Here is a 144,179-nt window from a genome sequence, read left to right as displayed (position 1 = left end):
CTTGGGCTTTAGCAGAATACAGAGACAATGGGAAAAGCCCCACCTGGTAATCTTTTACACATGCACATCTACTCATTTGTTAATTATTTATTGAGCCCTAAACTTGCCTTTTTCATTTGGATGGTCATTTGTATGTTCTTTTAACAGCTGCATAGCATTTCATGTGGTGCATGTGTCTGTACCATAATTTATTTAACCATTCTCATCTTGACAGTTATTTAGGTAGGTTTTTTTATATAGCAAGAAAAACTGCAATGAATAATCCTTTAATATATATCCTGCGCCCTTTTATAAATATTCTTAGAAGTGTGATTGCTAATCTACAGGGTCCACAGGTTTTACATTTTGGTAGGAAGCACATTTTGTTTAATTGATGGAGTCAAATTATCCTTCCAAAAGCTTCAGCAATTTATACTCTTACTAAAGCATCTTTCCCTAAACCCTTGCCTACACTGAATAGTGTCACTCTAATCTAATCAGTGACAAATTCTATCTCTTTGCTATTTTAATTTGGTTTTCCCAAATCACTAATGAAGATGAATATACTTACTAGCCATTTGTAATTCTGTGAATTATGTTTGTATCTTCTGATTACTTTTTAAAATAATTTTTTAAAAGTCTTTATTGAACTTGTTATGATATTGCTTCTGCTTTATATTTTTGGTTTTTCCATCCTGAGGCATGTGGCATCTTAGCTGCCTTAATAGGGATTGAACCCATACCCCTTGAATTGGAAGGCAAAGTCTTAACCACTGGACCACCAGGGAAGTCCCTAGATGACTTTTTTAATGTTTAGAATTCTCTGGTTCAGTCATAACTGCTTGACCTTAACACAGGTTGCAAATATTTTTTCTCTGTTATTCTCAAGATGCTTTAATCATAAATAGACAGATTCTTGAGGCCAAAGGATTCTTTTTGTTGACTTGAGTTAGTAACTCCAAAAAAACAGAGTAATGAATTATATATTAGTCAACAAATTTACTATAACAAATTATCCCCAAATTTCTGTAGCTTCATTCAATGAAAGTTTATTTTTCAGTTTTGCAACACCCCAGCATGGGTGTTCCGGATCAGCTCTTTTCCAAGTGACTCATGGATCCAGGATCCTTCTACTTTGGGTTCTGCTCTAAATTCTTGAAGTCTTCTCCATTTCAGCTGGCAGACGGGGAAGGAAAGAGCAGAGAATTTCACGGGATGTTTTGTAGGCCAGGCTTGGAAGTGCCTGGCCTATGCATCACTTCCTCCCTTATTCCTTTGGCCAGAGCATAATCATATTATGAAGAAGACTAGAAATGAAGTCTAGGTCTGAGCCTGCAGAAGCCTCTGCTGCAGTAAATGGAGCAGACCAACATCTCAGCAAATACACTTCTTCACAACTCATTGTGTTACTGAAGGAAGTCTAGTGACTCTTGAAAGGAGAGCATAGGATGATCCTTACCAAACAGTTTTCAACACACAGAGTGCTGTCTGAATGTCAAGCATCATGAGTCCAATGACATCTTACATCTCTTCCTTATGAAATACAATTTGAAGTCTTCTTCAAAGGGGATATGGAGTCTTATGAATTCTTTTATGAGGAAAAACAATTCTCTCTCTCTCAATCCTAAAACATTTCTGGAGATTTCCTTGCCCTTCTCAGACTCAGAGGCTTTCAGCTGGGGGATTGGTGCAAGGGCTGGGAACAGGCATGTCCAGTGGAGGCAGGGAGGCAGTTGGCTGAGAGCTCACAAGGTAAGCTAGAGCTGGGGTGGAATTGAAATAAATACGTTTCCAGGTTGGGGGTATCAGTGTAAGGGTTGCTGAGTGGTGAGCTTTGGGAATGCAACTTTTGTAAGGGGTGACCTTAATAACAGATTAGGGCAGGGGGAGGAGAAGGCAAGAACAGTCTGGAGCATGGGTTTCTGATCCAGGTTTGAAATAGGAAGGAGAGGCAAATGCTAAGACTGGTGATGGAAGCAGCATTCAGAATTGTTCCCCAACAGTGGCAGCAGGAATTCCAGACAAAACATTATGTCATCTTCAGCAGCCTTGAGCCCAGGACAGCCCTCGCACACCTTGGCTGTTGTCATATTCTCTAAACCCACGCCTTTATGTCATTAGGAAGCAGTGCTTCACCACCTGGACCACCTTCAGGGCTTATCCTGGGGTGCTGTTTGGTGCTCTGGCTCTGAAGACACTTGGCTAGTTGGAGAAGTGCTATGTGGACATTCATAACTAGAATGAGAGTGAATGCCCTCTGGCCTCATGACCAATGATCCCATTCCATTAGATGTGCTGTTGAGGCCAGCAAGAGTCATAGCCTGTTTTTTTTTTTTTTTTAATAAGGGGTAATTAGTTCCAGGACCAATCAAAAGAAGACAGCAAGTTCTCCCCAAACTCCTCGGGTTCCAGTAATGTTCCTGACCTTGGGCAAGTTGCATTCTCTCCCTGGGACTGTTTTACCATCTGAAAAAATGGGGTAGAGTCTGTGAGGGTGATTTCTCTTCCAGCTCTGACTTTCTTAGAAGCTAAATACAAGAAGTAAATACCAGAGTTTGCAGGAAAAGAGGGGTTCTGTCCCAAAGTGATCAGCGTGGTCTTCCCATTGGTGAGTTCACATATAACCCCGTAGTCTTTGTGATGCCCTGGACTGCTCAAGGGCTTTAAAGTCTTCCTCATCACTCACACTGGAAGACAAAGCTGTCCCAGGGGGATGCTTTGTGCTCTGTTCAAGAGGCCTCACTGCCTGCTACCTCTCCACCTCCCAATCCTAGCACATCACTGATTTCTTTCTTGTGGCCTCTCCCTGTTTGAGTCATCCTTTCAAATAAACCCATGTTGATGGTGCCCTGGCTTTAAATTTTGGCTTCTTATCACGGGGTCTCCCATTCTCTCTGAAACAATACACTGAAGGTCATGGATAAGTCCTCACTAGTCTTGCAAAGACTTGGAATCCCAGGTGTCCCCATGGAGAGAGAAATCGGACAGTTGTTGTGTATCACAGCACTTGTCCTGATTTTTCTGTTTGACCAAACTTCAGAGGATGGCAGATGATGGTCAAATAAAGTTTAGCTCTGAAAGGCCAAGAATCAGCTCTGTGAGAAGGTGATGTAAGTTAATGGCCTTTCCATTGGCTAGGGATTTAGTAGAAGTAGAACATGTACATTGTAGGTCCTGAGGCTACCTTGGAGAATTCATTTACCACATATTTTACTAAGATGAGAGGAGCTTGACAATCAGATATACATGGGTAGCAGCCAACAGGATCTTGGAACCAGACAGGAAGAGATCCTAGCTGATGTTCTAGTCCAGCCTTGATCTACTATTCTTTGAAGTTAGTTTTTAAATTTATTTATTTATTATTTTTTGCTGTGCTGTGCACAGCATGTGGAATCTTAGTTCCCTGACCAGGGATTAAACCCATGCTCCCTGCAATGGAAGTGCAGTATCTTAACCATGGGACCACAGGGAAGTCTCAAAAATAATCAGTATTTTCAGGTCTAGGATATTCCTATCATTACCAAAAAAAAAAAAAAAAAAAAAATCAAGATACACTATTTGGGGCCTTATATGGGGCTGGGAGTAATCGTGGTGATTGACAGAACACTGAGCCTATTTTTCCTTCTGCCACCCAGCCCCTTCTAAGTCAACAATCAGGAAAGGATACTTTTGTGGAGGGAAGTATGGTATTGGTTAATTAACTTCTGCAGCATGGCTGGCATATGCTGATACCACTGTCTGCTCTGACCAGACTTTAATTTCCTCCACTTTGTAGGGGCACATCTGGAAAAGAAAAATGATCTACCAACCCAGAGAGACAACTGTGGGAGAGAAGCTCCCATGTGGCTAGAGAGAATTTTCTAGAAGAACTTTCTTGTCTAGGAAACCTATCCTGGGCTATGGCTGGATGAAGCACAAGCTGGAATCAAGATTGCCGGGAGAAATATCAATAACCTCAGATATGCAGATGGGCTCCAAAATCACTGCAGATGGTGACTGCGGCCATGAAATTAAAAGACGCTTACTCTTTGGAAGAAAAGTTATCAACCTAGACAGCATATTAAAAGGCAGAGACATTACTTTGCCAACAAATGTCGGTCTAGTCAAGTCTATGGTTTTTCCAGTGGTCGTGTATGGATGTGAGAGTTGAACTATAAAGAAAGCTGAGCACTGAAGAATTGATGCTTTTGAACTGTGGTGTTGGAGAAGACTCTTGAGAATCCCTTGGACTGCAAGGAGATCCAGCCAGTCCATCCTAGAGGAAATCAGTCCTGAATATTCATTGGAAGGACTGATGTTGATGCTGAAACTTCAATACTTTGGCTACCTTGTGCGAAGAGCTGACTCACTTGAAAAGACCCTGATGCTGGGAAAGATTGAGGGCAGGAGGAGAAGGGGACGACAGAGGATGAGATGGTTGGATGGCATCACCAACTCAATGGACATGAGTTTGAGTAAGCTCCGGGAGTTGGTGACAGACAGGGAAGCCTGGCAGTGCTGTAGTCCATGGGGTCACAAAGAGTCAGACACGACTGAGCAACGGAACTGAACTGATCTGAACCCTGGGCTATGGCCTTGGTGAGCGCAGGGTCCATGTCTTAGCATCATTTCTGTGCACGCTGGGTGGCAGCATAGGGAATGAACAGGTGAATCCAGGGATGCCTCCGCAGTGTCCATGATGAATGCTCCTGGGGCTGAGATGCCCTGTTTGTAAGTAAAGCCCCACAGCACTTGCCCCACAATTTGGCACATACTGTCCTATTCTGTTGTTTTCTAAATCTTACCCCATTTCTTACTATTTGCACTGAACATGGTGTTTGAAATCTAGCCTGAGTCCTAGATGTAGATTATGGTTTCTGACTGCTGTGTAATATTTCATTACATATTTATACCAAACTTTCTAGGGATGGATAACTAGGTTGCCTCCGGCGACTAATCAACTCTCAGCCACCCCCAGGCTCACAGTATGTCTTCGTACTTGTCTTCTTCCAAAACGCCATCTGACTTTAGTTGTTAAGTGTTTACTTGAATGGTTTCAATCACAGTCATTGCTTTCTTAACTAGTGTGTAAATTCCTTTCGAGCAGATAATCACAGTCTCTACTTGTTAGGTGCTTTTGGGTATAGATGAAATTATGTGTTTTGAAGTGCTTAACACATTATCTGGAAAGCAGAAAATTCTCAGTAGATGGTATAAGCCCTCCAGAGCCTAGAACACATTAGGACTTTAATAAATACCAATTACAGTAATGAATGTTTAATCACCTCTGGTGATCTGGGGTCTCCTTCTTCATAAAGCTTGGTCCCAGAACACTTAAAACATGAGGTGTTCAGGAGGCAGTAATTACGAGAGTCACCATTAATCCTCCCAAATTATTCCCCTTTTACAGATGATAAAACTGAAACTCAGAGAGGTTTTGCATCTTGCTTATGATCATTCAGCATCGTTTGTGGCAGAACTGGGGCTGAAACCCTGGTCGAACTCCAAAGTTTTTACTTTTAACCACTCTTTTATCACCACCCTTGGGGAAGCACGCTTAGATTATTACTATTTCAGCAACAGTAGCTTTTATTTTCTCTGTGTGTGGATAACAAAGAATTTAAAATTCAGTTAATGCTTACTGAGACCTCACATGTGCCAGGCCCTGCCAGGACCATGTTTAAAGGACATTTGTGTAAATTACTGAAAGATGCTCCCTGGGTGGATACAGCAGTGGGCACATGGCTTGGTGAGTAGAAGCCGGGCTGGATTCTGGCCTCTGCTTGTTCCCTACCCTGGCGCCTGTGTGCAGTACACAAACTGCCCGAATGTGTGCCGTACCCCTGGGAATATGGCATGTATTTTCTCAAAGCCATGTCATTGAATCTTCTTCTCCACAACAGTCCTATGGGGCATACACATTTCTGCTGGACAGATGAAGAGACCAAGGTTCAGAGTTGCAACATTTCAAGGCGACATGATCTTAAGGTACAGAGATCCAGCGTTCAAATGGAAGTCCTTTGGCATCAGATCCACAGTCTGGCAAGCATAAAGCAGTGTGATGGAGTCCCTCCCATGTAGGGAAGCAAAAGAAATTCAGGAATCACTGGGCAGAATCTGCCAAGTTTGACAACTACTGCCGAGCCGATCCTCATGCTTTGATGTAGCTGCCTCCCCAGTGAGTGATGGATGTGGTCCCCCATCGGAACTCCAGAGGAGACGAAGTTCCAGACAGGCTGAAACCAGAGTCTGGGGAGAGATCACCAGTGAGCATAGCACTGCGGAATGTGAATGCTTGAAGCTGTCATGAGCTCTTGGAATAGGCTTCAGGTTTCAGGGCCCATACGGCTTCCACTGCACAAGGGATTAGGAAATATATTTACCTGTAGGTACAGAGTAGCACATGCTCAACCGAGGACCAAAAGATCTAGCCAGTGGCTCAGTGGAGAGGGACAGTCTTCTGGGTAGTGAGGTTATGATGAGGACCCCAGAGAAAGTCACACTGGGCTTGCCCTCTGGCACTTATGAGCCAACCTCTCAGAGCCTTGGTGTTCTCATCTCCTCCTTTATTCCTCTATGATTTTTTCTAGTCTTTTGGAAACTGAGCTTATGATCTCCCTGAAGATACACCTATGTCCCAAGATCAAATCAGGACCTCTGATTTTTGAATGTTTTATGAAATTATTATCTCAGAATGAAGTCTACCCTCCCATGTTCATGGTAGCATTATTCATGATAGCCAGGATATGGAAGCAACTTCAGTACCTGTTGACTGCTGAATGGAAAAAGAGAATGTAAGATATATAAAAATAAGAAAGTAAAGGGTATGAAAAGTGAAGTGAAAGTGAAAGTTGCTCAGTCGTGTCTGATTCTTTGTGACCCCATGAACTATTCAGTGCATGGAATTCTCCAGGCCAGAATACTGGAATGGGTAGCTGTTCACTTCTCCAGGGGATCTTCTGAATCAAGGGATCAAACCCAGGTCTCCCACATTGCAGGTGGATTTTTTTTTACTAGCTGAGCCACCAGGGAAGCCCAAGAATGCTGGAGAGGGTAGCTTATCCCTTCTCCAGGGGATCTTCCCAAACCTAGGAATTGAACCAGAGTCTCCTGCATTGCAGGCAGATTCTTTACCAGCTGAGCTACCAGAAAAGCCAAATAAGGTGTATATAAATATGATATTCGCATATATATTCAGTTCAGTTCAGTTCAGTCGCTCAGTCATGTCTGACTCTTTGTGACCCCATAAATTGCAGCACGCCACTCCTCCCTGTCCATCACCAACTCCTGGAGTCCACCCAAACCCATGTCCATCGAGTCGGTGATGCCATCCAACCATCTCATCCTCTGTCATCCCCTTCTCCTCCTGCCCTCAATCTTTCCCAGCATCAGGGTCTTTTCAAATGAGTCAGCTCTTCGCATCAGGTGGCCAAAGCTTCAACATCAGTCCTTCCAATGAATATATATATAACATATATATCTGAATGTTTACTATTCAGCCTTTAGAAGAAGAGGAATTTTGTCATTTGAAACAGCATAAATGAATCTGGAGGGCCTTAAGCTAAGTGAAGTAAGTCAGACAAGGAAAGACAAATAACTCACAGTATCACTGATACGTGGAATCTTTAAAAAAAAATTTCCAAACATTAGAATAGAGAAGGGCTGGGGGTGGGAGAAATAGGGAGGGGTTGGTTAAAGGGTACAACTTTCAGCTATAGGATGAATAAGGTCTGAGGATCTAATGTATAAGACAGTGACTAGAGTTGATAACACCACTGCATGATTGAAATGTGCTTAGATATTCTCTCTCACACACACAAATGATAAATATGTGAGGTGCTGGGTGTACTGATTAGCTCTAGGGTAGGAATCCTTTGACAATGTATGTGTATAGCAAATCATCAGGTGGCACACTTTAAATATCTTCCAATTTTGCCCATGACATGGGCTTCCCTGGTGGCTCAGTGGTAAAGAATCTACCTGCTAATACTGGAGACCAGGATTTGATCCCTGGATCGGGAAGATCCCCTGGAGAAGGAAATGGCAATCCACTCCTGTATTCTTGCCTGGGAAATCCCATGGACAGAGAAGCCTGATGGGCTCTAGTCCACGGGGTCACAAAGAGTCAGACACAGCTGAGCGACTGAGCACACGTGCCCATCTAGGTAAAGCTGCGGGGAGTTCGGTGGTGGGCCAGGGGAGAATGTTGCTCTAAAGCATCCAGGATTTTTCTGCCAGTGAAGGAGATGTGTGTTTGGATGGGCTGTTCTCAAGATACTCCGCAGGTATTCCTTCCCTCTGACACTGGGGACTCCCCTATCACACACACACACACACACACACACACACACACACACACACGCACACACACACACACTGTTCGGGGTGCTGGAAATGTCATAATAATTCCTACCTCAAGGGAGTTTATTTACATTTAAAGGGAGACAGACTAACAAGTGTTTATAATCCTAATAAGAGCTAAAATAGGCACTAGAACACTGGAGGAATCAAAGAAGACTTCCTGGAAGAAGTAATATCTAAGCTGAGTCTCACAGGATGAGTGAAAGATTGAACGGGAAGCAAGTTCCAGATGCCCGGCACAGTCTGTGCAAAGATCCAGAGCAAAACCAACAAAGTCAGGTGGTTTGAGGAACAGAAAGATTGGGAAACAAAAGACCCCACAGGGTTGGCTTGTCTGTTTTGCTACGTTCACGCTTTTGGACTTTACTGTGGGGCACCAGGGGGGCAGGAAGGAATTTGAACAAGGATTAACGTGCTCTGAAGTTGAGAAAGATTGCTTTGGCCTGATGCAGAAGGCAGGGAGAGTGGGACAGAGACTGCACGAGGGGAGATTTGTTAGAAGGCTATTCAGATGTGGGATTATTTAAGGAAACCTAAAAGCCCAAGTCTAACTGTGCCCATTAGAAAAAAAAGCCTTGCTCCTTCCACCCTAGAGGAGCTACCTTTGGAATCTTTGGAATCTCTAGGATCTTGGAGGCCAGTGAGAGCCTCAGTCCTCCAGGCTCCCCCTGTATAGTGGGAGTGCTCCAAAGTGCCCCCATTCCTTCCCCTTCCAAGAATCTTTCCTCCCAGCATTCCTGCAGCCTCCAGACTGATCACGTGTATTTCTTCCTATGCCCTTCAGTTTCACCTCTGACTCTCCTCTGATCTTCTCTTGACCTCCCTGGGGCAGACACAGAGATAAATCTGTTGGATTCTTGGCAGGAGAGTTCAGTCTCTTTCCCAGCTCTGGCCTGACACATTCCCTAGCTCAGCGGGGCAGAGGCAGCCCCTTCACTCTGGTCTGGGACCGGGCAGAGGGGCAGGGAAGGAGCTCGGATTGCCAGAAGGTCTTTCTGTGATTCCAAGGCAGAAAGAGGAACAGATTCTGGTCCCTTCCATCAGTAGCATGATGCCCAGTCTCATGGGTCTCAACCCAGACTGCAGACTAGAATCGCTTTCTGGGGACTTAAAAAAAAAAAAAACAAAACTGCCTGGTTCCTCAGAGATTCTGATTTAATTGTCATGGGATAAATCCAGGCGTCTGTAGTTTTAAAAGCTGCCGGGCTGATTCTAACGTGGAGGCAGGATGGAAATCACAGCTCTCTTAGCATCCCATTTCAGAGATAAGCTGACACTTAGGTGGAGTGTCAGCTCTGGCTATTTCTTTTTTTTTTTTTTTGCTGGGCTAAGCTTGGGCAAGTCATAGCCTCCTTGAGCCTCATCTAGTCCCTCCTCTGTCCAGGGGGTTAATAGTACCTACCTCTTAAGAGAGTGTGAACCTGCCAAGTCAATCATTTGCATTGCCCGTAACATAGTTAGTGCCTGGCTGTAGCACTAATGGGTTATTTCTCTTTTTATGATGTCTTCAAGTTAGGTGCTGCCCTGTCCTTTTTCTTTTTTTGTGCCCAGGGATCTTAGTGTGAGTTGGATGACCAGATCTCTAACATTCAACTGTGACAGCAGATGTACTAAATGAAGGAGTAAGGTATAGGGTTAACATTTTTGCAAAATGATTGCATAAAATAAGTTTGTCTCCAGGGTGCCCACCCCCATTTCTTCTCCCTGGTCCCTAAGGCTTTTTGGACAGGATTTGAGGCCCCTGGAGGCCTCAGTCCCAAGCACCATCCCCAAAGAGGATGGAGAGAGGATTCTTCTGTAAAATTTTCCTTTCATAAGTGGTTTCACCGCCATTACAAAGTAAGACTTTCCATAGCTTTCCTGCCAAAGTATGTTCCGTTGGTCTCTAGATGTAGCCTGTGTGGTCTTTTCCTATGGGTAGACTCTCAGAGACACCACCCATTCTATCTTCCTTTTGCTGTGATGAAGGAGGGTACTGCTACATAGCGTGGCTGGGGCAAGAGTGAGTCCTCCCAGGCACAGTTCAGCAAAGAACCCTGTAGCCTTGCTGCCATCGTCACAGCCGTGCTTTGCTGCACACAGCAGAAATGTCAGTGGAAGAGAGAAGGTTCAGTGCAAATGCATCACCGCTCCAGGAAAAATAGTTCACAAAAGGTTCTTCGTAATAAGAAGAGATGTGTCTCTCTCCAAAGATTTGAGACTCAGAGATTGGCAGTGGTGCTCTGGAACAGCTGAAACTGAGTTCCAAAAAGATGCTCAGAGATCTAAGTGACAGCTGATGGGAGGAGCCCATGCCTTCCCAGTGGTCGTGATAGAATTGTAACTCAAAGGGTGTTGCCTTGCCTCTCCAGAGGGACTGGCTCTCCATTAAGATGGAAAACAAACAGTGCTTTCAAATCTGAGCCCTAAATGGATTAATCTAAAAAGTCTAACAGCAGTTCAGTTTCTGAAAGTCAAGCTATTTTAAGAAGCAGTATATTATCCCAAAGAATTTTTCAATGCATTGACAGCACCTGGATGTCCTAGACACTGACTCACTTCATAATTCAATAAGAATTTGCTGTCCCAGTGAGCATCTGTTTCTTCTGCTTTACCACAAATACATCATAGGCGCAGATCTTCCAAACTGCAGACATTGACTGGTGATGAGACTACTTCTCACACAGGCAACTCTACATCGCGTGATCCAGGGTGAATAGCTGCACAGATTTAATTGTGTGTCCTGTAAACTGAATGATCAATTCACTCTACAGAGAAGCTTTATTGCAAAATTACAAACTGGATTAATACCAAGCTATTAATTCCCATAGCTTGGTGTTAATTATTAATGATTATAAAAAAATTAATGGTGATTCAATAATATTTATTTATATATGTATATTATGACACCAACATTAATTTTTATTGTTTTCATAAGCCTTATTTTAACAACGGTTAATCACTTCTGCTGAGTCACCCTGGCAGTACAATTAATGAGGTAAAATATGTCAAGTGCTTAGCTATGCCTGACATTAAAATAAGCTGTCAAGAAATGATGGTTCTCGTTTTATCAAGGGAAGAGTTCAATTTTTTCAAAAGATAAAGACATTTTGGAAATGACTGGGCTGATGATTTAGAAATCTCAGTATCCATGAAGTTCAGGTCTAGATGTTCATTGACACTGACACTTTGATTGGTTTGCCCTTTCTCAAATGACTAATAGCGTTAACAGCAACTACGGCAGTTATTGGCTTCCCGAGTGGCACTGGTAGTCAAGAATCGGCCTGCCAGCCCAGGGGATGAAAGAGACGCAGTTTTGATCCCTGGTCCGGGAATATTTCCTCGAGTAGGAAATGGCAACCTGCTCCAGTATTCTTGCCTGGAGAATCACATGGACAGAGGAGCCTGGCAGGGTACAGTCCATGGAGCCACGAAGAGTCAGACACGACTGAGTGACTGAGCACATCAACAACTGCAACTATTACTATTCTAAATAATAGATTGAAACTCCAAGTAGTAATGGTGGTCATAATCGTAGTTGGCATCATTTATTTCTGCTTCCTCAGTGTCCTAGCCCCCTGATATTGGAAATATCTAGATTATCCTTTGGATAAATATCCCTCCCAATTGGCTTTGGTCTTGGTTCAGATGTCAAATTGTACACCCTCTTTTGGAAGGTGACCCAAAGATGGTGGGACTGATTCATCCTTACAGCAACACCTTGGAGATACCATGCAATGATGCCTGTGACTTAACTGGGGACTCTCCTATCTCCTGCTTCCATCCAAAGCCTGGGCGTTCAGCCTTATCCTTTGATTTTTGTCAGCTGTCTATCTCAGAGCTACTCAATATATTTTCTTTTTTCATAAGTTAGCCAAGTGATTTGCTTTGCTTGGTAATCAAAAATCCCTAAATAATAAGAATTTTCCGGGCAAGAGTACTTGTGGATTGCCACAAGTGGGTTGCCATTTCCTTCTCCTGGGGACCTTCCTGACCCAGGGATCGAACCCAGGTCTCCCACATTGCAGGCAGATGCTTTACACTCTGAGCCACCAGGGAAGCCCTGATAATAAGATAATACTAGTAATAGAAGTTCTGATTGTCATTATTATTTTTTTCAAAGTCATAGTAGCAATAGCTACTGTTTACCTGCTATGCATTATGTTCTGGGCACTATTTTGATGGGGAACACATGTACACCCGTGGCAGATGCATGTTGATGTATGGCAAAACCAATACAATATTGTAAAGTAAAAAAAAATAAATAAATAAATAAATAAATAAAAATTAAAAAAAATATTTTAAAATTTAAAAAAGTATGAATAGCAGCCTTATTGTTCTAAATTTTGTAGACTTATACAACTATAATCACCTTCTATTTAGCTCATCAATCATACAGAGTACCAGCACCTCAAATAATGGGACTTTAACACAGAGTTGGTGTTCTAAAGAAAATAGGCAAGGAAGAATAAAACATTTAAGAAAGTGGCTTAATAAATACTTTAAAGTCTATACTAAAACAAAAAAAAAGAAATGAAAAAACATCACTCTAAGACTTTATCTGAATAAATAAAGCATTTTCTTTCCTAAAAAAAAAAAGCATTGTCTTACTGCACCCTCATCAATTCTATGAGGGAGTGAATATACACTGTTCTCATCCCCATTTGCAGATGAGAAAACTATAGGTCAGAAAGATCAAGTAATTCACCCTTAACCAGCAAGCCTATAGCCAATGCAGCATCTTCAACCATGGCACTGACAACCTCAATCACTATACTCCTTTTCTGTTACATGACTCACATGGGATGTGTCTGGCAATGTGCTAATCACTTTGTATCAATTAACTCTTAGTTTTCACAATCCTGTCTCAGTATGGGTTCTGCTTGCAGCTGTACAGATCAAGAAACAGGGGCTCAGATGAGTTCAATGCTTCGTTCAAGGTCACTCAGCTACTAATATTCCAGGGCAAAACCATCCAGCAAGAAAGGTCCGAGCCTGTTGGCAGAGGGATGAGGAAAAGAAAGCGGAAAGTCTGTCCAGACTTAACCTCACTCACTGTTAACAGAAAAAAAGAACCTTTAAAAGATGTCGAGGACAGGCTGCATTTGGAGGATTCCCAGGAGGCTTCAGCAAAAAGGGAAAACTTCCTTGTACTTAGATAACTTTGAAATTCTCATTTCTAGACCAGCTTTTTTTTTTTTTTCCCTTCTTTGAAATTCCAGGCCTGATTAGGTCATGCTCTGGACTTGAGTCGGCCAAGGGCCATGGTTTAAATCACTGTGATCCTGATGACCCTACATGAACATCTTAAAAGGATAAATCTATTTATTTTACTGAGATAATGGAAAATAAAGCAATCCCTGCCCTCTCCAGGAGACCTTGCTTGCCAAGTTGATTTTCATAACATACTTTTACAGTTGATTTATCTTTTCTGAAAAATGATATTTAAAAACTAAAAAAAAATAAAGAAGCCTTCCATGGTGCTTGTGCCAAAACCAGTGGTGAAAGCCAAGAACATCATCATGGACCCTATTACCAGAAATGGCAGGTTGATGTGTTTCCACACATAGAAACAAAGGCCACCAAATTCCACTGAGCCTGGAGAAACTTGAGTGGCTGTATTTTCAGGGCCGTGTCAGAAAATGAATGATGTAGAAGGCACTCACGTGGCTGCTGTTTAGCCTCCACCACCACCACCAAATCCCAAAATCCCACCAGCATTTATGGCCGTCACCCCCAAGCTTCTAGGTCTACGGGTTGCAAATTTGAAATTTGTGCCCAGAAGGTGCGTGCGTGCTAACTTGCTCCAGTCGTGTCCGACTGTGACCCTATGGCCTGTAGCCTACCAGGCTCCTCTGTACATGAGATCCTCCAGCAAGAATACTGGAGGAGGTTGCCATGCCCTCCTCCAGGGGATCTTCTCGACCCAGGGACGGAACGCATGTCTCTTAGGTCTCCTGTATTGGGAGGCAGGTTCTTTACCACTAGCGCAACCTGGGAAGCCTGTACCCAGGAGGTGGATAGGGCCTTTTTGAGAGCAGTATCTGTCTGGGATGACTTTCTAGAGGATGCTGTTGGGAGTGGGGGAAAAAACTAATCAAGGTGGTGACAGAAGAACAAGTAACTTCTTCTTTCCTTTTGTAGCAGTTATTTCTAAACCATACCAACTTTTTCATAATGTTCAGAAGAATGGAAGGATGATATTGTCATTGGACTACACAAAGGTGCCCCTGCCAGCAGATGTGGGTCATTGAACACCGTCTGGGAAACTGGATACCACTTAAGACTGGCTGCTATGTAAGCCTTAAGGACAGAAGCCCTTAACACGATCCACAGGGACCAGCTTGCCTCCCCAGCTTCCACTGCTTTTTGCTCTCTGGGCTCCTTTTTACACTGGTCTTTTTTTAGTTCCTTGCATGCACCACGTCTGCCTTCTGTCCCAGTCTGCCTTCACAGGATGTTGCTCCCTGGCCTGGAACGCCAATGTATCCCTTTGCTTCATCACTTCCTCTTCATCCTTTTAAGCTCAGCTCCAACAACACCTCCCCCAGGAAGGCTCCCCAAATCCCCTAGACAAGGTCTGGTCTTCTGGTCCCATGTACCTTATTGGTAATAATTGAGCTGTCAATTAATTAATCCATCGTTCATTAAACTTACAGGAGTTTATGGTCTGACTTGTGCTCTCTGGGTTACCAGCGGGGGAGCTCATTTCACAAAGTCAGACCCAGATTTCAGGTTTCTTCACGCAGAATCCTGGGTTCATACTCTTCATAATTGCTTTTAAATCCCTATTCCTAGGGGGAGAAAAATGGCTGTTATTGTACCTTGTCCTTATACAAGGCTCTTTTCATTAGTTAAAAATAGAATCATGCTGATTTTCCAGACTGAGCATCTAGCCTATATTTTTGCTTCCAGGCCCCCTGCATTAACCACAAGAAAGCACTTTCATTAGAGTTCGTTATTTTATTCCTTTACCCATTTGATTCTTATTTGCAAGCAAGTACAGAGTTTTAAAAGTTACCAGCAACACTGTTTGTCACGCGTTTTCTTTGGAGATCAAGCCCTGCTGCTGGAATCCATTGAGGGGAAGAGTTAGAAAAGAGAATTGTCTACTTTTCCCGGGCATTGAGGTTTGGCATACTGGATGGGCTACTTGGAGCAGAACTCTTAGTCCCCTGCTCTTTTTTTCACTCACACACATGCGTACACACACACACACACACACACACACTCCTTTGATTTATTTGCTAGGATGATGTAAATGGAAATTACAGAATCATATGAGCACGTGTGTGTGCACGTGTCTGTGTGTGTGCGTGCGTATGCTTGAGGTCAGTAGGGATGTCTGAGCGGAGCCTAAAATGGGATTTAAATATGTCTGTAGAAGGCTCTCCCACTCCTCACTGAGAGGGAAGGGGGATAGGAGGACTCCATGAAGTCAGACGCAGGCTGTGCCTTAGTTCTGTGGAAAGGAGGCTCCTAAGGGGAAGAATGAGAACTGTTTGTACAACAGACTCCATGACCCTTGAGGGCACAAGCAGGTCCTTTGGGAGGTCAGGGTGGCTCTGTGTTACTCGGAATGGGGGAGGGAGGCCATCATCTCGCTTTGGAGTGGACTGACCTTGGAAGCCAGCAGCTCGGGAGTAGTGGCAGGTAGCACATGTGTGGACACTGGCATCAAACTTGCGTCAGCAGCAGCTCAGAGGCCACAGTTCTAAGGGAGCTCTAGACGCAGGTGGCACGGGTGTGTGGGTGGGTGGGGAAGAGAAAAACCCAGTGGCTGCAACTGGATGCATTGTATCTGTGGTACTTGATTGATTTATGACCACCTGGGAGACACCCCCGGGGTCACTGGTACAAGAGGCTGAGATCTCATGGGGGCTAAGATCCTACGGAAGAAAGAGCCAGGGATGTGTGGGAAGGGCAATAATAGTGAGCTTCATCCAGTTACACACCAGAGAGGCTGAGAATCTCTGATTTGTATAAAATAATCCACTAAAGTTGGAGGTTAAGAGAGAGCTTAGGTCATATAGATCAACCTTTCCCTATAGTCAGGGGGAAGAAAAACCCAGAGAGGAAGGCAAGTTTTCCAAGGGCAGACAGCTAGGACAGAGATCTGAGTTCTGTCTCCTGGTACCTAAAGGAGTTTGGAGTACTTAGGCAGATCTCTGATACTTCCCTAAGATACTTCCCTGAGACTTGGGGGGAGGATGGACTGATGCTAAGAGACAAGCAGGCCTCTAGGTTGGGTGGCTCCACGTCATGTGGCTGGAGGGACAGAAGAGAGCCAGCATGCCTGAAATGTCTACCCCAGTGGCACACCCTGAATTCACGGATGCCTTCCTTCAAGGTCATTCCTTTGGCTTATAAGCTTGTGCTTAGCAAAGGTGCTTTATTGGAAGAGTTAGACCCCATGAGTAAGCATGGGAGGGGTTGAAGAAGGGATTAGCAGAGATGGCAGACCTGGATGAGGCCTGGGAGGGGAGGTCCATAGAGAGGCAAGAGATGCTAAAACGGGGAAGAGGTGGAAACGAAGGACAATGACAAAATGGATCACTTCCCATTTTCACCAGGCCCCAAGCCCATTTCCCAGGCTCCCTCCAGGAGGGTTTCAAGTGGCCCACTGAGCATCAGCCATGTGCTAGAAAATCTCCTTGCCCCAGTTAAGTGGTGTCCTAGTCTGACCTCATGCTTAGATTCTTAAGCCTTGCTTCGCTGTAAAGAGAGACAGGGAGGAGAAGAGGAGAGAGGAAAACAACATGAAAAAAAGAAGGAATAGAGGAGGAGAGCAGAGGAGGGGAGATGTCCTGAGACCCAGAGAAAGAGCAGGCATGGGCCATAAATTGCTTCCAGGGTGTAAGGAACCACAGACACCCACTTTCAAGACCTTCTACGGCCACTGTTTAATAGCATCCAGCCGTCTGGCCACAGGTGGGCCTCTCACCTGACTCCCATTAGAGCTCCTTGCCTCTGGAAACCGGCATGATGTATGGGCCCCTCTGGGCTCGAGGCCAGACAGCCACCCCTCACCCATCTCATCTCTGCTGACCGCGAGTTGCCCTTCTTCTTGCGCGTGGTCCAGCAGGTGGATTTGAATGTCTAATGACTGCAGACACCTGCGTTTCCCTGAGGCTCTAGCTGTGGTGATGGAGAACAGATCCAGACTGTACCCAGGAGGAAGGACACAGCCGAGGAAATATGAGAGACAGAGTTGTTGGAGGCATGAAATAGAGCTGAAAGTGTGCACCTTGTTAGGTTTCATTAACTGTTTACATTTCCCTGGCTGCATTCCGCTGGTCACCTGCCCAGAAACACTATTGGAAACACAAACCTTAAATAAGATCAGATTTTCCAATGAAATATGATAAGAAGGAAAGGGTCCAGAGCGAAATCGCAGGTAAGTGGGCCCAGTCCACCAGAGGGACATTCAGGAGGAGCCTGATGTCAGTTGCAGCTCTGGTCCAGCCTGACTTATGGCCGTCCTGAGGCTCTGGGAGACCCGCTGTGAAGGAGACGGGGTAAAGTAGGTTTGCAGAGCTTAAGAGAGGCATGCACAGACTTGGATTTATGGGTGGGGGGGTAGATCCCTCCCAACCTCTAAGTCCTTTGGAGAGTAGCATACTTTCCCTGATGACAGTTCTGTTGCAGCTCATGAAAACTTAAGACTGAAAGTTAAAGGCCCACGGTCAAGTCAGCAGCGCAGAAGGAATGGAAGACTGTTACAAGGCCCAAACTCCTCCAAATGCACCACAATTCATGCTGCTTATCGCCAAGCTGCTTAGCAGAGAGTAACCCCTTCATTCCTAGGAAGCTTGGTTTGAAAACTCTCTCAGTCCAGTCAGGCTAAGTCCTTGGTGCCAGTTTTCATGGGTCAGCAGCCCCCTGCTGTTATTGCTGCTTTAGTGGAAGTTCAGGTCAGTTGCTCAGTCGTATCTGATTCATTGCAACCCCATAGACTGCAGCACGCCAGGCTTCCCTGTCCATACCAACTCCTGGAGCTTGCTCAAACTCATGTCCATTGAGTTGGTGATGCCATCCAACCATCTGATTCTCTGTCATCCCCTTCTCCTCCTGCCGTCAATCTTTCCCAGCATCACGGTCTTTTCCAATGAGTCAGTTCTTTGCATCAAGTGGCCAAATTATTAAAGCTTCAGCATCAGTCCTTCCAATGAATATTCAGAATTGATTTCCTTTAGGATTGATTGGTTTGATCTTCTTGCAGTCCAAGGGACTCTCAAGAGTCTTCTCCAACACCACAATTCAAGAGCATCAATTCTTCAGCACTTAGCTTTCTTTATGGTCCAACTCTCACATCCATACATGACTACTGGAAAAACCATAGCTTTGACTAGATGGACCTGTGTCAGCAAAGTAATGTCTCTGCTTTTTAATATGCTGTCTAGGTTGGTCATAGCTTTTCTTTTAAGGAGCAAGCGTCTTTTAATTTCCTGGCTGCAGTCACCATTTGCAATGATTTTGGAGCCAAAGAAAAGAAAGTCTATCACTGTTTCCATTGTTTCCCCATCTATTTGCAATGAAGTGATGGGACCAAATGCCATGATCTTAGTTTTTTGAATGTTGATTTTTAAGCCAACTTTTTCACTCTCCTCTTTCACATTCATCAAGAGGCTCTTTAGTTCCTCTTTGCTTTCTGCCATAGGCGGGTGTCATCTGCATATTTGAGGTTACCCTTCATGAATCTCCATTAGAGCCTGTTGGGAGAACTTTCCCCAGATCAGGGGTCTTGCCTATGAGCTTAGAGGAGGTAACTTCTGCTCTTACTCCTCTAAGTTGTTGTTCATAGACCAGCACCACTCTCATCATTGGGACAAGTGGCATCATTTGGGTCCTTATTGGAAATGCTAAGTCTTAGGTCCCTGTCCCATTCCTCCTGGATCAAAATAGAGCGTGCTGGGGCTCAGCGCTGGGTCTGGTTTCCTGCAGGTCGGATATGCAGAGGTGACAGTAGTTAGACTGACTTGGGCATGCAGCCGTCCAGGCTGTTGTAGTGCGCAACTTCTAACTTTTGTCTCTACTACTTTGACCTTTCTGTTCATGTGCCCATCACGCAAATACCAGCTAATGTAAACTGGCTGAGTCATTTCTGTCTTCTTGGATATTTGATGCCTATCCAATGGTAGATGCTTTCTTATCCAGCATGACCACATTTTCTAGTAATCCTTGGTGCCCACTCCTATATGCCTATTCACATGCCTCCAGTCATTCAGTCCTTTTCATTTCAGGCTCCTGATCAGCCAGTGAGGTCACTTGCCATGGTCCAGAATCTTGATATATTCTCACCCCAGGTCACTTCTTCCTCACAGAGCAGAGGATTAGGTGCACCACCCAAAGCTCCACCCATTGCAAACATTTTCCCTCAGCTCTGTCATTCAGCTCCATTCCATGATGCCTACAAGATGCCCACCATCCATTTTTCAGCTCAAACGCATATTCCTAAACATCCCATTTGTAACCCAAGCATGGGACTTTTCTCCTTCAGGTAGTTGTATTGGGAATTCTCCCTGAATGTCTGTTATAGGTGCATGCTGAGAGACAGGTACTGGGCAATCATGGAAGATGGCATGGGAATCTGGGGTTTATGTCCATGAAGCTTGATTGTGCCCTCTGGGCCTGCTTGGGATCCATTTGGGATGTGCCCTTTCCATCTTAGAATGACCTGCTATGGCCCTGTGTAATTTTATGACTTGGAGAAAAAAGCGAAGTGAAAGTGTTAGTCGCTCAGTTGTATCCGATTCTTTGTGACCCCATGGATTATAGCCCACCAGGCTCCTCTGTCCATGGGATTTCCCAGGCTAGAATACTGGAGTGGGTTGCCATTTTCTTCTCCAGGGGATCTTCCCTACCCAGGGATCAAAACTGGATCTCTTGCATTGCAGGCAGATTCTTTACCATCTGAGCCACCAGAGAAGCCCCTGGTGATAGAACTCAGCTCAAGATTACTTGATATTCCAGGGTCAAATGTCCCTGTCCCCCAGGGCTCAGTAATAATCTATATGTTCCTCAGAAAGCAAATGCTGCAAGTGACATGGCCTTGGTCCAGACCACAGAAGCTTGTGTTGTGATTCCCCCACTGGAGTTTGCTATAAGACCCTTACTGTATCTTTTCCCACCACTGACACTTCCAACACCAGATACTCTCCCAGATCATATCCTCCACGTGGCAGAGCTACTTGGGTTCTGAGTCCAGAGCTTAATGGACTATAGATTCCTTTCTTGCTCCAGGCCCCACACAAAGCAGGCTATCTTTCAGATTTCCTGGGATACAGGCTGGAGTAGTATTGCTAGATGTGGAGTGTGCTGCCTCCAAAACCCATCCCAAAGAGCCCAAGAGACATTATACTTCTTCATTCTAAGGGATGAAGAATGCAGCAATTTGTCTTTTACCTTGGACAATATTTCTCAGCCTGTCCCTGATCTTTGGACCCAGAAAACTTCACCAACGTGCCATACCCCTGCATCTTCCTACGGTTTATCTCTCATCATCTGCAGTGAGTTGTTTCACCAATGCCTCAAGTGTGCTAGCCAGCTTTTATAATCCTTGCTCTGTCATTGATGGCATGGATCAATGTGATATTCTGCAGAATATCTAGATGGTCCAGATTTCTTTTGACTATATCATGACAACATGAGAATTAACATAGTCCTAGGACAATACTGTAAAAGTATATTACTGACCATTCCATGTGAAAGTAAATTGTTTGTATTTCTCTTCTCTGATGGGGATCGGAAAGAACTCATTGGCTGCATACCATTTACCCAAGTCCATGTTAATCTACAACAGAATGGGAAAGACTAGAGGTCTCTTGAAGAAAATCAGAGATACCAAAGGAACATTTCATGCAAAGATGAGCTCGATAAAGGACAGAAATGGTATGGACCTAACAGAAGCAGAAGATATTAAGAAGAGGTGGCAAGAATACACAGAAGAACTGTACAAAAAAGATCTTCACGACCCAGATAATCACGATGGTGTGATCACTGACCTAGAGCCAGACATCCTGGAATGTGAAGTCAAGTGGGCCTTAGAAAGCATCACTATGAACAAAGCTAGTGGAGGTGATGGAATTCCAGTTGAGCTATTCCAAATCCTGAAAGATGATGCTGTGAAAGTGCTGCACTCAATATGCCAGCAAATTTGGAAAACTCAGCACTGGCCACAGGACTGGAAAAGGTCAGTTTTCATTCCAATCCCAAAGAAAAGCAATGCCAAAGAATGCTCAAACTGCTGCACAATTGCACTCATCTCACACTCTAGTAAAGTAATGCTCAAAATTGTCCAAGCCAGGCTTCAGCAATATGTGAACCGTGAACTTCCTGATGTGCAAGCTGGTTTTAGAAAAGGCAGAGGAACCAGAGATCAAATTGCCAACATCTGTTGGATCATGGAGAAAGCAAGAGAGTTCCAGAAAAACATCTGTTTTTGCTTTATTGACTATGCCAAAGCCTTTGACTGTGTGGATCACAATAAACTGTGGAAAATTCTGAAAGAGATGGGAATACCAGACCACCTGACCTGCCTCTTGAGAAATCTGTATGTAGGTCAGGAAGCAACAGTTAGAACTGGACATGGAACAACAGACTGGTTCCAAATAGGAAAAGGAGTACATCAAGGCTGTATATTGTCACCCTGTTTATTTAACTTCTATGCAGAGTACTTCATGAGAAACGCTGGACTGGAAGAAGCACAAGCTGGAATCAAGATTGCCGGGAGAAATATAAATAACCTCAGATATGCAGATGACACCATCTTTATGGCAGAAAGTGAAGAGGAACGCAAAAGCTTCTTGATGAAAGTGAAAGTGGAGAGTGAAAAAGTTGGCTTAAAGCTCAACATTCAGGAAACGAAGATCATGGCATCCGTTCCCATCACTTCATGGGAAATAGATGGGGAAACAGTGGAAACAGTGTCAGACTTTATTTTTCTGGGCTCCAAAATCACTGCAGATGGTGACTGCAGCCATGAAATTAAAAGATACTTACTCCTTGGAAGGAAAGTTATGACCAACCTAGATAGCATATTCAAAAGCAGAGACATTACTTTGCCAACAAAGGTTCGTCTAATCAAGGCTATGGTTTTTCCTGTGGTCATGTATGGATGTGAGAGTTGGACTGTAAAGAAGGCTGAGCGCCAAAGAATTGATGCTTTTGAACTGTGGTGTTGGAGAAGACTCTTGAGAGTCCCTTGGACTGCAAGGAGATCCAACCAGTCCATTCTGAAGGAGATCAGCCCTGGGATTTTTTTGGAAGGACTGATGCTAAAGCTGAAACTCCAGGACTTTGGCCACCTCATGGGAAGAGTTGACTCATTGGAAAAGACTCTGATGCTTGGAGGGATTGGGAGCAAGAGGAGAAGGGGACGACTGAGGATGAGATGGCTGTATGGCATCACTGACTCAATGGACGTGAGTCTCAGTGAACTCCGGGAGTTGGTGATGGACAGGGAGGCCTGGCTTGCTGCGATTCATGGGGTTGCAAAGAGTCGGACATGACTGAGCAACTGATCTGATCTGATCTGATGTTAATCTACTCTAGCAAAAGTACCAAGGCAACCACTATTGAAACTACTCATTTGAGTATGTGATAGATGACAATCATGCTAGAGTATCTGTCTGGCTTCTTTAGGGGCCTGACTGGTGAATTAAATTGAGACAGACCACCATATTAAACACCACCATTGTCCATGAAAATGATCTTGTTTTTGATTCATTATCTTGGGGAACTGAAGTTTCAGAGAGGAGGACAATTTTAGGGGCTTTTACTCAGTCTTTCTATTATCATGATTATCAATATTATGATAAAACAAGGATTTCATGTTAAGAATTCAACAGCTGAGCATGTCAATCCCAATCAAATATTTGGAGCCCAGAAAAATGATCACTGGATGGGTGATCCATAGACCCACAGTAAGTTGGCCTTTGGCCAAGAGTCAGCTTATTAACCTGCTGACATATACCTCAAACAGATGGCTCTGATGTTATTTCAGGCCTCCCGATCTTAGACTCTGTGTCCAGTAGCCCTCAAAATGTATGAGTGTTTTCCTTCCCCAGTCCACAGTCATCTGAGTAAGAGGTGATAGGTATTCTTAGGAAAGTATCAAAGGAATCATTATAACATATGCTTGCCATAGTGTTGCTCTTTATTTCCTTTTGGGGACCCATCCACCTCTGTAGCCAACAGGTTTTGAGTATGAAAACTGGCTCATGTTCAAGGATTGAGTTAGATTCACAACTTCTGTTGAGGTAGTCACCCCCAGCCTCTTGCTCATCTATTCTTGCCTCTTTTGATTGTATATATTAAGCAGTACCCTCCATTTCTGCCTGTTCTTTTGTCTCTAAGGAATACCATGTTCTATTAACTATATCCACAACTCCTTGAGGGTCAAGCCTCCTTGGTTGCCCCTCCAATCTTATTGATTGTGGTGGTAATTGTGGGGTCCCCTCATTTCTGGTGATTAATAACTATCATCTGGTCTTTATTGCTTTGAGGCCTTAGCATTCCCACTGCTATTAGTAAGCCAAGTTTTGTCACATATTTCTTATAATCAACCTTAGCGTATAGAAGAAACTCAATTCATCACTGAATGTCTTTGTGATGCTAATATTTATCCCATCAGCATGTTGATGGCCATTGTGAATAGCACCTTCTCTAGGTCCTTCCATGGAAATAAATTTCTGATGCATCTTCTGTCCTCATGTAATATATCCAATTCAAAATGCCTATTTCCCCGAGCCATTTAATCCCCCTGGTTTCCACAGTACCTCAGGCATTACTACTTGGTCAGCATGGGCTAGTGTTTTCTCCATATTTTTAAGAGTTTTCTTTCGTTTTTGTTTCTAGTCACTAAGTTATGTCTGGCTCTGCCACCTTGTAGCCCTCCAGGCTGCTCTGTCCATGAGATTTCCCAGACAAGAATACTGAAGTGGGTTGCCATTTCCTTCTCCAGGGGATCTTCCCAACCCTGGGATCAAACCCATATCGGCTGCGTTGGCAGGGGGATTCTTTACCACTGAGCCACCTGGAAAGCCCTTTTTAGAGTTACCTACTAGCAAATTTGCGCATACCCTAGGGTTGTTGCCAACGCATTAAATCCATGTTCCTAAAGAGTACTCCCAATTACATGAACTGTTGCTTATCTATTCTTCTGTTCTGTACTCCTTGATCCCGTCAGTGCCAGTGAAGTTGCTCAGTTGTCTCTGACTCTTTGCGACCCCATGGACTGTAGCCTACCAGGCTCCTCCATCCATGGAATTTTCCAGGCAAGAGTACTGGAGTGGGTTGCCATTTCCTTCTCCAAGGGATCTTCTCGATCCGGGGATTGAACCCAGGTCTCCCACATTGCAGGCAGACGCTTTACCATCTGAGCTACCAGGGAAGCCCTACTCCTTGATCAAGCACCCTCAAAATCCAATCCCATGGGTACTCCCCTGGCTCTTGCTGGTACCTGCTACTTAATTCTTGCAGCTCCATTGGCATTTGTCTCTTTCTTTCCTCATCATGTTCTAAACTGGGATTAGGACGGCACTTAACCCTGTTTTCTGGCCCGGTAGCCAGGACAGGCCTGAGCGCAAGTCCTGAGGAGGACCCTTGTCTTCTTGCAGTGGGAAAACACCCATACTATTTCTTCCCAAGGGCAGAGCTCCAGTTCTTAACAGGAACAGATGGGCCATCTCTGAAGGCTCAGAGGATTCAGGGAATTCAGTGGAACCACATACTTTGGGAGTATCCGTACAGATGAGTCAATCTCAGGTTCAAGAGTTCAAGGTTTTCCAGGCAGGATGCTGATATAGCGTAGTAGACCAGCCATGACTAAGCATTCCACTCTCTTTGAAGCCTATAAATATCAGAACCTGGGTTTGTTTCTCAGTTTAATCCACTCTCCTACTGCAGGAACTACCAAAGAGGACCACTGGCTTTCACACTTAGCATTTAAATTTGTTAACTATACTTAGTTTCTCATTATCCCTCTGCAGGGCATCAGATCAACTTAGTAACCAGCTGATTCCATTGTCCTTAAATGTGCTGTTCCTCCATAATGAATAAAAGCCTGAATCTTCATCCCAGCCCAGGCATTCTCCTCCGCTAGGAAGTACTTCTAAGTAGCCACCTGGGAAATCTTTAGCAGTTGGGTTACCACCTTGTGCCAGGATTATCTATGCCTCAAATACCACTGGGGAATGGGGCTTTCCTTGCCAGCTCTGTGATCTAGAACCACAACCCCCTCTTACCACATCTTGGTTTTTATTATTCCCGGTACTGATTGTATTGGTTGGTCCCAATACAATATTGGTTGTGTTGGTGTCTAAGAAACAGACACCAAGCAAAGTTAGAAGTGCCAGATAGAATTCTTGGTGGTAGCACCTCCCTTGTGGTCCAGTGGTTGGGAATCTGCCTGCCAGTGCAGGGGACCCAGGTTCAATTCCTGGTCCAGGAGGATTCCACAGGCCCTGAGGCAGCTGGGCCCATGTGCCACAACTACTAAAGCCCTGCTATGGAGTCTTCACCTCAGTAAGAGCAGCCACCGCACTGAGAAGCCTGCACACACTGAGAAGCCCGCAACTAGACAAAGCCCATGCACAGCATGAGGACCTAGCACAGCCGAAAATAGGCACGTTGAAAAAGAAAAAGAATTCTTGGTGGTAAAGCCTATGAAACATAAAAGGGAGAGAAGCAGGATTAGGCAGGGAGAGCCTTCAGACTGCTATGTAGGTCTGACCTGGTGAAAAGCAAGGGGAAACACAGGAGGGTGGGGTAGGAGATCTTCAGACTGGTACAGCATCAGTTGACGTGGTAGGGAACACAGAGTAGAAATGGCCTGCATTTGAGTAAAAATGGTCAGGCCCCCATACCCTCACCAACTGGGAATAATGTGGCTTGAATTTGAATGCTGCAATTAGATCATTTCTGGGTGGGCTTCAGAGGGTCCATGCATATTCCGAAATTATAAGCAAAAATCAGTATGTGTGTTTTTTCTAGGATCCATAGTTTTCCACTAAATTTTCAAAGAATTCCCCGATGCCCCGAAGGTAATGAGACATTGGTGTGAATTCACTTGATCATCCGAGCACATTCTCCTGGCCCCTGCCATATGCCCTCTTTTCTAGAGCGTGGGTTATGTACTTGTGTGCTGGCCACACTGGACTTCTTTGTGCTCCTTGTGTGCTCTAAGCTCATTCCTAGCTCGCAGCCTTTACATTAGCTGTTCCCTGTGCCTGCTAAGTCGCTTCAGTTGTGTCCGACTCTGTGTGACCCCATAGATGGCAGCCCACCAGGATCCCCGTCCATGGAATTTTCCAGGCAAGAGTACTAGAGTGGGGTGCCATTGCCTTCTCCTCCCTGTGCCTGGGATGCCCTTTTCTTGGAAGCTCTCATGATGTTTTACTCTGGGTTTCAACTTCAGCGTCACCTTCTCTCTTCTCAGAGAGGTCTGCTCTGATTCCACAAACTAAAGTACCTTTCTCCATCACTTCTAGAATATTTCTCTGTTTTATTTGTAGCATAGCGCTCTCCCATCTGATCTGCTCTTCTTTGTTTGTTATATATCTTTGCCCAGTAGGATGTAAGCTCCATGAAGACAAGAATCATTCTGTCTTGCTGTCCCCATAGCTTAGAATGTGGCTGACACATAGGAGACCCTCAAAATGTTTTCTTTTTTTTAAGTTGAAGTATACTTGATTTATAATGTTGTGTGAATGTCTCCTGCCTAGCAAAGTAACTCATTTATCCGTATACATACTTTTTTTCATATTCTTTTCCATTATGCTTTTTCACAGGATATTGAATATAGTCCCCTGTGCTATACAGTAGAACTTTATTGTTGATTCATTCTATATGTACCAGTTTGCAGCTGCCAATCCCCAGCTCCCAGTCCATCCCTCCCCCACCCCCCAGCCCCTTGGCATTATAAGTCTGTTCTCTATATCTCTGAGTCTGTTTCTGTTCTGTAGTTCTTTTGTGTCATATTTTAGATCCCACATATAAGTGACATCATATGGCATTTGTCTTTCTGTTTCTTTCACTTTTATGATAATCTATAGGTCCATCCATGTCTCTGCAAATGGCATTATTTTATTCTTTCAAAATGTTTTCTTAAAGAATAAATGCTTGTCTTCTCTATCCATTAAAATATTTTCCCATGCGTCCTTTTCTTACATTTTTGTAGCAACTTTATAAAATATAGGTATAATTATTAATAATCCAGACATCCAAAAAAATTCCAGACTATAACAGAACCCTATGTACTAGCCTCAAAGAGAGACAGATGTTAACATTTGGCTTCAATGCTTCAATTTCTCTTTTACTTGTTTAATATTGAAGCTAAACTTTCATATATCACATTTTGCGACATCCTTCCTTTTTTTTCTCTTTTTTTGGCTGTGCTGGGTCTTTGGGTTCTTCACTGCTGTGTGTGAACTTTTTCTAGTTGCTTGGGTGGGGGCCACTCTCCAGCTGCCGTGTGCAGGCTTCTCACTGCGGTAGCTTCTCTTGTGGCAGAGCACAGGCTCTGGAGTCCGCAGGCTTCAGTGTTGCAGCTTGCGGGCCATGGGCTCTAGCGTGTGGGCTCAGTAGTCGTGGCGCATGGCCCTACTTGCTGCACGGCATGTGGGATCCCGGACCAGGGATGGAACCATTGTACCCTGCGTTGTAAGGTGGATTCTTAACCGCTGGACCACTAGGGAATCCTGATACCCCTTCTTTCAATGGTAACTACTGCCTTTAATGTACTGTATGTCATTTCCATGGGGTCGCAAGAGTCAGACATGACTTAGCAACTAAACCACGACCACCATGTCAATTCTACCTATTTTTAATAGTTTAATAAGTTTGTATTCACAAGTAACATATGCTGTTTTTAACTGAAGTGTAGTTGATTTAGAAAACCGTGTTAGTTTCAGGTACAGCAGTGTGATTTGCATATATGTGTGTATATATGTACTTTATAAAAATTATTTTCCATTATAGGTTATTACGAAATAGTGAATATAGTTCCCTATGTTATACAGTACATTTTTTTTAATTTTATTTTATTTTTAGACTTTACATAACTGTATTAGTTTTGCCAAATATCAAAATGAATCCGCCACAGGTATACATGTGTTCCCCATCCCGAATCCCCCTCCCTCCTCCCTCCCCATTCCATCCCTCTGGGTCGTCCCAGTGCACCAGCCCCAAGCATCCAGTATCGTGCATCGAACCTGGACTGGCAACTCGTTTCATACATGATATTTTACATGTTTCAATGCCATTCTCCCAAATCTTCCCACCCTCTCCCTCTCATTTTTATTATATATTTTATGAGTGGTAGTATGTATCTGTTAATTCTATACTAATTTATCCCTCCCTGCCTTCCCCTTTGGTGACTATAAGTTTGTTTTCTATGTCCATGAGTCTGTTTCTGTTCTGTTAATAAGTTCATTTTTACCATTTTTTAGATTCCACATATAAGTGATAAAATATTTGTCTTTTTCTTTCTGACTTACTTCACTTAGTCTGATCACCTCTAGGCCCATCTATGTTGCTGCAAGTGGTACTATTTCATTATTTTTTATGGCTGAGTTATATATATATATATATATATATATATATATGACAGAATATTACTCATCCCAGGTGGTGCCAGTGTTAAAGAACCTGGCTGCCAATGCAGGAGACATTAAGAGATGCTGGTTCAGTCTCTGGGTTGGGAAGATCCCTGGAGGAGGAAACTGCAACCCACTCCAGTGTTCTGTCCTGGAGAACCCCATGGACAGAGAAGCCTGGCCGGCTACAGTCCATGGGGTTGCAAAGAGTTGAACGTGACCAAAGCGACTACGTGCGCTAGTGACTCCTTTGTGTCCGAGTCTTTGTGACCCCACGGTTACTGAAGCTCACCAGACTCCTCTTTCCAGCTGGGTCATATGGCACCTCTATTTTTAGGTTTTTGAGGCCCCTCCATGCTGTTTTCCACAGTGATTATACCGATTTACATTCCCACCAGCAGTGCAGGAAGTTTCTCTTTTCTCCACATCCTCTCCAGCATTTACTATCTGTAGACTTTTTGATGACGGCCATCCTGACAGGTGTGGGGTGATACGTTACTATGGTTTTGATTTGCATTTCTCTAATAACTAACGATGCTGAGCACTTTCCATGCGCCTGTTAGCCATCCATACAACATATGCTATATTTATATGTCCCAAGATTCTATATAAACATGTGCATACCATATATATCTGCTGGTTATTTAGAGCTATTTAAATATTTAACACTATTGTTGGGGCACAGACTGAGCTCTGGAGTCGTCCTAACTGTGGACTTACTGCTATACTGGACAATAACAATTCCTTATTGTTTAAGCCAGGTAAGTTGGGTTTGCTGTTATGCGCTGCTGAAAGCCTCTTTCCTGTGATAGTCTCACTCTATTAAATTTCTCACCATTGGGACCTTAAACTCTAGCAGTTTTCATTTGGCTGCAGATTTACCGACTGTATAGACACTTTTAGTTTCTTCTAAAGATCATCCAATTCACAGATGTTTTGTATTAGTCATTTCGTGCTGTGGAACAAATTTAGTGGTGCCAAGCAACACGATTTGTTATCTTGCCTAGTTTCTGAAGGTCAGGGATCTGGGAGCAGCTTATCTGGGTGGTTCTGGCTAAGGGGACTCTTGCTAGGTTGTAGGCAAGTCGCTGCTGAGGGCTGCAGCCACCAGAAGGGCCCCAGAAGGGAGGATGTGCTCCCAAGCTCCTTTGGGAGACTGTTGTCAGGAAGCTTTGGCTCCTTTCCATTTGAGCTTTGCATAGTTGACTTCTCCCAGAGTGAGTGATCTGACAGAGAGAGTGACAGAGAGGCTGAGAGAGAGGAGAGCAGTCCTGCACAGCTCACCACCATGCGTCTGTCCACTCCTATGTGGTTAGCAACAGGGATAACCCTCACTTTGCTCCTGTATTTTCCCCCTCAATCTATACCATGATCACTGATCCCATCCTTTTTACCTCCTCAGTGCCTCTCAAGCCACTTCTCTCGGTCCCGTTGCATACTGGATGTTGTTGCAGAGAGGGGAACCTGGGGCACCAATCATCCAGTCACTGACCCCCAGGCTGTTTTCCCATGACCCCCACAGAACCAAGTTCATGATTCTCAAGGCCTGCCTGCACCTGTAGCCTCCAAGTACACGGTCTTTCTCATCTCTTGTCCTCTACTCTCCCTTCCCTCTGCGTTTCTTCAGCTCTGAAGTTCAATGTCACCTTCTCAGGTTAACTTTTCTGACCTTCAGACCAGATTGGATCCCCTGGTTACCCGCGTGGGCTCAGTAGTTGCAATGCAGACTTCATTGCCTGGGGAATGTGGGATCTTAGTTCCCTTGACCAGGGATTGAACCCATGTCCCCTGCATTGCAAGGTGGATTCTTAACCACCGAAGTCCCCTTCCCTACAGTCTTTAACAAATGTCAGAATACTTTTTTCTTTAGCACCTGGACTGGGTCCACTCAGGTCAGACCTCTCAATTTGTCTTTGAACAAGTGCACACTCTGCCCCTAGACCTCCAACTGGAAGCATAACTGTACAAGGCAATATATTTTTCAGACACACATTGGCTTCAAATCAATATAGCAACATAAACTAACTTCCATCACCAGAGCTGTGGGAAATGGTACCTATTTCAAAATGAAACTCTAAGATTAGATGTTCATAACAATCAACCTTGATTGAACTACCATTATGCAGGCTGGCCTGACTTTAATCTCATCAGAATGATAAGGCAGCTCTCACCTCCCTTTTACTGATGAGGAAAGTGAGACTGCTGCTTTCCTGGTGGCTCATATGATAAAGAATCTGCCTGCAATGCAGGAGCCACAGGAGATGCAGTTTCAATCCTTGGTCCGGAAGATCCCCTGGAGGAGGAAATGGCAACCCACTCCAGTATTCTTGGTTGGAGAATCCCATAGACAGAGGAGCCTAGTGGGCTACAGTTCATGGGGTTGCAGAGTCAGACACGACTGAGTGACTGACACTTTTCACTTTCTTTCAAAGTGAGACTCAGAGGAGTCGATGGATTTGTCCAAGTTCACCCAGCTGGTAGGTAGTAGAGCCTTGATTCCCCCTGGGACCTGGTGTCTTTTTCATGCCACCATACCCTACTGCCTTCCCTCGGAATTTTTCTATGTTTTGGTCCTTTCCCCACCCAAAATGGTTCAACTATATGTAAAAACGGCACAACTACATGTAACTCTTGAGTTAGTCATTTGGATTGGGGTCCCAGTTTTTGCCAGAGTTCTTTATAAAGCTTTGCAGCTCATGGCATAGCAGACATTTTGATTTAAATTGAAGTTTATAAATAACACAAATGAAAATCAAGAACTGGTTTTCCCAAGAGATTCAAGAGTGCAATGACCATGAATGAAGGAAGGAAGCACGCCCTCTTTCAGCAAGTTCCATAAAGAATGACACAGAGCAAGAAGAATGTGGCCAAAGAAAGAACCACAGACTCACCTACTCGCTTGCCCAACTCCGGGTGGAGGGAGTGGAGCTGAGCCAGCCCTGGAGGCACAACATCATCGCTTGTTGTGTAGGTGAACAGCCGGGATTCATTAGGGCTGGAGACTCCCATGGCTGGGCCAGTTAGAGCAGGCTCTGGTGGAAGGGCTCTTTGTCTTTCCCCTAGACCTACCCTTTTCCATCTCCGGCCCTGGGTGACTTGAACTTTGTGTTTCGTACAGCTGATGAAAACCAAACATAATGACCAGCGAGCAGTCTGGGATGCCTCTCGTAGGCTCACAGACGGGTCTCACCCTAGCTATTCCCTCTGGCTTGCCCTCGATGGTCTCTGCTCAAGCTGCTGATCTGAAAAAGTTACAGCTTGGAGGATGGGGAGCTGTTGTCATTCACAAGACAGCCTCCACTGCGGTTTCTTTCCGTGTATTCACATGCAATCAGCCTCCCATGGCAGTGAAAAAGATCCAGGTTTTTTAGAGTGCCTCATCCTTTCATGTGAAAATTAGTGGGGATTGTGACTTGTAATTAAATGGGTGGCCCGACTCCATCTACTACCGCCAACTGTTGATTTCTGAGTGCTCATTATAAGAAGATAATTTTTAATTCCAGATATCATTCCCTGTTCCCCAGCATGGCACTTTGCCTCTTTTACATTCAGCCTTTCCAGTGATTTATTCCTCCCAGAAGTGGGTGTAGAAAGTGAGGGCAGGAGGGGGAGAGAACCATGATAAAAATAGTTAGTGTTTTCTGAGTACTTAGTGTATTTTAGACACTGTTGTGAGCTCTTTACTCCAACCCCATGGGGGCAGGTGCCATTGTTCTCCTCACTCAGCAGATGAGAAAACTACAGCCACCCCAGGTGAGATAACCTACCCCAGTGTACACAAGTAGCTAGTGGCCCACCTGATTCAGCACTAGGCAGTGTGGGCCAGAGTAAGTGCTCTTAGACAAAAATAGAAAAAAAAGGGGGGGGTCCTAAAAATATCCATCATGCAGTTTATAGTCTAGACTCAATCACTGTATGTACCAAACCACTTTCCCCAAACCCAACAAATATGTGGTGAATTTTTCCACGTTAACTTGTGAAGATCAGTGATTCTAAAAAACCTGGGTGTTTGCAGATCCCTATTGTTTGAGTGAACTCCAGGAGTTGGTGATGGACAGGGAGGCCTGGCGTGCTGCAATTCATGGGGTTGCAAAGAGTCGTACACAACTGAGCGACTGAACTGAACTGAACTGACTGATGAAATTTTGAAGAAGGCCGTGACTTCCTCTTGCTCCAAAAACTGCCAGAAAAACTTTCATATCAATTCCAGAGGTTCAAAGACCCTGAGAAAAGTCTTCCCGGTAGACCCCATGGAACCTGGGTCAAGAATCCTAATTTAGAACAACACTAAACTCTATCAATATGAAAAACTGAGTTAATGGAAAGAGAGGAAGCTAAACTTTCATAGGAAAACTGAAATTTATGTAGGGTTATATGACCTCAGACAAACTACCCACCTTTTTTGTATCATAGTTATCACTTCCCTCTTCCTCTCCTAGTCCAAGCTTATTGTCAAGTTCAACAAGGTAATATCTGATCGCTGCTTTCAGTTCCCCAGAGTAATGTGCCCCACTCCTTTTTGAGAATTCCTTTCCAGGTTCCCTAATCCTAGGAAATTTGCAAACCCAAATTAGTGACATTATTCCTGTGAGCATTCCAAAAATAGATGTTAAGGCCTGTTTCCAGTCCCCTAAGCCTGGAGCAGCAAAGACCTTTCAGTAGAGACTTCTTTAGAGAGTCACATGCATCACCTGGGGCCCCGCCCTTGTGGGCTAAATTGCTGTAGGGATGAAGCTGCTGGGTAGACTTGGAAGGTTTATGTATATGTGTGTGTGTGTGTGTGTGTCTGTGTGTAGATGAGGGGAGACAAGGGAAGAAGGAAGTGGCATTGTCAGCTAATGGGAGAAACAGATTTCTAAGAGGCTGTAAAAGGTCAGTTTTCATTCCATTCCCAAAGAAAGGCAATGACAAAGAAGGCTCAAACTACCGCACAATTGCACTCATCTCACATGCTAGTAAAGTAATGCTCAAAATTGTCCAAGCCAGGCTTCAGCAATATGTGAACCGTGAACTTCCTGATGTTCAAACTGGTTTTAGAAATGGCAGAGGAACCAGAGATCAAATTGCCAACATCCGCTGGATCATGGAAAAAGCAAGAGAGTTCCAGAAAAACATCTATTTTTGCTTTATTGACTATGTCAAAGCCTTTGACTGTGTGGATCACAATAAACTGTGGAAAATTCTGAAAGAGATGGGAATACCAGACCACCTGACCTGCCTCTTGAGAAATCTGTATGTAGGTCAGGAAGCAACAGTTAGAACTGGACATGGAACAACAGACTGGTTCCAAATAGGAAAAGGAGTACATCAAGGCTGTATATTGTCACCCTGCTTATTTAACTTCTATGCAGAGTACATCATGAGAAATGCTGGACTGGAAGAAGCACAAGCTGGAATCAAGATTGCCGGGAGAAATATCAATAACCTCAGATATGCAGATGACACCACCCTTATGGCAGAAAGTGAAGAGGAACTCAAAAGCCTCTTTTTTTTTTTTTTTAATTTTATTTTATTTTTAAACTTTACATAATTGTATTAGTTTTGCCAAATATCAAAATGAATCCGCCACAGGTATACATGTGTTCCCCATCCTGAACCCTCCTCCCTCCTCCCTCCCCATTCCATCCCTCTGGGTCGTCCCAGTGCACCAGCCCCAAGCATCCGTTATCGTGCATCGAACCTGGACTGGCAACTCGTTTCATACATGATATTTTACATGTTGCAATGCCATTCTCCCAAATCTTCCCACCCTCTCCCTCTCCCACAGAGTCCATAAGACTGTTCTATACATCAGTGTCTCTTTTGCTGTCTCGTACACAGGTTATTGTTACCATCTTTCTAAATTCCATATATATGCGTTAGTATACTGTATTGGTGTTTTTCTTTCTGGCTTACTTCACTCTGTATAATAGGCTCCAGTTTCATCCACCTCATTAGAACTGATTCAAATGTATTCTTTTTAATGGCTGAGTAATACTCCATTGTGTATATGTACCACTGCTTTCTTATCCATTCATCTGCTGATGGACAGCTAGGTTGCTTCCATGTCCTGGCTATTATAAACAGTGCTGCGATGAACATTGGGGTACACGTGTCTCTTTCCCTTCTGGTTTCCTCAGTGTGTATGCCCAGCAGTGGGATTGCTGGATCATAAGGCAGTTCTATTTCCAGTTTTTTAAGGAATCTCCACACTGTTCTCCATAGTGGCTGTACTAGTTTGCATTCCCACCAACAGTGGAAGAGGGTTCCCTTTTCTCCACACCCTCTCCAGCATTTATTACTTGTAGACTTTTGGATCGCAGCCATTCTGACTGGTGTGAAATGGTACCTCATAGTGGTTTTGATTTGCATTTCTCTGACAATGAGTGATGTTGAGCATCTTTTCATGTGTTTATTAGCCATCTGTATGTCTTCTTTGGAGAAATGTCTATTTAGTTCTTTGGCCCATTTTTTGATTGGGTCATTTATTTTTCTGGAGTTGAGCTGTAGGAGTTGCTTGTATATTCTCGAGATTAGTTGTTTGTCAGTTGCTTCATTTGCTATTATCTTCTCCCATTCTGAAGGCTGTCTTTTCACCTTGCTAATAGTTTCCTTTGATGTGCAGAAGCTTTTAAGGTTAATTAGGTCCCATTTGTTTATTTTTGCTTTTATTTCCAATATTCTGGGAGGTGGGTCATAGAGGATCCTGCTGTGATGTATGTCAGAGAGTGTTTTGCCTATGTTCTCCTCTAGGAGTTTTATAGTTTCTGGTCTTACGTTTAGATCTTTAATCCATTTTGAGTTTATTTTTGTGTATGGTGTTAGAAAATGTTCTAGTTTCATTCTTTTACAAGTGGTTGACCAGTTTTCCCAGCACCACTTGTTAAAGAGATTGTCTTTAATCCATTGTATATTCTTGCCTCCTTTGTCAAAGATAAGGTGTCCATATGTGCATGGATTTATCTCTGGGCTTTCTATTTTGTTCCATTGATCTATATTTCTGTCTTTGTGCCAGTACCATACTGTCTTGATAACTGTGGCTTTGTAGTAAAAGGCTCTTGATGAAAGTAAAAGTGGAGAGTGAAAAAGTTGGCTTAAAGCTCAACATTCAGAAAATGAAGATCATGGCATCCGATCCCATTACTTCATGGGAAATAGATGGGGAAACAGTGGAAACAGTGTCAGACTTTATTTTGGGGGCTCCAAAATCACTGCAGATGGTGACTGCAGCCATGAAATTAAAAGATACTTACTCCTTGGAAGGAAAGTTATGACCAACCTAGATAGCATATTCAAAAGCAGAGACATTACTTTGCCAACAAAGGTCCGTCTAGTCAAGGCTATGGTTTTTCCTGTGGTCATGTATGGATGTGAGAGTTGGACTGTGAAGAAGGCTGAGCGCTGAAGAATTGATGCTTTTGAACTGTGGTGTTGGAGAGACTCTTGAGAGTCCCTTGGACTGCAAGGAGATCCAACCAGTCCATTCTGAAGGAGATCAGCCCTGGGATTTCTTTGGAAGGACTGATGCTAAAGCTGAAACTCCAGTACTTTGACCACATCATGGGAAGAGTTGACTCATTGAAAAAGACTGTGATGCTGGGAGGGATTGGGGGCAGGAGGAGAAGGGGACGACAGAGGATGAGATGGCTGGATGGCATCACTGACTTGATGGACGTGAGTCTGAGTGAACTCCGGGAGTTGGTGATAGACAGGGAGGCCTGGCTTGCTGCGATTGATGGGGTCGCAAAGAGTGGGACACGACTGAGCGACTGATGAACTGAAGAGGTTTTAATACTGAGGCAGAAGGTAGAAGTCTCCCTCCCACCCCCCAAGCCCCCCAGGGTAACGTTATTAGAGATTCATCCCTAAGCACTGAAACTCCAGGAAGAGATGAGCAGAACAAATAAGGGAGGAGGCTGGGCCCTGCCCAGTCCACGTATTTCTTGCTCTCAAAGTCCGAAGACCTCCCCGATCACACATGTGTGGGATAGCTCCTTGGAGGTCAGAGGGGAGTGATGCTAACTAATGCCAAGCTACCCATATGCCTTTTTGGTAACATCCATCTAGTCTAAGAGATGCAGGCATGCACACACGTGGGAGGATCCTGAGATATACCAAATATGGACTGTGAACCAGGCAAATCAAAATAATTGGCTAAAGAAAACCCTGGAAGAAATACCCCATAAAAGTCATTCAAACTGCCACAAGGGCACGACTCAGTGACTCTCTCTCAGAGTCCCCTCGTATGTCTATCCACACCTACTGTACTCTTTTTCCCTCTTAATAAACACTTTACTTATCTCACCACTTTCTATCTTTGAGGAAATTATTTCCTGCAAAGCCAAAGGGCAAGGGCCCTTGTCACTGACCACTGATCTAGGAGCTAGGATCTGGTACTTTCACTGCCACACCCTGGTCTCAATCTCTGGCTGGGAACCCACGCCCTGCTCCAAACCACTGCAGGCTGAGGCCACCCGAGATCATATCCTATGGTTACTTGGAAACCATGTCAACTCCTCCCTACTCCCATCACCAAAGGACTATGGCTGGTTGACCAGCAAGAAAGTAAAGCTCTCCTCTTCTCACCTCCTACCCAGTTGCCCTTTGGCACTTCCCCCACCCTCCCCTTTAAGGTTATTTTTGGTGCCTGTTTTAACAAATTTCACTTTAATAGAGAAATTGAGGGTGAGGAAGAAGGCCCATACCATGGGATTTCCATGGGGTCAGTCCCAGACAGATAATACAGACAATGATTTGTATTTATTGAGCATTTAGAACGAGCTTGACCCTGTGCTAAGGGCCTTATGTACATAATCTCATTAAATTCTCCAAATAGTCCACAAAGTAGCTTTGGTTATTATTTTCATTTTACAGATGAGATAGTTGAGATTCAGAGAGTTGGTGGTGAATGGAGGATTTGACCGCTAGGTTCTTGCTCCCAGTCTTTTGGCTGTGGTGGGCCTCAGAAGCAGGGCTGGGTTTTAGGGATTTCCCCAAGTGGAGTCCCTTTGGCAGCTCTTCTGCACTCCTAGGCTGTCCTGAGTCCCAGGACTCTGCCTCCCCCAAGTTCCTCCCACTGTTTTCCCTTCAACTTCCATGGCTTGCTCCTCCCTCCAGGCTGTTCTCTCTAGCCAGGCCTTGGCCTCCTCCATCCCTTGTTCTGGACACCAGAAAGGCTTTTCTTCTCGGACTTTGCTTTAGGGCCCCACACCTTCTGCTCCTAAACAGTCAGAGTCTTCCATTAACTATGGAATAAAATCTAAGCACCATGACTACATGCTTTCTCTTTACCTTCTCTCCAAACTGTACAGAGTGTTTATCCTCTCGAGTTGGCTTTTGTTCTGAGATATGTGTGTGTGTGTTTGTATCAGTCAGTTCAGTTGCTCAGTCATGTCCGACTCTTTGCGACCCCATGGACCACAGCACGCCAGGCTTCCTTGTCCATCACCAACTCCTGGAGCTTACTCAAACTTATGTCCACCCTGTTGGTGATGCCATCAAGCCATCTCATCCTCTGGCATCCCCTTCTCCTCCCGTCTTCAATCTTTTCCAGCATCAGGGTCTTTTCCAATGAGATTATATATATGTGTGTGTGTGTGTATAATCTCAAAACTGTTTAAAATTCATTTTAATATTTATTTATTTTATTTATTTGGCTGTACCAGGTCTTCATTGTGGCATGCGGGATCTCTAGTTATGGGCATTTGAACTCTTAGTTGAAGCTAGTTCCCTGACCAGGGATCAAGCCCAGGCCCCCTGCCTTGAAAGCTTGGAGTCTTAGCCACTGGGCCACCAGGGAAGTCCCTAAAATTCATTTTTTAAAAATTTATTTATTTTTAGTCGGAGCATAATTGCTTTATAATATTGTGTTGGTTTCTGCTATACATCAGCCTGAATCAGCCATAGGGATACATATGTCCCCTCCCCCTTGAACCGCCCTCCCACCTCCCACCTGGTCCCAACCCGCTAGGTTGTCACAGAGCATTGGGTTTGAGCTCCCTGCATCATATAGCAAATTCCGACCAGCCATCTATTTTACATATGGAATTGTATATGTTTCAAAGCTACTTTCTCTATTTGACCCACCCTCTCCTTCACTGTGTTCATAAGTCTGTTTTGTATGTCTCCATTCAGTTCAGTTCAGTTCAGTCGCTCAGTCGTGTCCGACTCCTTGCGACCCCATGAATAGCAGCACGCCTGGCCTCCCTGTCCATCACCAACTCCCAGTGTTTACTCAAACTCATGTCCATCAAGTTGGTGATGCCATCCAGCCATCTAATCCTCTGTCGTCCCCTTCTCCTCCTGCCTCCAATCCCTCCCAGCATCAGGGTCTTCATCATGTCTTCATTACTGCCCTGCAAATAGGCTCATCAGTACCATCTTTCTAGATTCCATATATATATGTGTGTGCGTGTGTGTGTGTCTAAAATTCATTTTAATGGTTTACATTGCCATGGATCCTTTGAAGGAAGGATAATTAAAGGATAAAAGGATAAAGTATCCTTTAATTAAACATGTAAATAGTCATTTATTTCCCAGTGGCACTAGATGAACTCAGCCCTTTTTCTTAGAAAGACCTTCCCACTCCCTCCATGGATTGAGATCCTGCCTCTCTCAGGTCCCAGCTCAAGCTTCCCCAGTTCTGGGAAGCCTCCCAGTGCTCTAGGCCCGAATGATCACTCCTCCCAACCTCGGTTCTTCATCTGACCTCACAAACTGAGATCAAGCACGTCCTGAAACCCCAGTGCTTCCCTGAGTTAGACCTGGGTGTCAGTCCTACTCTGACAGTTCCAGCCAAGTGACCTTGAACAAGTCATTTCATCTCTGAGTGTAGGTTTCGGCATCCATACTACGGGGACAATGCCATCTACTGTACACGGTGACTATAATGGCTACATAAAACACTGCATACACAGAATTTTAAGAAGCAGTGTGCCTGCTGTCTGGGATTGTAGCTTCTGGACGCAAGCTGCTTGGGTTCAAGCCTGGCTCTGCCATTTACTTGGATGAGCTATTGAATTCTCATGCCCCAGTATCTCTCTCTGTAAGACTGAGATGACAGATGTATTATGAGGAATAAATGAGTTGATACATGTATGGTACTCAGTTGCCTGGCACAGAGAAATTGATCAAGAATGTCAGCTGTTATCTTGTAACACATCCTTCGTCTTCCCTTCAACATCTCATTTGCTATCTCCATACCTAGACTGAACGCCCTCACTACCGGGACAATGCCTGTGTGTTCTTTTATCCCTGAGCCCAGTACCCTGCCTGGCATGTGGGCAGGAGCTCTTTAAGCTGCTGAACTCACCATAATGGGCACTGTGGGACCATGCAGAATACCCCCAGCAGCCTATAGAAGCAAAGGATAAGGTTTCCAGACTGTGAGCGCCGGGAGCAAACGCTGGGCAGGAAGGAGACTGGGGATACAGGTGGAGGGGGGAGGCGGGTTGACTGCTTTTCTCCCTCCATCTCCAGCTCACCCCCTCCCCCAAGGCCAGGCGTTTAATCTGGCGGACTCAGTGTGTGCAGGCAAGGAGGCACTAGACCTCCCATCCGGGCTGGAGGTGGGGGTGGGGCTTCAGACCTCACCTGCGGTTGGGGGGTGAGGGGGCGCAGCCCCGGCTACCTCCGCCCCCCATTCAAGGTCCTGCTGGCTTCTCCCCTGCCCTCACCGCCTCGGGAAGCCCAGCCGGACCTGGGCGGGCCTCCGTGCCCCGCAGCTTCCTTTCCAGCCACAGCCCGGGGCCTCCCCTCGTGGCCACACCTCCCCGGGCTCCGCAAGGGTTAAGGCGGCCGCGGAGAGGAGAGGTTTGGGCTGACGTCGCGCAGGCTGAAGGTGGTTCCCCTCGGATAAGGATGGGAGAGCCTGGCGAGCTGAAACCCGAGCTCCCGCTCAGCTGGGGCTTGGGGAGGTCCGCGTAGGAGCCGCCTGCCCGCCGGCCTCCCTCGGTCCCTCCCCAGCAGTCACTCCGGGCACCGCCGCGGGAACGATGGAGCTGGGCTGGTGGCCGCAGCTGGGGCTTGCTTTCCTGCAGCTCCTTCTCATCTCGTCCTTGCCAAGAGGTACTGTGGGTCGCATTCAGGACCCCCCAGGAGGGGACTTTTGTCTCCTGGGGTTAGTTAGGGGGCAGGAGCGAGGTGTCCCAAGAGAGGGTGCTTGTGTGTCTGTGGGTGGTGGTGGTGAGCTTTCTTCTAGTGGGAATCTTGGGGGTTAGGGTTAGTGGTGCTGAGGTGTCCCTCTTTCTTTCTAAGAACGTGACACCGTTTTTCTGCCATCCCAACTTGTGGGACTGAACTGCCTCAGGAAACATACCAGCTTCAGTTTTATGTGCCTTTTTTTTTTTCTTAAGCTTTTTAAAGCACAAAATTATCGCCGGGGTTCTACCCAGGCTCAGGTGCCCCCTCTGACATGCAAAAGCCAAATCTCTACCTGGAAAAAGCCCCCTCCCAGGTGAGCTGGGAGGAAAGAGGTGAATAAGAGCAGGGCTTGCAGCGAGGGTGTTTGTCCTGAGCATCTTGTTGAGAAAATCTCACACCACAACCGTTCAGAACAGATTCCCAGCAAGGGAGAGGTGCTCACTCAGCATATATACACTTCCTTTCCAATAAGGATTAGAAAGAAGAAGAAAAAGCCAGGGTGAAGAGTGCAAGCTGATTTGGGGGATGCGCAGAGTTTATTTAGAAAGAGCTGTGGCTTCTGTGTTTTTCACATGTCATTTTCTGAGCCACAAACCCCACGTCAGATAGGCTTCTGGGGCAAGTGAGGTTGAAACAAGACCCAGACAGAGCTCTTGGGAGCCTCTTGACCCAGGAGAAGCAAGGGGAGAGCAGGCTTGTCCTGTGACTGCTGCTGGGCAAGCGGGGAAGGAGGACTTCTTAGGAGTATCGGTCCCTCTATGGCTAGAGAGGCCAGGTGTCAGGAGGCAAGGTGAGACCTCAGGAGGTAAGATGCACAGGTGATAAAATAGGGCAGCTTTGTGGAGGAGCAGGGAGTGTTTGAGCCTTTGCTACTCCCCTCTGCGGGGGTTACCTGCCACCTGTGCTGGTGACCTGACACCTTTGCTTTACTTAAGAAGTGGGTGCTTCGTTGCTGCAAGGAGCTGGCAAGCGCCCAACAATGAAACAGAGTAAGTTGGGTGGTGAGGGTGTAGAAAGCCATCAGCTACTGTAGAAGGGAAGCTGGACCTCGGCACACATCGCCTCATGGTGAATGAACAAAACCCGAGATACATGAAAAGCACCCCCCGCCCATTTAATCAATACTTTCCAGCTACCTTCCAGCCCCAGGTGGAATCTTCCTTGGTGATTTACTCTCAAGCTGAAGAGTGTTTCATTTGAATTTTGCCTTATTGCTGTCTGGAACAGCCCAATAATGTAGGGAGAAGGAGCCCGGGAGGGTGGAGTCTGATAATCCTTTAACCCAGCCTCTTGCCCGGGGTTTAGTTGGTGACTTTTCCTTGAGACTTGTCCCTGTTCCACCTCTGCCTTTTGGAGCCGACCTTCCAGGGCACGGTGGCCCAAGCCCAGCTCCAGAGGAGCCAGCTTCCTCCTGTAGTGCCAGGGCTTCCAGGTATAGTTTTCTTGTCCCTGCATCTCTTTTTCTAACGTGGCAGGTGAGATGGCTGAAACCCATAAAAGCTGAAAACTAAAGCTCAGCTGCCCCTTTTTCCTTGCCCAGGATCTGAAAAACCCGTTTATCCCTGACCTGAGAATCTCTTATACCTTTTACTCAGGAAAGAAAGCTGACTCTGGTAAAGAATCGCCTGCCAATGCAGGAGACAGGGGTTCAATCCTTGGGTTGGGGAGATCCTCTGGAGAAGGAAATGGCAACCCAGGCCAGTAGTCTTGCCTGGTCAATTCCATGGACAGAGGAGCCTGGCGGGCTACAGTCCGTGGGGTCATAAAGAGTCGGACACGACTTAGAGACCAAAACAAAACCAACAACAACAAAAAAGCCAAACAGAAAAGAAGAGCTTCAGGGAGTGTGCATGGTGTCTAAGCAGCCAAGCTGCTGACTGAGCCGGAGAGCAAGGCTATTTCATTGTCTGTCAAACATTCACGTTTAAAGGGAGCACAGAGGGATGGAGTGGAGAAGGAAAATATTTCAAGTTGTGAGCAAGTGAGTCCACTCCCTGCTGGAATTCTGAATCTGGCCCCCGTCAAGGAAAGCTTAGCAGCATATTTCCTCTAATTACTTTTCTAAAAAGAGCATTTGATGAGATGTAAACATTCACTGGGATGGCACGGCAGACGGTTGTTGCTCATCGACTCGGGACACGTGTCTGAGGATGAGAATCCAAACCTCAGGCCAAGTGATAACCCAACACAAACAGCATGTGAGGGGAGAAACCCAATTCCACTGACTTCACCAAACAGCAGTCGCTCTGCCAGCAGGATCCAGCCTAAAAGGAACAACTCATTGAAAAGATGTGACTCTGGGGAATGAAGCTTTCACATGAATAACTTCACAAGTGTTGCTTCCAACAGACATTAGCTGGTGGGGAGCGAGCATCCAGGCAACCGGGGAGGATAATTTGAAGCCCAGATATGCAGTGGGCAGGAGCAACAGTGGAGAGAGGGAATGTGGAAAGAAAGCAAGGGGGAAGGAGTGGCAAGAAAAATTAGATGTTGGTTTATAATGGGATGTGTTAGCAAATTCCAAGGAGAGAGCTATGAAAATTGGGCCTTCTTGGCAGAGCTAGATTTTTGTGGGGACTATGAAGAGGGTTTTCCCTTGATATATACTCTGAGAACTCCTAGCTTTTCCAACAGGGAAATAATTTGATGGTGGGATCAGGGGTTTCAGGAGCTAGGAGTGACTGGAGAGATCATTTAGTCAGAGTACCTCAAAAGGCAGAAGGCGAGGGGAGCAAACCTCTGAGCATTTATGATGGGCTCAGTGCTTAAACCGAAGCAGGGTAGGTGCTGTTATTTCCCAGATGGGGTTTAGAGAGGGTCTGTGACCTATTCAAAGATACATTAGGCACGGTTCCTGGAAAAGTGAAACATTTGATATAGCAATTCCACCTCTGGGAATAGACACAAAATAAATGAAAGCAGAAACTCCAGCAAATATTCATACACCCATGTCCACTGCAGCGCTATTGCCAGCAGCCAAAAGGGAGAAACAACCCACGCGTGGGTAAACAGAATGTGGGTCTATACACACGACAGAATACTATTCAGCCTTAAAAAGGAGTGAAGTTCTGATTAAAATGACAACGTGGATGAGCCTTGAAAACGTGATGCTTAAGTGAAAGAAGCCAGACACAAAAAGATAAATACTGTATGATTCCATTTATGTGAGGTGCCTAGAGGAGTCAAATTCATAAAGGCAGAAAGGAGAACAATGGTTACCAGGGGCTGGAGGAGAAGGGATTGGAGACTTAGTGTGTAATGGGCTTAGAGCGTCAGTGATCTGATGATACATTCTGGAGATGTATAGCAGTGATTGTTACACAGGCCATTGGACTGTGCACTTAAAGGCGATCAAAATGGTAAATCTGCGTTATTTACATTCTGCTGCAGAAATGATTCCCAGGTGGCGCTAGTGGTAAAGAACCCACCTGCCAATGCAGGAGATATAAACAGATGCAGTTTCAGTCCCTGGACCTGGAAGATCCCCTGGAGAAGGAAATGGCAACCCACTCCAGTATTCTTGCCTGGTGAATCCCATGGACAGAGGAGCCTGGCAGGCTACCGTCTATGGGGTCTCAAAGAGTTGGACATGACTGAAGTGACTTAGCACAGTACAGCAATATGATAAAAAGAAAACACGAGAAGGTTAGTGGAGCCTGGGCTGAGCCCAGACTGTCAGATTCCTGAGCTCAAGCTCACCTGGTACCCGGCTGAGAAACTCTCACAGCTAACAGCCTCCTACCCTGATGTGCATGTAATCACGGCATGGTCTCAGGACACACGTGGCAGGAGAGGGTCCTTGCTCTCTCCCATGTGGGTGGCGCTGTTGTTGTGTCGTGGGGTGACTCTAGCAAAGAGGGAGACTATAGCATGGAAGGGCTGGCAGCCTTTGGGTCAAGGTCTGCAGAAGTATTCAGCAGGGTATAGTGCTTGAAAGGTTTTGAACCTGAATGCTTTGAGGTGGGCTGGGTCCTCTGTCTGGCCTGACACCCCACTTCTCAGTTCACAGGTGTCTTACCTGCTAGTCCCTGCTTATATTTGCCTTGTTGATCTCTGTTCTTGAGAGGGATGGGGGAGAAATGGGATGTGAAAGAGAGAAGGTGGAAAGCTGGGTGCTGAATGGGGAGAAGTACAAGTGAGCATTTTGCAGCGGACAGGAACATACATGTATTTTCACTTGTGTGTGTTGTGGAACACAATCTCACCTCTATGACCACCAGTAAAATGTTTTATGAATGCCCTTGAGGGTGAGCTGTTGGTTGAAGTTGAGGGTGAGGTTGGGTGTTATATTTGGGTCAGTAAGCTGGGGACAAAGCACCTTTGGATCCAGGGGCAGAGATGACCTGGAGCATGTAAGTCCCTTAGAAATATCCAGAAGCCTTAGGGAGGGCTTTGGAATGCTACTGGCAGGGACTGTGGGTTTGACTTAAATTTATCTGCATCTGGGTTACCCTGGCTAGACAGCATCGGCTGAGATTATGGCATCTCATGGCGTCTGGAGGACCTAATGATTGGCCTTAAGTCAGAAAATTATTTCCATCTGCCCTCCTAGGGGTGGCCGATCCCGATGCAAGAGAAAACCTCTCTACCTGCCTTTTCTGAGCCTAGTTCTAGAAGCTGCAATTGATTTGGGGGGAAGGGTGCACATTTCAGTAATAAATGAGGGAAAGTGATACCCTGCTCCTCCCCTCATGTGGGAAGACCTGTCACCCCCACTTTGTGGATATTTGAAAGTCACAAGAGCCCAGATCCCTCTCATTTTATCTTAAAGGGGAGGGAAAACCAGTGTTTATATTTTCTAATTCCTGAATTCCAGGGCAGAAGACCCCGAGGCCAGCTGGAGCTTTGAAAGCTACCAGATCAGTGGCAGAAAGTTATCAGATTTCAAGCCTGGTCTGTATTTAAGGAGTTCTGTTTGTCAGTCATCCCAAGATCTGGGCCAAAGCATTAGGTTTATAATGGAGAGAAAGAAGTAAAATGCAGGAAAAGTCAAACTTCATATCTATGAACAAAACCACTCAGGGAAGGTAGAGAATTAGAGTTGGCTGGAGATATTTCTCTTAACCAATGGGACTTTCTAGTACTCACCGCCCAGCGCTGTTCCTTTCGTTGTTCTCGGTTGTTATTTGTGATACAGACACAGAGCCTGTGTGGGCTGAGAGTGGAGTAAGGAGGGCTGCACATCAGATATTTCACCTGTAATGGTGGAAACACCAGTGGGGGAAGCCTCATACCTAAGGAACCAGATCCCAAATAATCTACTGGTATTTGTGGTAAATACCAGGCATTCTCCTATATGCTTTACATGTATTCATTTAATCCTCACAACATACCTAGAAGGTAAGTAGTTATTATCCCTAGTTTACATACTGAGAGGGAGGCACAGTACTTGCCCAGGTCGCAGAGCTGGACATCAGTGTTTTGAACCCAGTCTGACTCCATAATGCATGCACCGAAGCAGTAACACTGCTATAGTCAGTACTGGTATAGATCTACCAACTATGGTAGATCTTCTGTCTGTACTTTGGCCAAATCATGAGGAATCACGGTTCTGGTTATCCTGTGGATATTCCAAGAGCTGATATTCCCTGGCCCCTGAGTCAGCAAGGTCACATGCTCACCACTGTGGAGGCCGAATGGATGTAAGTGACGAGGGAGAGACCTCAGCAGTCCCCGTGGGACCACGTGGAACCCAAGAGGAGCCATTTTCTAGAGGAAACAGGAATGTTAAGCAGATCGCAAATTCCACTCTTTTCTGGGTAGCTGTCCACAGGCACATGCATCTCATTATGATTAGACATGGGAAGTGAGAATTTCTTTGTCTCATAGTCAAATTTTATAATCAAAATCACGTTTCTGTTTGTGGAGTGACAGAGTTAAGGATGAGACATGCTTCATGCCTGGCCCTGAGACTGTGAAGCGCTAGTCTTTTATGGATTTATTCTGTCAAGATCGTCAATGTGTAAATTCTTAGGTGATGGAATAGGAGTAGCAGGCCTGGCATGAATAAGGGGAGGCATTTTTCTTTCTTCTTTTTTTGGCATAACACAGCTGATGGATATTGCAGGGGATGGAGATGCAGCCTCCCGCCATTAATACTGAGATGGATTTTAACCAGTTCATTCCAACCTTGAATGAGGATCTGCTGTCTTTTGAGTCTTTTGTTGAGTGGTTAAGAGAGCCCAAATGAAGACACATGTTTCTGTCACCCTTCTGCCTCTGGAGTTGGGGACATGCCTTTATCCCTGCAGTGTAGGCATCTTGATCACTGCCCTCTCCGAGACTCTGGCTGTTTCAGGGGGCTGAGTTAGTGGTTTGGCAGCGAGTGTCCGTAAGTAGAAGTCTGGTCAGTTGGTTTGGTGATTGGAAAACCAGGACTGCTGCTGCCAGAACAGAGTGAGGAACACATTCAGGCAACTTTAGCTCATGGGGAGGTGCAGCAAGTGTCCTCATAAGCTGAATTTATGATTGGTTAAAATAAATTTCCATCTAGCTTAGTGGAAAACCACTGGGTGGAGGAGGGATGTTGGCCTGGTTTGCTTCAAATCAAATCATTTGAGAACTCTGGAGAACTGAAGTGTCAGTTTTTCAAACCCAGTTCTGTGCCCATTTACTTCACAGGATTCCTTTGAAGATGATCAGTTAATCCCCTATATCGTGCGACCCCACTTTGGAAGTCAGTGGTGATGGTGGAGAACACCTAGAAAGCCCAGGACAAGTTGCCTGAGCTTAGCTTCTAGCTGGTAGCATCTACTCCCATGTTTTAATATACCACTTCCTCACCTGGGATGCAAGCAGAAGGGAGGGCTTGGCTGGTATAAAGAATCTTTATTGCCTTACTTCTTGTTTGGCTTTCTGCCTCCCACTGGGTGGTTGACTGCGTGCTTCTAAGTGATGTTCAGCCTGCTTTCTCTGCAAACCTGGCTCCCCTGGCCAATTCACTGGTGGAACAGAACAAGTGAATATTCAAGTCTTCATGGAAATGAGATACAAACTGTAAGACACAAAAAGCAAAATATATTTAGCAGTAATGGACCCAACTGGGGCTTTCCTTGTGGCTCAGTGGTATAGAATCCACCTGCCCAATGCAGGAGACTTAAGTTTGATCCCTGGGTCAGGAAGATCTCCTGGAGGAGGAAATGGCAACCCACTTCAGTATTCTTTCCTGGGAAATCCCATGGACAGAGGAGCCTGGCAGGCTACAGGTCTTGGGGTTGCAGAGTCAGACACGATTGAGTGGCTAAACAACAACAGAAGTGGACCCAATGGATTCCCTGTAAAATAGACTCCAAAAGGTCATAGCAGGAGCCATTTCTAACAGCAGTCTTTGTCACAAATAACCTGACCCTGGAAATCACATATGCCTGATATATCTGCATTCGTATATTTATTCAACAAACTATCTAGAGATAGCAGGATGAATGAGACCAGTTCTTTTCCTAAAGACATTTGTAATCTTTTGAGAGAGCTCATGGTCCAGCCTGGTGTTTTCCAAAGTAGGTTTCATGAGATACTAATATTAAAGGATATTCAGCAGAAATAATAAAACCTAGGATGTCATGGTAAAATAAGTTTGGGGAATGTGGGAATTAACTTGGTACAAAGAATATTATAGGCTCGGCAAAGCCCTACAATAAAGCAAGCTGTTACTAACATTTAAAAGGTTGTTCAGCTGCAGAACCTCTTTTCATGTCAGACCTTATACCATCAGTGAATTTGGCACTCTATGGAATACAGTTTTTTTCAGGTCTCTTGTCCATAATGGATAAAACATTGAAGAATCTCTCTCTCACCATTATGGAGGACAAGGTAAGAAGGGAATTTGAAAATCTATAAAATTGGAGCGTCTCTTCAGCCTTCTGCTGAGAGACGGGCAGGAAGTCTGTCATCTGCTCACTTCACACTTGCTGAGTCGTTGAAAGAACCGTCGGGGTGATCCCGGCCCTGTTGTTGTGATAAAAGTCCTCACCAGCGTCGACCTGCGTAGTTCACCAAGAAAGCTTATTCCTGGTCTATGAGGTGCTCACAGTACTGTGATTGCCCTGGGATCATTGGGCGGAATGAGGTGTGACTCTGATTAAGATGCACGTGGTGATGTGACAGTCCCAGGGAGCGGTAAGAGCTGTGACTTGACTTCCCCACTTGGGTTGTAACCTTGGTGACAGTCACACTGTCCCCACCTCACAAATGAGGAGAATATTCGAGCATCCTTCTAGCTCCTGGGACCATTGAGTTCAAGATCCAAGTCCATTCATTACCAGTTAACCTCCCCCCACCTCAACACACATGTTGGTTTGTCTCCGATCTTTTCTTATTGATCCTCCTGTCTGCTAGTTTGGGTATAGCTCAGGCACCATGATCCTGATTTTTACAACCCGGAAGCGGTCTGGGCTGTTTACACTGGTGCTGTATCCCATAGAGACAGCACGTGAGTTTGAGCTGTTCATCAACCCGTTGTTTGCTGTTTCTGGGAACAGCTTTATTCCTCCCTTGCCTAAATATTGTTCTTGTTGTCATGCAACATGGTTTCTCCCTTAGCCCTCCCGTTGCCTGCCTCCTGTCTCTGCCCAGACTTGTTTCAGATTAGATGACAACAGTGGCAATGGATGAGGAATGAAGCAGCTATTCCTTTTAAGGGTTTTCTGCCCAACCCATAACCTTCTCAGCAAAGATTTAGCTCTTCCTGGCCATTTTATGTACTTCATTTTTGCTGCTGATATCTTAGTATGGATGTGTTCAAGTTTGAATATACATGCACACAGAAAAATAAAAGTATAGGTGTGGTTGTTGTTGTTCAGTCGCTCAGTTGCGTCTGACTCTTTGTGACCCCATGGACTGCAGCACACCAGGCTTCCCTGTCCTTCACTGTCTCCTGGAGTTTGCTCAAACTCATGTCCTTTGAGTCGATGATGCCATCCAACCATCTTATCATCTGTCGTCCCCTTCTCCTCCTGCCTTCAATCTTTCCCAGCATCAGGATCTTTTCCAATGTGTCTGCTCTGAGCATCAGGTGGCCAAAGTATTGGAGCTTCAGCTTCAGCATCAGTCCTTCCAATGAATATTCAGGATTGATTTCCTTTAGGAAATAGATATAGTTATGTATACACTTATGTGTGTATATGGATGGATGTGTATAAACATGGGGTGTAGAGTATTATGGTTTAAAACATAGGCCAGAGTTTGAATCCTGCCTCCATCATTTGTGGCTCTTTTCTTGAAAAATTACTTAACCTCTTTCATGTGGCCTTACCACCTTATACACTGAGAATAATAGTGTCTTTATTTGAGTTTGAGAAGGGAATGGTGACCCACTCCAGTATTCCTGCCTGGAGAATTCCATGGACAGAGGAACCTGGAGGGCTGCAATCCATGGCTTTGCAAAGAGTTGGACATGATTGAGCAACTAACACACACAAATGACATAACCTATTAACTTTTAAATTATTATTGAGATATAGTTGATTTATTTTTTTTTATTTTCTTTTGGAGTGTAATTGCTTTACAGTGTTGTGTTAGTTTCTGCTCTATAACAGCATGAATCACTATATGTATACTTATGTCCCGTCCCTCTTGAGCCTCCCTTCACCTTCCCCATCCCATCCCTCTAGGTCATCACAGAGCACTGAGCTGGGCTCCCTGTGCTATATAGCAGTCTCTGGAATAGTCCTGAGCCATAAAAAGGAATACAGTTGAGTCATTTGTAATGATGTAGATGAATCTAGAGTCTGTAATACAGAGTGAAGTTAAGTTAGAAAGAGAAAACCAAGTATAGTTGATTTATAAAGTGTTAGCTTCAGGTGGACAGCAAAATGAATCTGCTATATCCACCCTTTTTTATATTCTTTCCCCATATAGGCCATTACAGAGTGTTGACTAGAGTTCCCTGTGATATAGAGAAGGTCCTTTTTAGTTATCTATTTTATATATAGTACTGTCTATGTGTCAATCCCAATCTTTGATTTATCCCTCCCTTCCAGTTTACCTCCTCCTTACCCTTCAGTGATCATAAGTTTATTTTGCATATCTGTAACTCTATTTTGTAGATAAATTCATTTGTCGCCCTGTTTTTAGGTTCTACATATAAGTGATATCATATGCTATTTGTCTTTCTTTGTCTGGCTTATTTCATTCAGTGTGACAATCTCTTGGTGGTCCAGTGGTTAGGACTGAGCTTTCACTGCATGGGGTGAGGGTTTGATCCCTGGTTGGGGAACTAAGATCCTGCATGCCACATGGCACGGCCAAAAAAAAAAAAAAAATAGAGAGAGAGATAGCCTATTCAGTATAATGCTTTGCAAAAAGGAGTACTCAGGAAATTAAAGTCATCTTCTGCTCCTCTCTTTTCTAGTATTTTTCCCACTAGCACAGAAGGAATTAAGAAGGAGAAGCATGGGTATTCTGTCTTTAGTAGACTGGAATTTATGTGGTCCTTTTCAGGCTCACGTCATCTTGGTGCACAGTCCTATCCTAGTTATCTGTGACTCTGTGTCAGAAAAAAAAAAAATTCCAAAAGATTCACCGTATGTTTATTTCTCTGAGACTTGCTTTCTCCCCTTGCTTTTATCATGCATCTGCCTTCCAACCTTAGGGTGAAATGCCTTCCACATGCCTAAGTTTGTCCATGTGCTGGCTTCTTGCAGGGATTTGAGGGGCTGGTGTCTTGCAGAGTGGGGGATTCTGGGTCAGTGATGTTGTCTCCCGAACATGAGATGGTGCCCATGGCCACCTGTTGTGATTCAAGGGTAGAGCCAGCCAGGAATCCTCAGGCCAAAAGAAGTTGCCCTTCATCTTGTTCAAGCTTGTAGAGCTGGGGGAGGCAGCTATAATGAGGACTAGCCTGCATGAAGCTGCGGCCAGCTTAGGGCTTAGTGAACCATAGGACATACCATTATAAATGCATCACCCTCGTTCAGCCTGACATCTGCTCTTGGCCATCTGCCTTTGGTAGAAGGAAAATCTGGCTTCTGCTTGGCATCAGTGAACCTGAACGTGAAGACAGTAACACTGACTCTGGAGGCTCCTGGCAAAGGGATAGATGTGGTTGACCAAGGCCCCCATAGAGCCCTGGCAGACTCTGGCTCAGAAAGAAGGTTTTAAACATGTGGAGGATTGGGGAACAGGTGGGATTGTTTGTATCATTCTTATGTCTGAGGAAATCCAGATTAGATTTTTAGGATAAGCATAAGTTTTATTGTTTTCTTAAGGAAATATCTTTTCTTGTATTACTTTTAAAAAATATTTATATATTTTTGTCTGTGTCGTGCAGCTTGTGGGATCTTAGTTACCTGACCAGGGATTGAACCTGCACCTTCTGCAGTGAATGCTCAGAGTCCTAACCACTGGACTGTCAGGGAATTCCCAAGTTTTATTGTTTTTTAATTTATACATTCTAATGCTTTGCTTGAATAATATTTGCTGGGTTCTGTTGCCAGGAACTTTTAGGTGCATTATTAAAAAATTTTTAGTAGCCAATGCTAATTAAAAAATAAGATCTATTCAGCTCATATTGCAGTGTTGGAAATAACCCAGAAGCAGCTGTCTTTCTGTGCTAGGGATTTCTAGCACAGTTGTTGAGGATAATGGCAACTTGGGACCCTTCCAAGATGCTCGAGTTTGGGTTTTATTCCCTTTGGCTATAGATGTAGAATTTCTATTCCTAGAAGAGAAGCAGCAGGAGGTGAGGTATGTCCTATTTAAATAGGTGTCTGAAGAGGAGGTATTAGAGAGAAGAGATTAGGAAATCTAAAAGCAAGGGGGAGGAACTCAGAATGCCATGATAGAAACAAGAACAGACTGCTTGAAAATGCCATCTATGTGTGGGCCTCTGAGGGAGACAGTTACTCACCCCTTTTGTTCCCTTAGCCATCTGTATCTTAGCCACATGTGTGATGGCTTTTTAAAAAAATTTTTTTGGAATATAGTTGATTTACAACCTGAAACTAACACAATATTGTAAATCAGCTATACTTCATTAGAGTATATTAGAATGTACAGCAAAGTGAGTCAGATACATACATATATATATATATATATATATATATTCTTTTTCAGATACTTTTCCCATATTGCTTATTACAGAATACTGAGTAGAGTTCCTTGTGCTGTACAGTAAGTCCTTGTTAATTGTCTGTTTTATATATAGTAGTGTGTATACATTAATCCCAGTCTCCTAATTTATCACTTCCCCCCATGTTTCCCCTTTGGTAACCATAGATTTGATTTCCAGGAAGTCTGTTTCTGTTCTGTAAAACTTCATTTGTATCATTCTTTATTAGATTCAACATATAAGTGATATATTTTTTTTTTCTTTCTCTGTCTGACTTACTTCACTTAGTATAAAAATTTCTAGGTCCATCCATGTTGCTGCAAATGGCATTATTTCATTCTTTTTTATGGCTGAGTAATATTCCAACATGTATATGCACCGTATCTTCTTTATCTGTTGATGTGTTCTAATTCTACAGAGAATAATGGTAATGTCTCAACAAACACACAATTTTTCTTCCAAAGCACTTTATGCTCATTGCCTCTTTAACTGCAGTGACATTAACAACCCCATCAATCTACATCCATTCTCTTGAGATTTGGGGAAAATGCCACAGCAAGATGTCTTGTTTGTGATTGTCCAGCAGCATAAATGAGAGGCAGATTCAGTATTAAAATTTGAATAATCTGATTCCCAAGTGTGTTCACTTCACCAGTGATGCATTCTTGATCTGTAAAGTCGAAGTTGTGAACTCTCTAGAATCAAAGTATTGTGTTGAAAAGAATAAGACTGTGGCCCTAGAAAGAGCTGGCTTTTTCACCTGAAAGCTGTGCCACCTAGGACAATTTATTTACCTTTCTGTTCCTGAGTGTCCTCATCTGTTAAATGAAGAAAATGATACTTACTTTGAAGGGTGGCTCTGAGGATTCAGTGAACTGGTTTCTTTCAAAGGCTTGGATACATTCTTGTGGGGGCTGGGACCCAGGAAGAGGGGACAATGAATGAGACATGACAGAGTAGAGCAGTGTGCTTAATAAAGGATAAAGAAGGGAAGAAAGTGACAAGTTGATTTTTACTTCCCTTTCCTTCCCAATGTACTAAGGCCTGCAAACTAGATTTCTAGGGAGTCTGTTAAAAGACTTATCACTCCTGATACCCAAAGGGGATGATGACCGTGTTGACTTTCCAGCTATCATTATCTTATTACCAAGAGGAGCTATGAGAAGGGGAAGACCAAGGTTAACTGAGAGTAGGAATCCAGCCAGGCTGCGACTGAGAGTCACTGGTGGTGGGAGGGTTTTCAGAGTCACAGGAGATACTGAGTCATCAAGAGCCCTAGTAACCATTCCATCGCCCCTGACTCACAGCATTTCCATCTGGGATTTGCCTGGTATCTGTCATCAGTCCCATGGAGTGGGCGGTCAGACCTTCAGGTGGTTAGGAATGTGTTGTGTTAGAAATCAATACGGGGAGTTCAGAGAGCCTGAGAGGAGGCGGGGGAGTGAGAGAGGATGAGAGGGCAGCCCAAGCTGCCTAAGTGTAGGACTCTGATTCCTACATCTTTTTTTTTCCCCCTTCTGGTCTTAGGTTTATAACGTGAAGGACAGCAAAACACTCAGTAGAGATTTTCATTAAATGTGGTTAGAGGGGAGGGCTGTGGGGGTTTTGAGTGGAGACAAAGGCATATTCTAACATCAAAGAGGAGTGAGCCCTTGATGAAAGCCCCTTTCTTTGCCACCTTCTGGGGTGGCCTCAGCCTGGGCCTTTTGGTCTAACAACCGACATCGTATATGGAACAGGCCGACTCACATTTTCATCAAGAAGTCTCTGACTTTTTTTAGATTCGCCTGAACAGTTACTGTGTCAGCTTACTTCCTTGAAACCTGGTGTTGAAAGTGTGCTACTCAGAGATGATGCTGTGGGGACTCCATTGCCCCTTCTGCCCTTCTGTGGAGTTAAGCCCCGGTTGTTTGAGGGATTACGTGTTCTCCGTCTTGTCAGCAGGAGAAATATGTTGGAGCGCCTTAGCGCTAGCTGCCAGGCTGTGAAAACAATGCCCGGAGGACAGCCAGCTTCTCTCACTCATTCATTCATCTTTTTCACCACATCTATAAAAACTGAACCTGGGCTTCCCTGGTGGCTCAGTGGTAAAGAATCCGCCTGCCAATGCTGGAGACATGGGTTCAATCCCTAATCTGGGAAGATCCCACATGCTGCGGAGCAACTAAGCCCGTGCTTTACAACTACTGAACCTATTCCCTAGAGCCCGGGGGCTGCAACTACTGAAGCCCTCATGCCCCAGAGCCCATGCTGCAATGAGAGACTGCCGCAATGAGAAGCCATGCATGGCAACTGGAGCGTGGCCCCTGCTCACCGCAAGGAGAGAAGAGCCTGAGCAGCAACGAAGACCCAGCGCAACCAAAAATAAATAAATAAATAAAATTTAAAATAAGCAAAAGCCGAACCTGTGCCAGTTGGTTGGCATTGTTCTCATTGCCCTGGTATTTGCATGAATAAAACAGAACTGAGAGGTTAAGTGTCTTATGTTTTCCAGCGTGAATTCAGGAAAAAGCAGAGCTGGACCATTCTAAATGAAATCTCCACTCTGGGGGGCTGCCCCAAGCATGGGAGCTGAGGAAGGGCTTGGGCAAAGCCTGTGATACTAAAGTATTGGGTCAGCCAAAAAAATTGTTCATGTTTTTCCGTAAGATTTTATGCACTTTTGGCCAACCCAATACTCTGCAACTCTCTTGATATTTGTTTACCCTGATTTACCAAAAAAAAAAAAAAAAAAAAAAAGAGGAAAGAGAAGCACTTGTCCACACAAAATAATGATGCAGCAATTTAAAATCACTTCTCAGGACTACTCAAGGTCAAGAGAAGATGTTCATGACTGAAGTAAAGAAATAAAGCAGTTTCTAAAGAAAACCAAAAATAGGTTACCAGTTTTGAGAGGTTAAGAAGACTGTGTACACATCTTTTAGCTTCTATGTGTGAATGTATATGTTAATTAAAAGATGACAATTGAAGGGTAAGTTATTTCTGAATACTTTTTCTTTATGTATAATTTTATTTTTTGATGCTTTCATAAGAAATCTTTTCTATTAAAGTATAGGGTCTTTTATGGGTTTCTCTGGTGGCTCAGATGGTAAAGAATCTGCCTGCAATGCATCCCTGGGTCAGGAAGACTCTCTTGGAGAAGGGAATGGCAAACCACTCCAGTATTCTTGCCTATAGAATACCATGGAGAGACAAGCCTAGTGGGCTATAGTCTCTGACGTCACAAAGAGTCTGACATGACTTAGCGACTAACACTTTCACTTTTCATAGAGTGTTTTATAAAAAAAAATAAATACTTTATCCAATGGAAGAGTTGAGATAAATGAATGAATGTATAATATGCCCAGAACTTTGTGAGTTCAATTTTGCTATGTGATTATGGGCACGTGCTTGACTCTTTGGTGCCTTGGTTGATTCCAGGGTGTTGCTCTGTGAGTTCTTGATGCTTAGTTTTGTACTTATTTCCTAGGAAGCACTGGCAGAATAAAACTCATTTGTGGTTTAATAAGACTGTTCTTTTTGTTGTTGTTGTTGTTTTGTAAATAAAGTTTTATTGAAACACTGTCATGCACATCTGTTTATATATTATCTGTGGCTATTTTCTATTGAGTAGTTGCCACAGAGACCACATGACCCACAAACTAAGACAACATTGGAAAGCAACTATACTCCAACAAAAATTAATAAAAAATTAAAAAGATTAAGTTAAAATGCCAAGAAAAATGTATCTGCCTCTTTACAAAAACCATTTACTGATCCCTAGGTTAGACAACAAGTAAGGCTTTGTTCTTAAATGTGGACAGCAAAGTAACCTTTGTTCACCTAGAGCAGCCCAAAAAACTGGAGGTTGTCCTGGCCTATTTTGCCCTCAGCAGCAGGCTTGCTCATGTCTTCCCTAAACCTGAAATTCTGCAGGCCTCCCTTTCTTCTCAGAATTCCCTAAAAAAATGTCTTTGGAGTCTCTCTTTGCTTATTTCCTACTTAGCTGTTTTCCTCACTGATAAAGTGAAGAGGTCAGAGTAATTCATTTTAACTTACAAGAAAATATTACCCATTTTTCTGGATCACTTTTAAAATTAAATTGCATGAACAATATAAAAACACTTTAGCTAAACAAATATTAAAATGCTTTAGCATACATGCAGGAAAACCTTCAGTTGCTTTTCTGCTGTTGGTGTTTCTTTAAATCCTAGTTTTTGTAACTGGCTTTTAGCATCATACTGAAATTCCCTGAAGTTTGTACATTCGTGTATGCATGTCTTCGCAATCCCATGGACTGTAGCCCACCAGAATCCTCTGTCCATGAAAATTTCAAGGCAGGAATACTGCAGGAGGTTGCCATTTCCTCCTCCAGGAGATCTGAAGCCAAATGACCAGTGTGCCCTTTGTCACAAATGGAGGAGGAAAAGTCCAGGAGATTGTTTTTGTCTGCTTATTGTATTTTCAGATCTCTTCAGCTGATCAACTTTAAATATTTCTCATAGAATATTTCTTAATAAACTTACCTGTTTATTTCTTACCTATATGTTTTGGGGCACTTTCCTGTCTCTTTTCCAGCCAGGTGAGAAGTTAAGGGTGATGGACTTACCAGACCACAGGGGCCGAGTCAATAACACCATTAACCCTGTTTCCTCCCTCACTTCTATATTCCTGGGCAGTGATCTTTTCTTGGGAAATGGTAGATTTTTATTTTTTATCTTATTTAACCCCCCTTATGGTGTGATCACTGACCTAGAGCCAGACATCCTGGAATGTGAAGTCAAGTGGGCCTTAGAAAGCATCACTATGAACAAAGCTAGTGGAGGTGATGGAATTCCAGTTGAGCTATTTCAAATCCTGAAAGATGATGCTATGAAAGTGCTGCAATCAATATGCCAGCAAATTTGGAAAACTCAGCGGTGGCCACAGGACTGGAAAAGGTCAGTTTTCATTCCGATCCCAAAGAAAGGCAATACCAAAGAATGCTCAAACTACCGCACAATTGCACTCATCTCACACGCTAGTAAAGTAATGCTCAGAATTCTCCAAGCCAGGCTTCAGCAATACGTGAACCGTGAACTTCCTGATGTGCAAGCTGGTTTTAGAAAAGGCAGAGGAACCAGAGATCAAATTGCCAACATCCGCTGGATCATGGAAAAAGCAAGAGAGTTCCAGAAAAACATCTATTTCTGCTTTATTGACTATGCCAAAGCCTTTGACTGTGTGGATCACAATAGACTGTGGAAAATTCTGAAAGAGATGGGAATACCAGACCACTTGACCTGCCTCTTGAGAAACCTGTATGCAGGTCAGGAAGCAACAGTTAGAACTGGACATGGAACAACAGACTGGTTCCAAATAGGAAAAGGAGTACGTCAAGGCTGTATATTGTCACCCTGCTTATTTAACTTATATGCAGAGTCCATCATGAGAAACGCTGGGCTGGAAGAAGCACAAGCTGGAATCAAGATTGCCGGGAGAAATATCAATAACCTCAGATATGCAGATGACACCACCCTTATGGCAGAAAGTGAAGAGGAACTCAAAAGCCTCTTGATGAAAGTGAAAGAGGAGAGTGAAAAAGTTGGCTTAAAGCTCAACATTCAGAAAACGAAGATCATGGCATCCGGTCCCATCACTTCGTGGGAAATAGATGGGGAAACAGTGGAAACAGTGTCAGACTTTATTTTTCTGGGCTCCAAAATCACTGCAGATGGTGATTGCAGCCATGAAATTAAAAGACACTTACTCCTTGGAAGGAAAGTTATGACCAACCTAGACAGCATATTGAAAAGCAGAGACATTACTTTGCCAAACAAAGGTCTGTCTAGTCAAGGCTATGGTTTTTCCAATGGTTATGTATGGATGTGAGAGTTGGTCTATAAAGAAAGCTGAGCACCAAAGAATTAATGCTTTTGAACTGCGGTGTTGGAGAAGACTCTTGAGAGTCCTTGGACTGCAAGGAAATCCAACCAGTCCATCCTAAAGGAAATCAGTCCTGAATATTCATTGGAAGGATTGATGCTGAAGCTGAAACTCCAATACTTTGGCCACCTGATGTGAAGAGCTGACTCACTGGAAAAGACCCTGACGCTGGGAGGCATTGAGGGCAGGAGGAGAAAGGGACAACAGAGGATGAGATGGTTGGATGGCATCACTGACTCAATGGACATGGGTTTGAGTGAAGAACTCTGGGAGTTGGTGATGGACGGGGAGGCCTGGCGTGCTGTGGTTCATGGGGTCGCAAAGAGTTGGACACGACTGAGTGACTGAACTGAACTGAACTGAACCCTGTAGTCCTGTAGATGTGGTGCTAGTGTCCCTACATGACCATCCATTTGTTCTCTTCGCCTTGTATGTTTCCTCATCACGGTGAGTCATCCTGTGTTTGTGAGGTCCTTTATCCAATGTCTACTCCTCTATGAAGCTGTGAGTTCATTCAACATCTGCTCCCCTATGAAACTCCATGGGAATGGTGTCTGTTCTTCTCTCCGTTGTATCCCAGCACTCAGCCTCCTACCTGGGACGTGGCGGACGCTCAGTAAACACTTGTGGGATGAAAGAGTGAACTCATCAGTTCACCCGCAGTCTTGGCACTGTGCTCAGTGGGAAAATTGAGGACCAGAGTGGTGAAAAGACTGGCCTTGGGTTAACCTTTCTTTTGAGAAGACACAGTGTGTTAAGTTCCCTGTGGATGATGTAACATTACCACAAACTTAGTGACTTAAAACAGTGCAGTTGTATTTTTGTACAGTTCTGGAGCTCAGTGGTCTACAGTGAGCCTTAGGAGGCCAAAATCAGGCTGATGGCAGGCCTGCATTCTTTGGATGCTCGGGGAGAAGCCGTTTCCTTTCCTCGTCCAGCTTCTGCAGGCGGCCTGTGTTCTTTCAGCTGTGGTCCCTTCTTCTATCTCGAAAGCACAGCTCTGACCTGTCTAATGCTGCTGCTGTCACACCTCTATTCTGACTCTGACCCTCCTGCCTCCCGTTTATAAGATCCTTGAGAGTACATTTGCCCTGCCTGGACAAGCCCCCATTCTCTCCCCATTTCAGGATCCTTAAATTAGTCACATTGGCAAAATTCCTTTTGTCATGTGAGGTCACATTTTCATTGGTCCTGAAGGTTAAGATACGTACATCTTTGGGGCTGTTTTTCTGTCTTCCAGACAGACTGCTTGGGAAGGAGCCAGCTGGCTGACTTGGCAGACAGTATAGAAATGGACTTCCCTGGGGTCATTCCCTTTGGCTAAGACGATGCAATATTCTGGACCGTACCTATAAAATTAATGTATGTGCTAGGGAGGGCAGAGGTGGACTTGTTCATTGAAATAAAGAGAAATGCCAGTGAAGGCATTTTAGGAAATTAATTTCTTGGGTAAAGGGAGGCCCGCAGTATTCCATGGCTGGACTAGCCTGCTGCTTTAGGAAAAACAGGCTCCACCCTCTATTGCAGTGGAGCAAACCTTGCTTGGCTTTCCACATTTATAAAAGTACAAGACTTACAAAAGTTGCAAGTAATTTTTATTCTGTCAGTGTCCCCCAGGAGTCATCAATATTTGTAAATTCTTAGAAAACCTGGAAAGATGGAGTACTCACCCTCAGATGAGCAAAGGGAGGGGTAAGACATGAGCCACACCCCACAGGCATGTCAGATGTTCAGAGAGTTGAGAAATCATATGGCTGGACAAGGCGGGGGCTGGCGCCAAGGGATTGGGACCCAAGTTAGATAACCTGGGCCAGTTGTTCTACACCCTTCATCATGGGAGGGAAACTGCCCCTGTTTGATATCAGCAAATTATTGAGCAGAACAAGATCTCCTGGCTCATCGCTCTGACCCACTGGATGAAAATTCTTGACTGTTGAAGCTCTAGAGTGCAGGCTGATTCATTCAGCAAGGATTTATCCAGTGTCCCTTGCATGCCAGGCCCATCCCTATCTATGGTGGACAAATCAGATGAGGTTCCTGCCAGCTTCTGGTCATGTGAAGGAGACAGATGACATACCAGTCAGTGGAAACACAGAAAGGGATTATACATTGTGGTAAAGGCTTTGAAAGCAAGCCACTGGGATGCTCTGATAGAGAATACTATGGGAGGATGAGCAGGGGCACAAACTTCAGATGAGAAAGTCAGTGAGGACCGATCTCAACAGGTGTCATTTCCACCGAAGCCCAATGCTTTGATAGAGGCAGTGGGGAAAGCCAGTGTGAAGGCCCTGGGATGAGCAAGACCTTTGTGGCTTTGAGAAATAGAAGGTGGAAAATAGTCCAAGGAAAGGCTATAGGACTCAGGAGACAGCAGCTCTCAAAAGCCTTGGGAACCATACCAGAGCATTTAAGGTTTGCTCCAAATGCAGGTGGAAACAACAGAAACATTTTATGTAAGGAGTTGATATGTGGTATATTCAAAAAATGAGATCCTTGAGAAATATGGAGTTATAGTATCTTCTTAAGCTGATAGCTATTGAATGTTCATTATATACTAAGCACTATGATAAACTATATACATTGTCTTGTCTAGTCCTTTCAGCTAGTTCCTGAGTTTTATATAATGAATTCATTTCATTGGATGATAAACTGAGACTGAGTCAGTAAACTAACTTAGCCAAGATCATACACCCCATAAGTAGCAGAGGTGGGATTCCAAACCCAGATCTGTCTGACTCTGATGCTTAAGCCTTTAAACATTTTGATTTCTTTCACTATTTTTTAGCATTAAAAGTATAATAAAAATAATACAGAATTTGCTACATTAGCCATTTTAAGCATACAATTTGATGGGACAATATTTGCCCTTTTGTGTCTGGCCTCTTAGTCTGTTTGCAAGGTTTGCCCATATCATAATTTGTATTAGCATCTTGTCCCTTTTCATGGCAGAGCAATATTCCACATTCAGAATATTGTATTCCGAATATACAACTTCTTGCTTATTCACTCTCTTGGTGGACACTTGGGTTGTTTCTACCCTTTGTCTATTGTGAATAATGCTGCAAGTATCTGTTTCAGTTTCTAATTTTGATTTTGGGAGAATATACCTAGGAATAGAATTACTGAGCTGCACATTAATTCAATGTTTAGCTTTTGAAGGAACTGTCAAATTGGTTTCCACAGAAGCTGCACCATTTTACAATCCCATGAGCAATATCTGAGGATTCCAGTTTCTCTACATCTTTGTCAACACTTGATATTTTCCTTTTCTTTTTTTGAATTATAGCCACCCTCAGTTCAGTTCAGTTCAGTCACTCAGTCGTGTCCAACTCTTTGCGACCCCATGAACTGCAGCACGCCAGGCCTCCTTGTCCATCACCAACTCCCGGAGTTCACTCAGACTCACGTCCATCGAGTCAGTGATGCCATCCAGCCATCTCATCCTCTGTCGTCCCCTTCTCCTCCTGCCCCCAATCCCTCCCAGTATCAGAGTCTTTTCCAATGAGTCAACTCTTCGCATGAGGTGGCCAAAGTCCTGGAGTTTCAGCTTTAGCATCATTCCTTCCAAAGAAATCCCAGGGCTGATCTCCTTTAGAATGGACTGGTTGGATCTCCTTGCAGTCCAAGGGACTCTCAAGAGTCTTCTCCAACACCACAGTTCAAAAGCATCAATTCTTCGGCACTCGGCTTTCTTCACAGTCCAACTCTCACATCCATACATGACCACAGGAAAAACCATAGCCTTGACTAGACGGACCTTTGTTGGCAAAGTAATGTCTCTGCTTTTGAATATGCTATCTAGGTTGCACGAAGATATTTCATGGCTGCACGAAGATCATGGCATCTGGTCCCATCACTTCATGGGAAATAGATGGGGAAACAGTGGAAACAGTGTCAGATTTTATTTTTCTGGGCTCCAAAATCACTGCAGATGATGACTGCAGCCATGAAATTAAAAGACACTTACTCCTTGGAAGGAAAGTTATGACCAACCTAGATAGCATATTCAAAAGCAGACATTGCTTTGCCAACAAAGGTCGGTCTAGTCAAGGCTATGGTTTTTCCTGTGGTCATGTATGGATGTGAGTTGGACTGTGAAGAAGGCTGAGTGCCGAAGAATTGATGCTTTTGAACTGTGGTGTTAGAGAAGACTCTTGAGAGTCCCTTGGACTGCAAGGAGATCCAACCAGTCCATTCTGAAGGAGATCAGCCCTGGGATTTCTTTGGAGGGACTGATGCTAAAGCTGAAACTCCAGTACTTTGACCACATCATGGGAAGAGTTGACTCATTGGAAAAGACTGTGATGCTGGGAGGGATTGGGGGCAGGAGGAGAAGGGGACGACAGAGGATGAGATGGCTGGATGGCATCACTGACTCGATGGACGTGAGTCTGAGTGAACTCCGGGAGTTGGTGATGGACAGGGAGGCCTGGTGTGCTGCGATTCATGGGTTGCAAAGAGTCGGACACGATTGAGCGACTGAACTGAACTGAAGTATGTGTAAGGTGTTATCTTGTTGTGCCTTTGATTTTCAGTTCCCTAATGACTTGTGGTGTTGAGCATCTTTTCATGCATTTATTGGCCATTTGTATATTTTGTTTGGAGAAATGTCTCTTCATGTCATTTGCCCATTTTAAAATTGGGTTGTTTCGTTTTTTGTGGTTGAGTTGAAGGGGTCTTTTATATATTCTGGATATTAAATCCTTATCAGATATATGATTTTCAAAATTTTCCCCATTTTAAGTTGTCCTTTCACTTTCTTAAGAATGCACTGTGTTGCACAAAAGTTTCTAGTTTCGATGAGTCTGGTTTGTCTGCTTATCTTTTGTTGTTTTTCGTGTCATGCCTAAGAATCCAAGATCATACCAAGTCAAGCATCATGGAGACTTACTCCTGTGTTTTCTTTTACTTCCCTTCACTTTTAACCATTAAATTCTCTTCTGGATTTTAAAAAGTATTCATTTCATCCCACCAAAATCAGAAACATGAGAAGCTCAGCTGAGTAGGTTTTAGTGTGTCCTAGAGGAGCTCCCAGAATAGTTCAGGAAACAAAATTCCAGCGGTGACAATATCATAGTGATCGATGCCACTTGTTCCCAAATGCCAGGATGAAGATCTTTGCTGCCCTACCAGTGTTTGTGGAAAAGAAATGAGGGATTTTTTTCATAAAACTGCATGTATGCATCTAAGAAACTGTCCCTTATCATGCAAGCGGTTCCTTTCTATGATGCTAGAATGTTCTTATGACCAGAGGCCGAGAGAAGATGGTGAGAGTTTTTCTATATGACTCTACTTGGCAAATTAAGAATGATCTACTCTTTGTCAGACTTCCAAATTTAGGGAAGGAAAACAGAAAACTAAGTTATGAAATTTAAGAGGTTAGAAGCCACCATAGATTTTAGAGTTGGTTTACATGGGTCTGCAAAGTTTGATGAGGATCCTGGCCTGGGGTCTTTAGGGAAGCCTTCACAGGGAAGCCCGATTTGCTTTCTTCGTCAAATATCTGCTATTTGAGGAAGCATGCAAAAAGCATACATATAACAAAAAGCATACATTTCCTGAGTGTCTATGTTTATTTCTACTTTTGCTAGAGTATATCAGACCACTGCTTACAGCTACACAGGTTGTGCACTGGACAATCCCAAAAGGAACCATCCACCTGCACAGCTGCACAGCACAGTCAGGCATTTGGGCCGTCAGAGAAGTCTGGTGACCACTCTCTAGGCTAGTTCTATCAAGTACAAGGCTGAATGCCAAGTAGAGACCACGTCATTTCCTATCTGACCTATTTCTGCTTCAATCATCTTAGTGCAAAATTTTTTAGGGCTAGAGAGTTGGGGAAGGAGGAAGAGGAAATCAAAATGAGGTCTTGTTTCTTACCCTGGATTCCTCTGGGCAACCTCCAACTGATTACTCTTATAGTTTTTGCCAGATGGTTTTTCCTTTTCATTTACCTAAGATATATTTTAGGAAAAAAGAGAGAAATTCTATCCAGAAAGGAATACTGCTTTCTCATGGGAAAGAACACTCAGTTGTATTGAGGGATTGAATGAAGTTCTGCCAATGAGTTCACTCTTATAAAACATTGAAATTCTCCCAAACATACTAATTAAGATACTTTTTGTCTTTTCTGCTGGTTTTAGCTTTGAAGATACCATAAAAATGGTTTGCTGCAAAATCCAGGAGCCAAGTTTGGAGGAAATGGCATGATCTCTACTGGGCATTCAGCCTTGTACTTGATAGAACTAGCCTAGAGAGTGGTCACCAGACTTTCCTGACGGCCCAAATGCCTGACTGTGCTGTGCAGCTGTGCAGGTGGATGGTTCCTTTTGGGATTGTCCAGTGCACAACCTGTGTAGCTGTAAGCAGTGGTCTGATATACTCTAGCAAAAATAGAAATAAACATAGACACTCAGGAAATGCATGCTTTTTGTTATTTATGTGCATGTGTGTTAATCCACTTAGATTCTATATTGATAAAACATGATTTCTTTTTTATTAAAAATAAAAATGAATAGCACCTTTGAAATTTGAAATAACAAATTTCTCCTGTGCCCCACTGGATGGTTTTGAACATCCTTCGGGCAGGTTCCAGGGCAAGGTGCTTCTTGGCAGTAGAGTACTTCTGGGGCTTTCCTATTCCTGCCAGGCCCTCCATCCTCACTTGCTGCTTTCTGTTTCAGAGTACACAGTCATCAATGAAGCCTGCCCTGGAGCCGAGTGGAATATCATGTGTCGGGAGTGCTGTGAATATGATCAGATTAAATGTGAGTGCCCTGGAAAGAAGGAAGTGGTGGGTTATACCATCCCGTGCTGCAGGAACGAGGAGAATGAATGTGACTCCTGCCTGATTCACCCAGGTGAGTGTGTGCTGGGAGACCTTGGATCGCCTCCATGTTTTCTGAGGTCACTGATGGAAGCAGGCAGAATGCTTGAATTCTGACAGGTAGACATCAGGGGTTGTGATGCCATAATGATTAAAAGTGGCATAACTCTACCCACTCTAAATACAGGCAGAGGATTGGAGGGGTTAGTGCCCTTTTCAGTGCCAAACTTACAAAGCTGTGGATTCATCTACTTATTCATTCATTGAACAAACAGACTGCGCAGCCCCTGTATACTATGGCAAGTACTGGGAACACAGTGCTTTAGAAAAAGAGACATTCCTGGCATTTCTAGAACTTGCAGCCTGGTGGGGGAGATGGAAGAGTAAATAGGTAGCTGTAATGTATCATGGGAGGTGCTGTGATAGAGAACACGGGTGCCATGGGAGCCTGGGTGGGGACGGGGGTGGGTGACTTATTAGAGGAGGTGATATGCATGCTGAAGATGGAAGCAGCAAACTGAGGAGTGTGAAGGGAATCTAGTAGAGAGGTCAGGCCATAGAGAATAGCACGTGTTAAGGCTCCATGGCAAGAGAAAGCATGGAGTTTAGGGAACTGCAAATCACACTAGAAATACTAGAAACACATTAAGAGTGAAACTCAGTGTCCACACGGCTCTCAGCAGACAGACACTTCAGCGAAGGAAAATCAGTGAGATGCTGAAGGGCTCGGCAGGCAGTACTATGATGTTTAAGCAATATCCTGAAGATATTTTATGTAACACTTGGAGATCTTTTAGTAAAGAGGTGAAAGCCAATTTTATTTTCAGCCGCAATATGGAGAAAGGATTGGAGGAAGGGCACCATTAGAGGTAGGGAAGAAAAATGGAGACCTTGATGAAGAGAAACCCTGTGGATGGAGAGAGGTGGAGGGATCTGAGAGAGATCAGAGAGTGCAGCTGATGACAGTTTGGAGACGGTTGGAAGGGAAGGGAAGAGCAGAAGTCAAGGGTGATGCTTGGGCATTCGGGAACTGGTCCCAGTAATAAGTATTCTTGCCAGGAAAATCCCATGGACAGAGGAGCTCAGTGAGCTACAGTTCACGGGGTCACAAAGAATCGGACACGACTGAGCGTGTGTGCACCAGCACACCACCCAGTGATAGGGGAGCATCCTAGCATGAGATGGGGCCTTCCCAGGTCACGGTGCCCATTCCTTTGGCTTTACATCAAGCTAGACTTGCCTTCCCCCAAACCCCAACTTCCCTGGCCCCCACCACAGAGGAGACAGTGATTTTCCTTCGCTGACGTGTCTGTCTGCTGAGAGCCGTGTGGACACTGAGTTTCACTCTTAATGTGTTTCTAGTGTGATTAGCGGAGAAGGCAATGGCACCCCACTCCAGTACTCTTGCCTGGAGAATCCTATGGATGGAGGAGCCTGGTAGGCTGCAGTCCATGGGGTCGCTAAGAGTCGGACATGACTGAGCGACTTCACTTTCACTTTTCACTTTCATGCATTGGAGAAGGACATGGCAACCCACTCCAGTGTTCTTGCCTGGAGAATCCCAGGGACGGGGGAGCCTGGTGGGCCGCCATCTATGGGGTCACACAGAGTCGGACATGACTGAAGCGACTTAGCAGCAGCAGCAGTGTGATTAGCAACTCACTAAATGGTTTCTTGGTGCTTTCATATCTGCTGCCTTGTGAGTCCTTTTCCCTTCTGGGCCTGATCAAACAGAGGATGTAGAGAATTTCAAATACACTTTCCTTACACTGAAGACTCAAAGGATGTCAAAAATAGGCTTTGGGAACTTCTCTCCTTTCTGCCTCTCCCCTTCTTTTACACACACAGAGGATGATGCTTATTACTACCAGGAACTTTCTTTCGAGGAAAATCATAGAAGGGGAGAGAAAACAGGGCTCAAGTATACAGGTGTTACGTTTAAACCGAAGAGAGTAATGCTGAGCTTTAAAATAGAAGTGACCTCAGCGTGACCCTTGCACATTGGATCCAGAAAAGAAACCCACTGTTCCAGTTCCCTGATGGTGAGTAGGGTTTGCAGAGAAGTAGTTGAGCAGTGCCTCTAGATTTTCTAAGGAAAATCTGAGAGCTAAGTCAGGGTCTCCAGACTAGGGATCCTTGGCAGGGGTACAGAAGTCTGAACAACTTTCAATATTTTCAAAAGGCTAACGATCACTGTTGTTGTGGCAGCAGGGGCTGGGGATGGCTCTGGCTTTGTGAGATGGCATGAGGTCATGGGGCAAGCAAGGGGACTTCATAGGCAGTGCTGTGCGCTTCAGATCACATCTTAGAGCAGGCCATCAACATCTGCCACACCTGCACCCAACAACTTACTACATCAATACAGGAGGCACCCACCTTGACTGATGCTAGGAAAGGTCTTCCCAACTGAGTAGTGAAGAGCTGTTCCACATTAACCATATGGGTGCCCTGAAAGGAAGAGCTAGAGAAAGACTTTTAAAAATCTTTTATTTTCAAAAATAGTGAATTGATGTTCAAGCAGTCCCTATCAGTGATCAAAGAGGTTTCTCTGTGTGTGTGTGAGTGTCATTATGAACTCAGGCATTTTCACTTATTATGTGGTTTAATCCATGTCAATCATTATTCATTTTAATGCACACATCCCATCTTTTAATACTGGGCTCCCCTTTGTGTCCGTCTGTGTTCTTCTGGCATGACCACACTGATTTTGAAGACTTCTTGAATTCTTCTTGTCTGTTTTTTGCCCCAGATCTGGAATCAGCCATTTCTCCAAGGAGCTCTGGTCTGAGACCCTGATCTGGTCACCTGAGCTGTTCCTTGCTGTTGGATCGTCATTGCTACAGGGTTTTGTTTGTGTGTTTTCTTAAGTGTCTAGAACTGGGAAACGTGCATTTTTAAAATGTTTCTACTGCTACTCAAGTTCAAATGTAACATTCCAAGGTTTTTAGTTAACTTCTTGGATTTTGTATTTGTATGTCTTTTCTTTCATGGTGAAAATCCTGTGTCCCAATAATACTAAACCAATCACTTACTCGCTTTATCTTAAACTTGTACGAAGCCACACTAGAGCATTATGGGTGTTAGTAATAAGAGCACTGATGCTTATGGTTTTTATTCACCTTAGAATATATCTCATTAGGTTATAGAGTCAGAATACTATGTTTTAAAGTCAATTGTAGTTCTTTTAATCTATGGTGGTATACCAGTTACTCGAAACCCACTTGCTTGATATGTAGGTAGGTTTATATTTGACAATAGGAGCAAATCTGTGTGTGCATTTATGTGTCTTTCCCCTTCGTGCACCAAAGACAGCATGCCATAAACACCGCTGACTACCTTGCTCTTTTCTCTCTTAACAATATATGCTGGAGGTGGATCACTGACAGTATAAAAGCCATTTTTTCCCACTCCTTTTTACAGTTGCACAAAACTGCACTGTGCATCATGAACTGTGGATTACCATAGTTTATGAGTATTTGGATTGTTTCTAGCTTTTTGCTGTTATAAATACTACTGTAGTGAATAGCCTCAGGCATATATCAGCTAGTATTTTTGCAGCATATCTCTGGGATAGATTCCTGGAAGAAGGATTGCTGAGTCAAAGGGGGGTGCATATGTCATTTTGCCAGCCTTTGCCAAGTTCTTCTCCATGCATTTGGCGTTCACAGCAGCCATCCATGAGAGTATTCTTTGGAATTTTGTCAGTCTCTAAAGTGACAAACGGGACCTCTGCCTGGTTTTAGAATTTCTATCACTTCTGTCATCATGACGGACAACCATTCTTTCTCCTATGATGTCAGTAATTGCAGGAAGACCAATGTCCAGGGGCCTGGTGGTGGCATGTGGGTGTGTGTGCTCAGTCATGTCCAACTTTTTGCAACCCCATGGACTGTAGCCTGCCAGGTTCCTGTGTCCATGGGGATTTTCCGGGCAAGGATACTGGAGTGGGTTGCCATTCCTCTTCCAAGGGATCTTCCTCACCCAGGGATCGAACCCGCGTCTCTGGTATCTCCTGCATTGGCAGGCGGATTCTTTGCCACTGTGCCACCTGGGAGGCCCGGCGGTGGGGATGGTAGTGCTGACGTCCAGCAGCACCGGGGCCCTCACTGGAGCAGGTTGGCTGCGTCTTTTAGTGCATTTCTAGGCTGTTAGCTCTGACCTTGGTTCTCTTACCATCTGGGCAATTCTGTGAGCTGCTTAGTGTCTTTTTAACATAGCCTTGTTCATCTTAATCACCAAACTGGTTTTTAATGGCTTGCCCCTAATGGCCTGGAGAGAGAGCAGGAGAGTTGGCAGGGTCATCGAAGGCAGATGGAGTCCATTGACCTCCTCGGCGGCACAGTGCGGAGGGAATCAGATGGGAATGTGACACATGGGTGAAGATGGCCTTTAAAGACACAGAGGTCCCCCCTGGGACCCAGTTGTGGGTCATATGAACTCCGATGAGTCGTATTAGCAATTTTTTTCTGGTTGAAAGAAGCAAGCACTGGAAGAAGGGAGCAAAGTCAGAATGGTATGCAGAGAGAGCTGCAAGTCTCTCTCTTACAGACATCACACACATATGCACTGCATATGGGCACTATGGGCCAATGAAAACCTAATTTTAGCCAAAGAAAAAAGGATGCTATCAGCTCAAGGAAATGCTGGTTATCTCAAACAGTTCAGAAGCCTGGATTAGCAGTTCATTCATCTCTCCAACTGTCCATCTATCCATTTAGTCATTCACTCATATAACATAATCTCATATAACATTTCTGGAACACTTACTATGTGCCAGATACTATATTAAGTGTGGGGGGGATATAGTGTTGAATAAGATGCAGTCCTTGACTTCAGTTTATATAGGAAAACAGATAATAGGCAGTTAAAATTGAGCATGCCAAATGCTATGGTGGGGATAAGCCCAGTAAGTGGAAGTACAGGAATGCAGAATAATAATAATAGTTCATATCTGGGGGGAACTGCTATGTGCCAGGCCCTTTATTGGTGTGAGATTAATTTTTAAATCAACTTTATGAGATAAGTACATTTTTTAACCCCAGGTTTACAGATGAGAACATTGAGGCACAGGGAACTTAAGCACTTTGCTCAAGGACACACAGCTGGACAATGAATGGGGCAGCCAGAACTTAGTGCTCTGTTTTAATAAGCGGGCTTGGATTATCTCTACCTTTCCTCAATATCCCCCACCTCTCAGGAGGCCATGTTTTAAAAACAACCCTTAATCGAGGTCTGCTGAGTCCTCTCTGGTGTGGTCTTCTAATCCGGGGGAGCCTCACACCTTCCAAGGTGAGTCCATTAATAGGCACTGAGGCTGTTTCCAACAGCACACTCTGGCTATAGGAGTATATGACATAGAAGGATATTTAGTGGAATGGGAAGATGTTGACTATTTTTATTAAATCAAAAAGTAAAACAGAATGTGCAGTGTATAATATAAGCCTAATTTTTAAAAAATGTTTGTGTGTATACAAAGGGAAAGTATTACAGATGATTTTCTCTGGGTAATGGAATTTTAGGTGTTTTCAATTGAATTCTTTTTGCTTGTTTGAATCTTCTTAATATTCCACAATCAATATGTGATACTTTTATAAAGAGGAAAAAATACCCTATATTGATGTAGTCTGCCTTTTACTACCGGAGAAGGCAATGGCACCCCACTCCAGTACTCTTGCCTGGAAAATCCCATGGATGGAGGAGCCTGGTAGGCTGCAGTCCATGGGGTCGCTAAGAGTTGGACACGACTGAGCGACTTCACTTTCACTTTTTACTTTCATGCATTGGAGAAGGAAATGGCAACCCACTCCAATATTCTTGCCTGGAGAATCCCAGGGACAGAGGAGCCTAATGGGCTGCTGTCTATGGGGTCGCACAGAGTCGGACACGACTGAAGTGACTTAGCAGCAGCAGCAGCAGCCTTTTACTACAGGTTGTTTCATTTTGCATTAGAGCATCAGCCACTAATGAAAAAAGCCAGACAAGAAAGCCCATGTGTTGCCTGTTTCCATTTATGTGAAATGACTGGTAGATTACTGGTTGCCAGGGATCAGGGACAGGGTAAGGGGGTGACTGCTAATAAGTATGGGGTCCTTTATGGAGGGAGGTGATGAAATATCCTAAATTTAGATAGTGGTGATGGTTACCCAACTCTGTGAATGTACTAAAGCCCACTGAATTGTAAACTTTAAAACAGTAAATTTTATGGCATCTGAATTATGTCAATGTTGATTTTTAAAAAAATTATGAATTAGAACCAAAATGTGAAATCAATCTGGAAGGTTATTACTAAATATTTTCAATATCTCATAATACTTTTCAGGTTACTGATGATATATGAGATAGGCATCCTTGTAAAAAATGTGAAAAATTTACAATCAGCAAGAGGTTTCTCCTTTAGCACAGACAGCAATGTAATTTAGATTTGGTTTTAATGTAATAATAAGCATTTGCTGTCAGTCTTAGATTTGGGGGTATTTTCATCAATATTCTTTGCTTTGTAAAGCATAATGATTAAAAATAAGTTTAAATAGCATTGTATTTTATTGAAAATTGAAGTTCATAATTATGACCAGAAGCTTAAGTTTTTTTAAAACAAGCCATCAGCTGCTAACCTGGAAGATGGTTCAGACCATCCCCTAATCTCCTCAGTCTGAATGCTGGTGACTCTAGCATCTTCCTAGGGATGAGCATTTTTTCCAAAGGGCACCTTTCTGAGTCCAGATGCTCTTAGGTGAGACAAGATCCTGGCAAAGTCCACAGTTTCTCGTGCAACCCATCAGAACCTGCATGTGCTTAATCGAACACCATTCTGCTTGGAAATGTTTCAGGTTGCACCATCTTTGAAAACTGCAAGACGTGCCGAAATGGCTCCTGGGGGGGTACCCTGGACGACTTCTACGTGAAGGGGATCTACTGTGCAGAGTGCCGTGCGGGCTGGTACGGAGGAGACTGCATGCGTGAGTAGTCCCTGACCTAGCTCCATCTCTAGTGCAGGCTTCTTTCAAGTCTCACCTTGCTGTGGACTAAGGTTTATCTTGTTGGACTCTGAGTTCTGGAAAGCTTGTGGCCAGAAGACTTCCTATGTAAGACTATAAGAAACAAAGATGTGTTTCCTTCTGCTGGGTGTGGATTATGGACATCTGTTTGGAACTGGCCATGGGAGGTTTCTGTATCCTCTTAAATCTTCCCCTCTCTCTTGAATGAAGCCAAGGCATTCTGCACACAAGCATGCCTCGTGTCCATTCCGGAAGCAACTGCGTGCTGTCATTGGTCAGCAGGCAGTGAATAAGGCTTCAAAAATGTTGTCTGTAGTGCATTTTAAATATGAATTCCTATTGGAAAACTTCTTAAATCCTGAGTTCAACTCTTGGAACCCACATCAAACTGTCAGCATGCCACTTGTCCCAGGAAAGGGATCCTTTCTGGGTTCTGCTTGATCTCCAAAAATTGCTTAATCTTTATTAGTGCTCCCCTCTGTGTCAATAATCCTTTGAAAATGGAGTGGAAATCTAAACTCTCTCTCAGTTTAAGATTCTCCCATGCAGCAACCCAGTGGTGAATATCACTCTGAGCAGCAGGATCTGGAGCAATGTATAAACTGTTATTATTTTGTTAAGCCTATTTTACATGTTCCCCATTTAAATTAGAAGCAATCAGGATGGTTTTAGAGCCTCATTAATTTTATTCTTACGAACGATATTTCCAGTCCACAGAAATAGAGGATGGAGTGTTATTGGTATTTCTTGCCTGATCAAACATGTAGCAAAAACGCAAGAGTCTAGGGCAAAGGGTAAGGAAAATACCTAAGACGCCTAAGTTTGTGTGATTTAGGGGTCTGTATGATTTCAGACCCCTTGTTCTCACCTATCTCCTACTGGTGAACTCTTCTGTAGCTCTGTCTTCTCTGCAAAGCAGCATATGAAGTCTCTAATGAGAGCAGAGTAGAAGGGAAGCTGAGGCTTGAGAGTACCAAAATTTGGGGAGAGCCACCTGATGAATGAGGAAATGTGTCAGCTACCAAAAAGTTAAAGCATGCCCAAGCATGGCCAAGGACCCAGTGGAAGCTGGAACTAATGTGTAGGTGATGCAGCCTGGACAGGTGGGTGATGCTCACCAGCAGCACGGTAGCAGAGGTAAATAAAAGCAGTCATGTGGTTGACCTAAGAGTTGGCAGAGACATGACTGTCCAGGGGTCCAGCGTGGGCAGGACACAAAACCAAAATGAACCTGGTAAAGAAAATAGAGACTGGAGGTGTCGGTGAGATGGAAAAGCAGGCTTAGTGGTAATAAAGCCACTGAACATGTAGATGAAAGAGGTATTATGGTCAGAGAGTAGAATTTCTGAGTTAAAGCTTTCACAGGTGGTGGTGATAGTGTGTTCATATGTATTAGTCAGTTTTGGGGGCATAAGAGTCACCCTCAAAAGGATAGATGTGTATTTTTCTCGATCATGCATCTGTGAGTTGGCTGGGGTTTAACTGGTGTCAGCTGGGTTGGCCTGGGTTGAACTCTAGAGTTCAGAGCTCAGACCACAGCGGGCAGTTGGGGGTGTGATCTGCTTTGAATGTGTCACAGAGCACAAGCAGTCAAGCCAAACACATGGCTACATTCATGGCCTCTGCTCTCACCACATTCACTCATATTCTAAGGAAGTCACGTGGCTGAGCCACAAATCAGTCAAGTATGAGAGTATATTCCGTCTCAAACGAAAGGATACAAATATTTCCTGAACAATACTCTAAACACTGTGAGTGAGTTTGTGTAGAGGACAGGGCAGAGAAGGGGAAGAATATTTGCATGCAGGAAGTCAAAGACAGAGGACTGCATTTTCCCAAAGAAATCCTGTAGATGTATCTTTCCAAATAGTACCTGTTGGTTGAGTCTTGCGTTTAGCCTCAATTTAACAGCCGACTGTGTAGGTCTGTTTGGTCTGGATTGGTGATGGTTTCCATGTATAGGATCGAACTTTCTCAAGGACAGCAGGATTGGCTCAGGGCAATGGTCACCACCACTAGGCAGGCAAAGTGGAGGACGCATGCCCCATTCATTAAAAAGTAATGAATAGATCTACCCATCCATTCAAAAATATTGAAGGACAGAGAAACCTGGCGTGCTGCAGCTCACGGGGCTGCTAAGAGTTGGACACAACTTAGCAACTGAACAAACAACAATCCATTCAAACAATGCTTCGTGAAAGAATGTGCTTCTATGTGCAATGATGAGCAAGACAGATGTAGTCACTGCCATTTTAGAACCTGAAATTTAGAGAAGAGAGACAAAAAGAATACGGTCAATGCTGTGAAACAAACAAAGCAATGATCATACTCCTATTCCATTCTGTGTTGGTTCAGTTATGCTTGTTCAATTCCATGGTGAAAGCCTCATTACATACAGTGTATGTTTACTGATCACAGCCACATACACAAAGAGAGCATTTCTTATGGATCACTAGGCACGTCACCAGGGGAAACAGGGAACCCTCCGTGAGTTTACAATACATTCGTGAAAACAGGACTTGACCATAAGACATTAACATGATGTTATTCGGTTCTCATCACCTACAGCTCATACTAAATAAATGCAAGGGGAATTCCCAGGCGGAAGCAATTCATTTCAGTATTTGTTGACTGTCTGCCCTGCTGACTAGGCAGGCAGGATGCTGCCTGCCTCTATTAAGGGGCAGCTGAACACTTGGGTGGTCTGTGCATGGCTGGGGCACAGTGCTGGAGCCATGTGGCAGTGCAAGCATTTTCCCAGTAGATGGCGCCCAAGTGATCCTTTCAGATCATTTAATTCTGGAGGAGGAGGGCTTCTTGCTGAAGACCATTGTAGAACCCCGGCACTTTTTCCTGAGTGTCATATAGAACCTTAGAAGAAAGGAGGAGTGCCAGGGAAATGCCAGAAAGGATCACACATGTTTATATTTTAATTATAGACCTTTCAGTACTGAGCCAACGTGGTAGCACCTTTATTTGCTCACTGTCCTTGACAATGCTCGTCACAGATGGTTTTAACCCAACTCTTTACAGTCTTAACATCCATTATGTGATCGATTCACTCATAACCATTGGCAAGTTACATTAAGCAAGAGAACTGGAGAAGGGCTGGAGGTCACTGAGCCCAGGGGAAAACTTTCTTCACATTTTCCTGGCCAGGAAAGATTGCTTTAGTAATCGCAGAATATTCAGAGGAGTGATTCCTTTTTTCTTCAGCTTTTTATTTTGATAAGTTTTAAATACACAGAGTTGAAAGAATACTACATTTATTCTTTACCTGGATTCACCTGTTATTATAATTTTCCCACATTTGTCTTCTCTCTCTTCTTCTGTACTGTGAGCTCATGAATTTTCATTTTTTCCCCTTAATCCTATCGTCCTCTTTTTGATGCTTAAATTGTCCCAGAACTGGCCACCAAAGTCCCTTTAAGATGAGTTCGCTGCCTCATTCTGTGAGCACTTCCTTGCTTCTTGGCACTGCCCCCACCCGCTCAGGGTTTCAAGTTCACCTTGATTGTTTATGTGCAAGTCCTGAAATGAGCCATTTCTCCAATCCTGGTTCCTGTTGTGGGGAATGATATTTAGGAACTGTGACCTGGCACTGGCAATGAGAGGCACTGATCTCCAAAGTTAAAATCAAGGCGTCCTTTCAAAGCTTCTTAAACTGGAAAGTTGAGTTCTTAAGTGGAACCACTCTGCCGACTTCCAGAGTGAAGTTTATTTAACTTGGCCTTCAGACCAAGTTCCTAAGCCACTAAATGAGATGAGCAGGAGAGGGCCCGAGAGCCTCCCGGATGTCACGCTTCCAGGTAGCACTGAAGTGATGCCAACACCTCAGGCCCCAAAGGGTCTCGGGGAGGTAGGAAGGTTAGGAGAGCAACCTAGATGAGAGAGGGTTTATGGGGAGAGCTTAATAGGCCTGGAATACTTTTTATTTCCTTAGTCATATTGTAGATAGACACAGAGGAGCAGAGGAACGGGCCATCAGTGGTGACCAAAATGTGGGGGTGGAATATCAGAGAGGAGCATGGTTTGTGCTGGCTGGTCCAGGAATGATTGAGAGTCGATGAGAAAGAGAGAGAGAAGGAGAGAGAGAGGGAGAGAAGGAGGGAGGAAAAGAGAGAGAGAAAGAGAAAGAAGGAAGGAAGGAAGGAGGGGGAGGGGAAGAAAAGGCCCACAAAGCTGGGTGTCACTGATTTACTCATCTCTGGAGCTGTACTGCTGGGGAAGAATAGAGTCGCCTGGGTGGAGTTACTGAAAACTGGCTCATGGAAGTCTGGGCTTCTGTGTCCTGACATCCCCAGGAAAGGAACAGTGCTCAACTGGGTACAAATCGAGGATGGTATTATGTGATGGTTAATAGCTGGGCTTGAAACCAGGATTTTAATCTGTAGGACCTGGATTTTAATCTGTTTCATGACTCCTTCTGTGACTTTGGCAATGCCACCCAATCTTTGTAAATCTCAGCTTCCTCATTTACAAAATGGGGGAAATAACAGTGCCCCATCAGAGGATTTAATGAAGGATTAATGTGAGGGTTAAATGAAGTGCTATCTATGAAATTCCTTAATAGGGAGTCTGGAACATAGTAAGTGCTTGATAAATGGTAGCTGCTGTTCGTATTATTACTAAATCAGAGCCTTGAAGGGTGTTCTTTGTCTTTTCTTTGTTGGGAAGGAAATCAGTGCGGGGCCACAGAGGAAAAATAATAAAACAGAACTCCCTAAGAAACAAGAGGATATATGCTGGCCATGAGGTTAGGGCTTCCCAGGTGGCCCCAGTGGTAAAGAATCCACCTGCCAATGCAGGAGGTGCAGGAGACGTGGGTTTGATCCCTGGGTCGGGAAGATCCTCTGGAGGAGGAAATGGCAGCCCACCCCAGTATTCTTGCCCAGAGAATTCCGTGGACAGAGGAGCCTGGCAGGCTGCAGTCCACGGGTCGCAAAGAGTCGGACGCGACTGAGCACAGCACGTGGGAGGCTGCTTTCCAGGACAAGCATTGTATGTGTGGCGAATAGCTTTTCATACGTTATGTGCTGAAGTTCTTGATTCTAGAGAATTGATGTTTGAACTTCTGCAGATGATTTTATGTTATTAAAGAGCTCATCGATTATTGCTCAACTTCTGGTTTGGGTGGAGAGGGATATGAAAAAGGCCTTCCTTCCTGTTCAAACAGCAAGAAATCACTCTGTAATCAAAGGAAATTCAGAATTTATTTTAAAGCCCTCTTGTATCTATGAGCACAGAATCTAAAAGAAACTAAACTCCATAGGAAAGAGCTCTTCCTAGGAGAGCAAGTGATGCAGGATATGTCTTACCTGAGGCCAGCTACTGAGGTCAGGGGCAGGGCAGGTGAAGGCCTGCCTGAGAAGGAGGAGGACCCAGCCAGACTTGGGATGAGCCTGTGGGCTGGCCTATTGAACTTACATCTAAAAAATACCCCCAAACAAAGATTACCCTATCCACTGAGACTTCTCATTAGTGAAATTTTGTTGAGCAAGCAGAGGCTGGGGGTGAGGCTAGAAAGCAGAAGATCTTGGAATATTGTTGTCATTTTCCAGTTTCAAAAATTTGTCATCTCAGAGTCTCATGGTCTCACAGGATCAAAGATTCCTGAACTTACAGTCATGGAAGTGCAGGAAGTTGGGCAGGGGGAGTGTTGAAAATTAAAAATAAGTTTTCTAAGGTTCCCACTACTTGACTTTCAAGATGCTTCTGGAGGGATTATAGCCTCAGCCCTGCCCCAAACCAGCTTGCTTCCTGATTTGATCAAATTGATCAGTACCTCATTCTACCTGCCTAATAGAGGAAAAGATATTACCAATCAAAAGAAAATATGTCTTTTCTGTTGTGAATAAGCAAGAAGAGAATAAGACCAATAGTCAAGAGAAAGATCAGTCAAGAGAAACACACCACATGGGATCAACTATTAGAATTTTCAGCCAAGGGGTTTTAAGTAATTTAAAAATGAATATATTAAAGGATCTGGAAGAAAAGGTAATTATAATGGATGAAGAGATGAGAAAATTGAGAATAGATTTGGAAAGCATTAATAAGAACCAAAAGGAAATCCAGAACTGAATGTATTGTAATATTTGAAATTAAAAAATCATCAGAGGGGATTAACAGCTGATTGATCATGATGGAAGACAGGATCAGGGAATGTAAATACAGACTGGTAGAAATCAACCAAACTGAAGCACAGAGAAAAGAGAAATATTTAGTTGTCTAATTTTTTATGCTGCTCAAACCCAGTCCTCAATTTTTGAATTGGATAGTCAGGGTTATCTCAGTGTATGCTTTTTTTTGCGAAGATTGTGATGAATCTGGGGGAGAAAAACCTTTTTGCAACAAAGTGGTAGATGGTATTTTTGCTGGACAATGGTTTCAACTGAACGGATAGGCCATTTGGTACAGTATTGGGAAGAAGATTCAAAAATGGTTTGATTGGGCAGGAAGAGGCTTGATATAATTTGGCAGAGTCATTCATTCAGTTAATAATTAATTAAGCACATATTTCATGCATATAGAGGTGAGCAAGACAGACAAAGGTCCTTGCTTTCACGGAACTGTGTCATGGAGGAGACACACATTTAAGCAACCATTGTAAAGTATTAAATTGATTGGAACTACAGGCCAGATCACAGGATGAGCCATGAAGTCATTTCTAGAGACCTAATGAAGACGTGAGCCCCTGGTAAAAGCTATCACTTAACACAACTTTACTTTTGCTTTTCACTTTCATACATTAGAGAAGGAAATGGCAACCCACTCCAGTATTCTTGCCTGGAGAATCCCAGGGACGGGGGAGCCTGGTGGGCTGCCATCTATGGGGTTGCACAGAGTTGGACACGACTGAAGCAACATAGCAGCAGCAGCAGTACTCTTTATGAACCAGACAATGCTCAGGTACCTTCATGTGCGAACCATTCATCCTCATCCAGCCTTTTACAGGTGAGGGCATCGAGGCACAGAGAGGCTGAGTCACTTTACCTGCTGTCCTACAGCTGTTACATGGCAGAGCCAAGATGCCAGTTCAGAGCTGGGCCCCAGAGTCCAATCCCTCTTCCTCTGTACTAAGCCGCTTCTTGAAGTGAGAGGCCCTTGAGATCCTCACTCCAAGCGCCTGTCTGAGGGATGAGCAGGTCAGGGTAGGATGAACCAAATCACATGGGCAGTATCAGCTTCCTTCTTGCTCCCTGTCTGGTGTGTGGGTCATTCCCATGTCATTATCCAGGCTTTTGTTCTGCTATCCCTGTCTAGGCTCCTGGGCCTAAAGGCTTTAGAGCTTTAGCCAATGATGCAAAGAGGCTCTTAGGAGACCTGGAGCAGTGGATCAGAACCTGGGCTGTCACCTGTGATTCTTTTGCCAAATTTGTGTCTCAGATCCAGACAAGACTTGAGAAATGACAGTGTTAGCTGCCATTTATTGTTTATGTGTGCCAGGCACTTTGCTAAATGCTTCACATACAGTAACTATCTCATTTAATCCTTAAATAATAAATCAGCAACAACAGCATGGTTGTAGATACTCCTGTTATTTCCAAATGAGGGACGCTCAGCTTGGAAAATCTGAAGAACTTGTCTGGGGTCATACAGCTAGGAAAAATCTGAACTGAGATTAGGACCTGGTCTGGCTTCCAGGGGCTTCCCAGGCGGCGCTAATGATTAAAGAGCCTGCTTCCCAATGCAGGAGACATAAGAGACATGGGTTTGATCCCTGGGTTGGGATGATCCCCTGGAGGAGAGCATGGCAACCCATTCTAGTATTCTTGCCTGGAGAATCCCCTGGATAGAGGAGCCTGGGGGGCTACAGTCCACAGGGTCACACAGAGTCAGACGTGGCTGAAGTGACTTAGCATGCCCACACAAGCATGCATCAGTGGTTAGGACTCCAAGCTTTCACTACTGAGGGTGTGGGTCAATCCCTGGTCAGGCAGCTAAGATCTTGCAAGTTGTGGAGCATGGCCAAAAAAAAAAAAGAAGCTAACAGAATTCTTTCTTTAGTCCTCCTTGCCCCCAGCCAAGAGGAAAGATTAAAAAAAAAAAAAATCCACTGCTTCTCAGAAGCACCCCTCCCTCCTTTGTCCCCCAGCTGGAGATAAGGACACTTGTCAGAATGCTGGGGGTGTTCACTGCTGTTGGGAAGCTTCCAGCTCTCGTTCTAGTTTGGAAATTCATGAAGATTTCCTTTCAGCTCTGTCGAAGCAGAGTCTATCCAGCTCTCTCTCCTGTTTGGGTTTGTAGCAAGAATAGGGGAGGAGGCAGGGTTGGAGATGAGTCCAGGATTTGAGATCCCAGGGGCCAGTCTGGCATGGCTGGCAAAATCCCCTACATACACGCATGCACGCACATGCACACCTCTTCCCCTGCAGCCAGACGTGGTCAGGGAATCCGAGCACGTTGTCCGGGCCCTTGCCACTCCCGTCTTTCAGCCCCAGGACCACCTGCTTGGTTGGCCAGCCGCACTTCGTTGGCGGGGACATTTGGCTGTGTTCAGCCCTAGACAGAGGGTGCAGTGAGTCTGCCCTTCACCCGGCTCCTCGGACTCCCCATGGGGGTGGGAGTGAGACAGGGGCTGAAGGAGCCCCTTGGTGTGAGGAGGGCATGGGGTGCCTTCTCCTTTGCCCGGTGCCCACTAACTGCGCCCCCCGCCCCTCCCCCCCCAAAGCACATTTCTGAAAAGTGGCCTCTGTGTCTCTGGCTGCTTGGAACTTGCATCCTGTCTTGAGGCCGACTCTGCCCTGCCCTCCAGAGAGAGAAGGGAAACATCATGAAGGACCCAGCTGTTGCGTGTGGTTGGGAATCCTGGCTGTTTCTGAAGGACAGCCCCTGGTCTCCAGGAACCAGTGGTCTCGCATCTCACGTGGCCAGGGGCCAGCACCCGGGTTGGGGGTGGGACCCCGAGTACTCCCCAGGCATCATGAGACCCTCGGGCTGGCCAAAGCCTGCTGGCTCCCCCAGATCTGAGAGAGGGAGAGGGGATCTGAGAGTGACACTGCTATCTGATTCCAGGGAGGAAACCAGAAGCTGGCTGGCAGCATCTGCTGCCAGTTCTAACTTGGGGTCCCTGCAGGAGGTTTGCTGAGGAGCTGGAACTTAACACCTTGTGGCGGGGAAGCTGCCAGCTCCCGGGGTTGGGGTGGGGGGAGGCGGAGGCTGTGCAGGAAGGTTTCTTTTTTTGTCTCTCACACCCCGTGTATCACTTCCGTAGCCGGGCAGCAGATGGGCAGATGGGGGCGATGAGGAGTGTGAGGTGTGCAGGAAGAAGGCACGTGCATTTGCAATAGCTGGAGGGGGAGGGGGACGGGCAAAGAGTCAGTGTATTTGGGAACGGGCTGGGAAATCCTGCCGCTTCAAAATGGTGCTGGAGAAGGCTGGGTCAGGAAACCCTAAGACAGGTTAATGTACTAGCAGAGATCCAGCACTGGTACTAGACAGATTCAAGTTCAAGTCCCTGATCTGCCACCATCTAGCAACAGCTAACATTTGCTGGTTTTTCTGCTAAGGGCTTTCTGTGTGCATAATCTGATTCACATCTCACAAAACGAATGGGGTAGATGCCAGTTTTATTCCCATTTGGCTCAGGTCTGGTGAGGTTCTGAGAGATGCTGTAACTCACCCAAAGCCACACAGCCGGTGACTCTAAGGTTGAGACTCATGCTGACAGGGGACTCCGACGTCTAAGGTGGAGACTCATGCTGACGGGGGACTCCGACGTCTAAGGTGGAGACTCATGCTGACGGGGGACTCCGACGTCTAAGGTGGAGACTCATGCTGACGGGGGACTCCGACGTCTAAGGTGGAGACTCATGCTGACGGGGGACTCCGACGTCTAAGGTGGAGACTCATGCTGACGGGGGACTCCGACGTCTAAGGTGGAGGCTCATGCTGACGGGGGACTCCGACGTCTAAGGTGGAGGCTCATGCTGACGGGGGACTCCGACGTCTAAGGTGGAGGCTCATGCTGACGGGGGACTCCGACGTCTAAGGTGGAGGCTCATGCTGACGGGGGACTCCGACGTCTAAGGTGGAGGCTCATGCTGACGGGGGACTCCGACGTCTAAGGTGGAGGCTCATGCTGACGGGGGACTCCGACGTCTAAGGTGGAGGCTCATGCTGACGGGGGACTCCGACGTCTAAGGTGGAGACTCATGCTGACGGGGGACTCCGACGCCCCACGGCAGCCACCGCTCTACAGCTAGAGCAGTCATCTGCCGCCTTCCGACTTCCTGGCTGTCTGGCCATGGGGATACCTAGCTTCTCCCATCCTTAGGGCTCCTCGTCTGGGGCATGGGGAGATAAATGCCATTCGCCCAGCTTTCTTTTTTTAACTTTTTACTTTATATTGGGCTATAGCCAGTTAACAATGTTGTGATAGTTTCAGGTGAACAGCAGAGCAACTCAGCCACACATATAGCTGTGTCCATTCTCCCCCAAACTCCCCTCCCATCCAGCCTGCCACATACCATTGAGCAGAATGTCCTGTGTACACAGTAGGACCTTGTCATTATCCATTTTAAATATAGCAGTTGGAGAAGGCGATGGCACCCCACTCCAGTACTCTTGCCTGGAGAATCCCATGGACGGAGGAGCCTGGTAGGCTGCAGTCCATGGGGTCTCTAGGAGTCGACACGACTGAGTGACTTCACTTTCACTTTTCACTTTCCTGCATTGGAGAAGGAAATGGCAACCCACTCCAGTGTTCTTGCCTGGAGACTCCCAGGGACGGGGGAGCCTGGTGGGCTGCCGTCCATGGGGTCACACAGGGTCAGACATGACTGAAGTGACTTAGCTTACCTGGTTTAGTGTATTCCCTTAGGAACTATCTGTAAATATGCAAAATGTGAAATTAAGGCATGTGTGCTGCATGCTTAGTCGTTCCAGTTGTGTCCAACTCTGCGACCCTATGGACCATGGCTGCCAGGCTCCTCTGTCCATGAGTGATAGAACCCTGGCTGTCCTCCTGGGCCAGGCCTATTTTCTCCTCACTCCTTTCTCTCCTATCCACCCCCTCCCCAAGGATGAACTAAACCAATCTCTCCATCTACCTCAGCTATCTCCAAGCTTTCTTGTGAGGATTAAACCAGAGAAGGTATGTAAGCCTTTTAGCCAGTCCCTGGCCTGTCACAATGTCATCGTTCATTCACTCAACAGCTCTTTATTGAGCACGTGGTCTGTGCCAGTTTCCATTCTAGGCGTACAAACTAGAGGGGTGCTAGCTCTGCCAAAGGGAGTGAGCAAATAAGCTAGAAAATTTCCAGTAGTGATATCCATTATGAAGAAAACAACATCAAGCAATGGCAGTGACCGTAGAAATACGAAGGTCTGTTTTAGCTGGGTGGTCCAGGAAGGCCTCTTTGAAGAAGTAGCAGTTGAGCTTAATTCCCAAAGGGAGGAGACGTGGAAGAGGATGAACCTTCTAGGTTAAGGGAGCAGTGGGTGCGAGGCCTGGAGTTGGGACAGGAAGGGGGCCGTGTGGCTGGCTCAGAGAGAGGACTGGGTGGGTGGTGGTGGAGGCTGAACAGAAGGCAGGGCCGTGGATGCTGTGGGGAGGTGAGCTATAGAGCACAGTCTTTGGAGGGGCGAGTCGAGAGAGTAATGTGATCTCATTCATGTATTTAAGCGGTAGCTTTGGCAGCTATGTGGGGAATGGAAAGTTGGGAGAAAAGGATGATGCAAGGAGACTGGGATCACAGAGAGATGATGGAGGCCCGGCCAAATCCAGAGACTCACATGGAAAGGGGCGAGGGATGCTTCCCACGTGGAAATAGAAGCAATAAACATCCTAATGATGAGATGACTTGGGCAACCTAGCAGCCAATTTTGCAAAAATCACACACCTCAGACCTCACAGCTTATTGAAAACAGAATCTAAGCTATATTCCTACCACTGTAGAAATAGTACCACCATCATCTTGCCATGAGGTACCATCCACTGATGTTCATGTTTTTCTTTTGAGCTTGGGAATTTATTGGGGGAGGTTATTAAAGATAACTGAAGGTCTGGAGTTTATGATGTCAAACTGAGTTCTGTGTAGATAGGGTTAAAGAAGCTTTTCCTATAAAGGGGCGGGTAGTAAATAGTTACATTTTTGTGGATTCTACTGTCTTGTTTTGCAGCCACTCAAGTCTGTCATTGTGGCTGGAAACCAACCTTAAACAATGCATTAAAAATGTATGTGGCTCTGTTCCAATAAAACTTCACTTAAAATATAGGCAGTGAGCTGCATTTGGCCCATGGATCATAGTGTGCCAACTCTGGCAGAAAATATAGTTTATTTACATGACCGAGAGAATTTTTTCCCTACAACTAGGGTACAGACCTCTGCTTATCTCGACACTAGAGATGTGATGTAATTGAATGGAGACTCTGTTCTGTGGTTTTCAAATCTTGGGGATTCCTTGGAACTAACTCAGGGGACCAAGGTGATAGTGAGGATGGAGGGCTTGGGGTCCCAGCTTCTACTTCAACCAGGACCCCCTGTTGGATTCACTTTTTTTAAAATTAAATTGGTGGTCTTCATAAGAGTTTGTTTGGGGGAAAAAAAAAGTCTTGGGAGCTAGGAAAAAAATCAAAAATCACTAATCCGGTTGGACTGGTTGGAGTTCATGTCCGGCTTCTGGTATTTGCATTAGAGAGGTGCTTCCCTGGTGGCTCAGATGGTAAAGAATCTCCCTGCAATGCCGAAGACCCAGGTTCCATCCCTGGGTCAGAAAGATCCCCTGGAGAATGGAATGGCTACCCACTCCAGATTCTGGCCTGGAGAATTCCATGGACAGAGGAGCCTGGTGGACTACAGTCTATAGAGGCGCAGAGTCAGACACAACTGAGCGACTGATGCTTTCGCTATTGCATAATTGCTCATAGAACAAATTAATACATACATTTTCTAATTGGATGGAGGCATGTAAAAAGGAGTTGCTTTGGGATTATGTGTGTGGAGTAGAGGGTGTGCAGGGGACATAGAGCAGAGGGGCTTACGTAAATTTAGACGCTGAACAAAGGCCACAATGTCCCAGCTAGAGCTGCTGGGAGGGCCAACTTTCTGAGCCTTGTAAGGTGGCGGCAGCAGGCTGGGGTGTGGCAGTCTTGGAGAGGCAGGATGAGAGTGGCTTGGACCTCACATTCAGACACAGCTAGGTTTTAAATCTCTGTCACTTAATAGCTAGACAAATTAGTTAATCTCTGGTTATCCGTTTTTCCATCTGGAAAACGGAAATGATGCTACTTCCCTTCTCAAGCTGTTGGGTTAAATGAATGAATAATTCACTGCCAGTTGCCGAGCATATTGCCAGGGGCTTGAGAAATAGAAATATCCTTCTCCATTCTGTTTTCAGGGGCGTGGGTGAGCTCAGAGGCTTCGAGACCTTTTACCGTCTCTTTCCTGTTGACTCCAATTTCCATGCCTCAATCTTCTCTTCTCAGGATGTGGCCAGGTTCTACGTGTTCCAAAGGGTCAGATTTTGTTGGAGAGCTACCCGCTGAATGCTCACTGTGAGTGGACCATTCACGCCAAACCTGGATTTGTCATCCAACTCAGGTAAGGGGCTGGGGTCAGAATTATGGAACCTGAAGTTTGAGGAAGTGCAGTAACAAAACCAAAGGTCCTGGACCCTAGTAATCAGGGCTAACCATCTACATTTTATTCCTGAAAGCAGAAAATGTATATTAGAGCCTTTCCGTTTACCTCTTAGTGATTTTGTGGGATAAGGCCTGGGTAAGACGACCACCAATTAAATGCTTGTCCTTCACTGACTGCAGACAGTGGGGCTCAGGCGACAATGACCCCAGGAAGACACCAATATGTCAGAACACAGCACTGAGAGCAACCTGCCCACCCATAACCTTGACCAGGTCACCTATTCACTTAGTACTGGCTGGATTCTGTGGAAGGAGAGGAGATAAGGCCAGGCCTAACCTTCAAGGACTTTGTACTCCAGATTGGGGTTTCTGCTTGTCACAGCTTCTTTCATTGCTGTTCTCAGAAACCAACCACCACCTCCACAACCAATACACTGATTCTTTCACTTGTGTGGACGATAAGCCATTCATCTTATGGCACGTTGGGGTCCACACAAATGTTTAATTCATGCCATGGACCCAGTTGTAACTAGAGATAAATAACACAAGTGCATCCTGCTTTGTGAGAACTGTTCACTGCCGCATCCAGGAGCCTGGAACAGGACATGGTACACACAACAGGTGCTCGATAGACCCTTCCTGCATAGATAAAGTTGAAAGATCTGCTCCCTGTCGCCAGTGTTTCTCCTCTCTCCTGGCAGACACCTCTGCTCTTCCTCTTTAGTAAAGCAGAGTGGCCCACTCAGCCCAGGACTTTTAGGGACGTTGTCCACCTAGCTCTTCCCTTTTCTAACTCATGGAGATGTTGGTGGTGATGGAAATCTCTAATCTTCTAGAGCACAGGCTTCCAGTCTGTGTTTTCTGGGTGGATTGATGCACCCAGAAGTTCCCTTATGTCAGCAGGCTCCTCGATGGCACTCTGTCATGCAGGAGGGGCAACACGGTACCCCACATTGGGAGGATCCAGAACTCAGGTCCCTTTCCCAACCCTCTGCATCAAAGCCACCCTTTAGTTGCTGGTCTTCTTGTTCCCTGAGGTCCTGGGGTTAGGATTAAGGTTCAGTAAATGAACTTTCCTAGAGGAAGTTCAAGGAGCAAGTGAGAGGCTACACCATTCTGCTGAATGGGCTCCAGGCTGGATCTTCCAGTGTGATAAGGACAGTTTTGGATGCCACAGGCTAATTTTTCAGCAACTCAGGAACCAGGACAAATGGTCCCCTCAGAGGCCTCTGGAGAGCTTCTCCAAGACCCAGGATGAAAAGAAATCAGCTCCCCCTCCCCAACTCCACCAACCAAAAATCCAAAATGTTGGAGGGGTTGAGAAGTGCATCACCTGCCTAGGAAAGGGTCCTAGGAAGGCACAGAAGTATATAGGTTTCTTCCCTGCAAACCTGGACCTGCTGGCCAGGGATAATTATAAGGATGGAAATACTCTGCAGCCTAGTGTCCAGCCCCAAAGCTGGTCGTCATCCTTGGTGTTCCCTTTTCCATCGCCTACCACAGCCAGGTCACCAGAGAATCTATTTACTCAGCTGTAAAATCATCTCAAGTCTGTCCTCTGTCTCTACTGCCAAAATTCTACTTTGAACTGCCACCGACTCTTACCTGGATCCTCTTGTGGCCTAACTGGCTTCCCTTCCTCCACTCTTGCTGGCTCTGCCATCTCCTCTCTTCAGAGTGGCTGGAATGATCCTTTAAAATCCTCTCTCAAACTGTCATCCTGTTGGTGAAACCTTCCAGTGGTTTCTCTCAAGCCTGGAATAAAATTCAAACTTCTCACCATACAAAACGTCTCCTGCTCTCCTCTCTGACCTTCGTTCACACCATTCTCCCAGGTATGCACTGCTTGGCAGCATAGCATCCCTGCCTCCTTTCATTTCCTCAGAGATGCTCATGACTACTGCAGGGCCTTTGTACTTACAGATTTCTCCTGCCTGGACCACTCTTCCCCATGACCTGCACATGGCTGGCTCCATTTCATCAGTTAAGTGTCTACCCTTGACCATGTATGTAGAAAGCTTACCCTCCCAGTCACTCTCAGTGCTCTTACCTGCTCTGTTTTTCTGAGGACTTAACACTCTCTGGAATCCCCTCGTTATCTGGTTTCCTTGCTTATTTTCTGTCCCTCAAATCAGAACTCATGAGGGCAGGCACTGTGTCTACTAGGGAAGTTGCCGTACTTTCAGCACCTGGAACAGCGCCTGTCACAGCGCAGACCTGCCATAGATGTGTTGAATAAGGAACACATGAGTGAATGTAAATGCAGGTTGCAGTGTCTCATGTTTCAGTTTTAGAAAAAGCTGTGATCTCGGTTTGGTGGTGGCCTTGCCACCCCCTGCATCCTCCCCCTTTTCAAATGAAGACTCCAAAGCCCAGAGAAGCAAGGGATTGCTCAAGGCCGGCAGTGAGCTGGTGGTGGCCAGATCCTTACTACTATGGCCAGATGCACACATTATGATGAATAGGACTTACACTCCCGTACAAAAGGTTTTGTGATAAAAATGTCCGAAAAACAAACACTAGCCATACTCAGTGATCATTCCTTTTTTAAATAAAATCTTTAAGAGCATTTACAATATCCTGATTGTTCTCTAATTCTGGCACATGGAGTTTTGGCCCAAGGTGATAGAAGTGCCACTGGTCTGAACTTCTCAGGTGGCAGTTCTGAGTTCTCTGTCTATTCCCACTTCTCCAGAACGTGAGGAAGACGATACAGATGTACATTTTGTGAACTCGATAACTCAGGCATTGGGAATCTTCTGAAAAGTTATCTTTTCCTCTCTTGCCTTGGTGTGTGTCTGCCTCTTTTCTTACCTCTTGGAAATGAGAGCTTAGGGTTTTATCTTCTGCTTTTTTGATCCACTGCACCCCAATATTTCCAAACCCAAGATCCCTTTGAGGTAATCAAAGATATGTCTCTTTCAATTCTGAAATTTTGATATGATGCTACTCTTTCTACTTTTTGGGGCAAGAGTTATTGTTACCAAGAGGATAATTATCTTCTGATCCTTCCATCAGACAGAAGAGTATGCATGAAGAGAGTTTTTTCCTTTACTTGGTCTTTAAGATAACATATACTCTATCACTCTCCAATTGTAAAATTGAAGTATCCATTTTATCACCTACTCAACAACATTTGTTTATTGCCTCTACATGCCAGGAACTGCATTAGGCACTAAGCAAACAGCGATGGAGTCAGACAGATGCCACACCCTGCCCTTAAGGAATTTGCAGTCTAGGGGAGCAGACAGGCATGCATGTGTGCACACACACACACTCACAAAGTCAAGGAGATAAATATGAGAAATTAAAATGTCTATACACATTATGAAGAAAACAAGGGCTCTCCTTTAGAATTGTCAGGGAAGCCTCTTTAAGGAGAGAATACTTTAGCTGAGCTCTGAGTTTAGGAAGGAACCAGCCGTGCAGCCTGGGAGGAGAAGTGCCCCTGAACAGGGAGCCGGTGTGTGCAGAGGTTCTTGGAATGGACTGTGGTGCCCCCTGCACCTGGCATGCATCCACATACCTGCACACAATCACCTGCCCACACACACGGAAAGAAATGCAGCTGCTCGCAAGTCCTCCAGGGCCACGGTTCTCTCAGATCAGGGCATAGCTCCTCTCTTCTGGAGGCCTGCTTATCATCTGGCCTTGAACTTGCCCAGGGCGGGTGGAAGGATTCTTCAGGGCCTCACCTGTCTCCTGTTCTCACCCTCTCCTCCTCCAGGATTGTCATGTTGAGCCTGGAGTTTGATTACATGTGCCAATATGACTATGTTGAGGTCCGCGACGGGGACAGCAGCGACAGCCAGATCATCAAGCGTTTCTGTGGCAATGAGCGGCCAGCTCCCATCCGAAGCACGGGCTCCTCACTCCACATCCTCTTCCACTCAGATGGCTCCAAGAACTTCGATGGCTTCCATGCCATCTTTGAGGAGATCACAGGTAAAGGCCAGAGAGAGAAAGGCCAAATTTTATTTTATAATTTATTTTTGGCCATGCCCCGTGGCATGTGGGATTTTGTTCCCCAAGAAGGGATTGAATCCATGCCCCCCTGCAGTGGAAGCACGGATTCTTAACCACTGGACCTCCAGAGAAGTTGCCAAATGTCACTTTTTATGGCTGCGCTCTAGATAAACATTCCTTTCTGTGTATCCCTCTCCTTCTTGCCTAGCTTTGTTAAAACCCCACCCGCTGGGTTCTCAGAAATGACCTGCACATTGAGAAGGTAGAGAGAAATGGCAAGGGATGTTTCAGAAACGCTCACCAGAACCAGAACTAGGAATTCTTACTTCTCCTGTCAAGCTGCTGCGGCACAGATAGATCAGGTCACTTGTCTATGGTTGCACAGCTCTGGAGATGGAACTAGGAATCTGCACAGTTTGGCTCTGGAGCCCCTATTAGGGGCTCTCATGATTAAGAGAGTTAGCTTTGGTCCCTGGCAGATTAAACCATATGGCTTAGACAAGTTCTACTGTTCTGGGCCTGGGTTTCCTAATCAGTGAATAAGGACATAACCCTAGATCCTGCTCCGTTAAGGAGTCTCTGGGAGACAGAACAGATGAAGAGCTGAGCAGTGTCTGGTGCAGAGGAAACCCCCAGTAGCCGCCCTGCCCCAGGCGTGCCCTGAGCCTCCTTTGTCATCTTTCAAATAATTGTTCCAAGTCTGACACTACCTGGGAAATGCCACTCACTTTATGAGGAACTCTGCATCTGACTTCACCTCCTGTCCTGTCAAATGAGGAAGTAGCATTTGGCCAAAATGAACAATGGGCTCAGTGCTAAGGAATCACCCCAGATCTTTTTTACTCCTTGGAGATGGGATTGCATCAGGTTTTACAAAATAAACTCCAGCTTGAAATATTTATTTTTTGAAACAAATAACTGAATTTAAGAAATTGCAATGGCCTTTTGACCATTCAAGCTCCCTTATGGAAGGTCTGATACGGATATCTCAGGAAGGGAGGTGGGCGGAGGTGGAATCAGCCTTTCGTTAGCCTCACCCGTTCAGCAAAACCAGCAGACACCCCACCCTCTCCACCTCGTTCCCCTGAGAACGTTCTGCCCGAGACTCCAGCGGTTGCTCCTATGAGCTGTGTGCTGACTTCGTCCCAGGACGTGTGTCTCCTATGCAGACTTGCAGGGCCCTGGGAGCTCTAGAGGCTTTTGCTGCTATGCTGTGGTCAGCCTGCGGCTCAGTCCTTGCCCCTCGGTGCCACACTGCCAGTCGAGGCTGAGATCTGTCTGGGGGTGTTCATGGCAGTCAGAAGTTGGGGGCAGAGGCGGCTCACCAGCTTGTGACCCTGTGGCTGAGGGAAGGGTCAGGAGGGTCTCTTCCTCACTCTCCCCTGGAGGACTCTGGTCTGTGTGGTCTTCCTGTTCCTCAGGCACCTGGTGTGACACACCTGCAGTCTTTATTTCCTGCCTAAAGCCACCTTCCCACTCCTGCACGTCATGTCCCATCCCCAGAGGCCCTGTCAGATTTCTCCTGCCCTGTTAAGCCTTTTCCCTTGTTCCAATGAGCTGTGGCTTTGCCCTTTTCTGAATGTCTTCTAGAACTTTCTCTTTTCTGACACTTACTGAATCACGCTTCAGGTTATAGTCACTGCCGACTCTTCTTCACAAAGCTTTGCCCCGATGAGCTAACTCTCCTGTTCGTCTTTGTATCTCGCCAGCGCCTTCCGCAGAGCCAGCGCTCGATTCAGGCTTGCTGCACTTGGCCTAGCCATGTATTTCTACACCAGGGTAAATGAAGGTGGGGTTAGTGGGAAACAAGCAGACTAGTGTTTCCCAAAGTGTTCTCTGTAGAAAAATGGTCCCCAGGACACTCTGTGAAATGCAGTCTCTCAGATCAAATAAGCCTGTGAAAGGTCGAATGTTATGTGCATTCTTAGAAATTCACAATGCACATTAGGACGTGGAATGTGCTGAGAAGGTCTGCAGTGCGGAAACCTGGTGAATTATCATTTAACCCCAGTAGCATTTCCCCACCGTATCTGAGACCATTAACTCTCAACATGTCAAGGGACTACTGTTTACAGAATGCGTGTTTGGAAATTCTTGAGTACCCTTTCATCACTGTCATGAAGTCGGCTTCCGGTTCCTTTCCCCCAGTACCCCAGATGCTGAGCTTCCTTGAATAAAAGATGATGTGTTACCCAAGCCTGCTCTCTACCCATAGAAGCCCCTATAGGAGGGGTGAAGTTTGCCTCTGCTTTAATTATGTAGTGCACTCGTGTGTGTTGTCCTAGACTAGAGGTGTCTGGAGCAGACTTCCAGGGCCTTGGAAAACATCAAATAACATCAGCAACATTTGATTAATGAGTAGCTGTTTTAGGCAATCTTGAAACAGTGTTAACAGGATTTCAATAAAAGGTGTTGAAAAATGGCAGAAAGACTTTAAAAGACAAGTGAGAGGCTGTGGTCAGGACTCCAGGCTTGAATGAAGGGACTCACGCACAGGGGCACTGAGAGCAATTGCCTTCTCTCTTACAGCGTGTTCCTCGTCCCCTTGTTTCCACGATGGCACTTGCCTCCTTGACAGCACCGGATCTTACAAGTGTGCCTGCCTGGCGGGCTACACCGGGAAGCACTGTGAAAATCGTGAGTTTGCCTGCAGAGTGGGAGTGAAGGTGTCACATGGGGCTGGCATGGAGAGGGTCTGGGGAGCTTGCTGGGGTGTTGTTCCCTGGTGTCTACATGGTCTGTCCAAGATGATGGGTAACATGGACTCTCCCATTGAGTGAATCTCAAGAGGGCTGGGATCCCTCTGAGTCCGAATTTCTGGAACCACCCCAGTTTGCCCTCACCTGCTGCAAATACCGCTTAGAAATATCTTAGAAAGATACGCCTTCAGTGGCCTCAAATAGCATCCAGAGCTCAAACATACTGAGAAAGGGTCAACGGTAGAAAGCTATCATTATACACACTCCTGAGGCCCGGAGTCTGAACTCCCTCTCCATCCCACGGTCTGAATTTTGGAGTCATGCTCCAAGGCACGATTCACTGTGTTTCTGTGCAGTCTGAAGCCCTGCATTGAGGATGGTAAAGATATAGGATAACTATGAGCCCCAGATTCCCGGGGACAGTCCTAGTTTATGCATTTTGTCTATGTCTAGTTATTAATAACATGCTCTTTCATCCTCGAGTGTCCTGAGTGGATGACAAAGTACAGTCATCATCTTATGATGATCTGACCAGGTTACACAAGTCACAGACAAAGCAACATTTTATTGAGAAACTACTATGCATTATGGGAATGCAGAAGAAAGCATGTCTTGCTGTTCTCTGAAGGACCTTATCCTGACTTGTGAGCTCAGCTCTGTGCTCCTTTGGTAATTCTTGAGCAGGTCTGAGAGGCGATGGGGCTGCGAGGGTGGTATAGCCCAGAGGAGTCATAGAGGAAAGAAGTCTACCAGCCGTGGCAGTCCACATATTATTCTCTAGGATGGTTCCCTTTCTGCCCTTGCCACTCGAGTCCTCACCACCTCCTGCCTGAGCCATATCCTGGCTGTCCCATTGGGTCACCCACACTTTCTTGCAGACAGAAGTCAAACAAATGATGCACTCCAAAGCAGGTAGGAGTTTCTCATTCATGTTTTTGAAAGGCAGAACATGACTCTTATGTGCTATTAGACTCAAACTTTTGCCAGAGGAGAGAAACTAGAACATGTATCTGATATGGCAAATCCTTATCTGATAATGGTATCTGATATGGCATTGCCCTTGGGAAGGGTACACACAGGCCAGTGCATATGGCAGCATCAGGCAGCACCCAGCCCAGTGGTGTGGTGCCCAGGACTGTGCCATTGGCAGGGAGGAACGAAAGCACCATGACCAGAAATCAACTATCAAGGGTCTTTGGTGATCAAGAGCCTATCTCTGCATGACAAGTGGTCCTAACGGAAGTTTGAGACCTAAAACTGGTGTCCCACTCCACAGCTGTCACATGGATGAAATGAGCAGAAGAACAGGAGGAGTCAGCATTTGGGGGAAAGCTAAGGAGGGCAGCTAATGACCTAGGGAGGGTTCCCCCTAAGCAGATCCTGACGTGGGAACGTGTGTACAGATGACGTGTCAAGGACACGTCCCCCAGGAGAAGCTGGTAAGGGAGTGGGGAGGCTGGACTGCAAGGGAAGGAAGCCAAGCAAAGGCGTGATTTCGGGCAAAATCCCAGCCCGAGTGTTAACAGGCGGTGGAATCTGGAATGGAAAGTACATCTCAGAGTGTGTCCTGGCTTTAACGCAAGACAGCTGGGCTTTCCTATCCCAAGTGCGATTGGCCATTGGCTAAGGACTGCCTTGGGCAAGTAGGACACGCTTACCTTTCTGTGCGTGTGGCAGGGTGGTTCCAGTAACACTCGAGCAGTGGAGGAGTTGGTTGGCGCAGGCCACTGAAAGTAAAACAGTAGATTGGGTGGGGGAGGGGACGTAAGGGGCATCCAAGGACAGAGCCCCAGCAGCCTCTGCTGCTGTCACTGCTGACTGGCATGCTCAGGTTACTTTGGGGTCATCCTAGATATAAGAGACCTGGTTTGACAGCGTTCTATAAAGTTCATGCATTTTCGGTTAATTTCGTGACTTTTCCTTGCAAACGACGCATGAAGCCACTGTCGGTAATGTGTTCTTGAGTGTACCTTTCATTCTTCGTAACACACCCGTTGCTTTGGGCGTCTCAGCTGACCTAAGTGTGATTATGCCGGATTCTTAGAAAATTATGTTCTGCTTTGTGGTTCTTGTCTCGTTCAAGTTCTCTGTGAGGCGTACAAGGCGGAGAAAAGAAGTGTTGCTTTCCCTTTGTTTCAGGAATTTGTAGATGGAGTGATTGTGGAGTCTTGATAATGACCAATCATGAGCGCTACCCCTTAGATGCAGAGGGGTACCAAAAAAGGAAGCCCTAAATTCTAGACAAACTACCTTTACCATATTAGGGCTTTGATTAACAAAGGCAAAATTGGAGAAAAGTCAAACATTACCAAATTAGTCGAAATACCTGTAAGAAGCTGAGTCAAATTGGGGAAGGGAAGTGGAGCAGAGGGAAGGAAATTGGTCCAAAAGTTTTGACTAGAATATTTATGAGTAGCTTTTGAGTGAAAAACGGACTTCTAGGCATTATTACTCTATCCAGAAAAAAACCCAGAACAAAACAAATAAACATGATGAAGAAGAATGTAAACGATGTCATTATGAACTGATTCATAACTTGATTCATGAACTGTCTCAAATCCCTTTTGGTCTCAAGTCATTTTTGGTTTCAAAACATCAGCGTAGATGGACAAGAGAATTCTTTCTAGCTACTTTTCAAAACGTTGTTCAAAAACCATAATTCTCTTAGTACCCTGTAGTTGAGACTGGGGGAAGATATTGGTGGTAGATATCTGATAAGCCATTTGCTGGCAGCAACGTGGGGGTGGTGGTTTAATCCCTAAGTCATGTCTGACTCCCGTGACAGCATGGGCTGTAACCCACCGGGCTTCTCTGTCTGTGGGATTTCCCAGGCAAGAATACTGGAGTGGGTAGCCATTTCCTTCTCCAGGGGATCTTCCTGACCCAGGGATCAAACCCACATCTCCTGCAGTGCACTCAGTTTTTTTTTTTTTTTTTTAACCACTGAGCCACCAGGAAAGCCTTGGGGGACCAAGTGTTTGATTATTTTCCATAAGATTTAGGTCTGTTTTTCCATTTTAGAATATTCACCATGAATTCCAACTAACTCAATAAGGGAATCATCACAATTGTTAACAGTTTACCTTGTAATTTCTGAACAAACTTTAACCATTTTTCCAGAAAAAAAAAACAAAAAGAAAAAAAAAAAACTTCATCATAGGTATATCAAAAAGCTGAAAATACCTCCCTGGAGGAAATTCTTTCAAAATTAATAAGAAACTGAAGCATTCTAGGATACTCTAAATTCTAAAATGCCCATATTGGACTAGGCATATGTTTTTAAAAAATGACTTATAAAGCAGCAAAACAAATATTAATGAGAATTCCATCTTTTGTTTATGTAGCACCAAATCTGACGAGGGGAAATCATTTCATGGATGATGTGTTAATGTGCTACTCTCCTAAAGGTTTTGTGGAAAGGTAGATGATCTTTTAAGCAAATGAAGGATTTGAAGTACAGGGCTTAAGACACTAAATTGGTCAAATTCAAGACCAGAGGCCAGAATTCCACACTTCCCACCCTGTTTACAATCTCTCAGACACCGTTCTCACCACCTGGCTTGGTGAGACTACAGATGATGGATTGATTAGCTCTGGTTAGCATCCTGTCTTATTATCAAGTCCTCTCAGAGGACTTCTCTTCCCAGGTAAGACCCACCTGTCTCTCTTCTCTAGAAAGTTCCAATTAACTGTCTCTTGATATGAGTTATTCTCTTTATTCTATTTTCCTTGTGTGTGTCTATGTCCATGAGTGGGAATAGAATTGAAATAGATTTTCTGCTTAATTACAGAAGAAATATAGACTTGTAAAAATAATCAAACAGTACAGAGGTGTATAAAATAAAAAGAACATTATTTTCCCTGACCAATCCTGGTTGCCAGGGTTAGTAACTTGATGAGGATCCTTCTAAACTTTTTTCTAAGGCGTGCAAACCTAGGCTGTCTATATGTCATTACTTGAAACCAGTGGTTCTCATCTGGGGGTGATTTTGTCCCCTGCTCCTGCCCCAGGGGACTTTTGGAAACTGGAAACTTTTTTGGTTGTTGTAACAGCAGGAGGGGAGGGTGCCCCTGGCATTTGGTGGGTAGAGGCCAGAGATGCTGCAAAACCCCCCAAGACACACAGGACAGCCCCACAACAAAGAGCTGTCTGGCCAACAGGTCAGTAGTGCCAAGACTGAGAAACCTGGTTTCAAGCAAAAGTGAATTTAAAGCATACATACAATTTTTCAACTTTTTGCCTTCAGTGTTCATATCATAGACATTTTCCCAGGTCAATCCATGTTGGTCTCCCTCTTGGGAGAAAAAATGATTGCTGGAGGACTCCATTATATGAATGTCTATCCAATCATATAATCATTCCATCGCTTAAGATGGACTTAATGTCATTTTTAATATCCTCACTATTATGAAAAAGGCTGAGATGAATAGCCTTGCATGTTTCTTTGTTCACATGCAAAGGTATTTTGTAAAAAAATTCCTAGATGTCGAACTGTTAGTCCAAAGGTTACCCGTATTTAAACTTTGGAGAGCTGTTGCCAAAGTGGTCACCAAAAGTCACTTTACCAGCTTACAAGACAAGCCATTATAAACACCAGTCCTCAAAATAAGAATTAGAACATGCATGTCAGCAGCTCGGTCTATCCTTGTCAAGTTGGAAATGGATTTATTTTCAAAGGAATTCTTTGAGTCTGAGGGGAGATGTTTTGTTCAGATTTTGTGGGGTAGTAGATAAACAACCTGGAGAAGAAAATGGCAACCTGCTCCAGTATTCTTGCCTGGGAAATCCCATGAACAGAGGAGCCTGGCAGGCTACAGTCCATGGGGTCACGAAAAGACCTGGAAGGACTTAACGACTAAACAAGCAAGCAAGATGAACAAGAAGATACAATCAACACCAGGTTTTCCCATTGGGTTAGTGAGAGGGTGCGAGAGCCCTGAGGGCAGTCTTCACTGACTGCAACTCCACCTTCTCCTCAAGTTGTTTTCCAGGGAAGAACCACCTCCTCCTGCTCCCAGATGACCTCCTTTGAGAACAAAACAGGGGAGTGGCCCCTCCTGAGCTCTGAGGCCAAGCTAACCTCCTGCCAGCACCCTCTGCAACCCCAGCCTCCCTGGGCCACCATGTAAGAAACTGGGGCCCCTTTTTTTTTCCTCTGAAGTTTCCTGTTTCTTTGTATGGAACAGAAGGACAAAGTAAGTTCTTGAGTAAAGGGTTGGAGTCTTGTTTTGAAAGTAGAGAGTGAGGGGTTCACTGCCCGCTCCACTTTCCATGTCGCCTTTGTTCCTCTGGCCCAGTTGACGGTGCCGAGGTCTCCCCCCTGCATCCTAATGAAGGGCGATGAAACGGGCTAAATCTTGGGGCACAATGCTCACCCTGCGGGCTCAGACGCGCCTTTGAACAACACAAATCGGCTTCCACCAATTAAAGACAAATGGTGTCTCTGGATTCATTGGGGTTCTGGGGCATCAGGAGGTTTCCCACTAGCCTGTCCCGAGGACTGGGAAGAAAACAGCCTAGGATAAGAGGCACACTTTATATTTTAGCTTCAAAGGGCCAACCCGTGTTTCTCATCAAAATAAGTGACTGGGAACTTTGGGGTTTTCCGGGAGACCTTAATAGTGAAGAATGTGCTGAGACCCCTTGTGGGTCACAGTCACCTCTCCCATCACAGGTAAATAATGGGCTGCAGGCTTGCTGGGATTCATGCGTATTTGTTCTAAGATCTCTTAGGGAAGACATTGTAAAAATGGAATTTTGTACTGGCTTCTTTAGAGTCCGAAAGCTCTGTTTCATCCTTAACATGTAGAAGACGGGTAAGAATACCTTTGTCCACACTGGGATGACACAACCTAGGGTGGAGAGCTTGGACTCTGGTCAGAAAGACTTTGGGTTGGTTCTAAATCTGCGATTTACCAGCCTGGTAAGTCTTGAGCAAGTAATTTACCTCCTAGGAGTCTCAGTCTCCCCACTTATAAATTCCAGGAAAATCTTATCAAGTTCTTCTTAGGGGTGATGGCAGGGAGGGAATGAGATGATCCATTTAAGATACTTGTGTATTGATACAGATAGTGATAGAATTATACTGAATTTGATAGAAGCAGTTATTCTTATTACTACTTCTGGGCCCATGTAGCCATTTAAAAGTTTGGCAGAAAGCAGGGATGGTCTGAGGGGTTAGGGCATCAGCACTCGTTTCTACAAACTAGATGATCATGACAAACCTTTCTCAGACTCTCAAGGTTTAAGAGAATTCTCCCAAGAGTTTCTGAGTTTTTTCTGTGAACTGTTCCCCCTGAATCATTGCCGGATGCTAAGGACTGCTACCATTACACCTGCATCCAGGCAAGAAAGATTGGGTTTTAAAGGACAGGTAGACACTGCCAATGGCATTGTCATAAAGAAACCCTGGATTCCAGGAGTAGACACGCACAGTGGCACGATGGATGGGGAGTCTCTGTAGCCAGAACAGCCAGAATAGGGGGCTGTTGGAGATGAAACATGGAGTAATAGCAGGGGGAACTGGATTGGGAAACTCCGGGGCACGTTGCCCCAAGCATCATGTTACTTGGTCAGCCTCCTTATTTTTCATGGTTCTTTTTTAATGGTCACTCGTTAACATGAAGTGGACTCTGTGTCTGTCCCCTGTGGTTATACAGGAGACCAAGTCTCCAGAGCATCCCTTGCATATTAAATTAGAGCAACAGGGCAGAAAAGAGAATTCACGGTCTGGCTGGAGAGGACATGAAGGGTATAAGGATAACTTCATAAAAAAACAGTTCCTGGGGATCCACTGTTATTACCCACCAGCACTCAGTAGCCCAGAGCCTTCGGAGATGGAAGGAGCCCTGGGAGGATGCTTAGCTAGTAGTCTGCTTCCTTCTTACACTTCCTATACCGGAGCCTCCCATCTGCTGTCTCTCTGTAACATGGAGATGAATCTCTGCCACCCTTCTTAGCGTGTTTGGAGGGATGCTGTCTCATTTGGATTTAGATCTGGAAAGCCAAAGTGGTCACTGAACACAGTAGAAGCTGCCCTTTCATAACTATCTAATATTTGCTTGCTTTTATAATTCAGAGAGAAAATTTCCTTATCATTTGAATCATTTTTTGTTGGGTAAATATGAGTCTACATAGACCAAATGACATGTTAGCCTTAACTCTGCTGGGCTCCATGAATCTGTGGCCTTTTAATCAAGGCATTGCCTCTTCTCATTCAGAGTAAAATGATTAGGATTGATATATATGGGGTGCATTTTGCTGGTCAGCAATTGTTTTAGTGATGGATGGCATTCTAGTCATAGTAAGAGGACAGATCAAGCCTCATAAACAGCTCTTCAGCTTGACTGACTCTGAGAGCTTGGGATGGAGTGCCCATCAGTGTGGGATGGGCCAGGTCCACCACTGTTTTACTAAGACACTGCTTCCACTTGCCTGCTCCTTGTGGGGACCCTCTTGGCTTTTGCTTTGGCAGACAAGGTCCCTGAGGCAGGACCTCATGCAGGGGTAGGATTTATTTTGGTTTTGGGTTAAGAAGTAACTCATCAGAGCTGGGATGGACTATATGCCCATGGAGGGAAGTGGTGGGAAGATAAGAAGAGTTAGAAGAACTTGAGAGCAAAGCAGAATTACCTTCTGATGGAAGCAACTTACCTGCTATCGCAGACCCCGAGACCGACTCCAGCCACTTGACAAAGGCTACAGGGTTCCCATTTTCCTTAAAAACTCCTGCCTTGTGGGGCATTCACCACCTGTCCCTCACCCTGCCTCAGAAGATGAAAGTTTCTTTTCTGCAAAACACAAGGCATGTTTATTGATATCCAAGTATTAAAAATGACAATGGTAGTTATTCTGTGCATTCTCAATATAGACCAGACTCTGTGCTCTGTGTGACACTGTCTCATTTAATTATCACAACACCCCCCTGGGGTAGGTACGGTGATCCTCCCCACTTTGCAGACTCATCCAACCAGACATTTTTGAGTGTCTGTTAGTTGAGTGTCTGTTACCTTACCAGGCACTGGTAAGGTAAGGCAGGGCTCTTTGGTGTATTTTCCTGCTTCATTTGGCAGAACTGTACAGCAGTTCCAATTTTAGCCCTTTTCTGGCACACAGGAGAGTGGTCATGCCATGCGTTTCCCGGATACTACTTCTTCTAGAAAGGTGTTTGGTAATGATGGTGATGATGAGAGTTACTAAGTGGGCAGGATCTCAGGACTCGAATGTCCTCTGAAGCTCAGGACTCCTCTGCAAGGTCATCCTCTCCATCCCCAAAGCTAAATGGAATTTCCTTGTTTGGGCTATTTTCACTGTGAGCATACGTCACGTTTGAAAAGTTGACGATGAATGCCGCTGGGGGACATTTCCCCTAGTAATTTAGGGTTATTACCTACCCGTCCAGCCCCATCTCCTGGAGCTGACTCAGAAACATTCTGAGATTTGAGGGAGCCCTCAGAAGACCTACTGAACACATCCACCAGGTAGAAGATGACTAAATTTCTATAGTTACGTAAGCTACCCATCGACTCTACCAAATGAGGATGTTGATTTTGAACAAAAGCAAAGTAACCAGGACTTTCTGAGGATTTTTTGAAGCGGACCCGTCTCTTAGGCACAGGGAGTTTCAGCTGTCTAATGAAATAGGCCATCTAAACACCAGAAAAGTGGTATCCGAAAGACACAGTGTACCAGGAGCCAAGGACAATACTGATTAAGATCAAGTAGCTAATTGAAAGCCTCAGCCTCCAAATTGCTGCCAGATGAACAAATAGCAGTGTGTGCAGTCCAAGTATAATTTCACATGGGCACTGTCTCATTCACAACCTTGGAAGGCTGGAAAACATCAGGGGGACAGAGTTCCATCAGCTGGACAGGGATAAAAAGGGTTTTCAGTGGAGGGGTTATATCACCAGTTGGTGTCATTGTTACTGGTTGGGGAAGACGTTTTGGAGGTAAAAGATGTTGGATCCAAATGCACCAGACTCAGATACAAACTGAACAGGAAGAAGTGCGAGAGGGATTCAAGCCTGTCCGAAGGCTGTCTCTGGGTGTTTGTCTCATATTAAGTTAGGTTTCCAGGATGAACAAAGTCCCAGTAAGAAAGTTAATGCTTTATATATAAATAATATATATATTTTAGAAAACTTATGAATTTTTGCCCAACTAAAAAATTTGTGACATTTTGATTCCACTTGTTTGACTTAGTATGAATAGAATGCTAGATTTCTAATAAAAAAAAACAGATATGCAATAAGCAACAAAGGTTTACTGTATAGCACAGGGAACTATAGCAATATCTTGTAATAATCTCTAATGGAAAATAATTTAAAAATAATATATTGTATATGTATAACTGAATTACCTTGCTGTGCACCTGAAACATTATAAGTTAACTACACTTCAATAAAATATATATATTAAGAAAAAAAAAAGAAAGTTAATGCCTTTTCCAAATAGAACTGAAATTATCACAAATTGTTCCTTTGAATTTGGTGACAAGTGAGAACGGGTGGATAGCAGAGTATTTGAAGAGTTGAGGCTAATACCCCAGCTCACACTGCCAGCTGGATAATGGAGTCCTGAATGTTGTTGACTTTGGATCTGTGTCCCTTGCTGGAACTCTCAAGATATTCTTATAGCTCTAATATTTCCTGTTAAAGAGACAGAGTGGTCCCCCTTAGTGTTTTGCTCAGGTGACTCTCTCATTACCCTAAATGTATCATTAACATAAAATTTGAGGAAAAAAATGTATGATTTTTTAGGTGCAGTTTTGTAAAAGACATCAAACCATTTTTGTAAGCAATCAGCTTTCCAGGTGGTGCTAGTGGTAAAGAATCTGCTTGCCAATGCAGGAGATGCAAGAGACGCGGGTTCAAGCCCTAGGTTGGGAAGATCTCCTGGAAGACGAAAATGGCAAACCACTCTAGTATTCTTGCCTGGAGAATCCCATGCACAGAGGGGTCTGAAGCTCTATAGTCCATGGCACTGTGAAGTGTCAGACACAACTGAACGACTGAACACACACACGCAGGGTATAAATAATAATTAAAGTAAGAGAGTTTAGAAGTGGGACAAGAACAGAGAAGGAGGACACTATATGGGATGAGAGAGTAAGTCCAACGTTTGCATCAGATGAAATGATCAGCCTCAGAAAGTCTGCGATTCTGAGTTTCTTGGCAGCAAAAGCAAAAAAGAGAAAGGCCTTCGCTGGCATAGCTCTCATTGTATATTAACGGAAAGCAAATAGAAGTTCATTTGCAGATGCAAATACTGTTTGTGTTATTTTAATCCCTAATTCTTCCCTCTCCTTATCTAAAGGTGGACTTTGTAAATAACAGAAATTTAACCTTTTTTATACCAAACATGTGTAAAAACTGGGTTCTTCCACCTTCCTGGGAAAAACAAAAGGTAGCTAGACTTTATTATGCTAACACTATTACTGTTGACCCAGTGACCTCCAGCCCCAGGCTCCTGCAGCTCTGCCTAAGGGCTTTCTCTGGCTCTCAGAGTCCATTGACTCATATATGAGCAAAGACTGAAGTGCTGAGGAACTAATGTTCATCTCATCATCTTTCAACAAATAGTTGACGGTGGTCTGTAGGTAATAACTCATATCCATTGCTCTCTGGGTAGTATGACTCTGAGGCATAGTCTACACGGTCTCCCAGAGTTTCCCAATGGCATTGAAACTCCATTGCCCCCAGTAGTAACTTTCTTAATAATAAAAACTTTTGTGTCTTACTCCCCTACACTCCTTTTGGCCCTTCTTGACCTGGGTTCAATCCCTGGGTCGAGAAGTTCCCTGGAGAAGGAAATGGCAACCCACTCCAGTACTCTTGCCTAGAAAATCCCATGGACGGAGGAGCTTGGTGTCCATGGGGTCGCAAAGAGTTGGACACGACTGAGTGACTTCACTTTTTTTCTTTGGGATCACCACCTACATAAGCTACTTACACTCAAATCTGTCTCTCCCAGCCTGCTTCTAGAAGAACCCAACCTAAAATAATTTGTGAAGATATTTCTCTGAGGAGCTAACTTAATAGAGTTATAGAGCTCAAGTCAGCTAGATCACTATTTGGTTGGTTCTTTAAAATATTGGGTAAGACATTGATCAATGCTAAGTAACATATATTTCAGGATTACATTGTCTAAAGGATGCTCAAAGTATGATTGTATTATTGATTTAAAAAGATTCAATGTTAAATCCAAGAATTGATCTCTCTCTCTTTTGTCTCTTTCACTCTCACACACACACTGTTCTCGGTGTGAAAGAGCCAGCCCAGTCCTTTGTGAGATGGGGTAGTACAAGTGAGTGGAGATGCCAGTAATGTTTCTAGAGAGAGCCTATAATGTCTCCCAAAGGACTTCAAATCTGAAGGATTTGGTCATCCTCTGCCATCTACCGTTTTTCAGACACATGTTAGAAAGCGGCTGCTCCCATCGTAAGGAAGCATCACCGGGTCTGTGCTAATTGCGTCCTCTTTCCTAATTGTGCCCTTGATCAATTGGTCTCGCTGCATTAACTGTAACATGTGCCCTGGTTAAATGGTAGTCTCTGTATCAACATATCTGTCTAGTATCACAAGGAGAACACACATGTGATACAACAGATTCCAACAAATCCCAAATGATTATTCTTAGCTTAAGCATCTAAAATAGAGCCTGGTTCCATTTCACCCAGGTGTCTGCCTGTAAATTAAGAGGTAATCTTTCAGGCAACACAAAGGCTGAGTTGTATCAACCCAGTTAATCGTACCTGATGGAATCTTTGGTGCAACCCACACCACCGTCAATTGCTGTGGTTGGCTAGTATTTTCTGAGACCCGCCCCCCTACACCTCTTTAAATTATTTAAGGCCCCAGTGATTACCTTTACTTTATTCTCTGGTTAGACCTTCCTATGTTCTGATATAATTTTATAAGCAAAGTTAGACACTAGTCATTTAGGATGAAATGGTGCTAATGAAAAAAATTATATGTGTGTGTCTCCATTCCCCTGAAGACTTGGGGGTTAAGTCTCTGGAAGGCCTCAAACCATTTTTTAATAAGTGCTTACATAAGCACTTATTTTAATAAGGCAGGGGAGGGCCTTGGGTTGTCTGGGTTTAAATGAAAATTTTTCATGTGAAAATTACAGAAGCACATCTGCCAATACCTGATTCTGCTGGACACAGAGGAGGCGCCCATTGAATAGAGGATGCGAGAAAAGTCATCAGTGATACCAACAGCCAACGGCAATTCACAAGCCCTTACAGAAAGACATATTGGGCTCCCAGAAAGAAAAGTGGGATTGGTGGGAACCAATTCTTTGGTTCCTAGGGGCTTTTTTCTATGTATTATCTCCAAATTTGAACTTATAGCTTTGAGAAGAAAGGAAAAGACAAATACTCATGAATCTGGTGTATCGTATTGAAATTCTAGATTCATTCATAAAAAGGTATTTTGTGAGCAAGGATAGAGTAATATAATGGAACAAGCAGTCTGCTTTCTTGCCACAGCTGGATCTGCCCTCTGAATTTTGTGATCATTAGGGTGATGGGAAATGGACCGTCTCCCTAAATTAGGAATGAAGAGTGTGAACTTCCGTTTGTTATAGTCAGTGTAGTTGATCTGAGCAGAGGGCATGAAGAAGGCGGTGTTATTTGTGTGCACCAAAAAGCCGCTTCTCCTTATAATGTCTCTACAGTACCCTGATATACTTTTTGATGTCTCTATCATCATGTCCATTTTTTATGGTCATGGTCCATAAAACCTTCTGGACCTGGTCTTCTTAGCTCTTATACCTTATGCTGACTATGAATCTTAGTGGACCAATCAGGGGAGAAAAGGATATAACTTTATTTGCTTTAAATCAACTTAAGTCCAACTCTAAGACCCACAGTTCAGGCCCATGGGAAGTTCAGTCATTGCTGGGGCCATCTCTGTACCCCAGGGTTGCAAAAGGTCCCTGGCTTTACACAGACAGCAGCAAATCAGTAAGGAGAATCCTTGGATGGTGTATTCTGGGTCCACACTGTTCAGCTTGGGGAAGTCCATGTCTTAAAGCTCCTGTTCCCTTCAGGTCAAAACAGCCCTGCTGATGGAGCTTGGGGGATGGGATGCTGGAGTCTGAGACTATCTGTGGAGGCTGGAGACCCTCTGATGAGATGTGACCTTTCTAGTTGCCCTGCCAGTCGTCCTCCCCAAGATCTCCTAGGAGTGCGGAAAGCCAAGCAAGCCCCGTGCCAGGGGTTGACTTAACCACCTCTTGGGCTTCTCATCACTCCCAGGAGTGCTGCCATGGGGAGGCATGAAGGGTTCTGATGCCCAGGGCTAAGAAAACAGCAAAACTCCCCAAACCAGGTCCTGAGCCACATTTGGGTCCACATGATTTATTAAAGGGAATACTTTCAGGATCTACCACTAAGGAAGTTGCAGAAGGAAAATGGGAAAGAGGAACAAGCCAAGCATAAGTGATTTTAATTGAACTCCCAGACTCAGCCCCATCCTATAAGGTGCTGGGAAGTGTAAATCACACCTTGAAGAACAGGAGTGGGGCCTTTGTGCTTCCGCACCCATCAGTCACTGGCTATAGGCAACCCTGGGGTGAGCATGAAGGGGCCAAAAATCTAGGCATTTTTTAGCTCTTCATTTGGGCGAGATGGTGCCCATGCCCAAGGGCAGTCTGTGAAGGTGGCAGGTGCCAGCTCTCAGCAGCAAAGCACATGTATAGAAACAGAGCTTGGGAAAGGATAAGAGGAGACCTCGATGGGGCACCAACAGTGATCACTACAAGAGCCCTGCAAAGCCATTGCATCTCCTCTGTAAAGTGGTACCACAGTGAACTGCCTAATACTGCTGCCTGAAGAGCAAAGAAGACAAGGGAGAGAAGGTCTTTTTAAAAACGTTTATCTGAAACAGTGTTGCAGAGAAGTGCATCCTGAGTACTGCCTTTGCTTACAAGGTAGCATGTAAAGGCATGCTAAACTTAATGTGTTTATATGCCTAGGCTGAGTCCCCAAAGTGATAGGACAATGTGCTATTTATGACTAATTATGGAATATTTTATTTAGCAAAGCAGGAGTTTGATGCTCCTTCACACCAGTGATGCAGATGTTTTAAATTCTCATTTGGCTTTGTGTGAAAACATCCATCCCACCGAGGAGAAATGAAATCAAAAGCTCTTGAAACATCAAATAGGAAAGAATCATGAGTCTGTTCAGTGGGGAGATACAGAGGTTTCTAAACAGAGAACCCACAGGGAGAAAAGAGAGATAGCTTTGAAATCTAACCCTAGGGAGATGCTCTGATGAGATGCAGATGGTCTATGAACCCAACAGGTAGAGGTCTAAACTGGGAGAGAAAAGGATGGATGAGGAAGTCTTAGAATTCCCTTCAAAAGCATCAGAGGAGAAGGTATAGCTTTGAAAAGCACAGGAAATAAATGAGGGAAGAGAGACTAATGCTCAGTAGATGTTTGATGTAAGAATATAATTTTAAGGCTTCATTACACAGGATTAAAATAGATGAATGTAGAGACCATGCTTGGTGTACCTGGAAGTCTGAATCAACACACTGGACCCAGATCTGGAAACCCATTGCATTGCCAAGAGACCAAAAAGTATTGCTTTGTACTTGAAAAGGTCCAATAATTAGATTCCTTTATGGATTTTTCTTTAAGGTGTATGCATTTGGGGAATTGATTTTTAAAGGCAGTTGGATGCTTTGTAAATAAAGGCAAACAAAGGAAGTAGAGACTATGTGTAGTTTAAATTGCTACTCAAAACCAGACCAACCAGAAAAGTATTATTATCTTGCTTCGTAGATGAGGAAAACAAGACCTGAAAAGATTAATTTTCCCAGGCCCTAGTTTATTAAGTGGAAGATGAGTACATTTTGGCCTTTATTCTTTATACCCACAAACAGACATTTGTTGAATACCTGTGTATTTGAGTATAGCTATCTGATCCTGGAGGCCACTATTTTTCCACCAGAATCTAGTGGCAAAACATTTAAATCTGAGTTCATGGAACATGGGATTACACTATGGTTATGCAGGATGGTAAAGAGATTTGCAGGGGGCAGAGAGGGTCTGGGAGCACACATAAAAAAGGCATGAAGACTTAATGTAGATTTATAGGCTTAGTGGGGGATACCCAAACCATCTCCCTGACACTTTAAAAAATAATAGCTATAGGACAACAACAAAATTATAAAATACAAAATCTTATGGCTACACTTTCTGATTATAAAACTTGAAAAAAATAGTAGAAAGAAGCAAGAAACATTCTCAAAGTTACAAACCAGAGATAATGACTGCAATTATTTTAAAGTATGCTTTTCCAGTCCTTTTATTCCTTTGGCTGCTTAAATTTTCTTTCTTTGGTTTTGATTTTGAACAGCTTTTTACGCTATGTCTGTGTGTGATTTTCTTCATACTTATCTGGGTTGGGACTTTGTAAATCTGTAGGTCAGTGTCTTTCATCAGAAAAATGTCAGTTGTTATCTCTTTACATACTGGTTTTCCTCCATTCTCTCTCTTTTCTTCTGGGATGCCAGTTACATGTATTTATTAACCTTCTTACTATGTATTTACATTTTCCTGTACATTTTTCATCTTTTTGTTTCTTAGGCTTCATACTGAGTCTTTTCTTTGAAGCTATCTTTCAGTTTGTCAGTCCCCTTCAGTTGTATCTGATTTGCTATTAAACTCATCCACTGAATTTTTTACTTTATGTCATTATAACTTTTGTGTTCTAGATTTCTCCTTGGGTTACTTTTTAAGGTGAAAGTTTTCTGCCAAAGTCCTCAATTTTATATTTTATTTCCTTGAATATTTTCAGTCTATTTTTAAGTTGTGTCAGACAACTCCATTATCTGAATCCTTTATGAATCTATTTTGAACATCTACGTTTCTCTTGAATTTCAGCCACATGGTCTCACCTTCCATTGAACCTTCCCTTGGAAGCATCATCCTGCTCAACCCTGGTCATATTTCATGAGCATAACTTAAAACCAAATGAAAGAGAAGTATACCTACAAGAAAAGTAGGCATGTGTCTTTAATTTCAGACATGTCATGTTAGAAAGGAATATGCATTTAAGAATTATAGAAATGTGGCAGAATTCCTCCACCTTGGGCAGACGTGTTTAGATATTCTGAGTCTGTTGGCCTTTAAATCTTCCTTTAAACTCTTTTCAATGACATGAAGAACCTGGATTGTCATGAGGCTTTATTACCTGGAAGGGCTTGAGAACTCTCCAAGGTTCCTGCCAGTTAAACCCACATGAAATGTAATAGGAATAGGACCCATCTCACACGTAAGAGATCATGAAGTGGAAGCCTAATGGACCGTGAAGGTACTTACTTCTAAGCGGAGAAAAATCCAATGATTAGGCTTACAGGAAAAGTGATTTCTTGTATTCTAACTGAGGCTGACATGGCTAGAGGCTAGTTCATTTTCTTTCCGTATTCCAGGACAGGCCTTAAGTATCACTCAGTCTTTCTTGGCTGTGATCTCTAGCAAGCAAAGTTCAAAAGGAATGAGGAGCTACATTTGAATTACACAAGTCATAGCCCTTTGATAGTCTGACTGGTCACAGATTGAAATCTCTGTGGGCACCAGACAGCTGGTGGGTGGGGACTGTGACCAAGGCAAGAATGTGATCCTGTCTAAGTAGAGAAGCTCCTCCCTGCACCAGCTGATTCTTGCCATGTGAGAATATAGGGTTTCCAGAGCTAAATTTTGTCAGAAGCTAGTAACACAGATTTTTATGAAACACTGTCTGATTTTTATGTTGACAACGAATTCCACTCTCTGAAACTTGCAGGTATGACATATGTTTTTGGGATGATTGAAGTCTGTGGGCTCTTCCGGTTGTTTCCGGGCTATGTATTCAGCTTCGACTGAGTCTGAACTATAAGACAGTGGCCCGTCAATGAAGCAATATGGAAGGCTCTTTCTGCCTCTTCATTCCACATCATCCAGGGATTCCTAGAAGTATAAGCACTGGGATTTTTCTGAGTCCACTTGAAGCTTCAAAAAGTACAGTGCCTTCTCTATGCCATTTTGGTATTTTTAAACAACTCACTCAGTGAGATCCCTTTTTGACATTTAAAATGGGGCTTTGGCATCAACCACCAGGGAGATCGCTCAGAATGCATAGTCCAAAGCACAGAGTGTCATTGAGATCATCTGTCATGTGAGCTATGAGCAGTCTTAGAGTAGACAAACCAGGAGCTTGACCAGTTTTAGGAACTTTGCCAAATTGCACATAGGAACAATGTATTAATTTTTAGTTCTGAAATATTATAGAAGCGTTATATGAATGGATATTCATTTCTTGCCTGGAGGCAAGCAAGCAGGTTATTTGAAAAGTAACTGGGACACTTAAGGGAAGAAAAGAATGTCCGATGCGTAACTGAGTTGTGTGGAGACTGTTTTATAATGTGCTCAGTCGTGTCTGACTCTGCTACCTCGCCAGACACCTCTGTCCATGGGATTTTTCAGGCAAGAATGCTGGAGTGGGTGGCCATTTCCTGCTCCAGGGGATCTTCCTGGATGAGAGATCAAACGTGTGTCTCCTGTATTGGCAGGCAGATTCTTTACCACTGAGCCACCTGGGAAAGCCCCTGTTTTATAGGGATGAGCCCATATCTTAGAAAAATGATTAAAAAGAGACTAGAGAGCCTGATGGAGTGATTGTTATCTAAACTCAGTAATTAAAGGTTGAATTCTAAGGGGACTTACTCTGTATCCTTAGGCAAGTAATATTCAGTATTGTACCATAATCCATTTGAGAAAAATATATTGTCTAGCTGATCGAATATTTCCAGGATATATCTAATATCCTGTTCGGTGCTCAGGATAGCTTTGTTGATGCCAATTTTACTCTAAGTAGCTGTGCAGTATGAATGAGAGAATAGAGATCTCCTATAATGAGTATTGTTAAATGTTTAGATGAAAAGTTCTATTTGGAGATTAAGGGAATTTGTTGTATCTCTGAATTTATATTGCCTCTAGTGTTTTTCAATTACAACTTTTAACACACCCAGTGTTCTGGCAGATGAAATAGAAAATCTAAATTCATAAATGTACTCTCATTTCTAATCTATTCTACTTTCTGGGTACAACACAAATAGGAAACTGAATAGTCTGATTTAATTGCCCAAGCTTTAGGGAATGAAGAAGATGATATTACAATACTGAATACCAACAATCCTTGCATACTGAGCATAAAATCTAGGCAAAATGTTTATTTTGTCCAGGCCTGTCCAGATTTCACAATTTGGGAAGCAAATGAATGTGAATACATGAGAGCCTGATGTGGTGTCAAATGTATATATATATATATATATATGGTGTGAAACAGTTCTCAATTTAAGAATAAATTGTTAAAACAAGAAGATATGTCTAATGCATGCATTTTTATGTTATGCGTTTTCTCTTGGTAATTCCTTTGAGTACCATTGTTAGCAGGCTCCATATCACTGCATTTTTAATTCAATGAGACGTGAAAAGATTCAGTGCTAAAATGGAATGCTTCAGACTCTTAATAACGCTCCTTTTCTTTTCTTTTCACTTTCAGTCCTTGAAGAAAGAAACTGCTCAGACCCTGGGGACCCAGTCAATGGGTACAAGAAAATTACAGGAGGCCCTGGGCTTATCCATGGGCACTATGCAAAAATCGGCACCGTCCTGACCTTCTTTTGTAACAGCTCCTATGTTCTCAGTGGTAATGAGATGAGAACTTGCCAGCAGAATGGAGAGTGGTCAGGGAAACAGCCAATCTGCATAAAAGGTGACTGGCAAATATTTCTGAAGTCTGTAGAGATAAGTGGAGTTGCTGAACATTTTGGTAGCTCCCCTACCTGTTTTTGAAGCCCTGGGGAAAAAAATTGCCTGTCTCTTTTAAGTTCTTACTGAAATCGTATATTATTCTTATTTTGAAAACCATCCATAAAACATGTGCATCTTTTTTAGACCGCCAAAGGACCAGTTTATCCTCATCACAATGTCTTGATGTGATCAAGAAGAGTGATGTAGTTATCAGAGCAGTTTAGAGAGATGACAAGGCTGAGTTTTTTATGTGTAACCCCAAGGATAGAACTGAAACAATTAATATGCATTTATATGGCTACATTTATCTACTCTCTGTGCAACATTAAATCAATGCAAGAAATAAAAGACACAATAGACACATCATCCCTGCCGGCCTGTGTGGAGGGAGGTTTGAAATGTTAAAATGTTTAAAAGCATCTTTAAAAGACAATAAACCCTTGAACATTCAAAGGACAGTTATAGAGCAAATGAGTGGTGTGTATTCTGAGAAATATGAGCTCCAGTTCTCCTGTAGCAAGGAGGACTGGAGCCCGTTTGGGAAGCAGGGAAGGATTTATTGAGATAAAGAGGAGTTGGGACGATATTCCAGTTGAAAGACAAAAAGTGTAAAGTGAAAGAATCATGGTAAGTAAAAAAATGAGTCAATCAGGGAATCTGGGAGGTAAATTTTAAAAGGTAGTTTGAGACCAGAACAAATGGGACGTTGCATAAGGAAGTTTGGACCTGACTCCATGACAGTAGGCATGTGTAGTTTCTTTTATACATATATCATGTATATATTGATATATATATGTGTGTGTGTGTGTGCAATTTTATTTATCTATCTACTTTTTATTTGTTTTTGGCTGTGCTGGGTCTTCGTTGCTGGGCGGGCTTTTCTCTGGTTGTGGAGAGCGGAGGCTGCTGTTTGTTGGAGTGGCTTCCCTTGTTGCGGAGGACGGGCTCTAGGGTGGGTAGGCTCAGTGGGCGAGGTTTCCAGGCTCTAGAGCACAGGTTTCCGGGATCAGTAGCTGTGGCACACAGGCTTGATTGCTCCATGGTATGTGGATCTTCCAGGATCAGGGATCAAACCGTGTCTCCTGCATCGGCAGGTGGATCCTTACCACTGAACCAACAGGGAAGCCCCGTAGTTTCTTATCAAATTGATTCACTTGTTGCTCCAAGTCGACAATAGCTCTTTTTGGTGGAAGGACTGAGCAAGTAACACACACACACACACAACTAACTGGTTGTTTCCTGAAGAAAAGCATGTCCTTGGCCTAGATTATCCAGATGATTGCTTCAGTCCTCCACTTTGCCTTCTGAGTGTTTGTCAACAACCTGAATCATGGGAAAAGGAATGAAAGAGGAAGTCTGTGAAAGAAAGACTTTAGACTTAAGCCAGGAGCAACCTTCATCCCCACCAGCACAGACTATGAGTCTTGATTTCATTAGGTATGGAAATGGTGTTACCTATGTCCTTGGAGATTTTTTGTCAACCCTTCTCTTACAAATTAATACAACTAGAGTTCCCTAGGTTGCTAATTAGACAAATGTTGGCTGCTTGATTGGGAAAGTGAGATGGGAAGGATTCCTTTTCACTTGTGAAGAAAGAGAGACTTCAACAAAACTAAACCAGGCTTTGAGTTGCCCTCAAAGGATCATTAGAAGCCTTAATTGCAGAGAAAGGACCTGGAGGAATCAGTTACTCAAGACTTATTGTTGGTTGACACTGCTGTTCAGTTTTAAATGAGAACCTTGTGATTTCCTATCTTGGGCTACATTTTAGAACCTTGCCCTTGGCTTTTATTCCATATTGATCTAGTTTGCTAATACTATTTACGTAAATGGATAATTCTATTAACTACTATTGCTTCATATCACTGGGCTTCCCTGGTGGCTCAGACAGGAAAGAATCTGCCCTGCAATGCAGGAGACTCGGGTTTGATCCCTGGGTTGTGAAGATCCCCTGGAGGAGGGCATAGCAACCCACTCCAGTATTCTTCCCTGGAGAAGTCCATGGGCAGAAGAGCCTGGTGGGCTATAGTCTATGGGGTCACAAAGAGTCGGACACAGCTGAGTGACTAATCCTTTCACACTTTCATATCACCTGGGTGGAGCAGCTCTGCAGACATTCTTATTCTACTTGGGTTCTTCAAAGGGGGATGCCATTGTATTAATAAATGAAATTCAGCATGCTCTGTTTTTTAAAAATTCATTTATTTATTTTGGGCCATGCTGGGTCTCAGTTGCACTCGTGGGCTTCTCACTGGGGTGGCTTCGCTTGTTATAGAGTACAGACTGTAGAGCATGGGCTCAGTATCTGTGGCTCACAGGCTTAGTTGCACTGCAACATGTGAGATCTTCCTGGATGAGGGATCGGACCTGGCTCTCCTTCATTGGCAGGTGGATTCTTAACCACTGGACCGCCAGGGAAGTCTCTCAGGATGCTCTTTTGCTAAGCGAGCTGTTCATGCTTGGCTGATACGTCTCACTTCTGAGAGCCTGGGGAATGTGCACTGGTGTCCAGAGAGGGTGGTCAGGTATGAATCTGAATTCATGGTGTGAACAGTTAGTATGGAAAAGGTTATGCAGCTTTATCTTTTTCTTTCTAGCCTGCCGAGAACCAAAGATCTCAGACCTGGTGAGACGGAAAGTTCTTCCAATGCAGGTTCAGTCAAGGTGAGGTTGAAACACCTGAACTCTGCTTTAAAGGCAAATGACCATTCCTTTCTCCACCCCCTTTCCCTACTTGTGTTTGGCCAAAGACAGTCTGAGGTTTCTTAGGGACACTCCGTGTTGACTTGCCAGGAAAGAAAAGGGCCTGTTAGATGAGGCTTATTAGCTAGCTGCCTTTAGCCAAGAGGTAGCAACTGTTGGAATATGTACAGGTTTCACTGGATCGTGGGAAAGTCAGTGGCTGGTGGGAAGCCAGACTTTAAGATGGCCCTTGAGGAGCTGGATTTTAATACTTGAGTCCTTCTAAAATGACTGCGTATTTATCATGCAGCTTTTAGGGAGATGGCATTCCTACCAAACACAGTCAGTCGTGGCTTAGAAAGATGTCCTTGGTAGTGATCAATCAGATAAAGCAGGCTGGTGGAGCTAGGAACCAGAGATGAATGACTAGCCCCTGATGAAGGATGTGAAGCCTCGGGGCGAGGGGCGGGGTTGGGCGGGGAGCCCACCTAGTCTTTCTCCTGAAAAGACAGAGGTGGGGACCCCTGGTGGCAAGCTAGGGAAGTTGCTTCCACTGGATTTCAACGAGGCTTAATGCTTGGCTTCCTTCAGTTCCCTACTCAGTTTTTACCTGGCAGAGAGACCCTCCATGACCGTCCTTTAAAAAGGATAGCACCCTTGCCTCCACCCTGACTGCTGAGCTGACTTCTTTACCCAGTATTCTCTGACCTTTACAGAGATCTCCAATTTGCACCTGGGCATCCATCTTCACCTATTGTCCTACTGACATTTGCTTGTTTATTTGTTCAATTTCTGTCTCCTCACAACCCACCAAAAAACTGAAAGTTACGCGTGCAGAACATTTTCTGTTTAGTTTATGCTGAACTCCTAGTACCTAGAATAGCGCCTGCCGCATGGTGGACACCCCCACAATAGTGAATGAGTGAACGGCTGGATTGGATGGACGGGTTCAAGTGCTGGTTCCGTCATCTCTCTTTAGTGCTGGCTATTCTTGGGCAGATTCCTAAACTTGCAGAGCCCTTAGTTTCCTCTTTTCAAAAATAAGGGCAATCACACTAACGTTTGCCTCTAGGAATTGTTAAGGATTAAATGTAAGGCAAATATCTCCCTGGAAGATTCACTGCTGGGGCAAGGATATGACGGTCTTCAGCAGACTCATCCAGGAACCCCCAAAGGCAATGCGAAGCTTCAGTGGCCAAAACCTGAGCTTGTCTGCAAGTACAAAAGCCCCCTGAGCTACAGAGCTGGTTCTAAATATGAGCTAAAGATTTGTAGAATGGAATCAATGTAGGTGGAATATTTGCTCTGAGCAAAGCATTGTACGGACATGTGAAACATTTCTTACAATGGTATTCTCACCAGGAGAGAATCGTGACTGCCCAGTGCTATCTGGGGTCCTGTCTTAGCTTCCTGTGTGCCCTTCAGCATCCCCACCTACCTCTCTGGGCTTCCTTTCTCCATGCATTAAACAGGAATGAAAACATTGATTCCTAAAGGAAATCTAACTTGTCAGTTAATAGTCATTATGCACTGATATAAAATGAGCATAAGCTGTGTAGTATGCATACCTCTCTCCCAAGAACCCCAGAGTGGTCTCGGGGGCTTAAACTTCAGGGCTCATTTAAAAGGCCTTTTCACATTTGCACACAGCGCTTCTTATTTCTCCCAATCAATGCGCTCTGAGAGAAGGTTCTATTCTCTGAGGTGGACTAATTATATCCGTTAATTGCTAAATCAAGCTACTCTATCAACACAGTTTAGTTCGAGTCAATTCCTTATATTGCTCCATTATGATAATAGTTAGAGCAGAGCAGTCACTTGGATTTCTTTCCTTGAAATTAACTTCTTTTCTTGTTTAATTTCACAATTAATTTGTGTGTGTGTGTGTGTGTGTGTGTGCATGTATAGCGTACCTTTGGAAAGCAGCTATTATGTCAGATATTATGCTCTTTGGTTAAAACCCTGGGTAGCTGGAGGCATGCCAGAAATGGAAATGGAGGAATAAATAGAAGGTTGAAGTGTGCAAGAAAATCTGCTCAGGGGTAGAAGAGATATGTGTGTGTGTGTGAGAGAGACAGAGACAGAGAGAGGTGAGGGGAGAAAGGGAGAGCGAATCACCCACACACAGAGGATGAGATAGCTATTGTTTTCTTCCTTCGTAACTGAACATCTTCGTGGCGCTTGGCATGGATACTAAAAGGGCTGTAATGACTGTCTCCTGCCCTCCTCTCTCTCCGGGCCCCTCTGCCGTGATGCAGGGAGACGCCATTACACCAGCTATACTCATCAGCCTTCAGCAAGCAGAAACTGCAGGACGCCCCTACCAAGAAGCCAGTCCTTCCCTTTGGAGACCTGCCGCCTGGGTACCAACATCTGCACACCCAGCTCCAGTACGAGTGCATCTCACCCTTCTATCGCCGCCTGGGCAGCAGCCGGAGGACGTGTCTAAGGACTGGGAAGTGGAGTGGCCGTGCCCCATCCTGCATCCCTAGTGAGTCAAGGCTTGTCCTCGCACTAAAACAGCTTGCATCTCTCATGGCTGCCTATGAAAAGCCCCTGACCCTGTTGAAGACTGCTGGGGAAAAAATCCTGGTCCAAAAGAATAGTCCTCTAATACTTTCCCCCAGTTTGGTGAAGTCTGAAATTCCACAGTTAGAGTTTCCTTCCTTTGGCTAAACTTATTTGGAGAGATGATTAAATCTTAGATGAATTTTTGAGGAAGAGGGGGCATGCTTTCTTGTGGATGATTTTATCATATTTACTTGGAGAAAAGGGACAGAACAGTCATTAAACACCATGTGGGGAAGGGATTAAAAGTGCCAGAGAACTTCTAGTTATGTCATATTGGTTACCTGAGCCCCCGTTTTCATCCTCATCACCCAATGGTATTAATTACGTTATTATTCATAAGTATGAGGTATCAGTTACTTACAGGTTATAATAATGATTACTGAGATAATACATGGAAATGTCTGGAATGGGCTTTTGCACATACTAAGCTACTACCCCCATCCTTTTTTGTCAGAGGAGAAGAGTATGGCTTAGTTCGAGGTGGTCATCTTTATAGCAGTAGTCATGATATTTTGAGTCTGTTTATATACATCATCTCATCCACTCTCTGCAAGAACCTAGTTGTGATTACAGTATCCATTTTGCAGGCAGGAAGACTGAGGCTCTAAGAGATTAGACAACTTACCCAGTAAGTGCCTGGGATGGTAAGACTCCCAGTTATAACCCTCGACTTTATAGTCAAGCATGTTAAGGTGGTTGATTAGTATTTAAAGGAAAAAAAAAAAAAAAAAAAGGTTAGATGCTCTGTGGTCTTGACACCTGTAGGGCCCACCTTTCCAGATATGTGCTCTGTTGATTGATTGACACATTCCCCTCTAGATGGGAAGGTCTGAGTTTATCTCACTGAGCTGGTGCTTTCTCCGTAGTTTGTGGGAAAACCGAGAACGTCTCTGCTCCGAAGACCCAGGGCACGCGCTGGCCGTGGCAGGCTGCCATCTACAGGAGGGCCGGCGGGGTGCACGGGGGCAGTCTGCCCAAGGATGCCTGGTTTCTGGTCTGCAGCGGTGCACTGGTCAACGAGCGCACCGTGGTGGTGGCTGCCCACTGCGTCACCGACCTGGGCAGGGTCACCGTGATCAAGACGGCAGACCTCAAAGTCGTCCTGGGGAAATTCTACAGGGATGACGACCGGGATGAGAAGAGCATCCAGAGCTTGCGGGTGAGAGAGGGCTGCAGCCTGGAAGTCTGGTTTCTTTCTCGGCAGCTCCCAGCACCGGGCGAGCAGTTATTCTGTCAGCCTGTCACCTTGACATCCAGTCCAGAGCCTGGAAATATTAGGCACATGCATGCTCAGTTGCTCAGTACTGTCAGACTCTTTGCGACCCCACGGACTATAGTCCACCAGGCACTTCTGTCCATGGAATTCTCCAGGCAAGCAGACTGGAGTGCGTTGCCCTGCCCTTCTGCAAGGGATCTTCCTGACCCAGAGATTGAACCCCTGTCTTTTGCGTCTCCTGCATTGGCAAGCAGATTCTTTACCAACTGTGCCACCTAGATGCCTAATCTTTCATGGTTGGCAGATACTAGAAAGGGGCATCTAGAAAGACTATGCAGTCTTTCCCCCCCCAAAAAATTTTTTTAAATAAGATAATAAAAAATACCTTCTATCATTGGGGTCATTGAAAGGTAACCAACCACCTATTATGTTTAGGACATGGTGCTAGGTAGACAGGACATAGAGACTCCTAATAAATTTCTAATATTATTGTCCTTCCCTACCTCCCTCCCTCCTTCTGTACCATCCACCCTCTCATGCAATCTAGCTCATCCACCTGTCCATCCATCCATCCATTGTTGAGCTCCTACAGCATGCCATTCACTGGGAATACACACAGAACTGAACAAGGCATGATCTTTGCCCTGAAGAGTCCACAGGCTGGGGGAAGAGACAGACCAGTATATTGTGATTAATCCAGCACAATAGAATCCCTGGGTAAATGAGCTCAGATATAGAACAAGTCCATAAAAATGTTACAGTGTATCATAGATGTAAGCTCCAGGGGGCCCCATCAAAGAGGGTGATGAGCAAGAATGGGGATAACCAGGGGAGGCTTGGTGGAAAAGTCCCGTGGACCATCCTAGGTGTAGCTCTATCTTACTGGCTTGACGGTAAATGAAATGTTTACAGTGGACCAGAGGTTGCCACCTGGTAGCCTGTAGAGGTTTGTGTTTTGGTAGTGCTACTGTATATTTTTTTAATCAGTTATTTGCCAACATTCAGAGAAGGCAATGGTAACCCACTCCAATACTCTTGCCTGGAAAATCCCATGGACAGAGGAGCCTGGTAAGCTGCAGTCCATGGGGTTGCTAAGAGTCGGACATGACTGAGCAACTTCCCTTTCACTTTTCACTTTTATGCATTGGAGAAGGAAATGGCAACTCACTCTAGTGTTCTTGCCTGGAGAAACCCAGGGACAGCGGAGCCTGGTGGGCTGCCATCTATGGGGTTGCACAGAGTCAGACACGACTGAAGCGACTTAGCAGCAGCAGCAGCAGCCAGCATTTAAAAACCAAGAGGTTTCAGCCAGAGGTCTGGAGTCTATTCTCTGGCAAAATGAGCATCTCTGCATGGCAGTGGTCAGCTGAGCAAAGTGGTGTGCCTCTTTGCTTGTGGTATGCACCCCTGTCCTTCAAAGCCTCGCATGTCCACTCCACTTATTTAAAAACCACCTGCCAGCCCTGGTAGGCATTTCAGTTTGCGACCCTGGAAACAGAGCAATTGCTTTCTATGATCCATTGAGTGAAGTGTGTCCGAATAATTGCAGCTGGCTTTCAGACATTTTCTCTCATAAGCCCGGGGCTTGCCTGTTGCTGTCACCGTGGAGTTGGCCACTCACCACTGCTGTCCATTCTCTTTACCTTCGTAGATTTCTGCAATCATCCTCCATCCCAACTACGACCCCATCCTGCTGGATACGGACATTGCCATCCTGAAGCTCCTGGACAAGGCTCGCATGAGCACCCGCGTCCAGCCCATCTGCCTGGCGGCCCCTCGGGATCTCAGCACCTCCTTCCAGGAGTCCCGCATCACCGTGGCTGGCTGGAACGTCCTGGCGGACTCCAGGAGCCCCGGCTACAAGGACGACACACTGCGGTCGGGGGTGGTGAGGGTGGCGGACTCGCTGCTGTGTGAGGAGCAGCACGAGGCGCAGGGGATCCCGGTGAGTGTCACGGACAGCATGTTCTGTGCCGGCTGGGACCCCACGGCCCCTTCGGACATCTGCACAGCTGAGACAGGGGGCATCGCAGCTGTGTCCTTCCCGGGCCGGGCATCCCCGGAGCCCCGCTGGCACCTGGTGGGGCTGGTCAGCTGGAGCTATGACAAGACATGCAGCCACAGCCTCTCCACGGCCTTCACCAAAGTGCTGCCTTTTAAAGACTGGATCGAGAGAAACATGAAGTGAGCCGCAGGCCCAGGGAGGAGTGTTTCTCTGCTCCGTGTACATGTCAGCCAGGGCAGTATGGACCCAGAGTGGGATTCTGCCCATGAATTTCGCTGTGCCTGGGCTTCTGATTTCAAAACCAGTGGAGGGCGAGTCGAGCTTACTTTCTGGTAGGCCACTACCTCCCTGACTGCTGGGGTCCTCTGGAAGATTCCCACGCTGCTTACAAGAACTCAGTTTCTTCCAAAGAGACTATGTAGGTGGCAAAGAAATTCACCCCATTCTACCAACCCAGTGGGCTTCCCCTCCTGCCTTTTGGGGATGGACCAGATGCCATGGTCAGCTCTGGTCAAGAGAAGGTCGAGATCAGATTCATCAGGTCTCTTCCAAGGCTCCAACCAGACCGACTTCCAAAGAGCCACCAATGGGCCAGCCCCAGACAGCGAGCCTGGCTGTGGCATTGGCCATATCACAGAGTGGTCTTTTTCCTTCCCAGTCACCTGTACATACTTTAATAAAACCAGGGTTGGCTTCTGACCCACGGAACACATGTCCTATGGCTCTGATTCCGCCTTTTTTGAGCTACATATGTTGGGGCCGGTGGCTGGGGGCAGCCTTTTAATAAATCATCATTCCCAAATAGTGCATATAGCAAAGCCAGTGCCATCTTTTCAATGCCAGTGCTTGCAGTTTGCTGTTCATAGAGTAGGAGAGAAAGGGGATGGGCACCATCAGATAAGGCACAAGCGGAGGAAAATACCAGGGACTTGACAATTTCTAGTGTCCCCTCTGGTTCTCATGTTCTACATGCAAGCACAAGACCCTGGTTTGAATCTCCAGAAATCTCTAGGACGTATTTTCATAGCATCTGAATTGGAATCACCTATTTATTCACACTTGATTGAGATATGCCAAGAACCTGCTACTTCATTCTTCTCTATAACTTACACAACTTTCCTTTCCAGCCCCAAGCCTGACTCCCACTGCATAGCAGAAGAAAAAAAAGAAAAGAATGCAATCCAGTCCCTGAAGGGGTCTTTTCAGGAACATTCTCTTTTTGGGGTGACTCACTCTCTTATCCTTTCTCCCCAGCTTTCACCAGATTCCTCCTGTCCCAGATGGTACCATGGAGGCGTAAGTGACTTTGAGCCCTGGGACACTGGAGGACTCCTGAGTTTCTGCAGGCTCTTGGGTGTGTGTGGTATTACTTTCTCACATTTGGGGGACATTGGTGCTCAGGTCTGTAACGAGTGTAACTTGTGCAGAGTTCTCTCTGCTTCCCTGGGACTCTGCGGTCCTCCCCGCTCACTTGGCTGCTCTTTGGGTCTGGCTTGCACTGATACTCCTGAGATCCAGGGGGACTCCGTCTTGACACTGGTTTGTTTGGGTTACTCAGCTTCCTGGCCACAGTGGCAGCCTTCTTGGGAGGCTCCCCAGCTGACCTTTCACTGACCTCCTCTTCCTCCCCTGAAGGCTTGTGGAACGTCTAGGTCTTTTCCGTACCTCCTGAGGCCTGAAAGCCCAAGGTTGGTGCAGGATGCCTGGGGACAGTCCCATCCTACAGACCCCAACAGAAACTCTTCCCTCCCTTATCAGCGAGAACTTCGACCCCAAGGACTTTAGCCCCAAGGCAGGATGCCATATCTGTCCCCCAACCTGCATTCCCATCTCTGTGTCTTTGCATTATTCCCTGAGCCAGCAGAGAATTTCTGGTACTTTATCTCTTGGTTAGGCTTCCTTGAGGCTTTCCATAAATCAGGCTCCTCACCCCCTGCCTTTCAATCACTCCCTCCATCCTCGCGGCTTAATCTGAGAGCAATGTATTGGTTATGGACTTCTGAGGAACAACCATCCAACACGTAATAGGTTAAGCTGGACTGTTGCATTTGACAAATATTTATCAGGTTACTCAAAAGGTCTTTTCCTTGCTGTTTTTAAGCCTAGAAAGTTTGGATCTCAAGAGGTGTAATGGTAGTCAGATCAAAAAGATCTAAATTCCTGTCTTTCTACTTATTTTGAGTGATCTTGGGCAAGTCACCTAATGTCATCTGCATCAGTTCGTCAATTATTAGGTTGGCATGCTGGTCTATCTTTTGCCGTAGCTGATGGTTCAGTGAGCTACTGTGTAAAGCGGTGAATGTAGTACCTGACACACAGCTCAGTGCCTTTAAACCCCGGCAGGGGCACAGCTGAGCACAGCTCCATAAAACCTTCATATCCACCACTTCTTACCTGGGCGTCCATGCTTACACCTTCCATTCTTTCACGCTGGTCTGACTCCTCCCCTGCATTAACACGTTCCCAAGTTTCTTGACACTCTCTTTATTCTTTAGTGTCATTTTCTATCTTTGCCTCACCACTCAGATTTGGTTTTTGATACATCATCTCTGCTATGACTTTGCTCCCTTTAGAAGCTGAGTCTGGCCCCCAGGCCGGGTGACACCGTCTGTGGCTGCTTAGTTAATAATATCCTCATGGCCACTGGCCACTCTCCCTAGATCTTCCTGCCCCAGAACTGCTCTCACTACGCGCACTCAGCCACGCTAATCAGGACGAGGGAGTCAGATACAAGCCTGTCTCTGGGCCATACCTGGCACCGGAGGAATCGTCTCTCTTTGTCACGTGGTCCTTACATCCTAGGGATAGAATGCCAAGGATGAGGGATCTCTTCTTAGCTGGAAATCTGGAGTGCATATCAGTCACAGATTTTTCAGAACTTATAAGGTCCATGTAGCATAAGGGATTACAATGACCACAGAAAATTATGGGGACTGGTGGCAAAGTCTCCTTGAGGTTGTGGCCTTTGCATCCAGTGTTGGACTTGAATTCAAGTGGCCAGCAGTTGTGAAGGAAAGTTGGATGTGAAACTGGAAGAGCAAGAATGAGCTGGAATCCACAAAACATTGAAAGTCATGTCTGTCACTGCTGTCCCCAACCTCCATGATTTGAGTGACCGGCACCCCCACACACATGGTCCAGGAGACTCGGAGAAGCTGGAAGAGGATTTCCAGCAGGTACGGGAGGGCTGCGGGCCAGGGTGCTGCTCTGCCCCGGAAAGGTGAACGAGGCAACCGTTGTGTATGAACTGCCAAGGTGCCCGATGCTCTTACCAACTTCCGGAGCGTGGAGACGGCTGTAGCTTTACTCGCCTTTTCAAATCTCATATTAAGTTTCTCTGGTGCCCACTCTAACCTGGAGCCATACAGGGAAGGGGACTCTGCAAACGTAGTTGCAGCCCCCCTCTAAGTCGACATGGAACAAAAGTCATCACAAATCATTGCATGAAATATTAATGTGGTTGTCAACTGGGGATGCCTTTGTGGAGAGCTGGTGAAGGCTTCTGTTTCATCCAGATTAGTTTGGCTCTAATTTCTTTTGTAGTGGCTTTTTGTTTTGTTTTGTTTTAGACATATGCAACCCCCAACATCTGACATTCTATCAGTGAAGCCTTGGTGTCTAGGAGCTGGCCTGGCACTCACTTCAAAGCTATGGTGTTCTCCTGCAGAAGATCAATTATTTCACAGCATGCTGGTATCAGTCAAGATCCTTCTGGGACTGTGATGGATCAAGGCAGACACAAGGCTGCTTTATATCTTGTCAGTAAAGAGGCAAAAGCAAGGTCATTATACAAACTAAAAAATACAAATGATCCCCCTCTCGTGGTTGAGAGCAGTGACTGTCTTTACTTCTTGACCAATTACAGTGTTAGCCTCTATTTTTCCTTCCTCCTAGATAAGATTTATAAAGATAGCCAATTATAGAATTACCTCTATTTAACTGATAGCATCCAATCCACAAGAAAGCCCCACTTCCCTGGGACTTCCTCAAAATCACCTAATAGAAGCCCAAATCCTAGAATAAGTTCTTTCTAAAACTGTCTTTTTTTTTATTAAATTTTTTTTATTGTTTTGGGTCTTCATTGCAGCTCGGGAGCTTTCTTTAGTTGTCATGTGACATGTGGGATCTTAGTTCCCGGACCAGGAATGGAACCCAGGTCCCCTGCATTGGGAGGTGGATTCTTAACTGGATTCTTAACCACTGGACCACCAGGGAATTCCCTCTAACATTCGCTTGATGATGTACATTCTCTTTCATTTCAAAGAGCAATAAATCCATCTTGTTCAACTAGGATTGGCCAGGTTTAACATCAAGTGGACTTTCAAGAATTATTGAGTAGTCACCCACACTGCTTTATTTTACTTAAACTCCAGTGGGAATTGAGAGGAAGGGGCAATCCAAATAAGCAACGTTTTTATTCACAGGGTAGTTAGAACTTCAAATTGAGTCTTGAGTGTAGGTGGAAAGAAAGTGTAGGATATTCTAAGTACAGAAAATGCTTGGAAAGTATGTAGGATTAAACATGGAGGGGGGCTGACTTAGAGAAGGGCCAATTCTCTTTTTTTTAATTAATTTATTTATTTTTGGCTACACTGGGTCTTTGTTGCTGTGCACAGGCTTTTCTCTAGTTGCAATGAGCTGGGGCTGCTCTTCATTTTGGTGCGTGGGCTTCTCATTGTGGTGGCTTCTCTTGCTGCAGAACATGGGCTCTAGGCACCCGGGCTTCAGGACTTGCAGCGCATGGGCTCAGTATTACAGTTGCAGCTTGTAGGTTTCAGAGAGCAGGCTCAGTAGTTGTGACGCACAGGCTTAGTTGCTCCATGGCATGTAGAATCTTCCAGGACCAGGGATTGAACCCATGTCCCCTGCACTGGCAGGCGGGTTCTTATCCACTGTGCCACCAGGGAAGTTTGGGAAGAGCCAATTCTTTCCTGTCACGAATCCTTTATTACAGCGACAGGCCAGGTTGGCCAGCCAGCGCCAGTCAAGGTAAGGCCAGTTGGTGGTAGCTCTCAAAAGCTAGGATCAAGAATTTGGCTTCTTGGTGCCCATTTGCAAACATTCAAGCCCATGTTGATGTCTCCAGGAGAGTGAAAGGACAGAGGTGGAATTCTAGAAAGACCCATCAGGCTGGCTGTGCTAGATAGAGGCAATGGTTAAAAGACCCAGCCTGAGTTCAAGTCCCAGCTCTGTCACTTACATGCTGTGGCCCTGAGCATGACATTCAATCTCGGTCCTACTGTTGCTCTATCTACAAATGGGAGTGAAACGATATGGGGATTCGGGAAGTTAACGTGTCTGTGACTGAAGTGTGTAGAACAGCATCTGCCCTGTGCTCAGTCTCTCAGTTGTGTCCGACTCTTTGTGACCCATGGACTGTAGCCTGCCAGGAACCTCTGTCCACGGGGATTCTCCAGGCAAGACTGCATCTGACCTACTGCACTCTGTAGATATTGCCACCGTTACGACGGTTGCTGTTTCATTGCTGTTCTTCAAAGAGGAGACTGGAGATGGAGAAACCAGTTATGAGCGACCTTATAGGGGTGGAGAGAGGAAGAGAGGATTTAGAATGCTGTTGAGGTACAAGCATGTGGAAAGAGGTTTGGCAACCTGGGGAATGAGGTTGAAAACAGGAAAGGGTGGGCAGAAATAAATGAGGTTTCAGGTTAAAAGATGGAGAAGGAAATGGCAACCCACTCCAGTACTCTTGCCTGGAAAATCCCATGGACAGAGAAGCCTGGTAGGCTACAATCCATGGGGTTGCAAAGAGTTGGACATGACTGAGCGACTTCACTTCACTTCACTTCAGGTTAAAAGAACCAACAGGGTTGAGAGCAAAAAGCAATGGGACTAGAGACTTGCCTGGTGGCCTAGCATCTAAGACTCCATGCTCCCAGTGCAGGGGGCCCAGGTTTCATCCCTGGCCAGAGAACTGGATCCCATATGCCCGCAACTAAAGATCCTGTGTGCAACAGTCAAAAACAAACAAACAAAAAGCAATAGGACTATGTAAGTGGGTGTAGTCTGGATAAATTTCTAAGAAAAAGTGTCAGAGCTTGACCAGTTTTTTACACATTTCCCTGTCTGCATGTGTGTGTGTGTGTATATGTGTTTGGTGGGAGTTCGGGGGCATACAGGATGGACTTAATAAAAAGGATCAGGTACAGCTGGACAAGTAGGAAATTTGCAGCCCTCTCACTGAGTCCTCACCAGCATAATACTTGTTGTTCTTTGGAGTTATGGCTGTGGAGTTTGAATATTAATCTTTACAGTTCTTTGGGATTTTCATGCCTCCAAATTCATCGTCTACTCATAACTTACTAGGGCTTCCACATTTGCCTCCTCTATTGGGAGTTGGTGATGGACAGGGAGGCCTGGTGTGCCTCAATTCATGGGGTTGCAAAGAGTCGGACATAACTGAGCGACTGAACTGAACTGAACTGATTGGAATATTAGTCTATAAAATCTCTTCCATCATGAATTCAATCAGAGATTGTGAGTTCATTGATTTTTCTACCTATCATTCATCCATCCACAAAAATTGAGTGTTAAGGATTGAAATACTAAAGGTGGACAACATAGGCTTAGTGCTTGCCCTTAATCAGATAGTCCCAGAAATACTTGAATAATCAGAAATTATGATGAATACTGGGAAGAAAATACAGAGCATTGTAAAATTGTAGAACAAAGGTCGCTGATTTAACCTGGATGGGGCAGGATAAAAGATTTGCCTCCCTGAGGATGTGATGACTGATCTGGGAAGAAGTTGACTATTGGATGGAGGGTGGGGAGAGGGGAAGAACATTCCAGGCAGAGATGAGCGTGTGCAGAGATGTTGAGAGAAGGGCTTTTGGCATATATAGAACGTCCAGAGACCCAGTAAAGCTTCAGAGGAAAGCATGAGGAAGGGAGAGGTGTGAGGGGAGACTGGAAATGCAATTTCCGTGTGTATGGCCACCCTGGGAGCTGGGAGCACCACACTCTACATGTCAAACTCCATGAACTCCGAGAATGTGCGCTAGGAACTATTAGTGAGGCCTTCAACTCATCACCTATAGCCTTTGGCTTTGACCTTGTGTTTTTCTGTTATCCTTCTAACCTGGTTATGAATGAAGACCTTGAGTCTCCCAGCTATGACACAATTGCATCATGTTCTAAAAAAGATCTTAAATGAGGATGAGGGGAGTTAAAAAAAGACTGAAAGTCAATGCAAGAGGCAAAGAAGTGAGACACTTATAGCTTCACTCCTGCCTTATTTTTTTCTCTTTCTTTAGTATCCTGTGAAAATGTTGAGTGAAATACTTTTTGGATCCCTAGGGCTTGGGGAAGTTTATCTTTTTAGGGCTGTTGGAAAGACGAGAACATTTTGGAGTGATTTGGTAGCCATTTGTGGTCTCTTTTTGCTTTTCTTGGCAGGAGGACCTGCTTTCCCTGGCAGGGCTCTGCCGGATATGCTGTTGAGGCCCAGCATTTTAAGAAGACTGTCTCAATGGCTGAGGTTTTTAGGGATCACTTCACGTTTGTATTCCAGTTCACCAAGTGTTTATCCAGAGGCTTGTGGACCAGGCACGATGGATGGTTTTGTCAACAAAGAAAAAAAAAGTCAGTAGATAAAATTAGGGAATAGCTTTCTTGGGTGACAAATAATATTAGAGATTGAATTCTCAGAGGAAACAAAAAACAGTGTTATGTATCTGAACTTATGGTTTCTAGGAAAAGATAACTCCAAACAAAAGAGAAAGAAAGAATGTTATTAATCCTTGTTTCAAAAGGGGGACAGGATGTTACAAATAAAAGTATCTAGGTGCTAATAAATAAAACCTCCAAGTGAATTGGGACTCTCCTAATTTGCTGTTATTCCCCAAAGGCATAGTTTAGCCTCTGATTTAAAAAATGTCACTGAATCTATAACCTCAACTAAGAAGTCAGTTACCTGGTTGCTGTCTCTCTCTCTCTTGATAAAGAAAATAACTTTATGAGAAAAATATTTTGGGATTTGATAACAAAGCCCCTCTCAGAATTACCAAGTTATTTCATAAAAAAAAAAGTGAATACAGAAAATAGAACCATAATCACATCACTGGATTTCTGGGGTCACAGAAGCCTAGCTTGGGTCCTTGGTTTGATCCTTTAGCCAAATCATTTAGCATTTAACCCCAGTAAGCTGTGTCAAGCAACAAAATCCTCTCCTGAAAGTTAAAAACACCCTCTCTCCATCATTTTGCCCATCATAAAGATGTCCCTGCTGAATGCCATCCTAGCAGAACAAAGCGAAATGAGAGATGTATAAGCAGCATTCTTTGCCATGATTAGAAGAGATGGGGGGTGGGGAGGGGAGATGGAAATGAAAATACCAGCAATAACTCTCAAGAAGTGTTTCTACTTTACACTGGGATCAAGCTACTAAAAAAGAGACAGTTACTCTAATTCAAAATTGTGTGGTTTTTATGGTGGACATAAAGAATTTGCACCAACCCTGACATTTTGTCTCAAGTTATCTCCTAGAAGAAGAGGCTGACACACAGGAATGATGAACCAGGGACTCACAATTCATCTTTTCCCCGTGTCCTTACGTCTTTCATCCGTGCTGAGTAAATGGAGTGAATTCACGCTCCTTCTATTAGAATTCATCAGGCAATAAGTGTGGCTAACAAATGCTTCAGTCTTCCTGAGCCTTCTACTTAATGAGGTGGTTTCTGCCTGAAGAATGGATTATATTTAGACCAAGTTCTCAGTCTGAATTGAGATTTCTCTGAAGTGACATCTCTTTTCTCATCCGCATAGAGAGTCAGGTAAAAATAGAACTCCCTTACTTCCTTTTGCTAATGCGTGTTAACAAGAAAAGAGTGACTGAACCTAACTTGAATCTTGCTGCTCTGAACACCTGTGGGAGGGGTAATTCTCTTTATCTTCTATTCAGTGACCACAGTGGACAAACAGTGCTATAGGCAGGCTCATCCTCAGCTGTACTGTGTGGCTGGATCCAAAGCACGACCACCTTTATCACTCCAGAGTGACGACGGCGTGCCAGGCAGGAGGCTGACATAATAAAGATGACAATAGCCATCACTTATGCCAGAGACTGTGGCATCACCTCCTTCAGTTCTCCTCCAAGCACAGCGGGTGGGGTCATTGCTAGTCCCATCAATGCCCAGTAGGTTAAGTGACTCCCTCATGTTCCTTCAAAATGGAAAGGGGGGAGATGGATCCCATCTGAAACTCACAACTCCAAACATGATTGAAATGAGTGGTTCCCAGGTCAGTGTAATTCTGAAAGTGAAAGTTGCTCAGTCTTGTCTGACTCTTTGTGACCCCATGGACTATACAGTCCATGGAATTCTCCAGGCCAGAATACTAGAGGGGGTAGCCTTTCCCTTCTCCAGGGGATATTCCCAACCCAGGGATCAAACCCAAGTCTCCCGCACTGAAGGCGGATTCTCTACCAGTTGAGCCTTAAGAGAAGCCCAAGCATACTGAAGTAGGTAGCCTATCCCATCTCCAGCGGATCTTTCCAACCCAGGAATCGAACCAGGGTCTCCTGCATTGCAGGTGGATTCTCTACCAACTGAGCTATCAGGGAAGCCAATTCTGAAGGCCATGTTATAACTTCTATGGAGGCCACCGTCACTTTCTTAAGACAATGACCTGTGGCTGCTGCTATGAAGATTTTCCTCCCACCAGTTATCACCCTAAACTCCCTTCTCTTTCTACAACCTTCTCATTTTCAAGTTAGTTTCAGGCTTCTCTAATGTCTCTCTTCGATGCTTTCAGCTTCCAAGCCAATGCTGTGCAAGAATATCACCTTCTAAAATAGAATATTGTACAAGAATTTTCATTCATGGTTTTCGTTCATCCTAAAAATAGCTCACAGTTCTGAAAAACTAGCATACTTATTTCAATTGTCTTGATGAAAGGGCCTCCAACATCCTCTCTATTTTATTTCTTTCTTAAAAACCTCACAGTGTCTATCTTGCAGCCTAAGTGATTGGACCAAAGTTTCAAAAGACAGATCCAGACATGCTGCTGTTTCTCTGGGTCACTTTCTTCTGATAAACTCTGGACACTGAAACATTTCTCCTCTATTGTCATCATGATGGGGAAATGGGCTTATTTAATGGCCTTTTATGGAAAAGCAGTGTAGGACTTTTTTCTTTCTTTTCTATATTAGGAGTCACCCTCCCGCCCTGTGCAGCATCAGAGATACAATAACCAATCTCAGGCGATCCAAAGGAAAACCAAGACAGGGAATGGATTCCTTAGAAGAATAAATAATAGAAGGCAAAGTCTTTATCCCTTCTTTGGTCCAACTAAGCTCCTAAAAGTACTGGAGAAGAACACTGAGAATTATAGGATTTAGGATTGGAACCTTTGAGGCCATCTGGTGATTTGTTCCATGGTATTAAACGTACCACCTTCTCATTTCTAGCAAATGGCCTGACTGGGTCCTCTCTGCTAGAAGATCCTCCATGATGGAGAGGGTGTTGCATGGGGGTGAACTGTTCCAATAGTGATGTCATTATTATTACTATAGGTTGCATAGAAGAGAAATTAAAAGCAAAATTCTGCAGAAAGACTGCCTGTACTCAGACACCAGTCTTGGCCTCCCTTCATCCATCGGTCCTGTAGGTTCATTCTCTGACTGTCTCCATTCTGCACTGTTCCCCGGGAGGTTGAACTGTAAGAACTGAACTATAACTACTGCATATGAGTTATGCCAATGTGCTCCCCTGCCCTCTGCTTCCAGCTATAGTCAACAGGGAGTCCCCGCAGGGGAGAAGAGAACAGGAAGGAAGTGGGGGTCAAGTTATTTATTGCCAGACCCCTTTCCAGCAGGTTACCATGGCAACAAAGTCTCAGTCTGCATCAGCTGGAACCGGTGTGCCCTTTGGGTTCAGGCTTAGGGTGGGTAACGATGCCGCACTGTTACAGTCTGTGGGCTCTGCCTTATGCCTTAGAGTTTCCCCACATCCTTCCCTTACCCGTCTAAATTGTCTCTTTATTAAACTTTGCACAACTTCCTTAATTTGAATATGCCAACTTTTTCTAGCTGAGACCGTGACTGACACAACCACTCACCATCTGTGTAATGTTGGTCAAATTCTATAACCGCTCTTGGATTCGGTTGTCTCCTCTGTAAATTAGGGGTAATAATATATGCTGTAGAAGGACATCTTAAGAATCAAATGAGATGATATATAAAGATACTTGGAACACGCAGTAAGGACTCAGTAAATGCTAGAGTAAAACTATTAATACAGCTACCATGAAGTCTCAACCTGAACACTACCTTAATTCAACTATGGTAAGTTACTTCTCATAGCCTAACTTAGGTTTTAAGTCAACAATCAATACAGAAAAAAAGAAAAAATAATTTCTCAGAGTCAAATTAGCCTTGAACATCCCTCAAGACGGTGTAGTCAATTTTTTGCTATTCAGTCCTGCAAAGCTGTTTTTATTCACAGCAAGTTTGATAATCTGTGGGTGAGACTTAAGAAAGGTGAATCTACATGCAAACGTCAGAGCATCCCACCCCTTCTGCTTCTGCCATAACCATGGAATCCACAGAGGAGACTGAGAGATGCTAGAAAATTCGAAAGTGTTCCTGCTGGCTTATAGGGTTGACCTTGTTCTGTTCTCACATCAGAGCTTTATCGACTTAATGTTGGCTGGGAGATTTGTAGTTTGCTGTGAAGACAGAAAGGAGTTAATGGGGTCACACTTTAGATGGTTTTAGGGGAGGCTAGATTTTAAAGTGGGCTCAGTGGGAAATTAAATGGGGTGCATGCTGCTGCTTCCATATGTCTGAGATGATCCTTTGCTGATCATTCAGGGTGTGCCAGCTTCAGAGCTAAGCATTTCCTCCAGGTTAGTTATCTGGTTTAACCTCATGGCAACTATGAGGTGGAACTATTATGTTCTCTGGTTTTCAGATGAGAAAGCTGAACACCTAAAGTGCCCAGTCTGAGACTATACAGTCTTATTGACGCCACGGGCAGTATTGAATGTGTTTCTGCCTCACTTAGCTCTGAGTTTAGATCCAGGACTGAGGCAGAGAGAGCCTGGCTTACCCTCCAGTGTTCCATGTATGTGCAAACTGAGAATTAAACTCCATGTTTGATAGCTTTTCATGTTAGTTGTCCACAACAGCACACACGTGTTTGCCTGAATAGATTTTTACATGCCCTGTGTTTGATGAGAAGAGAGTCAGCCGGTATCTTTCTTCCTCTCCCCACACCCCCAAAAGACTAAACACACCAACTCGCTTCAAGTGCTCCTCAGGGCCGTGTTTCTGGACCCCTTTCCATCTTGTTGAACCATCTCTAGTCCAGTGGCTCCTGATGCTGGCTGGAGTAGGATAAATCATCTGAGGAAGTTAAAGAGAAAGACCAAAAACTGAGTCAGGACCCTGCTCCAAATCTCTGGTAGGTGGCCTGAGCATTATTGTTTGTCAAAAGCTCTCTCAGTACATTTTAATCAGCAGTCAATATGGGAAAGCACTGTTCCAATTTGCTGCTAAAAAATTGAAGAATTAGTGGGGATGTTGGCAGGGCCCTCTGGAGCGAGGAAAAAGAATCGGTTCCTTCTAGCTAATGATTATTATCCAGAATTATCTGCGGCATGTTCCACACGATTTAATAGGCCTCATCGCCAAGGGCAGCTGAATGCAAATGTCTCTCATTGTAGCATGAGAGGTGAAGGCTCCCGAACAAAGCCGCGTGCAGGGAAGGTGCAAAGTGGAGCCACTTCTCCCATGGAATCTGGCCATGCTTGTTGACCCACCAGAATTCTCTCTGATCCTGAACGCTGAAAATATAATTAAGACTGCTTTTGATCCCACGGTTTAAAACGTAAAATCAACACCATCCCCCTTTCTCTGTCCTTTTACTTCCTCTGTGTTTCTGCGTCACCAGCTGTCTTGCCCTTGGCAGTGAGAGCTGAGGAATGGTGTGGCTCAGTGCTCCTCACCTGTGTGCAGGTACTGAGGGATTCAGACAGAGGAGTTCCTCCGTGCTGCTTGTAAAGGGGGTGCGGTAGTGCGCTGGGAGCGCGAACGTCTAGAGAGACGCCCGCGGCGTTGTTCTCCAGCTGCCACCTCGGCAGAAAGGGCAGTAAAATCTCTACATTATAAAGAGAAAATGAGACTGTACAGACTCTGTACAGACTCTGCACCTGACAACCTCACATACAAAGTCCCACGTCCACTCTTGACGGGACTCAAAAGGCAGAACCAAACACCACACGGAGGCTCAGGAAGGTCGTTTTTCATCTACAAATGATTATAAATCGCAACTAAATTTTTAAAAAAGAAAATTAGAGGTGCTATAAGGGGTCCTATGATAGACAAAATATAGGTCTGGTTAATTTAACGGGGGCTCACAGGAAAGACAGAGAGTGAGAGGGAAGGGACGAGATGGGGGAAGGTTTGGATGAAGGAAGACGTTCGAATTCAGATTTGGAGAAGGGAGGTGCACAGAAACGTTTAAAAACCTTCTATTTAGATCTTTCCTCTTTTTCTTGTTATTTCTCTCATCTGCCTATTCCCTCTTGGATATCGTGCTCAGAAAACTATCCTCCAAGGACGCTTAGATTAAACTGAACACTTTTTGAAGGTTTACTGGGTGCCAAACTCTAGTTTAAGAACTCTGCGTGTCTTTTAATTTCATTTAGATCTCTTCGCTCTGTGCGGTTGGGAATGGTACTCCCGTTTTGCAGAAGGAATGAGGAAGAGTTGAGGAATTTCCTCCCAGAAATTTCCTATCCCACTGGAAGGTGAAGAACTCAAGCTCTCAGATATCAGCGTCAGTCATTTAACCACGAAGCCGCCCTGCTGGAGCTCCAGCTCCCCTGGCACGGTCCCCGAGAGGAACTCCCGAGTTTCTACGTGGCCAGCTGCATTCGGTCTTCGGAAAGGTGTCAGCACAACCATCGGGCTGGAGAGCGCCAGGAACCAGGCCAGGCATGCGGCGACTGAGGGCAGTACCCGCGTCCCAGACCCCGCCGGGAGAAATCTGGCAAGTTCCAAGGGGCAGGTTTGCACCGCGGACATCTCTCGGGCGAGTTGCCACTCTGGAAATCAAGAGAGTCTGTTTAATTCTCACCGCGGCCCTGCAAAGGGGGTTGTTTTGGCTCCATTTCTTGGAAGAGCAAAGTGAGGCGTGCCCTCCCCGGTGGCCGCTACGTCGGCAGGTGGTGGAGCAGTAGGTGTCTGCCTCTTCCCAGAGATAATAAAATCTGCACGGATTTTGCCATTATTATGCAAAGCCGGCGGGGAGGCTCGGACCCTCCCTTGACCGAGCCCATCTGTCTCCGCGCGCCACCCCCGGGGCACAGAAGCCGACTACGAGCAGAGTGGAGTGGGTGGAAACCCGTCCCCGCTGCTTGCCTCACCATCTCTCCACTTCTTCACCACCAGCGCCCCCGAGGCCGACCTCCCTTGGCTTAAAAAAAAAACAAAACCTACAGCCGCCGCCCTCCCCCCCCCCCCCCCCGCCCTCGTACCCTCCCGCCGCCCCAGGGAGCTGCATTAATATTAATCCCGATGCATAATTGAAGGCCGGAGATTTATTCGGGCCGAGGCAAGGGAGGGTGCGCAGCTGGGCTGTATTTCGGCCGCGGCCACTCATGTGTTTCGGCCGCTTGGGTTTCGCTAGGCCTGGTACCCAGGACGTGGGAGGATGGAGTGGGTGTGCCGCCGGTGAGGATGAGCTTGGGAATGAAGTGAGCCCTAGCGGGTGTACCAAGGAGTGAGGCGGGGTGCCGGGGGCTGCTCCAGGGAGGCAAGGACGGAGGGGCATCCCAGGTCTCCGCGACGTGGCCTGCGCTGTGCCCAGCGAGGGGTGACCCGGGGCCACGCGGGCTTGAGGGGAAACAATAGCGACTCCTTAGATCCTGGGCTCCTGCCACGGGCAGCCCGGGCTTTCCCGGGAGACCAGCCGGGCTTCTTTTCTTATTTGGCTAATTTATGGCGAGAGGCTGGGGGCGGAGGGATGACAGAGGAGGGACCGCGTCTAGAGACAGGGGGCGAGGGGGCGGCAGTTAAAGGAGTCTCCCGAGGCGGCGGCCCTGGTGATGTCAGCTCTCGACGAAAATAGAGAGGGATCGCCTGCAAATCCCCAGCTCCGGCGGGGCTAAACCTTGCAATCCCTCCCCGGCCGGCGCCAAGCCAGGGTGCAGGGGCCTCCACCGCCTCCCCTGGCGCGCACACACACACCGCACACGCGCGCACGCACGCACCCACTCCCTTGCACACCCACCGCACACACTCGCCGCCCTCCCCCCTGCCACCGTCCTCCCCCGCCACGCGGCGAGCCCCGCAGCAAACACAGGTGGCCGCGGCTGCACGCCGTCCAGCGCCCCCTCCTGCAGCCCGAGGGCGGCGCTCTCTCGGGGAAGCCACCCTCCAAGCACCCCCACTCCCCCGCCCTCCATCCAGAGCACCCAGCCAAGCGACACCGAGGCCGGCGGAGGGAGCGCGGGACGCCCGCGACGGAGAGCGGGGACGCGGCTTAGAGCCGGCTGGAGCCTCCTGCGCGCGTTGAGGCGCTAAAGGGCTTACCCAGGAGGGGGGTGGAAGGGCGGGGAGAGGCTCCCCCCTTAAATACTGCACTCGGCTGCACTCGTGCGCTCACCCCGGCTCCCGCTCACTCCACGCCCGCCGCTGCCGGATTGTGCCGAAGAGGAGGGGGCGTTACCCCAGGACATGGCATCCACTGAAGGGTGAGGGGGGCTTTGCTCGCTACCGGCAGGCAAGGGGATGGAGGGGCGGCGCGCGCGCGGAGTGGCGGTTCCCTATCCCGGATGAGAACAGAGAGACGCCGGCGCCGGGCCTCGGAGACCGTGACGGAGCGATGGCTGGGCTGGGGGTGGGATGGTGGAGAGGATATTGATTTTCTTTCGCGAAGCTTGCTGCTTAACCCTTTGAAGATGCGAGAGACAGAGGATTGTTTCATTTTAATTAAAAAAGGTTTCGGTGGAGGTGTGCAAAAGAGTGACGGAGAATCCTCTTGGGGTTACTTTTGAGATTTGCAAACAATAAGGGATTGGGCACAGTAAGAGCGGCAGACGCTGAAGCAGCGCCTGGAGCTCGGCGCCGGATGGAAGGTGGGGACCGGCCGGGAATGAATGAACTGGGACCCAGGCCGGGGCGGGGCGAAGCCCAGCGCGCGCAGCCTTGAATGTCAGATTTGCAGAGTCGCAGAGCAGATACCCGGCTTGCTCTGATCTCTCCTTGTCCCTGGATGGCGGAATCTCCCTAGCCAGTTTGAAGGAAGCGTGGGAAAGATTTGGGTGCTTCCCGAGAAGAGGCGGGAAAAATAAGTGGCTTCGGGCAAGGACAGGAGTCCCCAAATTCCAGCGGGGGGAGCGTTGATTTCCCTGATTCTCCCCGCTCTCTTGAGTTGTCTCCTGCCTCCTGAGGCTGCAGTTGGATGGAGAATGCTCCCGCTGATAATAAGGGCAGCTTCTTTACCAGGAAGGAGATTTAGCTGCAAGAAACCCATAAGTACTCCTATGTCAAAGAAAGTGAAAGTGGCTCAGTCCTTTCCGACTCTTTGCGACCCCATGGACTATACAGTCCATGGAATTCTCCAGGCCAGAACACTGGAGTGGGTAGCCTTTCCCTTCTCCAGGCGATCTTCCCAACCCAGGTATCGAACCCAGGTCTCCCACATTGCAGGCGGATTCTTTACCAGCTGAGCCACAAGGGAGGCCCAAGGAAGGGTCCAAAACTAGGTCCCTGGATCAGTATTTCCCAGGGAAGTCTCTCAGATTGGTAGAGTCTGAGTAAGAATAAAAGGACTGGTTGAGGAGCTCAGCCCTTTGGTTCATTCACAAAAGTGCACTAGCCTCTTGCAAGGCATCACTGGATCCATATTAAGTGGCAAGCAAGTACCAGAGGCTCCTCTGAGCACAGGTGGAGCATCCCTGGTGCCAGGGCTTCTAACAAATTTTACCAACTCTGCAGGCTTGTTTTGGGAAATCGATCGCTAAGTAGGCATATAAAGCAGCCCCAAAGTTAGATCTCTAAACTTCAACCTCCAAGGAAGGACAAATATTTCTGAAACTGTCTGCTCTGTGTCCAGGAGAAGGAACCCATCTTTTTTCTGGCCCTGGAGTCCTTCTGGCCCCTGGAGTCCTTCCAAAGCGGGTGGGGGGCAGCTGGTATCTTGTAGCATGAGATTTCTCTTCTCTTTTCGTCCTAACAGTTCAGCTGTGTGGACCTTTTTGACTGTTTCTTCCCCAAACTGATGCTCTGGAAAGAGGTTTGTGTACAAGGAGGGCAGTACATTGTTCTAACACAGATCTCTAGAGTTCATTGTTAATGTGCCTCATCCTCAGTGTCTTTTTGCCTGTTTAATTAGTCATTCATATTAGAAAAGATACAAAGGCACTACTGGCTGCTTTCAGGTCCCTTCGAGATTTGCCCCTGATTGTAAGGGCTAGGTTGGACAACATCTGTGAAAAAGATGGATGATGGCAGTGTTTCAAGTCCTGCATCCTTATTTGATGGCCAGATAGTAAAGGGAGAGGTTAAGACAACAAGAATCCCCCAATCAAGCGGCGTTTATCTCACCTTTGTCCTAAATGAGAACTGCCAAATGATTTGACTCTATATTTGATTTAAGTATAGAGCAGAAGGGATTCACATTCTATTAGTAAGGTATTATGCCCTGTGCCATTGTCAAGAAAAGATTGGTCAAAGGTATTTGTATTTAGGGAGGAACTGAGAAAATTTGAAAGACTGGGAAACAAATAGAGAAAGAACTCTGACCCTTTATCATTTCATAGCAGTACTGATGAGCAGGTGACACTCTCAGAAGCCCTGGTCTTTCCTTTTTTCTTCTCTTCCTTTCTTCCATCTTTTCACCAGATGCATTGACTCAGCAACTGTTGGGTAGACCTCACGTGGTGGGCACTCTGGGTGTGTGGGGGCTCCAAAGATGTAAGACTTTGATTAGTAGACTGTTCATATGGTTTAGTGAGATTCTCTTGCCTCTTCTGATGCCTTTAGTTAATGTACCTTGTAAAGGGAAGTTCACGGAGAATCCGCAGACTGGTTGCCTTTGTTAGCCCGTGTCAAGCTGTTTCCTTGAAACAAACATTGCTGAGAAGGAAACAAAAAATAGCAACAGAGTGTTATGCTTTCAATATATGTATTTTGAGTTTGATTGATCCCGAATGTTTGGGGAATGGAACTGTATGGCAAACTGGCCATTCTGGTCACCATTTATTTGGTGATGTAGTTACAGTCAACAACATAGGCAGATTACCAATTTTGAAAGAATTATTAGAAGCCATAGTGACATCTTATGTTTGTTTAGCACTTCACTTTCAAAGCTCTTTCGTGTCATCATCACATTTGATTCTTCCAGTAACTGTGAAGTAGGCAGTCCAATGAGGATGAACTTTAAGGATAAAATTACATAGAATGTATCGTCATCTTTCCGGGAAGATTCCAGGACTTGACCCAACTTTAGAGTTACCATCTGGAAATACCAGTTATCATGGAAGAGTGTGCTAGGCATGTCTGGCACAGGATATTACCAGCTTTCTTTCGAAACTTTGGCATACACTGTGCAAATTGCCTTTGGGAATATTCTCATTATCAGCCTGTGCACTTGATTATTGCCTTTGCACAGCATACTCAAACATGATCTGGTTACGTGAGGTTTCTGATTGTTTGGAATTGCGATTATTAGCATCCAGCTTCTGGAAGACTCTACGTGGACTCTTCGGTAGTTCCTAGACCCTGATGGGCATTTTCCTGCAAAGCAGTGTCTAATTTGATAGTTGAGGATTCTGTCTTTCTGAGTCCTCAGACATGGCTAAGAATTATGGTTTTGGTCCTGATCCAAATTGGGAAGAGATTATTAGTATTAGACTGGCTAGTGTCCAATATATACTGAATTATGTTAGAGCACTCAGATGCATAGTGGCAGGCATTTCAGAAATACATTCTAGGGGTGGGAGATGGCTAGGTTACCAAGTATGCCATGGATCCAAGGCGATCTGTCTTCTGATCCGCTCCCAGGAGCCAAGGGGTCAGAGCAAAAGCCAAGTGCAAGGGCTTGGGTTTCAATTTGACTTTGAAAGCCAGCAAAACAGAAAGCTGCTGACAGCAGAAAAGCCCCGCATGAGGGACCACTGGATTTATTATTTCAAGCAAACAAAAAGCAAAATGTAACAATTGCCTTCTCCCGCCTCCCCTTGGGAGTGAAGTTGAGGTCAGCGGGAGGAAGAACCCACAGAATAGACTTATTGAAAAGGGAACGGAGGGCATAGGTGTAGGGTCCAGAGGGGGTTGCATGTTGCCTGCCTCATGCAGTTTTAATTTCTCATTTTCAAGAGTATAAAATCAGCCTCCCTGGGTAAAATAAAGATGCGTGAAACTCAAATGAGAAAGCCATTTCACGTTTACTGTGATCGCCTCTTGTGAGTGATTGAAAGCTTAATTCTCATGAAACAATTTCTAAAAGCAAATGAAGCCTGTGATATGGAAAAAGCCAAGATGTTAAAAACCAGAAACAGTTCTGCCCATCAGTATCAATGGCCACTTCTTTTCTTCTCTAATGCAACATAATTAGGGGCTGTCTCCCCTGGCTTTGGATTTAAGGGAATTGTCCGATAAGGAAAAGTCTTTAAGAGATGGCTGTGCTTGGGGTACAGAAACAGGCAATATTTAACAGCAAGGTGTGAGATTTCTGGGTCAGTGTGCCATAAATCATACAGATCCAGGATTGCAAAACTGACAGTTTGAAGCTCAAGAAAGGTTGATTTCAGTGAAAATCTTGCCTCCTTACCCTCCTCTACGGCTGTATCACACAATGCCCAGATGTCTGGTTTTTCCCTCTTTTAAAGGCAAACTAAATTGTTTTTCATGCTGATTTCCGCCCCCCCCCCCCATGGGACTTGCTTCCTCTTGGAACCAACTGCATCTCCTCATTTCAATCACTTGCTGTACTTATTTTAATCAAACCAGACACTGGTCATTTCAAATCTAGTAATAGTAGGCAAAAGAGTCATTCTCAAGATGAAATTTTAGTTTTGTTTGCATTTTCAGAACTTGTCCTGGAAGTTTGCAAAAGCAAATAAATGCCACACACCACCTTGCCTGCTCTCTTCTCTCCCATACCCTTAACAGCTTGTTGGGGGCCAGCAGAATGTTTCATAGCAAGGGTTTTAGGTATCCAGATTACGGCAAATCTCTTTATTTACCAGATCATGAGCTTGCTCTCTCTTCCCTCTGTCTGCCCCTCACCCCTCACCGCACCAAGCAGCCAAGTCCTTGGAGTGAATTAATTAAAGGAGTGTTTAAAAATATCTCATTGCTCCATCTCCACGTGCTCCATCATTGATTGGAGGCAGATGGGTTGCAGATTTGTCAGTAGAATAGAAAAGGACCCGCATCTCGTTATAAATCTGTCTGGTTGGCATCAGATGATGGCAGAAAAGACAATAGGCCAGCAATATGAAAGGGGAATGAATAAAGGCAGGGGTAGATCCTTAAATTTCAGAAAAGGACACCTCATTTTCTTAGTGCGTGTTTTTGTTTTTTTGTTTTTGTTTTTTATTTAAATGGCTGTTTTCCAATGATATTGATATTTATTTACTTATCTTTCATTCGTGGATCTATTTAATTTCTCATGGCTGTCTGCTGAACGGCCGTCTGGTGTTCTTGGCAGTCTCAGCAGCTGCTTCAGATTATGGACTCGTTGAGCAAGGACTGTCCTTTAAAAGGGATGACCCAGAGGGATGGTACGGGGAGGAAGGAGGGAGGAGGGTTCAGGATGGGGAACACGTGTATACCTGTGGCGGATTCATGTTGATATATGGCAAAGCCAATACAATATTGTAAAGTTAAAAAAGAAAATAAAATAAAAAAAATAAAATAATCAGAAAAAATGGAATGAACTCTATTTTGGCGGCTGGATTTGCCCATCTGGGTCCCAGTAGAATAGGTGGTGGTCTGTGTTAAAGACCTTGAATGAAGTCCATGGGGGCAAGGAGAGGGACAACCCCCACTCCCCCACTTACAAACCCTGTATATTAGAGGCTTCATTTAAACCAAGAGGACTTTCTTCTGTTACATTTCGTCAGGAGTGCCATCTGTCACTCAGTCTTGGTAATCTGGCATGGAACTTCCCATCATGTGCCCCTGCCACCCCAGCTTCCCAGCCCTGTGCCTGAAGGATCCCGGAGATGGTGGCCAAGGTGGAAGTGGGGTGGAGGCCTGTCTGCCTCCCAAGCTCTGCTCTTCCCATAGCAGCAGATTCGGGGTATGGGATGCCCGTGGACCATAGGTGGCCCACAGACATATATGTTTTGGGTCACACAGGTTTCTGAAAACCTTTAAATAGTTTGCTTAGACTTAACAGTGTTTCACCTAAAAAAAAAAAATGTTGATTTTGGTTTCTCCCAAATGTTGGGAAATCTGATAATAAAGGACCAGCCCTTTTGTCTTGGTATCATTTATTGAAATGCTTAACAGCCCTACAGTTGCTTAAGCACTTTGCATGTATAAATTGATTTAATCCCCACAACAATGTGATTTAAAAGGACTATTATTATCCCCATTTTGCAGGTGTGAAAACTGAGGCATAGAAAGATTAAGCAGCTTGCTGTTGGCTTTACCGCTAGTGAGTGGCAAAGCCAGATTTAAAACCCGGACAGCCTGGCTGTGGAACCCAGACTCTAACCGCTAGGCTACACTGTTTGGTCCCACAGGGGTGGAGGGTGGGAAGAGTCAGCTGGGGATGAAGAGTGGCTGTCCCCCAAGACAGGCCATGTGCTCTCCAGGTTGGACACAGTCTTTTCAGAGACCAGTTGCTCGTGTTTCTTGCTTGACCCCTTACTTCTCTAAGGCAGCTACTGAGCACGAGAGCTTGGTGTCCCTCTTCTCAGGGTATGACGCTGTCTAGCAGTTGTGGCTACTTTTCTTGTTAATCCCTTCAAAACGCTCCCTTCTTCTTGTTTCCATTAACTGTGTTCTTAATGAAGAGTTCCTTTGTAATTATTGGTTGTCCGGACACCAATAGCATGGTCTTATCAGATGCAGTGCTTTGAGACAGCCCAGTGCACGACCACATGGGTTCAATCCTTTGGAATATCGAGCCTTGAGAATACACTTCTTAGTGGCAAATGTAGTGGAGCATTTAGCAGGCCCTGGAATTTATTCTTTCTTATGTGATTTTCAATCGTGGCTGGTTAGGGCTGTGACTTCACTTACCCATTTCCTAACCCAGCTGCTTTTCTTTATCTCTTTAGGAGTGTGGCTGATGTCTTTGATTTGTTTCTTTTTTTTTTTTTTTTTTTTGTAACATATGCAGACAGTGATGACTGGGGATGCCTTTTAAATTGAGGAAGAATCATTCAGAGAGTGTGTGTATGTTCAGTCAATTGTAACATATTGTTACAATTGTGTATGTTGTGTATTGTTACAATTGTACATATTGTTACAATTGTTTATGTTCAGTTGGTCGTGTCCAACTCTTGTTACGTATTGTTACGATTGTGTATGTTGTGTATTGTTATAGTATGTTCAGTTGGTCCTGTCCAACTCTTTGCGACCCTATGGGGTGTAGCCTGATGTGCTCCTCTGTCCATGGGATTCTCCAGGCAAAAATACGAGAGTGGGTTGCCATGCCCTCCTCCAGGGGATCTTCCTGATCCAGGGATCAAACCCGTGTCTCGCTGCGTTGGCAGGAGGATTCTTTACCACTGAGGCACCTGGGAAGACCCTCAGAGAATATATTTCTGTGCTTTTTTAAGAGTGGCACAGTTTGCTGATTGTCCAGTAGGTGGCAGTAAATGTCAGCACTTTGTCCAGACTGGCTGTTTGACTCCCTTTGGTCCTTAGGGAATCTCAATTCCCACAGGATCCCATTCTCTTTTGATTAAAAAATGTCTCCACCAAATATATATTTTTTGGTGTTCGTGAGATGATTCTCATATGTGTGTGTGTGCTCAGTCGTGTCCAACTCTTTTGAGACCCCTTGGACTGTAGCCCTCCAGGCTCTTCTGCCCATGGGATTTTCCAGGCAAGAATAGTGGAGTGGGTTGCCATTTCCTCCTCCAAGGGATATTCCCAACACAAGGATCAAACCCTTGTCTCTTGCATCTTTTGCACTGGCTTACCACTAGCACCACTTGGGAAGCCCTGTTTACAGATATCACCATGCTGCTAAGTCGCTTCAGTTGTGTCCGACTCTGTGCAACCCACCAGGCTCCCCCGTCCCTGGGATTCTCCAGGCAAGACCACTGGAGTGGGTTTTCATTTCCTTCTCCAATGCATGAAAGTGAAAAGTGAAAGTGAAGTCGCTCAGTCGTGTCCGACCCTCAGCGACCCCATGGACTGCAGCCAACCAGGCTCCTCCGTCCATGGGATTTTCCAGGCAAGAGTACTGGAGTGGGGGTGCCATTTCCTTCTCCAGATATCACCATAAACAAATACAAATAGGACCATTTTCTTGAACTTGGAATTCCAAGTCTATATGACTACACATATATGATTTCATTAAGTCCTTGAAAAACTTATGAAATATTATGCTCATTTTACAGATGGGGAAACAGAGATATTTTGCTTTTACACTGTAATTGGGTACCTGTTTTTTTGTCATCTACTTCTACTGTGTTTCATAGTATCCACATTTTGCAATTAACTCACATTTTATTAAAATTTCACAAGCTTTGAAACAGTACAGGGCATGACCACTTGTCTATAGTCCTTTGTTCATTTGTTTGCTCCAATCATTTTGATCAAAGGAAGCAAGATAGCCAAGTGTCCTTGCAAGAAGAGATAATCAAGAATTTAAGAGGCAACGCACAAGAAGGACAGCAATGGTGACCAAAAGAAG

General features: G+C 45.0%; 1 protein-coding gene across 1 annotated transcript; it reads left to right on the top strand.

The window, feature by feature from the left end:
• The first annotated feature begins 40,727 nt into the window (after positions 1-40,727).
• PAMR1 (peptidase domain containing associated with muscle regeneration 1) lies at positions 40,728-121,026 on the top strand. The gene is made up of 11 exons (XM_055547762.1): positions 40,728-40,940; positions 65,649-65,825; positions 72,619-72,747; positions 86,216-86,330; positions 90,099-90,316; positions 92,867-92,974; positions 111,603-111,815; positions 114,451-114,517; positions 116,794-117,026; positions 117,973-118,265; positions 119,974-121,026. Exons 1-11 carry the CDS (start codon positions 40,868-40,870, stop codon positions 120,508-120,510), a joined length of 2,163 nt encoding a protein of 720 aa, XP_055403737.1. The 5' UTR covers positions 40,728-40,867; the 3' UTR covers positions 120,511-121,026.
• Positions 121,027-144,179: the final 23,153 nt, after the last annotated feature.

Source organism: Bubalus kerabau, chromosome 15 (genome assembly GCF_029407905.1).
Source record: "Bubalus kerabau isolate K-KA32 ecotype Philippines breed swamp buffalo chromosome 15, PCC_UOA_SB_1v2, whole genome shotgun sequence".
NCBI lineage: Eukaryota > Metazoa > Chordata > Mammalia > Artiodactyla > Bovidae > Bubalus > Bubalus kerabau.
This window is presented reverse-complemented; position numbering and strand designations above follow the sequence as displayed.

Bases quoted from the DNA above. Each gene is read 5' to 3' on its own strand.
- PAMR1 (XM_055547762.1), top strand. From the start codon at position 40,868: ATGGAGCTGGGCTGGTGGCCGCAGCTGGGGCTTGCTTTCCTGCAGCTC. The intron at 40,941-65,648 runs GTACTGTGGGTC...TTTCTGTTTCAG, and splicing joins CATCTCGTCCTTGCCAAGAG to AGTACACAGTCATCAATGAA. The intron at 86,331-90,098 runs GTAAGGGGCTGG...CTCCTCCTCCAG, and splicing joins GGATTTGTCATCCAACTCAG to GATTGTCATGTTGAGCCTGG.